General features: G+C 41.9%; 1 protein-coding gene across 30 annotated transcripts; it reads left to right on the top strand.

Moving 5' to 3' along the window:
* Window positions 1-24,903: 24,903 nt before the first annotated feature.
* CHL1 (cell adhesion molecule L1 like) lies at window positions 24,904-133,057 on the top strand. 30 transcript variants are annotated; one of them, XM_015875297.3, is made up of 29 exons: window positions 24,971-25,184; window positions 48,426-48,552; window positions 53,938-54,063; window positions 83,744-83,932; window positions 85,593-85,698; window positions 86,390-86,580; window positions 92,521-92,643; window positions 93,674-93,844; window positions 95,346-95,393; window positions 97,217-97,337; window positions 99,633-99,817; window positions 104,326-104,457; window positions 104,799-104,936; window positions 105,487-105,598; window positions 107,604-107,770; window positions 108,730-108,895; window positions 110,012-110,136; window positions 112,207-112,308; window positions 112,514-112,711; window positions 113,675-113,745; window positions 115,885-116,107; window positions 117,755-117,870; window positions 118,034-118,238; window positions 118,444-118,566; window positions 119,331-119,510; window positions 124,540-124,701; window positions 125,367-125,498; window positions 126,133-126,205; window positions 128,083-133,057. In XM_015875297.3, exons 4-29 carry the CDS (start codon window positions 83,842-83,844, stop codon window positions 128,297-128,299), a joined length of 3,678 nt encoding a protein of 1,225 aa, XP_015730783.2. In that variant the 5' UTR covers window positions 24,971-25,184; window positions 48,426-48,552; window positions 53,938-54,063; window positions 83,744-83,841; the 3' UTR covers window positions 128,300-133,057. The 30 variants fall into 30 exon arrangements, 28 of the variants coding, with proteins under 28 accessions (XP_015730785.2, XP_085372281.1, XP_085372292.1 ...); XM_015875296.3 differs by lacking the exon at window positions 24,971-25,184 and adding an exon at window positions 25,209-25,320; XM_015875299.3 differs by lacking the exon at window positions 48,426-48,552 and having other exon boundaries at window positions 24,904-25,021.
* Window positions 133,058-144,179: the final 11,122 nt, after the last annotated feature.

Raw genomic sequence — 144,179 nt, 5'->3', positions numbered from 1 at the left:
GTTGGTGTATGTTTCTGCAGCCATAATAACCACCCTGAATGGGCTCCGTCACAGCCCTTGAGTGAAATTAGACCTTTGTTAACACTAAAAGCAAAACATTCATAGAATTTGACAAAGATGAGGAATCTTCTTTCCCAAAAATGAAGGGAAGGCAGGAGGGGAGATGCCAGCCTGGGGAGATGACAATTGATGTCAGGACTTAGCAACTCTCCTTCAGCACTGCCACCCAAGGGGCCTTCTCCAGCCATCTCCCCTTCCTGTTCTTTTCATTCCAGTTATCTTGAACAGGGAGAGGGCCACGGTGACGGTGCTCTTTTCACCCTCCTTTACTTCTCCTTTGCGTTTCCATTTTACTAACAATGTGAGAATAATTATATTATTCTTGGGAGAGGAAGAACCTAACAGAAAAGAAGCTAATCAAGAGAACTGATATTATAACATAATGCAAAGTGGGGTGTTTTTTGGTCTCAAAAGTCTTATTCAAGCAAATCTCAAAGCAGAATTCAAACCAGTTTCATATTCAGACCAATGCACAACTGGCATTTCAAGAGAACGATGCACAAAGCAGTGCCTACTTGTCACTTTCAGTACAACACAGGATGGACATGTGCTGATTTTCTTAGTTTTGCCATAAAATAATAGATTCTCTGCCGTGTGGTCTTGAGTATTTTGTTGATGTATTTCATTGCCAGGGGGGAAAAAAAAGGTTAAACAGCCTGTTCAATTAAAATCAATGGAAATTTTCCCAGTGACTTCAATGAAAGCTAGCACGGGCATGCGGTGTGTGAAGATGACTGGAAATGGTCCGTGGAGAATTTCAAGGAAGGCAGCTTTGAACTGGGAGTGAAATAAATGGGAAAGCGTTCTAAGTGCCTGCCAGTGGGGCTGCGATAAGGAAACGTGCAAACATTCCCTCTGATAGCACTGGAATTAGCTGCAATTAAGTACGATTTCAATGAGGAATACATTGCATTTCCAGTTCATCACAGCGAGAAACGTTTGTGTAAAATGACAGCTGCAGCTAACTGTTTATGAGTCTCTGCAGGCGCTTCCCGAAGCTGGTGAGCTGCTTTATTTGTGTGCTCAGAGCCAGTGGAAATTTCAAGCTTCCGACAATGGGAAGAAATAGGGGAGGCACTGGAAGTAAGCCCAGGAGACTGCAGCACTGTTTATGGTCAGACAGTGCTTTTCTTCCCAGTGCACACAAGGCAGCTCTGAGGTTATGCAGATGTGTGTGCTAAAGATTTACAGGAGCTGAAAGTCTCCAAAACTAGGCACGCAGGAGCTCCGGTGTTTGTATTTGAGCACTGTCAACATGGGACCCACAGGAGAAGGGGCAAAGGTGAGTGTTGGTGGCATTGACACAGCTCTACACAGCCCAGTGGCTCACATGTCCCCAGCTGACGCTGACCTAATCTAATTTATATGAACCTCTAACAGCCCCCTGGGGGCCCATCCATTGCTAAGAGGCTGCTGAAGCGCAGGGATGTTCCCTCCCTCCCATCACATGCAGTGCTTGGGGTTCCCTCATGCCAGACCTCCTCCATCCCAGCAGCCCTCCCACCTGCCCAGATCATTCTTGTTTTAATAAAGTTGTGAAGGCTTTAGGAGGCTGGAGAACACTACTGATATAGAGGTTCTATTTCAATACTTGTCCTTTTTCCCCCACTTACTGTTATGAGAGCAGAAAATGTCACATCAAGAGAGCAGTCCCTTTGCTGGAGGCTCAAACTGCATTTTTTTTTTCCACCAAAGATTGAGTTTTAGTATCACTTCCTGAGGATAAAGTGAAGAAGCATCAGAACCACTACGAGCAAAAGCAAGAAGAAATGTGGAGGACTGAAACAGGGCCATCCTGGGTGGATGCTGTTTGTAGGGCCACTGTTGCCTTCATTGTTGTCTGATTTTCTTTACTATGTATGGCTATTTTCAGAATGCCACTGTTTCTCTCTGTGGAAAAACCAAGGATTTAACTGGAACAGGTGGGGAGTTGCTGGAGCATTTCTATTCACAGCCACAAAGATGATACTAAATTTGTATGATTTTCATATTTCCTCTCTTCATGGCTTTGTTTCTTTTCCTCTTTCCTCTTTATTATTATTATTTATTATTAATTTGGTGAAGGTTGGATGGTGTTCTGCCTCACAAATTTTAAACCCTCTCAGTTTGCATGTTTCTGCCAATGTGGTGTTTAACTGGGGGGTTAGTATGGACCCCTTAAGGAATTCCCTAAAAGGCAACCTTAATTAATGCTACCAGCTGTATGGAAATGTACCTGCCCCTGGCAATGTAGGGGAATGATGCTGAATGGCGACAACGCTGTCTTTGTCCTCCTGAGCGTAATAACTCTTCATCTTTCCTATTTCAGCACACGGAAGTGCTGAACCTGTCTTGTGATGCAGCCACATTGAATGCGTTTGCTTGCCCACGTGAGTTATATCTGTTCCAATCATTTTTCTCAGTAATTGTCTTGTAGGAAAAGGCAGAAAAAAACCCAGTCCATTTGCTGAGCAGCACCTCGATAGCTGTCAGAGGTGCCCGGAATTTTAGAAAGCTGTGCAGAAAGTAACTGAGCCATTACTTTTGCAGTCGGAATTGCATAGAAATGAAGGTAGCTGAACTCTGCTGCAGGAGCAGCCCTGCACACCATCGGCAAACAGCATTAGCTGGCAGCACATGGCCCTGACAGGATTCAGTCCCCCAAATTGTGTGCCTGCATGTGGGCACTGTGCATGTGTTCCAGAATGGGGCAGCCTCACTTCTCATAGATACGCAATTCCTTCTCACTCCGTACTTATTTTTCTGTGAGGAAAGCCAATTGACTGCCTTACATGGCTTGGAGATGCTTAGCAGAGATAACACCAGCACTGCAGGGATGGGCTCCTGTGCTGCACTGCTGTGGCAGGAGGATTGCACACCCAGCTGGTAGGTGGTGTGAGCACAGCGTTTTCATTGTGTTAGGGTTGGGTCCATAGAAGACACCTTTTCTGGCCTTTCATTCTGGCTGCTCAATGGTTAGATCCCTTCTCCTGCCACCAAAAACACATCTGGCTGTCTGGTGGAATGTCTGCTGCGTGAAACTGAAGCACAATACAAAGTCAGGTTTTCCATTGCAATACTTTTTGATTTGTTTAGCATGAGATTAATATGAAAATCCTTCTACAGGGGAAGATCAGCTGGTTCACCAAGTCTGAGCAGTTGGCAGTACTGCAGTTTTTATTGGTAGCTTCAGGCTACCTATATTTTTTCCTGACAATTTATACGCTGCTCAAGCCAAATGTACGTGATCTAATCTGTTGTTAGATTGAAGGATAGAATGAAAAGTTAGATTCAAACTGCATCTCAGGGCTTTACAGGAGGACACTGGCTCTGGTCTGGTGCAGAGTTTTTCCTTTATGAGTTGTAAAACACTTGGTTATGAGCGGCATTTCTTAAATTCAATTTTTTTTTTGTGTGTTTTATCGTCATTACTAGTGCTATTAAAATGATTCTTTCTTGAGATAGTCAGCAGTCCTAAATACCAGTGTCACAACCAAGCATCAAGACGTTAGCATGCAAATTGCTTATCTCTGGCACTGAATATTGTGTGTTTAAAGCAAAATTCTTTGATACTTGAGATAATCAGCACTCTTAGCTCTAAAATCTCCAACTGTTTAAAAGACAAAGTTCATTAAGTTAATTACAATTTCTTGATGGCAAATCGTCTTGTTGGCAAAGTCGATCTCTATAGGAAACCCAAACAGCTGAAATGTAATCAGATGCTGTTACGGAAAGCAACAGAAAGTGGCTGAAGATGGCAAGGAGTTTGGGATTATCTCATTCTTAACTCCCAGCAAAGACAGTGTGTGCCAGTCCTGGATTCTCTGTGTCTTTCCTTTTGTCAAGAAATTGATTTTTCTGTATTGTTTTTAAGTCAGCCAGTACAATAGGTAATTCATCATCACTGTGAGATATAAACTCAAGCAGTCTCCAAAAATAATTGAATTTTGCAGAAATTCTCTAAGGGGGTGAAAAATCCATAACAGCCATTAAATTCTGCTCTTTGTAGAAGGAATTTGAAATATTACAATTATGATCAAGTAGCGAAAAAAGTCTTTAATTTTAGTTGCTGAATCTGGCAGGCATAATATGGTGTTTTGTTATGCTGTTCTACTGCTTCAACAGTATTTGTGTGAGAGAATGTGATAACGTCTCAAAAGACGTCATTTAAAACAGGAGGGGAAATCTGCTTAAGAATTTTGGCATGAAGGATACAAGAGAATTTAGTTGTGATCTGCAAGTATGCCCATATCTGTACTTGCGTTGAGGAACAGCGTGTTGCTGCATAAATAAGGAGCTTTTTTGGAACCTGCCCCATTATGGGGTTTCTGTTGCTTCTAAAGCATCTCCAGGTCTCCTTTACATTTTATTAGCTGTGATTACCTGGATCCTTCACCACACAGTTCTGGGCCATGTGAAGGAGCAATTCTCATGGAAAATCCAACTGCTCTCTGCATCATCCTGCTGTAGGAATGGCACAAGGGCCACGTGTAGGCTTTAGGCTTAAGCTCTTTGTCGAGTAGTTATGTAGAGAGTGGAGAAAGCACAAAAGAAACTTTCCAAAACAAGAGAGGGAATTAGAAAGGTGTCTTGCAGTAGTTTAGTTCCCTTCCTGATAGCTGTGGAATTGGACTCACTCACCAACTTCAAAAGGAATAAAGATTCCTTTTAACGTGGAGGTTTACCAGCAAGACTTCAGGTCTAGCATCATATGCTCAGCATTGCTATCCAGGGGAGATAGCACAACCTGCTGTGGTCCATCCTGGTATGGAGCTCACAAAGATTAAGGAAGGGAGATGCTTTTTTGTAGATGGACTTATGCTGGCATGTGCTAAATAAGTTAATAGATGCTATGATAATTTATTACAAGCTGTTTGTTTTTTTCTCATATGCATTATAGTGTGCTGTAAAGCAATAGGTCATATCAAATGAAGCCATAACATGACAAGATGGATCATTTAATATATCAAATGATGCTGCTATGTGTACTGTTGTATCCAAAATATATATTAAAGAAAGTATCTGACAGCATATTTATATCTTATATGCCTACATCTGGCTTAGTAAATCTACTGCATCATTAGCTTCTGTCTGAATTGGGCTCTCAGAATAGTTCATAGTTTTGTAGCCATTTTGCTGTAAATTGTCATTTTATTGGTGTTTTTTAGTAAAACAATGATTTGGGAACAAAGGAAAGAACTGGCTGCGCTGTTTAACAGGGATCTCTACTCAGATCCAGAAGGAAAATGGTGTCATTTCAGTTTACAGACAAATATGTAATTTCTGCCTTGGTTATTGCAAAGTCTCCCCTGGCTGCTGTGGGTGTTTTCTCTGCTGCTTGTGGAAGCATGGAGAAAATTCAAATTGCATGGGGCGGGGGATGGTCCCTGACTGCCCTCCATGCCTGCTGTTCAGTGAGGAAGCATTTCAACAACTGATGAGGACAGGGAGTGCAGCAAGCTGTTTGTATTCAGTTGTTTGGGATAACCAGATGCTGTCCTGTCTGTAAACTCACTTCTCAGGGCAGTATGTGTGGATGGTCCCAGGCTCAGGAGAATAAGCAGCATTATCTGAGTGCTGCTCTCCTGTCCCTTATAGCACTTCTCCAGAGGTTAATGTGCTCTGCTCTGCAATATGTTCTCCTCCCACATAGTCCCGTGGCAGTAAATGGCAACTTTAAGTCCTTGTGACATATGAAAGTATTTACCCATACTTTTTCTTCCTGGGGTTGAAAATGGTTGAGCAAGCAGGTCGCTGCACAGACGAGCAGCCCTGCATTTTCTTCCAGTATCAGAGACAACTGGAGTGTCTGGATTAAAGTTCAAGGACACCTGAGATTTTGCATCTTTACAGAAGTCAAGTAGAAAGCAGCCTGTGATCTGACATAGAAAGGGAATATTGCTGCATCACTCGAGAGGATTTCTAGATGCTTACAGGGCCCTTAAGAGACCAGGAAAGGTTCTGTGGGCTTATTTGCAGCTGGGCCTGCATATCCCTGGTTCCCTCCTGACCAGCATCTGTGCACATTGTGCATCAGTGATTCCCATTGTGACCTGTACCTTTTGATCCCCAGATGTATGGGATGATATACTCTTCCTCCTTGGGGAGGGAGGTAATGGGGTTGGGAGGGAGGCCTGGGGGTGAAGCCAAGCTGACATCAGCTCCCACTCATCCCCATGATGGCCCCTGGTGACATGCAGCTGAACACTGCTGCCAGTCCTTGCTTGCAGGTAGCTGAGGGCTGGGCTCCTGCTGCCACCACAGCTGCAATCCTATCTCCCAGCAGGTGGTTGTAGCTGCCATAACAGTTTGCTTTAAACAGCATTTTCTATTGTGAAAACAAGACTACAATGGTTTTATTATCTTTTTTTTCTTTTTTTTTTTTTTTTTTTTTTTTTTCCTTGGAACCCACTGGCAACTGCAAGTATTAGCTGTCAGAACATGGCATAACATTTAATGTAATGTGACTGAAATCCAGATTTATTTAAATGGTAGTTCAGAGAATATTTCTCTGGGTTCGATATGGGCCTCCTGGCCTGATGATGGCTTTCAGGGCCATTTCAGTGGGGCTGTCGCACAGCAAGGTTCAGATCTTGCTGCTGCCCTGCTAGGTGATGGGAAGAGGGAATGCTAATAATGCCTTTGGTTTTATGAACTGGAAACATCTTTATTCACAAAGGCCTTTGTGATCGTAAATTCTGGGGAGTGTTGTTGATGGGGGTTGAGCTGAGATAGTGTGGATAGAAAGCACTGCATGCTGTCCTGTACCCAAGTGAGCCAGCTCTGAAGACAATGCCTCTTCCCTCTTTGTTAAAGTTATGGCATTTTATGTGGGTTTTTTTCCTATTTTTTCCTCATCCACTGTCATGTCCTTTATTTTCCAGCTTCTTATGTCTTACAGCATTTTTTATTTCTGAGATGTATTATGAGGGGTGGGACTGCCTTCCACTAAGAATTATCTACTAGCCAATGTTGAAAGAAGGATATAGGATTTCATGGGCCAGTGAACTAATACGATGTGAAATCCTATTTTCCTATCTTCCAAGTGTCTACAGAATTCCAAGTTAATGTACTTTATATTATATGGTTGCCACCTGTTTATATTATCAGTAGTTTGAATATTTAAGCATTACACACTCCATTTCCTACCAATTTGTCTGTGTTTCAGGAATGGTTTCTCCTAGTGTTTCCATTCTTCATTATTTTTTCCTCTACAAAATGAGTACCGGGGTCTAGAATTATTAGATTTAAATTTTCATTAAAAAATTATATAGTTCACAGCACAGATTTAATTGATCACACTCTTACCTGGCGCAAATCAACACGGCAACATAAATTCTAACAAGACTTTTTGCCAGCTGGGGATCTTCCTCTATGTATTGTTGCATTACTCTCGAGCCTCGGAAGAGCACATTTTCAAACCCTGGCTTTGAAGCAGGTTCACTTTTAACAGTTCAAAATCCCATTTCGTTATCCTGTGCACACTGGAGAAACATCATAAATCTCACGTAAACACTCCATAGTTTCAGTGCATATATTTAAATATGTGATGATCCAAGGGCCCACTGCATGCTGGCGTGCAGACGTGTGGGTGGTGTACACACATCACCTCATAAGGGGTCGTTGGATCATTTCTGCATCTGGACTAATAAATGGCAACTGCAGTTAATGGAGAACAATGAATCTTGGAACAAAGGGGAAAAATAGCGCATCTGCTAAAAGGAAAGATGTGTCGAATACTGATTAGGAAAGAGATCTGGGAGTTGTTGCAGAAAATCTCTAAAGCATTCAGCTTAATGTGCAACTGCAGTGAAAAGGGCAAGCAGAATGCTGGCTTGTATTGCTGGAGGAAGGCAATATAAATCAAAGCAGCCGGCTTTGTTACCATCAGACATTGTTTTGACATCACCCAAAGAACTGAACTTTATTTGCTATTGGTCACTACAGCTTCAGAAGAATGTATTTTTTTACTGGAGGGGATTTTCTGTAGAGCAAACTAAATTACCATCTTCTGCAGTTTAAGATAACGCAGAGGAAGAAATAGGAAAAAAATCTGCTCATTAAGAAATAAAATGTGAGATCTGAGTGATGCGATCGTTTGTTGCCAGCAAAGAGCAGTCTACAACTTGACCTGAGCTTCAGTTTCAGGAAAAGAAATAAGAAAAACAAAGAGATGAGGAAATATTACTTAAAATACACTGAATTCAGATCGTAGAAGAAATGTTTTGTTGGAAATCTCATTTTATAACAGCTCTAAAATGACCCGTGTTATCAATCCACAGACAGCAAATGATAGAGAAAATGTAACTGCAAGCGAATGAAGGGTGCAGACATAATGAGCTCAATGCACTTATCTGCTTATGAGCGTTTGAATTTTGTTGTGTTAATTTTACAAGATTCTCACAAAGAGCTCAGGAAGCGCTGGGTTGAAAAAAGAAGAGATACGAAACTGGTAGCAGAACTCATTGAACCTTCTGTGGGTTGTAGGTTGTCATCATTTCCATTGTGGTTCCCTGCATACAGAACTTGACAATTCAGCCATGAATCACCGCTGTTTGAAATCTGATGTGCAAGACTCCAGCTGAAATCAAGGTACGGTGTCTGGAAGGAGATCCATGAAGAAGGTATTTTGAACAACAAACATTTCTGTCATTCCTGTTTTGCTCACAGAGGATGTTTGAACCCAGCAAAATATTTCTGTTGAATTTGAAGAAGGGATTATTTATCTGCTTCTCCTCCTCATGCATTCATAACTTGAAATCCCACAGGAATGTTAAGAATGACTCTTCTTCCTCCAAAGCCTTCATCTAAATTTAGAGGAGGAGGACTCCAGGCATGCGAGGTGCAGCCTCACTGTGCACCAGGGCATGTGTTGAGATTGCTTTGGTGTCTCAGTGTTCCTTTCCAGGCAGGTCTTGGTGGCCCACTGGACAGCAGGATAGAACAGATATATTTGGGGCTTAGCTCCCAGCTTTGCCTTGCTGCCTTGCTACTGCTGCTTCTCCAATCCTTATGCTAGCCATTGCAACTGAGAGCAAACTGTCCCCGAGTAAATGTTTGCAAAAGATGGATAATACTGACTTATTTTGGAATGTGCACTAGTGCCTTCAGACAAGGAAGGTAGGTAAAACTCATTGCAGAACACAGAAGCACACTGTTACGGAAGGTTCCCTGCGATGCAGGAGTGCACAGCCTGAGCTATGCAGTTCCACTGGGACAGAATACCCATTGCTCTGATCCTCAGGGCCACAAGCAGGAGTTTACCCATTTTCCATACCTGATTCCATTCTGTTTTGAAAAAGCATTCAGAAATAGCAGTTTCAAGCTGCCTGTCATATCAAGTAATGCAAGGACAGCTGAGAAGGTCTTATCTCTTCCTCTAGTTCTGCTCAGTACAGGATGGGAAATGTTCACCTCTCCTGTCATGTCTGTGAGAAGGTGATAGGAGCTAACAGTCAAGATCCAATCTTGGGAAACAGTTTGAATTGCTGGAGCCTGGTACAGCGCAGTGGATGCTCACGTTGCCCAACACCAGCTAAAGCCCAGCCTCATGTGTCTCCATTTAAAGATCAGATCTATTATTTTGCAGTTATACTCCTCTTGACATCAAACAACAAGAAAAAATCATAGAGAAGCGTGGCGCAAGAGGAACAGTTTTCCCTTTAATGGTATTTTAATAATCAGGAAAATCAGCCATGTATGGTAATGATGAATTGCTTTGCTACAGGATAATATAAACTTTAACAACTATAATAAATATTTCTGCTTGACCAAAAGAACTGAAATGGTAGAAACTGTTTAAATATTTTCATCAAAATGAAAAACTGGGGAATATTTGGAAGTATCTTATGTTTTTGGGTATGAAATCTCCAACTGTCTTTATAGAATCAAGAATTTGGGGCACTGCTCTGTTCTGTAAAAGCCACAGGAAAGGGAATGTCTCAACAGGAGCAAAAGGCACCACCGTGAGTGTATGTCACCAGCATTTATACTTTCTCTGCAAGGGACAAATGTCATGGAAACAGGTGCAGGGTAATCTTCTGACAACACCGTAATCCCCATTGTTATGGATCATTACAAGCTCAAATTATAAGAAAGAATATTCAAAATTTCCAAATCCAGCCCTGGAGAAAGCAGCTTAATTCAGCACATCATTACTGCAGACAAGCTGGAAACTTGGAGTTGACCTTTTGATCTTCATGCTGTAAATGTAAAATGAAATCTTGCTGATTGTCTCCTCTGATCTCACTTCGTATTTCTTTCTGTATTCTCTGGCATATGGTTATAACCTCTGGAGGTGTGATTCGAATTAGGAAAAGCAGCATTCTGTTTTCTCATCAAATGAAGGGAGGATGCTGCGCTACAGGAGGATTCCGGATATTGCTCTGCTTTGCCTCACTACATCGCCTTGTCCTTAGCTTTCAGTTGTGCTGAAGAATTTCATTCATTTCTGTTTTCTGTAAACACTTGTAGACAGAACTTATTTTCGGAGAGAAAGGAGCTTCCCAATTCCTTTGTTTTTGCCACATGGCTTTCTAGTAGGCATTTAAAATACAGGCACTCAGGTCTCTGTGGATAAGAATCAAAGCAGGTTTATACGCTGAGGTGAGCAACGTGAGTGAGCTGCCACTGCAGCCTTGAGCTCTGGCTCCCATCAGAATTGTTTTGGGTAGGCAGTGCACAATATCCTTTGTAACTCACATAGATTTATTCATGTGCACGAAGGAGCGCACGCAGGAGTCTAATTTAAAAGAAAGATTAAATGAAACTGCAACCCACTCTCTCTTTCATTTTGTACTGGTACATGTAGACATGTAGGCTGATTGTCTCAGAAGCTTGAGGGGTACCTAGAGAAGCTGCAAAGCTGCCCATGCCTGCATGGCCATGGATGGTTTTCCTGCAGTAGCTGGGATCCAACCAGCTCCCAGCCCTCCGCAGGGCTGCATGGAGACAACTACAGTTTCGTGCCTGCTCCTGTCCCTGCCTCATCCAAAGACAGAGGCCACCAGCTCTCCCCTGCTGCACGGGATGTGCTTTGTCTGTCCTGGTGCCTACACCTGGTATTGATCCACAGGAGAAACCAGCCATGGTTTAAGGGACTTGTGAGTCTATCACAGAATAGATTTACCAAGATTGGAGTATTTTGCCTTATTGTTAGGAAAAGAAAATGATTTTGCAGAACGTGTCAATCTCTTTGTTTTCTCTAGGAGAAGATACTGAATTCATTCCTCAGAACATTGTGGGGGAAGGCAGGCAGGATGCCACACAGCTCTCTGAGAAAGATTGGACAGTGCCAGATTCCCACAGGAGGTTTGTGGTGGCCACTACCCATGGGAACGATGCAGTGCTGGGACACCTCTGGTCCCTCCTTCTCTGTTTGCACAGGAGAATCGTGCAGGCAGTGGGGAATAATTAGGATTGAACTCTGCTGTCTGGGTTGCACACATGGATTCTTCTATAATTGAGAGAGATTTCACTGATGGAATTGAGCTGATTAGCCTGAACAAAGTAATGTTGCATCCACATGCATCCTGCCTTCGTGTAATTATAATTGTTGGTCTTCAAAGAGCAAGGGAGATCAGATCACTCTTCACTAAAGCACTCTGTGGTTGTGCAGGAGGAGATAGCTCTTTCTCCAAAGTACCTGCAGTTGAAGTGGAAAATGAGAAGGAAAGAAAAGCAAGAGGGAGAGAAGGAGGGGAAGTAGCTTGCTGAGATTGTATGCCAGAACAATGCCTGAATAGGGTAGAACAAAAATGTCCAGGATCTCTGATGCTCCACTTTAGCCATTGGATGCAATCCATGGTCTTTTCAAGCCACTGTAGTACAGGCATCTTTTAACATAAATATATACATATATAGGTAGATAGATAGATAGATAGATAGATAGATAGATAGATAGATAGACAGATAGATAGATATAAACATGCTTTGTTTTTAGAAGAAAAAAAATGAAGTATCTATGACTTGTAAAGGGGATCTGAGAGGATGTAAAATATTAATGTGGATTTAAAATAAGTGCCTTTGTTTTAAAATTAGCAAATTTTCATTGAATATATAATGGAAATATTCTCATACAAACCCATGTACACAATAAGTGATATTTATTTTCAATTTAGTGCTTAGGAAAGTACCAGCAAAGCTCTCTGTTTCACTGAACAGTGGTGTCCCCATTAGTCCAGGTGAAATCCCATTGCAATCCTCCTTTAAAAGAATGATTTTTTTGCTCTTCATGATTTATGGAGGTATTTGAAAGGTTTACTGTAAAAGGAGCTCTGCCATCGCACATTTACATAAGCTCCTTATGTCAGACAATACCTTTGTTTGTTCCTGCATACACCACATATTTATTCCTGCACCTTTAAATGTGGATTCACATTTGGGGATGATGAAAGGGTTTGAAATTAATCTGCTCCTAAGTTAGCTGCAGCACCTTGTTTCAATTAGGCATTCAGGCATTATAATAATCTCTGTTTGGAAGACTATTCCACTATGTTAATGAAAGATTATAAGCGACAATGCCTGAGAACAACACTTTCCCCCCTTCCCCCTCCTTTTCCAGTTGACAATTAATTCTCAGGATATTCCATGCAGCACCTTCCCACCTGCCCAGCTCTGGCCCTGCCTTCATGTCACCAACTCTCCCAAATGTTGCCCAGTGGCAAAAACAGCATTTGGACGTTGCCAAAGCAATTGTTTCTTGGTGAAATGCAATGTACAGCTTTTAACTCCATCAGCACCTGAGACAAGAATTCCATATTGTGCACTGTTAGAGCAAGCTACATAGCGAGCTGCTCAAGAAATGCTATACGGTTCCCTGAGGACATCTTTATTTTATCGGTATTTTCTGGAAAGCACTCAAGCTGAGTCTGCTCAGAAAACAAAAGGGTTTTACATGCAGCATCAGTTTGTTTATCTCTTTTGTTTTCAGTCTAATTAATAAAGGCAAACATATATATATTCAGTTGAAGATACTGCATAATGTAGTGTTGTAAAGCCCTGTGGAAGGGAACAATGCCTTGAAGCATCTTGTTTTCCTCTATTGCCAATGCCTTTCTACATTCAAACAGCTTTTGCTGGTGCTGCTATAAGCTGGAGCCTGTGTCTGTGCTTCCACTCGCCCAAATGAGCTCTGCTGTCCCATACTTTGATACTTTTTCTCAATAACTATTTAGTGTCATCTTTGTTGGCTTTAATTCATTCCACTTCTCCAAAACAGCAGCAGCTGAAGCACCAATTTCTCCAATTAGTGCAGCCTTGCTCCTGTATGATAATCTTTTCTCTGAGCTGCTCTCTGCTCCAAGTGTGTTTTCAAGATAACCTATTCTTCAGTTAGTTCAGGTAACTTCCACTCTGGTGGGAAAATACTGCATCTGATCTCCTTCTCAGATCCTACATTTTCTGTACTGATATTCGTGGTCTGGTGTACAGTTAGGAAGTGAGCTATCTATTCATCATGGGTTTTTATTCTGTCATTTTGTGCCATAGTAACTTAATGCTGATCGTGTGAATTTAGTAGTTATGGTAATGTTCGTAGCTGAACCCTGAATCGCACTGAGTCTTTGTATCTTCTCAGCAATGAGAACATAATCTAAGGAAACAAGGTATGTAACTTGGAGGTAAGGACAGAAGAAGCTGGCAGCATCTACTTGCACTGAAGGTTCAATGCATGTTCACGTATATGGAAAATCCCCACAATGACAGTAGCCCAGAGTCTCCTGTCTGTGAGACTCCTTATACAAGAAGTCTGTGCCACAAGCCTTACAAGGATTTGGGTTTTACCTGTGCTGTGTGATGCAGAGAGTGATGTCAGCCTACCACTCAAGCGCCGTGCTGGTGGTTCCTTGTTGCATGAGCTCATGGTGCTGTGGCACTGGGGGAGGGCACTGGGGAAAGTCCTACAGAGCAACTGTTCTCCTCTGGAGATATCCCTTTGTCCCCAGCTTCAGAGATGCCTCATGTTCTAACCTGGACAGATTGGGTTTTACCCATGAAAGCTTGTGGTGCCCTGTGTAGGTTAATTATTTTATACATACAGGACTGAGAGAGCAAATATTCATGCACAGCGTGACACTCAGAGCCGGTATGTTGATTAGCAGTTTTAGCAAAGGGCTGAAGATATAATTGGGAGGAAGAGTGAACTGCATGAAGTCTCACTTGTACTGCAAAGGTGTGAGGTTCATTAGTGAAAAAGCGTTGAAGAATTTATTCTTCTTCTTTCATCCAGTGGAGACTGTGTGAACTGGCTTGTGACGTGCTTCAGTATGGCAAGGCACAGCGTGCCAGCTGTCAGCAGGCTGAGCCTGCCTGAGGAGAGGAGAGAGATTTCCTTTGCTGATGGCCTGCAGAGTGGGTGGGAGAAAGCCTGATGAGGCACCAGTCATCTTTCTGGCCTTTCTGCTATCACATTTCCCTGGTGTGTTCACCTGAATGCATGCAGCCAACACCTTCCTTGTACAAGCTGGTACTTGATAGTACTTGAGACTCTTGGCTCTCAGGCTGCGTGAAGGACGGCAGGTCCAAAATCCAGTCTGGCTTGCCAAGAAGAGAATTAGAGGCAGTGGCTTGGATGATGCGTGTTATCCCAGATGAAATAACACACTTGCAATGATTATTGCCAGCCTTAGAGCATCGAGAGCTGTCAGACTGTCTCAGGTGTCAGATCTCCAAATCACCGCTGTTATGCTGACATGGTTTGGTCTCTTCAGGACTTTCTTCCTTCAGATCTGAGTTGGATACAACATTGAAATTAACTCAGGAGATCTAAGGCACCCAGTTGTGGCATTTGCACCACATACAGTTGTCACCAGGTGCAATCAGGTGTGCCTTAGACAAAACCTCTAGCATTCAGCACTCTGATGTTGTACATGCCATTCAGAAATTTGTTGCTTTTTTACTCTCTTCTTTTTATTACTAATTCCAGCTTTTTGGGTTCCACAATTCCTTCACACACAAGTGAGAGCACTTATATGGTGCAGGCAAGTGGGAGCTTCTAATTAAATCCTCATTATTCACTGTCATTCCTACATGAGATAGAGACAACAACATTAGAACAATTCATCTTATTCACTCTTCAGGTCACAGTCCAAGCAGCAAAACACTCATAAACATTCCTTATCCTCTTCAGTGGGGTTTAACTTCCTCTTGGAAGTAAAATTCTCCATTGCCATGCACAGCTTGTCACACTGCCTACTGCTGTCCAATAGTGATGTCAGCCTATAGCGCTAGGGTTGGTCTGTGGCCTCTTCAGTTTCCAACCAATAACCTTATCTTTGTTGGTAGACCAAATTAGTCCTTTCAGGGAAACATGCGAGCAGTTTGCCTCAGTGTGAAGAGTCAATTCGTGCTTGGGGTAAAGACTAACTGCATATCTTGAAGGCTGAATGTTTTCCACAAACTGATATCAGAGGGGAAATATGTTCCTGCATCTTTACAATTGTCTGCTATCAGTATTATATTCCTGCCACTTGTAATGAGCTAACGCACATCACAGCATTCTTTGAAGAGACAGCATGTCTATTGAATGCTTTAAATTATATTTGTCAATTAATGTGTCAGTAACCATAATGGATGCCCATAGGGGCTATCTGGGATACTTCCTCTGTTACAGAGGTATTTAAAGTCAGCCTTGGCAGTGTGGTCATGACCACATCCAGATCAGCTGTGGTTCAAAAGAGCTTTTGTCATCTCAGGGCTCCTTATAGCATTCAGAATGTTGGCTGGAGATCCACAGCCATAAGTACACTGCAGCGTGCTTAGTAATGTAAGTTCAAATAGCATCTTTTCATGAGAAAGAATGAGTCCAAACACACAGGAATTCAAGTATTTCTCATTTGCTTTATTCCAGAGAGGCACAAAGCTGTGTGAGCCGCTCGCACCTCAGCCATTACTTTAAAGATTTCAGTGAATTTTTTATCTGAAAACATGATATATTTCTTCAAAATATGAAATCCTGCCAGCTGTTTTCAACAAGCATATCTTGGTAGCCAATTTTGCATTTAACACAGAACATTAAGAATACTCAGTGGTGTACAGTAAGTCATAACTGCCAGCTCTTTAAATATATAACCCAATCTAAGATGTGACTAGCTTCTTAAATGTTGGAGACTTTTAACCAGCACTACAGATATTTAAATTAATAGTCAAGCGATGTTAGAGTAAATCACTGTTGTGTGTCTCCTGTGCTGCATATAATGTGCACACTCAGCCCATCACGGTTGCACACAGGGTTGCTCTGATTTCAGGCCACCCCAAACTCTCAGCTAGGTATGGCACAGCAATGTATCCCATCCATCCACTTGATAAGTTTACTTCTGCCATTCAGGGACTATAGGAAGCTGGCACACAGAGCCCCAGATCTCACGTACTCTCTTGGAGGGTGGGCACAGAGATGTGCCAGGGTGAGTTGGTTACAGGCTAAATTAAATTCCACAGCTTCCTTTCACCCATCTGGAAACTGCAATTCTGGCTGTTTCCCATTGACCTCACAAGATTAATGGGCAGTTGACAGCCTTTATATTCTAATTTTCTACCTAACGGCCCCATTATACTTTGACTCTCATGCCTGAAGAAATGCATCTTCATGTAGAATTAAAAATTTTATGAGTGCAAGCACTCAGACCAGAGGAATCCATCCTTATACTTAAGTCTCTGTGTTTTGATTCCTGCTTCCCCCTCTTGGATAGACAGTTTATAGGGATTGCCTTTTTAAACGATTTAAGAGTGGGTTTTTTTTGGCTTTACTTTTGCTTCATATACATTGTTTAGAATCCCTCTATTTTAAGTCAGTCCAATCTCTTGACAATAAAGGTTGTAAACAAAAGCATTCATTTTCAACAAATACACAGGATTGTGTACTGACTGTGGCACGTAGAGAAAATATTGCCCCTCCTACAACCTGGGGGATGAATTCACCAATTAATCCATCAGATGTCTATAGAGGTCACATATGGTTTGAAACAAAATGGCAACGTCTCCTCTCTTCCTGCTCCATCTGCCAAGAAAGCATGTGAAGCTTTTGATGCATTTCTATGCATCATGGATCACACCAAGGAAAGATACATATTCCAGTAACAGTAGGGAAATACAAGTAGTTTGGGTATTCACAGCACAGACAGGATTGGATATAGCCTTCCAGAATCAATTCCTTTAGAAAAGCTCCTTTTGTGCATTGGTGATTTCTGTTATCACAGCAAAATTATGTCTGACTTGCATTCCTCTCTGGAGTTTGAATGTTGGCATGGGGATTTCTTTCTTCAGTGGTTGTATAAGGGACGTGTGCAGCTCTTCAAGAGTGGGATATACACCAGGCTGTATTTGCAGGCCTGCTAAGAGGTTGGTTTTGTCAGCAGCGAGCACCTCACAGAGACATTTATACCCCAGATGTATTGCTTTCTCGTGACTTTTTTTGTATGCATTTGTAGTCCAGGTGAATTTAACTCACAAATGAAGCAATGCCCTCTCCTTGTGCTTTTCTCTGCTGTAGTATATTCTGCAAAGTCACTGCCAAGGAAATGCATATGAGCCAGCTAAAAAGCAGACGGCTGAGGGACTGAGAAAGCAGTTTCACAGCGCTGGAATGTGGGAGCTGCTAGAGATGATAGATATATTTAGAAAAGTATATATGAGAAGTTTTCAGTTGGTGAAGCTGTCACAGCTGTATTAGTGTCTTGGAGATGGAAGTCAGCTCAACTTGAACTTCAAGTGAAACTATGGTAACTTACATGGAGGCTGCATTCTATATTATTAAATCAGAATGTAATACAGCACAGCCAGGTGAATTTCACAGCAATTTTTTTCTCAGACAGCACTGTTTGGATGTAACATCCAGCCATTACGTACATTTAAATGACAGCTATGGACTATGCAGATGGGAATAAGAGGATGGCAGAGCAGTATGAGCCTGCATAGTTCAGTGTCTCTGAAACGACCCCGCAGCCAGGCAGGTCTCAAACACACTGTCTTTGCAGCTGATCACAAGACTCAGATTACTAGGTTTCTTTTGAGGTCATCTTCACAGCAGCACACCCTTGGTTTGTTGTAGGGTCCTGCTGGCCCAGACCTCGTGCTCAGTTGTGTTTCTGTCGATGCTGTGTGATACCAAGAGCTGCAGAACAATCATTGTGACCACCTCACAGGAACTTCCTACACTGTATGTGTCTGTTTCACTCTTCTTTTCTTAAACTAAAAAGTATTTTTTTAAGAAGAAAGTATGTAGTCTTGGAGTTACAGTAACCCATTGTGAATAATTTACTACAACTAGGAAAATCTTGCCATAGGGTTAATTAAATTCACTCTTTAGGGGAAAAAAAGAAAGGCAGAAAAATTCTGTCAGTAATTAGATCTTGTTATACTTTGTCAGCTATACAGAGAAGCCCTCCATTACAAAATGCCTATTCCCTCAGGTAGCTACAGACCGGGATCTAATCACTCCTTAGTGTGCTACTTGATGAATTCTCATTGCTTCCTATGAGATGCAGTTTCCAACCTTGCAGTTGTTTGCCTGGCTCCTTTCTGAATCCTAACGAGTAGTTCGCCATCTATCCTGGACTGCAGATTGCTGAACAAGACATTTCATTTCTAAAAGATATACTAACAGAAAATAAAAGAGCAATAGAGACTGTCTATATGTACTTAATATCCTCTGCCTATACAGCTAAGCATTTTGTAGCCCTTCAGACAGGTATGGTTCAGCTGACGCTTTTGAAAGCCTCCTCAGACTTCTGTCTCACTCAGAATATAAGTTCTCCATAAGGATCCCAGGATGATGACATACATTCCTTTTTCCTTGCTCCATCACACTACATTTGCTGCCTGTTTACACAAAATGTGCTGGTTGCTTTCAACTGGCTAAACAAATGCTTGAGCTTACCTTGCACTATGGATCTCCTTTTACTTTTAGTTTTAATTGGTAAGTACTAGAAGTCCTGATTCTACTCATCTTAACAGTGAAAAAAATATTAAATATGGCCCATACAGTCTACTAAAACATAAACTGGATTTGCCATTATACCTTACAGGCACAACTGTAATGTATAAAGATATACAATTGTGATCACTCTGATAATCTTCAGACTTCATAAGGAACCATTGGTCTCAACCTTGTAAAAATGTAATTTTTGACTCCAACTCCTCACCTTGGCCTGGCATCAATACTTCCAGTATAAATGAGTGATGCTTATTTTTCATACATTTTCCAAGGTTTCCATAGCATCAGTTTACATAAACATTTATATATATGTGAGGGCTGAATGGTAATCCAGTACACTTGTTTAAATGGAGTGTTTTCCCAGTTACTGCCCATGATATTCACAGAACTAATGTTTTTTTCACCTTGGCTGTCTTGTCTGAAGGACACTGAAGAGGGATAAATCATCTCTGTGCTTTGTTCCATGAGAATTGCCAGTGTTTATTAAAGAAGCCTTCTCCTGGTGAACAATCTATTGCCTCCTTATTTGCATTAATAATTCTGTATAACTCCTGATAGCTTGACTGTGCACAAATATCGTTTTAATAAACAGTTAATTGTATGCTGTTGTTTCCTAAGCCTCCTATTCTTCATATAACTTTGTCTGTCTGGTAGAATTTGAAGGCAGTCTGAAATGTAATTGGAAAATGTGTATCATACCACGTAGTATTTAGAAGCAAATTGTCTGGACTGGAATTGCTGATGCAGGTGACCTATTGAACACTCTGCAACCCACCAGTCAGATTAAAATGGTAAAGCAGTGCAGGGATCACCAAATGGCTCAGCAACAACCCATCTAGTGTTTTGTTTTTCATTTGGACTGTAGTGTGGGTTGTTTTAATAAAATCAGTTCATTGTATGGGCATAAAAAATGGAAGAATACAAATGACAGCTTCGGCCAAGACAACTGTTTGTTTGTGGCTTAGGAGATCAGTCTCATCAATTCTTCACCCATAAAGGTGAAGGCAAAGCCCCCTGTAATCACCTTGTTGGTGTGGCTGCAGAAGCTGGGAGTGGGGCAAATTAGCCATTTACTCTCACAACTGTGACTTTGCTCAGTTTCAAGGGTAGATATAATGATCTTGTAAATGTCAGCTGTTACTATAATCCAACTCTGTTGGACTCTCAGTGGAAAAAACACGGGCGTATCATTTATTTAAAATACAAATTTTCATTTTCTTGTAGGGAAGTAAAGATGATCAGGTTGTGTTCTATCAGTGCAGGGTTTTGGCAATAGGCATTCAGTGCAAATGGTATCTGTTGACCTTGACAGAAAGCAAAAGAAAAGAAAAAAAAAAAGAATTTCTTTCAGTAGTTGGTGAGTACTGGTTATCATCTTCATCACTGAGTAAGGATAAGTCTGCATTCATGGGTGACCCATGCAAGGCTTTGTTCTTCACAGCCCACCTCCATGCCAAGCAAGAATAGGAACAACTGAGGAGAGCTTGTTGCTGACGTTTTATCCTATGTCTAGCAGTTATTGTTCAGGAAATGGCAAATCTTTATCCCTAGGCCTCTTTAATCTCTTACACAAATGAATGAGATCAATGCCATTGTCCTGACATGAGTCATGATTCCATTTCTCTGAATATTGTGGTTTGCTCTTTCTGGGATTAGTGCCAGTTCTGCTCAGAGACCAAAGATACATTTTCAGATAGCACTTCTTTGTGAGCATGGTCCTTGGTTTTCTTTGTAAGTGAACTTGTCCTATTGTGTAGTGGGTGACTGGGCATGCATGGCTCTACCATTTAGCACAGCTGTTCTATTGCAGACTTTTGGTTTCGTAATTCCACCCTAGAAACTGGTGCACGCCAACCACATAGGGCAGGCCCTGAAGGAGAACGGGACTGTGGTGGAGTACCCAAGTAGGATGAGATGGCAGAGCCATCACCCTAACCAAGCTGGGGCTCAGTTCTGCCCCGAGCTGGGAGCAGAACCTTGTGAGTCCTGAAAATGCATGCTTGTCTTCAAAAGCATGTTCTGAAATGGACATTCCATAGAAACTGGACATTAGAGATGTGTGGGCCAGCCTGTGTCGTGAATTGATACTTCATTAATTGTCTGATTTTCATCCTAATTTTTGTATCTGAATTTGAATCTGGAGGGACCAACTTGCCTAACTTGAGACTTTAAGATTCATTTTAAGATCCTTGCCCCTAAATTGTGGTTTTGTTGTTGTTGTTTTGGTTTGGATCTGGATTTTAGTGCTTTCTTTCAAAAGAAACACTGGAAAGAACCAAATACTTCAGTGAATTTGGTGAATTTTATCAGTGCTTGAAAAGCAGATAGGTATGCAAGCAGCTCAGTGTATCTTGGTGTCATTATTGCAGATTGGATCAATTGTCTAGCTATGGCAGCAAACAATCCCTTGTAATGCACTTAGTCAGTTGTGAAATCATGTACTCAATAGTGGGAAAAAAGAAAAACCTCCATAGTCCCTCCAAGCAATCAATTTATGCCCTGAAGCATGAGATTTGATTACCATTGTTATTATCTTAGCTTGCATAGTTACAAATGTTATTAGCAGTCATAAAATTATCCAGCCTTTAAAAGATTGCACGCACACACACAGAAGCCAACATCTCACTCGGGGTTCTTCAAAGCCAGCATCCTTGGGATTGCTTCTAACTGTGATAACCGATATTCCCTTCTATTTGTTTTAAATTTGGTGTACTTGATCACATGGATTTTTCTTGTATTCTCATTATGAAGATTAACATCTTTGTAACAGAAGTCTGTAGCTTCTCTGCTCTGGTCAAGACCCATCTAGTTTTCAACATTTCAAAGCTGAGTGTTACTGATGTATACTCAGGTACATGTTTAACAAATCATTAATGGCATGTGCATCACTCTGTTTCTCCCTCCCTATGAGCTCATGCTATCAAATGCAGCTTTGTTCTTCTCTGCTTACATCCCAGCTGGTATAATTTAAACATGAAGTCAATTTGGTCAGCCATTTAATTTGTCCAGGTCTAGACCTGATTCCCACAAACCTATTCCTTTAAAAAAAAAAAACAAAAAAACCAAAAACAACAAAAAACAACATGAAAGAAAATGAAAGAAAAAAAGCAGATTGCAGCTCTTGGTATTCAAGTATGTTCACATTTTTGCATATCTACCTGTTCATAAAAATTACATCATCTTCCTTAACGAGCTGCGGCAGTGGGATGTGTGCTGGCAAATACCTGTGAAATGAATTTTCTCTGAAGAAAACCTTTCTTTTGTCCTGAGCTTTTTGTGTACCTCCAATGATGTTTAGAGTAAAACTGGGAAAATTCAGAGCCTCCCATTAGACCCTGGGACTGGTTTTCACATGGTGGGTGTTTCTTGAAGGGAGTGTGTGCAGTGAACCAGGTAATGAGTTAAAGTGGAGGCAGGCACACCCTCTACTGCTTCTGATTTCTTTAGACAACTCCTGACGTAAATATTCGGAGTTTTTTCTTATAGCTGATATAACATCATGCATTTAATGTGGATGTTAAATGTTATCAATGCCAGCCTAGTGAGATGAAATGGATTTTTCCAGTGTCTCTAATTCTCACAGCAAGCAATAGGTATGATGAAAAAGCTCCTTGACTTTCAGCAGGAAATCCCCAAATATAGAGCAATTCTGTAGAGCCATGGACACACCTAAACTGTGTTTCTCTCTCTTTATTTTTGGGCTGTGGTGACTTAAGTGCTGTAGCATTTTTCCTGTTTCCTTAACCTGGGTAATCTGAAGTACAATGGATTATGAACTTTAATACTTAAAGCAAACCGTAGTCCTGGTGATGGATGTGATCCACATCTTTTTATGAACATGAACACATTTCACTTTCTAAGTATGGAGAAGCTTTTGGTAAGATTGAGTGCTTTGACTTTTCCATCAGCCGAAGGAGGACTTTCTGCACAGTTATGTGTCACAAACTGAAAACCATATAATGGTTTGCGTGATGCAGACTGGAAATGTGGGAAGGTCTTGGTGAGATCATGCTGCCAGAGGGGATCTGAAAGCTGGGCCAGCCTCAGAAATGAAATCTCTGCGGCTGCTGTACTGTGCAGCCCAGCCTGTTTCTGTTTGCCTTAGTGCGTACCTGCGGGTAGGTATGGCAACATGGGTACGAGCAGCGTGGGAAGTTGACTTTGGCAGCAGTCCTGCCTCCAGTAGGCACTGTAAGTGTTGTCTCTGTAGGCACTGTAAATTGTTGTCTCTTCATTGTGGCAGAGCCCTGCAAAGATCAACCCCGGGACTGCCAAAACATCAACAAATCTTTGGTTGCTTCTGGACTATGACTCCATATCAAATAGCCAAACTTATGGGGGGTCAAATGGCTTCTGGATGTGTTGGCAGCTGTGACCCAGCCAAGGCAGCCCCTTGCAGCCATCTCCTTTTCCATTTATGTTCTGAGGTTTCCGCTGCATGGGAGCACAGGCTTGTTGCTTAGCTGTTGGCTACTTTGGAAAGTAATGTGCTGTAAATACAGCATTTGACTGTCTTTGGACTAAACAGTAAGTCAATTCAGGATTTGGCTATGAGAGCTGGATTCAAAGGGAAAACTCCCATTTCCTTACATGTGCTTTGGGCTTCATCTCAGCTGCACATAAATCCATGCGCACAGCACCAGAGCTCGCCAAGCAACCACCACACGGCTTCCTTACACAGCAGAAGCTTTTCTCCATACGTTCAGTGAGGAAATGGGCTTTTATACGGGCACACATTGATAGAAGCATAGTTTAATATGAAGTTATTATCTATGAATTGCCTGACTTTGCATAACTAAAATAGCAAACATAACATTGCTTTAAGATTTTTGCATTTGCTTTCTCAGCACAGAATGGATATATTCAATTATTCTACACTTTTCCCTACCAGTTCTCACATTTTCTTTTACTACCACATTCAGTTTATAGTAGCTTGCCTTAATTTTGATGACTTACTTCCTGTCCAAAGAGTGAGCTCAGCCACCTATATCTATATCTGCTGGAGATGAACACCACTCATTTGCCAGAACATCAGCAAACAAGGCTGAGTGCTACTGCAGAACCCAACGGCCTGGGTTGGAAAGGACCACAACGATCATCTCGTTTCAACACCCTGCTATGTGCAGGGTCATCAAACGCCAGCCCAGGCTGCCCAGAGCCACATCCAGCCTGGCCTTGAATGCCTGCAGGGATGGGGCATCCACAGCCTCCCTGGGCAACCTGTTCCAGTGTGTCACCATGTGTCAGTGAATTTTTCATTGTGATTATTGTTAATCACATAGACAAAGCTCAGAGAAAGGAAAAAAACAACAACAAAAAACTCAAAGGTCAGCAGTGAGGCAGAGGATGGTCTGAGAAGTCTGAACCCCAACAAAATGGTTGTGCCTGACCTTCAGCACCTGCACACAGCAGCTTCAGGCAGATGCTGAGCACAGTGACTGCAGGGTTCTGATCACAGCCTTCACTGGGCACTTACAAATTTTCCCTGTGCAACAAAGGGGTGATGGAAGTGAAGCATGCAGGCAGAAGGTCTGGCTACTCCAGTCCACTCTGAGCTCCTTTTGTGGTCGTGTGTGCTGGAGAGCAAATAAATAAAATGAAATAAAATGAAATAAAATGAAATAAAATAAATTAAAGGGGTGCTAGAGGAAATGAGAAAATGAGAGGTTTGGATACCTAAAAGATGGGGTGTTGTGGTGAGAGGGAGAGGACAGGGAGGGTGGTTACCATCCCCAGCACAGATTTCCTGATTCACATCCCTTCCTCTGAAATGACACTTGTGCGCTGGGAGGAAAGGGAAAGCGGCGGTGTGGGGCCGCACCGTGCCCCTACAGGAGCCCCCCACCACGTGCACACCGCGGGGCGATCATCCCAAACCCTCCACATCTCACTCCTCTCGCCACGCACCCGCGGGTGCCCCCCGGCGGGGGTGGAGGTGGGCGGAGGGGTGCGGGGGGCGGCCCGGGGCTGCGCTCCCTCCCTTCCTCCGTCCCTCCCAGCTTCAGGTGCCGCCGGGGGAGCGCGGCGGGGCGGAGGCTTTGCTGGATCCGGCAGGTGGGGGCTGTGGAAGGGGAAGGGACCCGGACCGGCTCGGCCCCCCGGGGGAGGCGGGAGTAGGTTTGGGAAGGTGCAGGGGCTCGTTGCCATGGCTTCCTGCAAGCGCTGCCGGAGGAGATAGTGATGCCAGTCACGGAGGGACCCCTCTTCCTTCTCGTGGGTGTGTAGTGGGGCTGGGTTGGGATTTTTTTATTTTTTTATTTTTTTTTTGGAGGGGTGGAGCGATTAATTTGGAGAGCCGGGACGGGGCTGCGGAGCTGCTGCTGTAGGACCGGCTGCTGCTTCCTCTGCCCAAGGTAACGGTGGAAGGGGGGCTGTGCATGGGGCTCCAGGTCAGAGCCTCGGGGGTGCCCTGGGAGCGGGGTGCCTCTCTGCTTTTTCACCGCAGCCCCTTTGAATTTCACGTTAATCTTTCTCCTACTCCCTGTAACGTAGCCGCTCCCGAGCGCTCCGCCCTGAGAAGCAACGAGGAACCGTGCTGGGCTCGGCGGTGCGGAGGAGCCGGCAGGTGCCCGCGGCTCCCCAGGGCTGCCCTCCCCGCAGGGCTCTGCCGAGCGGCCGCTGCCCTGGGAAAGTTTGCGGCGGGGCGCGATGCGGAGCCCCGAGGGGAGAGGGGGGATGGTGGTGGTTTTGGAGGTGATTCCGCTCCTCGCTCTTGTGCTGGGTTAGAGGGATTCAAGTTCGCGAGCCCGGGTGCTGTTCATTTGTGACAAATAGTTGTTGCTTGGTTTATTGTTATTGTGATGTATTTTATTTTCCCTTAATGATTTCGGAGATTATCTGGTTATTGTTATTTTTCCTGCGGTATCTAAATAATTGCTGATGTCTTCAGGTGTGTGTGGCTCTTTTTTATTTTCCCTCCTCTGGGGGAGTGGTGTGACTGCTGTAGAGATGTGCCGCTCCTGGGTGTGCTGTACCGTCTGCAGTTACGTACTATGAGCCGTTTCTGGGAGCATTGGGTTCTCAGCTAGGTTCGGGTTTCCAGCGTGCAGAGAGGTGCTGCCTTCTGCCTGTCTCCCAGTGGTCGGATGCAGTGAGGGGAAATAGCCATCACTCGCACGACTAACATCCCTCTTGGTATTTGGGGGCTGAAAGGAATTAGGCTATAGTGTGTTGGATAACGTTCAGATGTTCAACTTTAACTCAACAGATAGAGAACAAGCATTTTTATTCTCAGCTCTGGATGGAAACGGTGTTGCTTGAAACACGTTTTTGAGAATATCAGCACAACTTGACAGGTAGTATTTTTGTGTGACTGTCAAGGGTTTATTTGAAGTGTCTGAGTTAAACACATGTTGTGCAGCTCTCACAAATACTAATCCACACACAACAAACAGAAAATATTATGATGTGGTTAAAAATCTGGGAAAAGGAGATGGGGGAAAAGCCTGTATCTAACAATGGGTGTGATTTATTCTTTTATCACCATATGTGAATGGAAGCAGCGTTGTGTTGGAGCCGGGCATGTGGTCCTTCACCCACTGCTCCCATGGGGCAATTAATGGTGTGAGGGATCCCTGTGTGACTGCTGCTGTGTTAATACTTTGCTGTTGCTTCAAAGTAATGGGTTTCCTTTGTCTTTCAAAACAAACAGACCCTCTCCCAATGTCTGTAAGAAAGCACAAGGTTCTTGCTAGCCATTTTCCATGGTCCTTAGGCCATGGCCCTGCTGGCGGCAGAGTTTGGCTTGCAGAAGAGCACGAGACCAAGCTGTGTTACATAGAAATGAGATGCAAATGACAATGTATCAAGGTTTGTAGGTTCCTTCAGGAGTGTGGAGTATGGTATGGTAACCACTAAAGTGTCATTAAATGTCTTTAGTCAAACAGCGTGCAGCAATCTAGGAGTTGCAGAAGTTTTGCCTTAAATAACTCTCCATTTTGAAAGCAGTTCCTTCTCTAAAATGGGGCTATTTATTATTGTCTTTATCAAAAGAGGGATAAAATGAATTCTGAATGTGTGGCTGAAATAAAGAGGCCGTTCTTCTCTTATATATGTCTTTATACGTCTTCATTACATTTAACTCGTTCTCAGCGTAAATGAATGTAATTACTATGGACATTTAGTGTGTGTTGCTTTGTTAATTAAACACAGTGAATCAAGGCATAATACTCTATTTCTCTACCCCAAGAAGTGCAGTAGATAAGCCTTCCTTTACATGAAGGACCATATTATTCACAACGTCTATGTTTACTGTGGGTGGCTTGGATTGGAGCCATCTTGTTTGGCAATAAAAATGAACTTTTTTGGTTATTTGGAAGGAAAAAGGAAGGCAGGTAGATGTGCATTGTGTGAAGTGATGTGGTGGACAGTGGCAGCTGAGATGAGGAAGGATCCTCCAGTTTCCCCAGTGGGAGAGGCCAGGGACTACTTTAAACACTACTAATTAGTACAGTTTATCTTGCATGCTTTACAATGCTGCAGTTAGTTAATTATAGCCTTTCCCATTAGCAGTATGCTAAGAATAATGAATTAACATATCACACAGATCAAAAGAACATCTACAAAGTTTATCTTCGGAGAAAGAAAGTGTCATTGTGAGGCAGGAAGTCCCCATGGCTTTCCCAAGGCGCACATTTGTTGGAATTCCTTCGCTGGCGCTGCGGCGCCTGATGAATGACTTGAATTGATCCCAAACAAGTGACACTGGAGCTGCTGGTTGCTTAGCAACTTGCCAAGATGCCACAATTTCTTTTGGTATATTTGTCCAGCAAAGTAAGAAATTCTGTTTTGTTAAAGATTTTTTTTTTTTTTTTTTTTTTTTTTCCTGCCAGCACAAAGCTGACCTTAAAACTGCCTCAGATTATGGATAATTAAAAATGATGCATCAGTGCTGAGCCTGGCCAGCAGCATGGGTATGAAAAAGAGAGCAGAAATCTTACTTGTAAACCATATTCTAGTGTTAATGTGCTCACTGTTTTATAACAAGTTTCAATTGTCCTTTCTCAGTCAGACTTCTGTTAGGGGAGTGGGAGGGAATCCACGATTAGGAGAAGGAAGTCTAACAAAGCTGTTCCTCTACCAAGTGCCTTTTGAACCATTCCTGTCATGCTGTCTTGAGATGTGAGATCCTGCGAGGTCTCGTGGATTCTCACCGTGCTGCATTATGAGGAAATGAAATGCAACATGGCACATGGGGTCTGGTTGTTGTCTGCCCGGTGTCGGGGCAGCCTGGCATGTTCTGCAGCCCGTGTGTCTGGAGATGTCTGCCAGGTTGTTGTGGAAGAAATGGGTTGCATATCTTATTTTGTGTGAGGAAATAACAGGTGTAGCACTCAAAGGCCAAAAGGAAGATAGAATTATTGCTATCGTGTACACCGAAGATACCAATACTGGCTCTACTTATCTTCTCGCAACCTTTGCATAGTTCATACATGCTGAATCCTGTTTTTTATCGCAGTGTTTATTGGCACCTTTCTGTCCCTTGCCACTGGCATCTTAGCTGTGGAGTGTATCTTGTGAGGGGAGCTTTTAACTGTCCCATCCCCACTTGCTGCCCTTTGGTTGGCATTACAGGGTGACTGCACCAACCAGATTCCTTTTGGGTGAATCAAAGCCAGAGTATCTGTTTCATTTCACTCAGTCCAGGCCTGCTACTGATGTCCTTTTCATTTGTGGCCTCCTGACTATGGCTAGAGCAAAGCCTTTGCACAGTGTGCAAGTGGATTTGGGGTTCTCAGTGTGGTTTAGCTGTATTGGCTGCTTGTTATCGTAGACATGTCCTCTTCCATCAAAATGGTAACTAAGAAAAAGTATTCCAGGGCTAGGAGAATTGCGGACTGTCATGGCATTCATTTTCTCATTGGCATTCTGAAAGATTTCTCTTTCTTGGTGAGAAAAAAGAATTCAGGGATTTTTATTGTTTCCTAAATAAAGACCTTGGGTCCTGAATGATTTGCTGGCTGGGCTGGAAGGGGTTGTACAGAATTGCAGATAGTAACTGCTGCTGTGTATGGACCACAGAGAACCAAAACTCAACTCATCATTTGCCATTAGTGCTAAGCTAAGATCATTACTGTTCATCATCTGTGGACTTCTAGGCTGGGTCCTGTGTTCATCTTGCTCCCATGTGTCCCTCTGGGTTTCTGGGCAATGAGTCAATCTGAATCCTTTAGAACAAGCTGGCTATTTATTACCTTCCGCAGCAAGAAATAAATGTTCCAGTAAGAAATAAACATCACAAGGGCTGGAGATCTGTGAATATGTAAGAATATTCGTCATTTGCAGGGAACAAATATATGACTGTGGTGAAGAGGGTGAGAAGAATTATTAGATTTCTTTGCTGAGTAAGCTGGCATGTATTTCTGTTTCTCTTATTTTCATTTGTGGAGTAGATGCCATATTCCATGGATGTCCATGCAATATAGAGGAACATATCCAACTTACCTTCGAGGGCTGGTGGTTAATAGATTGTCATCTACAGGAAGAGTGGTGAATGCCAAAAGGAAAGTACTTACATGTGCTTTATTGAGGAATTAATATTAGTCCCAGTTACTAGAGCTTTATTAGCACGATTTTGGTTGTGCTTTTAGCCAGAGAAGATACTTCTATGTATCTGGAGATGTCATGTAGGAATCTTCCTAATATTTCATTGGAATTTTTCATGTTACTTGTGGTGTTATTTTTTCGGTGCAGATTTAGGTATGTTGTTCTGTTTTGTGTCAAAATCAATGCCCCAGACTCAAGTTGTTTTTTTTCTTCTTCTCTGAATTAATGCCCTTGTATCTGTCTCATACATTGATTTCTGTAAGTACGTTTGCATACCCAAATGTTGATTAGTGATTGCCTGTGCTCCATAAACAGATAAGGCCAGGGAGAGTTATTTGGGATGCTTAGTGCCTTGGTTTTATATGGCTGTTAGATTCCAGCACCCTTTATGCAATGCACTGTGCTGATCACACAGCCAGTGTAGTCTGCTATTTTCCGAGGTTGCAGCATTCCTCTTAGCAGATGTTTCCTTCTTCCTTCATTACACCTGGATGTATGAAACTCCACAAAGTGCAGATGGAAAACAGTTTGTCATAAAATTTAGTATTTATAATATTGTTACAGCCAAACTACTGCTAGTTGCTGGGAGTATGAGCTCCAGCACCTGTTCTGTTTAAGAAGGACAAGATTTATGTTATGTTCTCTGTTAGGCTTTTTGAGTATTCATATCTTCTTTTGACCATTGCTAGCCCTCTCTTTTTTTCCACTTGTGGAAAAAATTGCCAGTTTTTCTTTTCAGGCAGTTTTCCTCCTTTTGCTGAATCAGCAATCAGATGAAAATGGAGGTGTGGTGAGGATGGACTTGGGTTAGGGGTGAAGAGGACACTGGGGAGAGCAAGAACTCTCTCCCTTCCCCCAACTTTGTAGCCCTTTTTTGGACACAGATAGTTCTGTGCTGCAGGTGAGGTAGCAGTGAGATGTGCCTTTGTAGCACATGCAGAGGACCATCTTTAGCCTGGTGGGTTATCTAGGGGCATACATGGCTGGAGCATTATAGATAGGATAGACTTGTATGAAGGTCATCTGTAATGGTGGGATCTGCCCTCTTGAATAGAAGTTTTAACTGTTTTCAAGTAGTGACAGTGCAAGACTGCATTTTCACAGAAGCACATCTAAAGGAGTGTGTCCTTTCAGCCTTCAGTGTAGCATGGTCAGTAAGATGGCTTCACTGCTTTTAAAACAATCTCTTTTTGATTGTCTCTGTTTAATGGGATCTCCCAGAGGTGATGGGGAAGGCTGATGGTCACTTTTCAGGCCACCGTCCCAGATGAATTCAATTCATCAGGTAGGAGCCTTCTGAGAGGAAGGAAGAAAATTGGACAAATCCGTCTTTCAGTCTGCATCTTCTTTGCCAGCTTTCTGCATGTGCCACAGCCTCAGTGCTTGGGTGGTGGCTGCAGGTGCTCTGCCGGAGAGGAGGGGGCTGCCTTGAAGGGGAGCATCCCTGTAGCTTCATGGGTTATATGAAAGATGCATCAGTCTGTTCTGCTCTGTGTATTAAAACTGACAGAAACCTACAACAGCATTTGGTAAATAATGGCTGGTGCCTTTGTGCAAGCCTCAGTGTTTGAAATAAAATTAGTCTTGATGAAAGATTGCTTTACTTATAGGAAAAATAAAATTGTTTTTTCAGGACAGAGTTATTATTATTTTTTTGCTTGGAAAATACCTTAACAGTGCTTTCAGGTAGCAGTAGTGATTGACTCAATGGCTTTTGTTTATATGCAGGTGTTCTTTTGTGTGTGGTTCTGTTTAATTTACTGGAATTAGGGAATCGGTAATAAAGGATCATCTGTAGATCTTGAAATATCTGCAAAATCAGTCTCACACCCATCACAGTCTGTCTTTACTAACTGAGCCATCGGTATTTGTACCAATGGAAGATTTTATTTTTCATAGGAAATAATAACCTCACTCTGCTGGCGTGACTTTAAGGACTAATACTGCACACAGAAACCAGTGGTGAAGTCACGGCGCCGCTGAAATAGATGGTCAAACTCGCTCTGACCTCTGCAGAGTCAGGTTTTTGTCCCGAGAGTGATGAAAATCTAATTTACAGCCTAACCAGTTGGAGAAATAGGCATAATGGCTCAGATCCGTGACTGATACAAACGACGGTGGTTGTGCTGGCTGATTGAGTTACGCTGGCTCCTACCATCTGGGCTCCTGCAGAACAGGGTCAGGCCGTGTGCGTGGGCAAACAAGTGTGTGACAAACTTCTCTGCAGCATCTCCTATCGAGAAACATGTTCTTGTTTTGACTGGAAACAAAACAGCATGAGACAGTAGTGAATATTCCTGTTTCCCAAGCTGTGCAAACTACAGATGTTGTGCTGTAAGCTACTGAGCGGTTGTGATTGAAGGGCTGTCCCAGGCGTACAAAGCAGGAGAATAACTACTGTGTTCCATGTACAGGGGCTGCCATTGAAATACACGCTACTTGCACAGAACTGACTACCTGCATGACAAATGCACCTCTCTATTACTGATAGAATGAGGCTGGATGAGGCTTCTACCTAAATCTGAGGTTTTTACTATATCTGATTCTCATGTTGGGTTGTAGCATCCCTGACGTTTGTGGCTCTGTGGCGTTCAACTGGTGATTCTACCTGCCCTGCTGGCAAGCAACTTCGACTAATTTCTGCCCAAATGGTGTCCAGTTGCTGGGAAGTGTGCTGAGGGAATTGCTGAGAACTGAGTTAGACAGAGCCCAGTGCTTTAAAATAGAGGTAAAGTGCAGTAGGTATGGTGGCACCAAAAGGACCACAGCCCACCTGCTTGTGCAGCCCCTAAGGAACAGAAGTTTCTCCAGTTGGCTTCCATGTCTGTAGGATCCCACATCTCTGAGTGCTGTACCTAATTACCCTACCAGTGCAGCACATTGTCATTGTGAGCCCTTCCTGCTGACAGGCAACTCTGTGCAGTGAAACCTCACCTAATTCCACAGCAGACTGAGATAAAAATATCATCATTGTGCATAAGAAATATGTTTCAGTATTTGTTAGGGGAAAAAAAAACAAACCCACAAAAAAAAAAAAAACCCAACAGGCAGCAAACAAATTGTATCGTGTGTATCACAAAATGGGGAAAAAAAAATCTGGGATAATCTTTGTATTCAGCAGACAAGCGGTATTCTCTGTACAAACCTCTTCCACTATCATCCTCCAAAATGTATGCTAAGCTTGTCTGTGCACAAAGCTCCTTGTAATGGGTCATGGTTTGACCAAATTTTTTATCCTTACATAGTACTGCTATAGAAAGGAGCGGTGCATTTTGCAGTGTTATTTATATAATGCACTCCCTGAAAAGAGTAACGTATGCAAAGCTTTTGAAGCTCAGGCAATGGCAATCCATTTAACCATTTATAGTTTTATGTTTCTTATAATCCCTGAATCCAAATGTCCCTGGAGAGGGAATTGGCCCTTAAAATATTTTAGACCTCTAAATGAAATGAATTTAAATTCACTCATTTGCATTCTTTTTTCCCCCCTCTGCCTGAATGAGATATTACCTCAGTAATTGAACTGTAACTTTGCAACAGGTAAATAATGTACGACAGCTTATATTCCAAATGCTTCACTGCTTTAGGGTTGTGCAGTGTTAATCCAGCAATTTGCAGCACACCTTGGAGACGGGATGTGTCCACTCCACTTAGGATCATGGAGTGCTGGGCTGAGCTTTGTTTAAGCATTGGAACTCAGAGCACTTCTGGGGCAGAGACTTGCAGGGATGCTGCAGGGTGATAAAATGGGCATCCCTGGTAAAATTAGGGAGATTAACTGAGGTGAGCGGATGGAAGGTAGGGGAGGTGTGTTGTATTAAAGGGATGGTATGTCCATCAGAGCGTCTTCATGTCTTTGGGAAAGGTAGAGATATGTCATACAGGGATGCTGAAATATTTTTGGCTGTTAGTAAAACAACACTTCTGGGTCAGTAATGCTGGTTACCTAAGGACAGCATGTGTGAGCTGGGGAGACCTTCTGCTTTCTAGTGTTGGCTTCTTAAGCGTCATGGTGTGCTGTGGGCACACTGGAGCAGCATGAGTGCAAAGAGAGAAAGCAGAATGAGGAAGGGGATGGTTGTCTGGAGAGTTTGGCATCAATACCCGAAAAAACAAATGATAGAGGACTGAGTTAATATGGAGTTTGAAGAGAGAATTAAGATCAGCCTCTGGAGCTTTCAGTAAAGGAAGTCTATTCCTGGTGAGGTTATGTGATTGCTGGGTACAGGTAGCAAAGCAGCTTTGTGGCAGAGTTCTCTAGGTGTTAGATTTGGTATCTGCTGACATTTCAGTTTAAGAGAAAAGAAGTTAGAATGATAGTTAGTACTGTCAGTGCTCTGCTCGATGAATTGAGATGTGTCCAACAAATTTGAAATGATATCTGTCCATGAGGATCCTTTTTTGAAATGTGTGCTTCTAGTGTAGCTTCATTAGAATGAGAACTGGTCCTGAGTCAGTTTAATGTCACTATAAATTTCCATGTCCAGACTATTGAATGACCAGCGCCAAAACTGTGGGTAAGGTAATACTGGTAGTGTGAAAATAATGAGTTCTAAGGAACAGACTGAGCTGGCAAGGTGTTCCTTCTCCCATCCTCTTAGGAGTGTGAGCCTTAGTGAACATGCTGCAGGATGCATCTGTCAGGGGAGTCATCCTGAAAGGATGGGAAAGGGGCACAGCAGGCAAGGAAGAGCAGATGGCTTCTCAATGGAATGCTGAGGTTGAAGGACCTTTTGACATAGGATCAGCACTTGTTGGTGTGGTTTTCATCTCAGAGCATGAAAAACTGAGTGGTTCTGGTGACAGCAGTTTAAAAAAGTTTGCAAAACTGATAAGTCAAGAAAATAACCACAGTATTGATTTGAAAAGTGGAGAAAAATTCCCCTCAGTGAGAGGTTTAGAGAATTTAATCTGCTTAGCTCATCAAAAAGAGGATTGAGAAGGGACTTGATTATGGGGAGAAGTATTTCCATGGGGGAAGCATACCCAGCTTTTTAATCAAGAAGAGGGAAGAATAATAAGAACCAATAGCTGGAAGCTGGAGCCAGACAATGTCAAGCTGGACATTAAGCGCACTTTTTTATCTGTGATTAACCACTGGAATGCATCATGGTGTGTTCAGACTGAGGCTGGATGTCTTGTGTGATAGGGACATTCAAATGCACGTTGGTGGATAGAATTTGCAGTCAATGGGGAAAAGTATAGAAGGGCTCAAGTGCCTTAAATTCTGTGAGCTTTGAAAGTCAGTCATAGGAAAAAGATTAAGAAAAAAGAGAAGAATGAATATAGAAAGCAGAATCGAAGGAAGGAATTTTGAGAGGAGAGATGGAGTGCTTTTTTTTTCTGAATTTGAGAGCATATGTCTCAGCAAAGTGAGTTTTGGCACTGAAACACCTTGAGTGTTGGCAGCACTGGAATCATCTGTTACATAGTCAAAATAGCAAATTTGGATCCTCTGCTTTGTTAATGATGATGGAGAAGCCTCCCATTTGCCATTTGGGCGTTTGGCACCTCAGGCGCTCCGTTCTGCTGCTCCACAAGCAGACACAGCGATCAGCTTCACTTAGATGTGATGGGGCTGAGGGCTATTTCCCCCTTGAGGGCCATGGCACGTTCCCCAGGAGTGAAGGGCATGTCATGGATTGTCTGGGTTCCTCCTTATCAGCAGCAAGCTGTCACTGTGGTCTTGGTTGCCCTTCACCTTATTGACTCAGATGTGACACAATAAAATTTTAAAAGGGCAATGCTTTTGTACTGTTAAAACAAACATCGGAAATCCAGCAAGGAAGCCTACTGGTCTCAGCTGTTTTGGATGCATTATATCTTTGTATGTATTTGTCCTCATGAAATAGTTTCATGATATCAGTGATTGTGTTGTCCTTTTTTTCCAGGGAAACATGCTTTGTTTCAAGTGCTCACAATGCCTGATAATCAGGTAGTCATTAATTTAAATGCCACGTTGTGATTCTTCTATGAGAAAGTGGAATAGTCAGCTGAAGGTCATGGTCCAGGCATATTTGCTGCTTAAATCTGGATTTTTGTCTCTGGATCTGCAGTAGTAATGGAATTGGAACACTGTACATCACTTTGCTATTGTGGGAGCTTTTCCTGTAAAGCTGAGATGTGCTGCCTTACGTCCAGTTGAGCTTGTACTTGTTTTGCACCGAGAAATGACTTGCATAACATAATTGACTTTTGTGTTGGTTTTCTTTTGTCTTTTACAAGTTCATTGCAAAGGCATTACCTTTGTTTAGCAACATTTCCTATATTGCTTTTGGATTTGAGAAGAATATTCCGGGATCTTTTCAATGGAAATTAGCAACGTTTCCTCCACGCTGTTTAACAAAAACGTAGACTCTTTGTGATCAATTCAGGTTCTGAATTACCTGCAGCTCTGGGTAGGTCAATAGTTTCTGCCTCCTGTGACCATCAACATTTCCCATAGCCAGCAGCAGTGAACAGCAGTTTTCTTACTTCTGGGCCAGAATGTGGGCATTTTCTGGGCTTTGCTAAAACCTGGGCTTATTATGGTAATGTCCTTCTTGAAACGAGCAGGATGATTAAAATGTGTTCTTTGGAGAAAAATATCATGCAAGAATGTTCTCTCTATCTGTAATAATTGACTAACTGGGCAGTAATTATTCCAAAATACTCCTGGAAATCTATTGACCTTGACAACCATTTTCTTCCTCAAATGGACATCTGAATAATTGTCCTCGCCTAAGGATTCCCCAGAAGCTGCTCTCAAATCAGAGCGGCACTTCAGTGTTTAACTCATGACATTGTGACATCCATTAGGAACAGAGAGGTAGGAATTACCCTATTCAATCCGATTAAAGATCCAATTAACTTAGAAACCTATCTTTGTGAGTAACTAATACTGGATGACTCAACATCCTGAAGAAAACAGGGGGAAAAACCCCCACAGAAACCAACCAACCAAAAAAGCAGCTTTCCTACCCCCCCTCCTGTGAACTCTCATTATGACAATTAAGGAACAGCACAACCCTGAAAAAACTGTTTTCCTCTTACCAAGCACTTAGTGTTTGGCTTCCATCCCAAAACACACGATCAATAGCCCTTAAATTCCTACCATGCCTTGTGAAAGTATTATTAACACTTTTAACGTGTAATCACTTTGCTAACCACGATGCCCTTTGTATCAGTAATATTTTGTCAGAGTTCACAGTCAATTACTTATTATGATTTTCTTGCCCACTTTGTTTGCTGTCTCTTAATTCCAACGTGATAATTAAAGTGACTGTTTGACCTTGTTTCACTTGTTGTTGTGTACACCTGTCATATTCATTCCTTGAAATACTTAATCTGTATGTGAAATACTGCCAATTTCTTTCATTCCTTCTCAAAGAGTCCTTTAATATTTTCTTTATTTTTTACTCATTTGGTCTTTTCTATATTGTCTTGAATGTTCTCTGAATGCAGTTATAGTTAGTGTCAAAGATAAGAATATATTAGCAGTCCTTTTTAATGTATTCTGTACACAGCATTTTGACCACCTTGGCCTGTTGAGGAGGTGCCTTCTATTGAAGATAGAAGAAAATAATCCAGTAGAAATGCAGTTCGTTTTCAGGCTTCCATAGTCCAGGGGCTATTTGGTGAATTAAACTTCAGTCAAATAAAATGAAACAAATCTATTACTGTTTTGGGAAAGTCATGTTTATGAAATGGCATTAATAAATGGCACACAGGCCATTCCTGAATATAGGAGTAATTAATGTCTTCCATGCAGGAAGAACCACTTCCTGCAAGGTTCTTCACTGTTTCCTTGGAAGTGCCTATTTATTCAGGTTGTACCCCCTGAGCAGGTAAAGTGTGGAGATGATGTGGACACAATAGAGATATATGGATCCACAGACTTAAATTGATTGCTATTTTGGTGTGGTTTTATTTAATGAGCATGGCAGTTTTTGGAAAAAGAAATGAGCTTGGGAGGCAGTAGGTCTTCAGCATGTGTGTTTTTACAAACTGTTTTGTGTAATAGACAATAACTTTTGCCTTGGGCTTTTGAATGTGATATTATCCATCTTCCTGGAAGGGAGTTGAAGCACTGGCAGCATCTGATGAGGCTGGAAGGAAAACAAACAAAAACAAAGCGGCTCAATATGGAGGGTACCAGGCTATAGTGTCATTCTGGAGACATGAATTATGAAATTTGAAGTTACCCATGTACAGTGTGTTTGCATGAATGTAGATATGAATATACAGCTACTAGTTCATATAGTTGTCAAATGTGGGCATATGGGAAGTGCAAGAGAGCTTGTCTACTAATGATTTCTGGTTCTAATATTTCACATCCATGTCTCTGCAGTTATGGAGAGGTGATTCAGTTTTCTTCTGCTTTGGGGTATCACTTTTATTTGGGGGTTCCTCCCTGCAGATTGCATTTTCCATGTATTTGGCTGCAGGAACTTGTTGTGGCAGATGTTGTGACTCGGAGCAGATGAGAAGATTCAGACTGCTATCTTTTTTTTTTGCCTTTTTTTCCTTTTCCTTTTTCATAAGTGACTTGCCCCCAGGCATGTTTTGACAGGGGAGATATCATTTCAAATTAGAATGTGAATGTGGAGGCTTTCCAAAGCTACAAATTGCAGAGATTTCTCAGCATGGCTCAAAGAGGGGGAAAAAAAGAAGTACAGTTCATGCTGATGGCTTTCTGTGGTGGGGGGTATGGCTGCGGTGTAGCTCTGATGGTTAACACTATAGTTAATGGCTTTGTTACAGAGTTGGACACAAGAGACAGTGTCCATGACTGAGCTGCCTTCACTGCCTTCTTTTATTAATTATCTTTGACACGCTTGCTGCTTTGACCACTTCTGTTATTATTTTTTCTTAATTGGTGTTGCAGATAAGGTGAAAATGGAAGTAATACTGAAATATTGTTTTGATCAAGTGATGTAGGGAAAAAAGGTTAAAAATAATATGAAGCAGAAGACAGAACAACGTGAACATTGTATGAGACAGAATAAACTCATGAAAAATGTAGGGTCTGGGTTAGAACTGGCAAAGGATTTGCAGCTTATCAGTGCATCCTTACAGCAGCCATGGAAGTTATAGAGGAAATTTCACTGTTTCAAGAAGGCAAATGTGGAGGCTGTTCCAATGTTTATGGTACTGGGAGAGTGTTTGTAAAGAAACCACGCAATTGTGTTAGGTGGGTCAAGGTAAATGCACTAATACTTGATGAAAATAAAACACTGCCTCCATGAGCATCATTAAGGCCAGCTTAATAGAGGTGTTTTCATCAACCCAAAGACACACAGCATCTCTGCTCTGCCTTTGTGTTTGCCCTCTGAGATCCTTGGCCACTAGCTTCTTGTGTGGCTTCTCACTATTTTAGGAGATGTGCGATTTGTGGTAAAGCCTGTCTGTTCTTCGCCCGTCTAATAAGAAAGGAAAAACAACAATTGGAAGATGGCAGTGGAAGAGCTGGAGAGAATCTGTTACTGATTGACCAAAAAAAAGGAAAAGTCACTGTTGTGCATTACAAATCATATTGTCAGCACATAGGCGAGGATCTCACTGCCTTCAACTGAGCTGGGATTGGGATCAGTGGTTAAAAATCTCATTTCCCATACTTGTCTTAAATGGGCAGGTGAATCTGCAGCATCAGTGAGGTAACCATACTTTTAAGACGACAGATAATTTGGTCTGAAAGCAGGCAATCCAGAAGATGCTCACTGCTGACAATTGCCAGAGGACTTTGCACTAAGATGATTGCTTTTCTCCTTTAGAAAGGGGAGAGGTGCAATGAAGAGAGGAGTTCTTTGTAACTGTGTTTTTTGCCCTATTTCAGGAAAAATAATAGAGGGAGCATCTACGGTTCTGAATAGCATCCTGTGAGCTATTGATGTCTGTGATGTGTCTGTCTTTTGAAGTGAGAGATCTTAATACTCCTTAACACTCCAGGTCTTTCTGGCAGTTAAAAGTTTTGCTTGAGAACTTTTTTGTTGTTGTTTTTTTAATTGAAAGCAACCCTCATTCCTTGTCTAAATCTCCAGATCGAGGAGTCACAACAAGGTTTTGGGGGCAGATGTGCATTGCTTGAAGCTGGCGCCCTTCAAGCGGTGACCATGGCATTTTGGCATTAACACCATGTCTGTAGAGGATCAAGGACCAACCTTATGAGTGGAATCAGTTAAATCATGCTTGTCTGGATGGCCTCCTGGAAACTGGTGGCAGACCTTAGCTGATTTGTATGCAGTCAAAATCTGTCCCTCTCTCTTTGCTGCCTTAGCCCAAGGCCTATAGATCGTTGCGGTCCCTTTAGGGATATTTGGACATTTCTTTCCTTTTTATTGCCGTGTTTGGAAGGTTTATCCTTCTTTGCTGAGATACAGTGTAGGAAAGGAACGAACTCTGATAGGTTTAACCTGTAATAAGTCTGATGTCCTCGGGGAAAACTGAGATTAAAGAGCCAAAATTCTCTGGGAGATTGTCACTTGGCTAATGATGATAGTTGCCTATGGCAGTTGGGGATGATATGGCTGATACTTAGCAGGGGTTGTGAACCAATTAGTCTGCTCAACAAAATACTTGGTCCATTGGGTGCAAATGTTAAGAATATTTATAGGGCTGGCGATGGAGTCAGCTAATCAAAACTGGAGAAAGCTACTTAAGAGACTGTCCTAGGCTCTCCAGAAGCCTAGAGATTACAAAGCTGACGGATATACAAATGTTTGCCAGTGTAAATATTTGGACTGAAAGAATGTATTTGAGCTCTTCTTCAGTTTCCTATTTTTGTGAAATCAATTAGGGATGTCTGGAACGTGCACAGGTCAGCTGCCATTTGGGGAGCTGACTGCAGCTGGGGCCTTCCATAGGTGAGCTCCTCTAGGTTGGTTCCTCCACCCAAACCCAGTGCTTGTGGTTTGTCTCATTCAGCCAGGAGCCTTAATGGCAGATAGTGTCACGTAAGCTGGCCCAGGTTAGATGGCAGCACCACAATAACACAGCAGATACAGCATGTTGGTTTGCATTCATTTATTGCTGGATATGTATTGCCACCAACTCTTTAACCTATTAACTCGCTGAAGTATGAAACTACTGCAAATCAATACTGGTATCATAAGACTGTCTGTTACATTAACAAAGCCCAGTCCAAACTCTACCAAATTTATTTACTTACATAAAAACATTTCAGTTTTTTTAAAGTTTGCAAGCTGGTGTAATCATGACCTGGTTATTTTAAAAAAATATATGCATTTTTTTTACACTCTTTTATGTAAAAGCTGTCTTTGTGCTGCTGCTATTCTGGCTGCAAGTAGTTGTAAGTGTGGTAGATTTTTATATGCAGGTGTAATTTCTGATGGATCTTACATATGGTTTTGTGGTGTTGTTGTTGTTTTTTACCCGAAGAAGCATGGCGATTATTGGTACTGATAATTGTGTCAGTAGCTTTTTTTTGTTCAAACACATGCCAGAGGTACAACATACTGGCAGCTAAATGGGGTAAAAATGGTCCTTCCAAGAGGAAGATCCAACTCCAGGGAGACTCTCCAGGGATCTCATTAAAACACCCTTTCTTAATATAGTATACTGCAAGACCAGCTATCAGGATCCCCACAGTGTGGTTTCCTGATAGCTTAGTTTACACAGAATTAATTGTCTAATTTTGCAAGCAACCTGTGCTCTGTGCATTAGATTTGTATATATTTATTTGTAATCTCGAGTCGTATTCTCCTGGATTCTGCTTCTGAATCAAAGCTAGTTTTTTACATTCTGTCTTCACTCGTACCATTTTGTCATAGCACATATTGCATAGCAAGTATTATGTACTTCTCTGTGTGTCCTTCCAAGAAATACTGTTAATATAATCTTTTGTAAAGAATTATTTCTTGTGGGGAGGTGGGCACAAAGCATTGCTTTTGGATACCAGGAAAAACAAAAAACAACTTTCAGAAAAGTAACTTGAGATGTGTTTTTGAGATGCTTGTAAATTGCTCTGGACACTCACCCAGAGTGAGGGCAGTGGATTTCCTCAGGTCAGTGTGCTGTGGCACAGAAGAGAAGAAGGAGCAGGAGCCTGCCTGGAACAAACGACTGGCAAGCTGCACCCACTTGATGCAGAAGCATCCAGGAACATGTATTAGTGAAGCCTGGCTGAGAATTTGGATTGAGCAGGATTTAAAACGTATCCAAGCCTTCCTTTTTAAAGTCAGGTTCTTGAAATATGATTTGCATGCAAATGGTAGGTTTCCACTCCACTGCCAACATCATTTAGCTGCATGAGAAAGATGGAGTGATGCAGAATATTCTCCAGCTTGGTTTGGAATAGATGGCTGCTAAAACCACTGCTGGTCTCAGCCATCTGCTAAATGCTGCCTTCCAGCTTGGCTTGTCCTTGCTGCTGCCCTCAGGAGATGGCTGTCCTTCCTGTACCTGCTCAAGCTGATGCAGGTGGGAAGGAGATAGATGATGGGCTTCTGTTGTTCCCTCCCCCTGGACCTGGCTGTGTTCCTGCAGCCTGCTGATATGCTTACGTTGAGGATGGGCTTTGCTCAGTGTGGACTATCACAGAATGCAAACAGCTGTGCTGAATCTGTTGCCCATCTACAGGATACAGTATGGTTCCAGCCTACCAAATGAATGTCTCCATCACAACATCAGAGCACAGCTGCTCTCAGCGCATTGCACGCACTCAGCTTGACCTGACAAGGGGCTGTTCTCTGTCTGTAGGTGCTGGAAATCTCAGTGTTGCACTACCTTGAGATGGGGATTTTATGGTGTGCAGGGCTTGAGTGCTGTGTCCCATCCTGGCACCACTGGTAATATGCAGGTTGTTCTGGTGTCAGTTCTTATCTCAGAGTGCTGACATCATATTACTAAACAGTGCTTAAACAGCTCTTTCCATTAAAGGATGAATTCCTGACACAATTGAAGTCAATGGGGCTTTTGTCACCGACTTCAATAGGTCTCAGCTTCCACCTCAAGACTCCTTGGGAAGAATAATAAATGGCTGCTGAAAATGCAACTGCCTCTGACATTCAGTGGGAAAGTTTAATTAGCAGTCAGTCATGGAGCTGCCATCCCAGTAGTCTGATGAATAATAGAACTGAGTGCAAGTGAGATGTCACCTTCCAAGTGGGTAAAATGATTTTTAGCAGATTAGCATGAGTGTAGGCAGCCAAGAAATATGGCATGAGAACCAAGTGTGAGATGAGTTCTAGACAGTAGGCATTAACTTTTCAGTCTGTCTGGTTACCGACATGTACCGCACAGTTTTATGTAAACACTACAGCAGGAAGATGTTGGGTATCAAGAAGACAGAATCTTGTTATGCGACTTTCTTCTTGTTGTTACTGAGTTGGAATTAGTGCTTTTAAAAGAGCTTGAGAGAGATTTCAATAAACGTCTCTTCTCCCTTTTTGCATCGTGTCAAAAATTACTTTGCAGCAGGAAGATGGCTTGGGATCTGGCGAGGATGGAGGTACAAGGATGAAGGTTTTGTGGACTCCTGAGGAAACACTTGCTTAGAAGCCCTTATTTCCAGCAGTTAGATCAGCTGATATAGTGGACAAAAATAGGTGCTGAATTCATAGATCTCCCTGTGAGCACAATGAACAATTAAAGCAAGAAGAAAGCAAACCCAATGTGGTTTTAATGTTTCGGTCTGTAGCTGGTCTGAGCACTGCATGCGGCTCTGTGAGAGCATAAAGACAGCACTGTAACACCACAGCTTTTAACTCTGCTGTTCATGCATTGTGATTGGCAAAGCTATTGACTTCGTATTCTTTCATGTTCTTTATGTTCCTTTCTGTTTTGATGTTATCATGCAGTCATCTTAGCTACGTATTAAACAAGAGACTACTTCAATATAAAATGATCAAAGGGGTGAGGGAACACAGGGTCATAAAGAATATATGGAGAGCTCTGGGAGAGTGATACGTTGAATTTAAAGGCTTTTTCAAGCCGATTAATTCCTGCTTAGATTTCTGATGCCACCAATAGGCAACAGTCCTATTCTTTAAATCTTTTACCAAGGGTTGACTGGTAGAATCTTGGTTTTACATGGGCTTTAGAGAGTAAAAGGCCACCCTGAAGGTCAAGCCTTAGGAGATTTCCTCTAAGAGCTCATTGATTCTACTGGATTTTGACTTGAAAAAGGAACACTCCTTCCTCGATCTGTGGTTTGGATACAAGTGCCTCAGTATGTGCCAGCACAGAAGGCAGGAGTAAGAGTGTAAAAGCAGGGAAAAAAATAGAGGAAGATGCTGTGGGGCAGACAGTGATTTCAGTCTCTTGCTTGTACAATTCAGACTAGAGACATTATTAGCTACTGGCCCATGAAAAAAAAGAAAGTATTATTTTATTGCTTTCAGAAATGGTCTGTATTAACAGTGAAATTGGGCAGAATAAAGATTTATGGTCACATCCTCAGCTTGAATAAACAGGCAGAGGAGCTGTGCTTGTAATGGAGATGGAAGGATTCAACGCAGCTGAGAATTCAGGCTATAAATACTGGGGCTCTTTTTTTTGTTGTTACATTTATGAATGAATGCATGGTTATTGTGAGTAGATGCATATGCAAGTAACTAATGTTATTTTGCACAGAAGTTGACTGAGCATATTTTGCCTCTCTAACCTCATTACAGCATTGGCTTTGTAAGTTGCCTAGTGCTGTAGTGATTAGCAAAACGGAAAGCCTACCCTATAAGCAAACTCTATATTTGCACTATTACCTACTCCTGTGATATTTCAATCTGGTTCATTAGAAAAATTAGCATTTTTATGGACTAATTAGGGAAAAACGTTCCTTGAACTTTTTCTGATGTGCAGTGATTTTTCACGGCTTACTGAAACCAAGCATGAATTCTCCCAGGGAAGGAAAAAAAAAAGGAAAGAGAAAAGATGAGTCAAATTAACTCAAAAGATTGAGGTGATTTAAATTAAAAAAAAAAAAAAAAAAAAAAGACAAGAAAAAGGAATTAAGGTCAGGTCAGATTAGTGCAATATTGGCAATGAATAAAGATTGTAGAATTCAAAACTCTGGGTTTTTCAGCTATTTTCATTCTTCAGACATCAATATATTTTAAAAGCTGTCAGTCATCTGCCATATTTTTTGTGACAGTAGCAAAATGAACAGTAATGAGCATGAATAATAACGACTGCATTATTCAGTATCTATAAATACCAACTGATTATTATTTTTTCATTGTAAGTTTATGTATTTCAGTCCAAGTACACTTCAATTTTTCCTCTTCTTTTTAAAGTCAAACTCAGGTTTTACTAAACCATAGCTGTTCAATCAAACATGCTTTACTTTTTATCATGTTCTGCTAATGAACCACTTGCTTTTGAAGTTTAATTCAAAATATGCATGTGCATCCTTTGCTCTTGCTCATGTTCTGCATTTGCCAGGAGGGTTAAAGTGGGTATTTGTAACTGAATGTCTAAGATTGTCTTTTTGCAAGGGAAGATGTCTTTTCTTCTTGGAGGAGGAATACCATTATTTTAATCAATGCAGGCATCTCCTGTTTTGATCGTTATGTTTTGATAATGATCTTGATTTGCAGAGGCACAGCAGTGAAATCCCCATTTCGGGCTTCTGTGAAGAAGGCAAAACCTCCATCTTGTACAGAGGGTACAAGTTCAATTAGGCGTTTCAGTGTCATGGGAGGCTGATGGAGCTTTAATTGGCTCTGGCTGACTGGCTCTTAGGCCATGATGTTCTTTACCAGCAGTAGGATTCTTCTCAAATATATATGGATTTTTTTATTGCATTTGAAAGCATCGCGTGGACTCAGAATAATTATTTCCAAGTGCTGCTTTACAAGTCAATGCTCCGTAATATATACAAGTGAAAGAGAAACCATTAAAATAGTAGAATAATTAATGTCGGAAGGGACCTTTGGAGGTCATCTGCTCTAACCTTGTGCAGAAGGTATGGACCAACTTTTAAGTTAGGTCACGTTGCTCAGAGCTTTGTCCTGCTGAAAACACTAATTAGCTTTCTCCTTTATTTTTTAGTGCTAAACAGACACAGTTCTCAGCCGCATGTATCACATGATGCAGCTCTGCATCATCTGGGCCCTCTCTGCTGAACTTTTTGCAAATTCAGAGACTTATGGATGCCCACTTTAAGTGCTCCTGAACAAGATATTCATCTACGATAGATAGCACTCTATTAGCACTATATATTTGTCCTGGACAAATATATTATGAAAGCAGACATAGATGGCTTAAGAGCAAGATTTCTCAGTAAAAAGTGATGCAAACAGCCACTGAATGCCTTATCCTTTTCTGCACCCTTTGTCAGTAGTTCTCTTCATCTCTTCAGAAAGATCTGATGTTTTCTTTGGCCTTTAGGGTGGTGGTCAATGGCTCTATGTCCAGGTGGAGGCCGGTAACGAGCGGTGTCCCTCAAGGGTCTGTCTTGGGACCGGTGCTCTTTAACATCTTTATTAATGACATCGATGAGGGAATGGAGTGCACCCTCAGCAAGTTTGCTGATGACACCAAGCTGAGTGGTGCAGTCGATACGGTGGAGGGAACGGATGCCATTCAGAGGGACCTTGACAGGCTGGAAAGCTGGGCTCGGGTGAACCTAATGAGGTTCAACACGGCAAAGTGCAAGGTTTTGCACTTGGGCCGGAAGAACCCCAGGCACCTGTACAGGCTGGGAGGAGTTGTCCTTGAGAGCAGCTCGGCAGAAAAAGACCTAGGGGTCCTGATAGATGAGAAACTTAACATGAGCCAGCAGTGTGCTCTGGCAGCCCGGAAAGCAAATGGGATCCTGGGCTCCATCAGGAGAGGGGTGGTCAGCAGGGATAGGGAGGTGATCGTCCCTCTCTACTCTGCTCTTGTGAGGCCCCATCTGGAGTACTGTGTCCAGGTGTGGAGCCCTCAGTACAAAAAAGATATGGAGACTTTGGAAAGGGTCCAGAGGAGGGCCACGAAGATGATCAGGGGGCTGGAGCACCTCCCCTATGAGGACAGGCTGAGGGAGTTGGGTTTGTTCAGCCTGGAGAAGAGAAGGTTGCGGGGTGACCTCATTGCAGCCTTTCAATACCTGAAGGGAACTTACTCCCAGGAAGGGAGTAAACTCTTCGAAAGGGCTGATAATAGCAGGACTAGGGGAAATGGTTTTAAGTTGAAGGAGGGAAGATTTAGGTTGGATGTTAGGGGAAAGTTCTTTACTAGAAGAGTGGTTAGGTCCTGGAACAGGCTGCCCAGTGAGGTTGTGGATGCCCCGTCCTTGGAGGTGTTCAAGGCCAGGTTGGACGGGGCCCTGGGCAACCTGATCTAGTAAAGGTGTATGTTTGGTGGCCCTGCTAGGCAGGGGGGTTGGAACTACATGATCCTTGAGGTCCCTTCCAACCCGGGTAATTCTGTGATTCTGTGATTCTGTGATTCTTTATTTTGCTGCTGGTGTACCTATGAGTTGAACCTGTCTTGACCACTCCATTTCTTGCCAGTTCCAGCTCTGTCTGGCTTTGGCTTTCTTAATTCCACCCCTGCAGGACTGGGCAAGGTTTCTGTAGTCCTCCTGTGCAGGCTATCCCTGCTTCAACCTTCTGTTCACTTACTTTTTGTGTTTGAGCTCAGTCAGAGATTCACGTTCAGCCAATTCAGCCTTCTGCCACGTCTGCTCCACTTCCTGTGCATGAGAGTGAATCGTTCTTGGGCTTTTGAGGTTTTTCAGGAAGATCAAGGAGCTTCTTGAGCCCTTTTGCTCCCCAGGGCAGCTGGCCATGGCATTGCACCTGCTAGTTCCGTGAGTGAGCCAAATTCTGCTCCTCTGAAGTCCAGCATCAACATTTTCTTTGATTTATTTATGAAATCCAGGTTGCTTGTGCACCTCCAGTTGCCTTTTTAGCAGATATCAGTGTGGATAAAGGCCACTGTGTGGTTTCCTTGTAAAGGCTGAACAAGGCTTTATCTGTCTCCTGTTCTTGATCAGGTTGGCAGCAGACACCCCCAGCAGCAGCATCCTCATCATCTGTTTCTGACACACAAACACCAGCACGCAGCCAATCCACTGCCTGTTACACAGCAGAGCTCCATGCATTGACAGTAGTTTTCTCTGTTCTAAGGAGAACTTTGGTCTGCAAGCATGTTTCCGAGCTGTTACAGTTTTTAATCCTCTAAAGTACTGTATGGGACCTGTTCAGTCATGGCCTGAAGCAGTGATTGAGCACCTGGTGAAGGGGCATAACCAGCCCTGGGAGCACAGGTGGAAGCAATTCACCTGTGTTGCCCTATGGGTAGGGCCCTGGCTCTACTCCCTTGACCTCATTTAAGGGCTTGTCACTGCAAGGGGAGGATCTCCACTTGGAGATCACCTCCATTGGAGTCTTTAGTGAGCCCTGATCCTGGAAAGGGGGTAAGCAGTTCCTTCTTTATTACTAGATTGTGACCTCTGTCTTTCGTGGGTGATCCTAAGCTGGTTTAAAGCACTTATATCTACTGCTGCCTTTCTCTATAAGTGCTTTTTTCTCAGTAGAAACATTTGTTTTTCCTGGTAGACAAAATTCTCTTGGTAGTGTGCTGGGCTCTAAGCATTTGTTGTAGCATGATATCTTAAGCGTGTGCTTAATAGCTTCTCAGGATATAGAGGATCATTCGTGTGCTGTCTTTGTACATATTTGTGGATAGAAGGAGTTAATGGTGTGCTTTCAGTCTCAAAGGCCAATGTAAAGAACTAATTGGACTGACTGATGTAGTTTGCAGTTGTGCTTTTCTCTTTGCACTTTCAGCAGTTCAAAAGTAGCAGTGCTGAAATGGCTCATCTTGACCTCAGTTGTCTTCTGCATTAATAAAATGCCCTGTGCTGTTACTTATCAGTTAGGCCATTAGCCTGGGACTTGGATGTGTTATTTCTGGCTCTGCAATTATCCTGCTGCTGCAATTTCCTTGTCTGAATTGGGGATAACAAAGCCGTCCTTCTTTGCAGAATGCTTGCAGATTTGCTGACAAGAAGTGCTACATAAGGATTCAAGATTGTCGCATGAACAAGTATCACTCTGTTTCCGTGGGCTGACCATCTTATGGGCAGGCAGAGAGCTGATGACCAAACCAAGGTCAGACATTAACAAGTCTGTAATAGTGAACAACTTCCGTCTTTTGATTTTTATCTCCTTCTGGTTGCAAGACAGTAATTTTACAGTTCTGTCTTAAGAGAAGTTAATTGATAAATCATCAGCCTGATTTGGGAATCTTTCCAGTCTGCTTATTTTGCAGCTTTATTCATTTTAAATGTTAAATAAGGTACTTATTAGTGTGTGTGATTACTTGCGGTTAGCCTCGCAGGTTAAACCTTTCTGATCCTTTCTCACTTTGTGTGTCATGGCAGTCGTCTTATGATTGACTTCTGTGTTGTGGAGCATCCTCAGTTAAATCTGGTTATGATCTGCTTACAATTTTTAATTAGGGAAATCATTTGTCAGGTGATGTAGCTTTGCTGAAGCATTTGTATTTACACAGATCAATCTCAGCTGAAGTCTTGCTTCAGCATTACTGAGGATGACTGACTGGGTATTTTGGCATGTGTGAACAACTGAAATCTGCTTTTTTAATCTGGTAAGCACAAAACTCAGTTTTCTGTCTACGTTGTTTCCTGAAGCCCTGATGTTGCAATAGGAATGCATGGGCTGTATGGGAAATAAAGTATATGTTTGAGCTACTTGTGAGGTTGTGTTTTCCAGTTCAAAAGAAATCCTTTTTCCAGCTTGGGTGCTATTTAGTTGTGCGTATGCCATATTAAAGAGCCCGGGGAGAGGTTGCAACACACAGATACGTTGTGCATTAGGTTATTAAAATCAAGTTTAAGTGTGCTGTATGCCTTGGGGATTTTAATTGCAAAATCGTTCTAACTAATAGGCAGACACTGAGCGTGCCAGATTTTACCCCAAGGATGCACAAGCTGCTGTGATAGCATCAGTCGTGCTCTCTGACTTTTATTGACTATCAGGATTTAGTGACCAAGGAGGGAAGTATTGATGGAGGTGATTTCCTAGCAGCCACCATTTTCCACAAGGGGCGATTATGCTGGTGTCCACTGTAAATCTGAAATCAATACGTATGTGTGTCATGGTGCTGGGTTGAACCACTGAATGCCTTCCTGCCAAGGTCCTGGGGCTATGCTGTACATGAGAGTCCAGTGCCTTTGCATAGACCTTGACACTCCCTTTAGGGAAAATGTCTGTGATGTGCCTAGCTAGCAACAAGCCAGCGAAAAGATGTGTGTATGCATCAGCCCTTGTACATGTGTTAGAGCCAGGTTGATTTTTCTTCTGGTACCTGTCTTAACAGCTTCTGAAGCCATATGTCGCTACTGCTAAGATCAGTGAGTTCTGTACCTGTAATGAGCTGCAGCGTTTTGTATGCCTGAATAATCGTGGGTCAGAATCTGGCCCAATAAGCTTGATTTATGAAAACTTACTCATGCTTGCCTTCTTTTATTGGTACGGTAAATCACATAAATTGTTTGGCTAACACGGTGTGATGGTCTTAGACAGCTGTGATTGGTATTCAAGGTTCACTCCATGCAATGGCAACCCTTCCAGTAACAAATAAAGAGATACTTGAGACATTTGCCATACTGCGTTTGCAGTGATAGGAACCACCATGTTCTAAAGGAGAGATTGATCCCAAATACGCTCTTTCTGTTCCCATTTTTTTCCCAAGTGGGCAAATTGAAAACTGAACTAGACATTTGGGTTTTATTCCTGTAAAATTAGTTCTGTGCTACTGCTGCTAAAACTGAAATATTGAAGGGGTAGGAAAACTGACTGTTGTACAGGCTTTTCTCCATAGTTTTGCTGGATTGTGTTCATATTGTGCATGGGTAGAACTATATCTGAAAATGTTTGCTTCTTTAATCATTAAGAGCTCCTTCCTTCTTGCCTTTTTTTCCTCCTTGGGGAAAAAAATTAATTAAATGTGTGTATTTGGCATTAGTTTGACGTTGTCGTTGCAGAGCTCCCTTAGCACATCTGTACTTCCTGTGTGGCATCCAGCCTCCCATTCCAAGGACAGCAGTCTTTTCCAGTGGCTGCATTTTGCCAATTAATACTCTGCTGTTTTCCAAGCAGGTAAATGCATCTTTGCATTGCTTGGGGAAAAAAAGAAATATGCTGAAGCTAAGCATATTCCTCCTTGCCACTTGCACTGATAGGCTGAGCAGAGCTGCCCAGCAGAGCTGTGCTGCGGGAGCACAGCTAAAGCAGCGCTGGGGCTTTGTCCTGCCCTGTGCTCACCCTTATAGGGAGAAGCAAGTGGCTGAGCAGGAAGGTCACATTGCAGCAGACACCCCACATCCTGGCCTTGAGTGGGAGCGCTGCCGGTGCCATCTGCGGTGTGAAGCTTTCTTTGCTCCCAGCTCCAATCTGTCAGTTCCCCCCAACCTTCTGGGCATCTGGAGACCAAAGTGGCTGTGTTTGTAACAGTAACTGCCATTGGGAAGCAGGAGGCAGGAGCAGCACTGTGAATCCAGATGGACATGCAGGCGCTTTGTGAGTGCACACGGAGGAAACTAAATCCCAATTTTCCATTTCATCTCTAAAGATCACAACAGATTTACAAGACTGGGGCACATAACCACTGTGATTCAGGCTATGAGGTCTTCAGGACAGTCGCCGTAAATCCCAATTTATAAGGCTGTATTTTTCCTTTGTGTGCAAGGCATGAAAAACCACACAGCAGGTTACATTCTCAGCACAGACTGTGAGACGTTTGTTTTCATTAAGATGCGCTTTGTTTCAGCAATGCTTTCTTTTCTACTGTGATGCTAAATGTGGGCTTGTTAAGACATTTGCAGCTGCGAATTTGCTGCCAACCTTTGCCTAAGTATGAGGTGCCTGTTGTTGTGTATGTGACCCATGGGGAGGATGATGGAGCTTTCCTGCTGGGGGTGATGGACACTTCCTGCTAAGGAAGACTCTTTCCTTCAGGTTACAAAAGATACTTGAGTAAAATGTTGGTTCCCCTTCATCGGATGATGAACTTTGAAAGGATTTGGGATCACCTGCTGCGGTGTCAGAGTATGGGATGTAGGCTGTAATGTGGGGGAGGATTGTGGAGGTGTAGGGTCAGCTTTGTCCCTTTGCTTGAATGCTCTCTCATGAAAGCCAAAGGTGAAAGCCATGGGCAGAAAGCTGCTGGAGGTGCACCTGAGCACTGAAAGCCTGGTTCCTACTCTGCCTTCCTAATGCTAATGTTATTTTGTGGTTTTGGGGAGTGCTGAATTCTCACTTTAGGTTTATACTATAACTGAAAGAAGAACAGTCAAAAGTTACTGGCTCTTTTGAAGTGAAAAAGCATCCAGTGATACAGGTTAGGTTCCCAATACTGTATTTTACTTTTTCACTTATTTTGCCAAGCTTTCCTATGCTTTCCACTAGAACCATTTTCTATATAAATCCTTACACTCAGCCTATGAGCTCTATTTACACATCCTCTGTTCATGCAGCCCACTGATAACTTCAGTCCCACAGACCTCCTCTCCAGGAAATTCTATAAAGATTTTCTCTTAGCACAAGCAAGCAGCCCTTCAGAAATCCTTTGTTGGATCTGTTCTTTCCTGTTACAGTTTCTTCTGCTTTTTTTTTTTTTTCCTTGTGGAGAGCTGTAATTTAAAGCTTGCTCAATCGATAAGTCCAAGATGCACAGTGTAAGTGGGAGCAGCAGACAAACAGCTGCTGACGACAGGAGATGGCTGATTAAAAAGAACTTGGGTAGAAAGCATTTGAGCTACTACTCTCTGCTGTGATTTTTGGGTTAGATTAAAAATAAAGATTAGATTAAAAAAAAAACCTGTTTTTTTGTTTTTTTACTTTGAAGATGATGTTTTAATCAATTACAGGGAAACTGGTTTAATGTAGAGGTAGCCAAGGAAAGGAAAGCCAAAGGCAGGAAGTCTGGGCATGATGTTGTAACAGCATCTCTGGTCCTGAGTTCTCTAAACATAGTGTTGTGATAAGATGATATCCTTGAGGTAGCCTCTGTTTTGCACTGCTTGCATTGTTTTCTACTCTACTTTTTAAGCTCCGGTGAGTGGCATTGGCCTGGGCTTGCGCTTGTTCCCTCTCTAGCTGAGGCATGTCTTGCACTGCTTGGACCAGACTTGGCTGGGCTGTACCCAGCTGGCACAAGCTGTAAATCAGGCAATTTGCATTTGGCATTACAAATTGCAGATGCATTACTTTGGAAAGGTAAAGACTCTCTAAAAGGCTGTAGGCTGCCAGCAGGAGAGTAAACATTTCTGTGCTAAAGCCTCAGTAGGCGTCAAGAAGGATTAAGGATCAGCTGGAAGTTGAAGTCCAGTTCCTAAATCACTGCAAAGCTTTGGGGAATGTTTTCTACTCATGTCAGAAAACAGTTTGTTGACAAATGGGTTGAACTCTGAAATGTATATCTTAGTGAGTTGTGGTCTAGTGAAATCATACAGTTGTTTTGACAGGGAAGTTCATATAAATGCTCAGTATGTGCCCGTAACCACAGAACCTACCTGGAAGATGAGAGATGGTGTGTGGTATGAAGCATAGGCATGTACATCCCTGTATGCTAATTCTGGCTGTATACACCAAAATAGCAAAGTGTTTAAATATGAGTTGGGAAGGCTGTGGGAAAGGAGGTGTGTGTGTGCTTGGAGAAATGCTTTAGGTCTGTCCATGGGGGGAAGAAGTCTGTCTGCAGATGGTGAAATGAGACTTGGGTCTCCTCATTCCCATTGCTGCTATCAGCATGTAGCAGAGCATTGTCACAGTAAGATGCTGAGCAGGAGCCTGCAACAGCTCTGCAATGAGGCGCCAGCTGAAGAGCAGAGGGATGTTGTACCAAGGAAGGATACTGAAATGTAACTCTTCGTCAGCTTGTTTGAAAGAGGGAGGAATGTTATTGGGTGGGGAAGGGGAACACACACAGAAAGCCAGTGAATCTCGAATGTACTCTTCTTTCGTGAGACTTTTATATTTTAAATGAAAGTAACCATTGGAAATTACTTTGAAATCTTGTATCTCATTAGAAGAGTAATGATTGATAAGACTTATTATTTCTGCTTTTGTGTTATCTGGTGGTTCCTGTGAATACTGACTCTTATCTGGTTGGTACCAGATAAACACTTAGCAGGCTTTAGGAAGCTTGTAATCTAAGGACATAGGAAAGGCAAAGAAAGAGGAGAAACAGAGCCATGGACAAGTGCCTCATTCCAAGGTCACAAAGCAGATTGAGAATCAGAATCAGATCTAACTTCAGCCCATTTTCCTGTTCCATTTGGTATGCTGCTTCTATCATTCAAATGTGGAAAGCCCCATCCTTTTCCAGCTAAGTGGAGGGCAATGAAGATGACTTCAAAATTCAGTGATGTATGGGGGGGGGGAATGAAATCAAAGGAGTGGCACTGATAAAGATGCTGTTTTTAGATGAATGCAATATATGACAACTCACACATCTGTCTTTCTCTCTAGATGCTGTGAGGTGGGGAGAATGATTCAGGTGTGAACTGCGAATTGACTGAGAGCTGATGAAAGAGCAGCTGGGGGGACTGCTGAGAATCCATCCTTTATTTCTGAATGGTAACAGTTAAAGTCTTTGTAAGTATTGTATCCCTGTTGGATACTTTTTCTCTAATGTACTTACTGTAGTAGCATAATTGTGTCTGTAAAATTGTACATGCTATGGAATAATTTCATGTGATTATGATATTATGTGATTATCTATAAAATATTATATAAAGCCAAGCCTGTAGTAGATTCTCACGGAAGGGACTTGTGTTTTTTTTCTTTGGAAAAGCCCCTCAAATCCATTTGGTTCTTCAACCTGCTGGAAAAATAGTGTTGTTATCCAGATTTATTCCAAGCAAATCTTCCTTCCTACTCTCCAGTGGTTGTGGCCACTGGGGCAGTGAGTGACAGTGTGTTGCTCTCTGCACCTCGCTCTCTTTACAGCTGCCTCATGGTGCACTGAAAAAGTAGGGAAGGAAGAGCCTTGGTGATATGTGGGCAAGAGGTGTTTACTGGGGGAAGGAGGTTTGGGAGCCTTCAAGGTGTTTGTGTGCTGGACCTCACTAGGGTTGCTTCTTATGGGAATTTCAGTGCCTTTGGACCTGTTCTGTAAAGAGATGTGTGTAGAGGGAATAAAAGCACTGGCAAAGGGATTCAAACAATTTATTTTCCTAAATAGTATTTGCTACAAATCTATACGTTGTTGTTCTGTTTCTTGTTTGTGGCTGATGACAAAAGAGTCTGCACTACCAATGTGTGGAGCTTAACTAAGAAGTTCCCATTTGTTTTAATTAATGGGAGCTTTGAGACTTTTTTTGCAACAGGAATTATTACTTCTTTGGAAATGCTATTTCTTCTGCTTGTTTCTTATTGGTCTTCTTGTTTCCTTTATTCTTCTCCCCGCCCTTTACTATTGCAGAGGGCAGAGTGGAGAACACTGCATCTACTGCTGAATTTCATTTTGTGTATTGTTGTGGTCTCTGAAATTTATATCAACAAGTTGCTGATGAAATGAGGCCTGTCAGCATGCTGCTCTAATTTCCTTTATTTTCTTACTGTTGTTATACTTTTATTTGCATCCAGTGGTAGTTTCAGATGAAGAATAATATACTGATTTCTGATAAACCTCGACTAATCAAGCAGTGGGATTCGGGTGCTGTGTGCCTCTAAAAAATCTGATGGCATTTTGATTCTCCTTCCTTAGGAGAAGCTCTGAACAGGAGCTCACTGTGTCAGTCCATAAGTTAGCTTAGAAAGTTTCTCTCTTTCAAGACCAACCATCTGGAAAGGTCACCCTGTGAAGGCTGCTTGTTTGCTAGGTCTGCATGAGCAAAGAGAATAAAGGTTTCCTCTGCTTTTTTTTCTTTGTGGGATGATTTGTCTTGATTATTCTTACGCAATCCCTCAAAACATGTGCTTTTTTCCCCCCTAATTAAAAAAAAAAAAAATAGATCCTCCTGTGTTTTCCATGAGGCATCACATGAGTTGGGCTTCTCCATTTCAAAGGAGAAATACTGGAAGTGTAGGCGTAACGTTCTGAGTGTAAACTGGCACAGATTGTTGTCTCTGACCTTCTCTCCAAGCAGGAAAGGTCGCCCAGCGATGCAGCCTTTCTTTCCATCTGTGTGCTCGGCCCTATGCGTCAGACATGTGTGTTTGGGAAGTGTGCTGCTCTCCTCCCCTCTGCTCACAGCTTTCCCATTGCTCTGCAGGCTCTGCCCTTTCCCCCCGCTCAGCCAGTGCCTGTCTGAGATCTGCCCTGTGACCAAGGGATGAACCCGGAGCCATTCAGTTGGGGCTGAGAGTTAAGTTAATATATGCTCCCACATCTGCCCTGCAAATATGTGCATTTACACAGGGCCTTTTTATTTAAACACACTCCTCTTTCTCAGCTAGGGCAATTGTCATTAAGATTTCACTGCGTTGTGATACATTGGCTTATAAGCCTTCCTATATTTAGAATATGTGAGTCCATTACATTTTAAGAGATGCTCTGCAGTTTGAAAGTTAGTTGTCCCATTGTTTGCATGTAAAATTCAGGGCACAGTGTGTGGAGCTGCCTTTGTAAATTGGACACACCGTCGTGTCATTTTCTACTCACTAAAAGCCGCAGAGCTGCTGAATGAAGCTCCTATCCCAAGAAGAAGTAAGGGCTCATTAAAAGCTTTAGCTGTGATAGAACAAATTGAGCTTCAGTGCCCCCACATAAAGATTATAATAACTGTAATAATAAATGAATTAATAATACATTACGGGAGAATTCCTCCAGTCAGGTTGTCACACGCTTATCTCTGAAAATTGACTTCAGCGAGGTGTGTCACACGAGCTAATGACCTTAACTGATGGATTCGGGAATTCTCCACACTCTGAAATCTGCTTAAATTCAGATTTCTGTACTCCTGACAGTTTTCCAGGCAGACATGGGATAAGTAGATCCATTTGGTGTGGCAGGCTGCGAGGCTCCTCTTGTAACAGGGCAGTCTCTAGCTTTGCCCTTTGCAAATTGGAGTAGGTTTAGACTTGATCAATTGCAAGGGAAAATTCAAGTTGGCCATCAGCATTATGGACCAGCCAATACCAGTGGGACACGTGTGGCTTGGGTGGTGGGTTTGGCTGTTCATACTACGTTTGTCATACAGAGAGCTTCCATGATGATGAACCTTGAAAGCTCATGGTTGTATTTGCCATGAACAAATTCTGTCTGCTGGAGCTGCAGATGAGATTCTTTGTGGTATGATGGAGCCATTCCTGTGCTCTATGGGAAGTTCTGGGGGTAGGACAGACTGCCCAGAAAGTGGGAGCCGGAGGATTTCCACTACTTGCCCTGCACCAGAGCTGGCTCTGTAACAGCAATTAGGCACCTGTGCTGTGCTGAGGGGAAAACTGCATTAAGGGAATTGATTACCCAGACATTGTAACCCATGCTGGTTGTAAATGGCATCTTTTAGCACCCAATTACCTTCAAAATTAATCCAGTAGAGTTTCTGAGAGGCAAAGCAGCCCTCCAAAGCCTGGGCACTGCAAATGGAAGTTACTTGAGTTGTGAGGTTGATAGTTTTTACAGTTAGGAATAATTTTGACTTGGGGAGCTTATTTGCATGCCCCAGTTCAGAAAGAAATCAATGGGTATCAAATAGATATCATGGTGAAAACGCATCCTTTTACTGCACATTGCACTGGGTGCTGCTTCTGGATGTCCCCATTTATACCTGCCAGCAGACACTTGTTGATGTTCTGGACAGTTAGTTTGCACATGCAAACAGTGACATTTGACCATGGAACTGTGTGAGTGTGTATGTGTGTGTGTATATATACATATACTAGCTCAGCATAAAAAATTCAGGCGAGGGAATATCATCAGTGGTTTTCTTATCAGTGCATTGCATCATGTTAATATTACAGCCAATATTAAATTAAGGATTTCACTGGAACAAGGGAAATGATACCAGGAGTTTTATTCTGAATGATGTTGAGTTTGCTTGTGAAGTTGCACAAGATGTGGCTTGCTTTGTTTGTTGGTTGATGAGGGAGTTGATGAGCTCAACAGCTGCTCTAGTTTGCACTATGATTCTTTTCTTTCCCAGTGCATTGCCTTGCTTTGGCATGGCTGTCTTGGATACAAACCAGGAAAAAAGAGGTTGTGTAGCAGCAAAAAAGGTAATCTATTAGTGTATCAGATTGTTATGGCTCCAGCAAATGACCTGAGTGTTGCTCGTGTATCACCTGAAGTGGTTGTGCAGGGAGCTGAAAGCCCAGTTCTGTTTTTCAGTCCTCCAAGCAATAAAAGAAACAGTTGGCAGCACTGAGGATTTTGAATTTTGGAACAGAACAAATGGATACCTGCTAGGAAACTGCTAAAATAGCAATAGCCTGAGGCTGGCAGTGTGTAACGAGGGGAATACGGCTCCACCAGCCAGATGGGTGCAGTGCCTCCATATGATTTCTGTATTGACTGCTGTCAGAGGTAGGAGGAAGGGCTGAATGTTATGGCTGTTCTTAAATTTTTAGAAACGAGGCTGGGCTCATTAATGCTCCCACCAAATGGCTTTCAGTTGCTATCAGTCTGACTTGTATTGGAATTGATGACCTTGAGATAAAAGGCTTTTTATTCTATTACCAATCTCCTGAGCCATCAAGTCTTTAATATGCCGTGTAAAATCAACTTTCTGATGGTATTTCTTGATGTAATGTTACTATTTATTATTAACCATGTCTTATTTTGTGCACTGTTAGCTATAATCGTACAAAGTTCTACTTTTGTTATTCCTATTATTTCAAATATATCTGCTGTATTACTATATACACAGAGATGTAGAAGAAACAGATTGGCAAGAGACTGGTACAGTTTCATATAAATGAGTTAATAAAATCACAGAAATACAATTGAACATCAGCAAAGTTCATGTATCAGTTCAGTAAATTGAAATATAAAACTGAGTTTTGATGTTGAAATAAGCTGTCCTGGGAAGTACCATACAGGATTACCAAATGCACAGTGAGTTAAGAAAAATGAGTAAGTATATGCAATGTAAACTACTGCAGTGAAGGAACTGTATTACATGCCACCCTCGTCCTCCTGAAGGGATTATTCTGGAAGGCAGTTCATGTTAGGAAGCCAGTCCTATACAGGGATGTTAAGCAGAGCTGTGATGTGGTAGCTTTTTCTATCTTGGTTTTATCTATGTGATCTTAGGAAAGCAGGGAGAATTGGGATGGAAAGTGCCTTTATGGACAGAATCATTGCAAACTCTGAAGGATGACAGCTGATTGTCCATAGATGACCTGACTTCAGTAATGTTATCTTTCTTTAATATTTGTGTTATGTTAGGATGGGGTTGTGCTGAGCAGCAGTGCTTAGTTGTGCCAAATGATTGTTTCCCCATTATTTTGTTCCAGTGGAAATGATGTAAGCTATTATTTCCTTGATGTTTTTGACAGCAAAAGTGCTGGATTGCAAATCTGACCCAGGAGCATACAGGGTCATTTAGGTGACCTTGCAGCCTTCAAGTGATGGTCCCAACAGCTTCCTTAGAGAGAACATATTCCATTGATTATTCTGTATAACTCATAGTTTTAATTGCATTTTTCCTTTTAATGTGCGTTAAAACAGTTACTTCTCATGCTCATGAAGTACAGTCATGATTTTCTTAATTAAAACATGTTTTATGTTGGAAGATAGCCTTTATGTCTACACTTTGGACCTCCCTTTTCATGGACTGAGCCAATACCATTTTTTCTAGGTCATGTTTTTTAAACCTGATATGAATAATTACCTCCATGTCCCGTGGTTAACATCTGTTAGCATTTCTCAAACTACCACTTGTCTCTCTGGCAGACTCCCACTGCTGACTCACGTTTAGGTTTTATCCTTTCTGACCTTTATGTTCTCTCACTTGTGTTGCCTACCTTACAAAGCACATCTTCAGGTTGGTGTTTATTTCCAAAATAGACTGAACGTTGGGTAAGTCTTTATTTTTATTTTTTTTTTTTTGCCTAATTATCTTTACAAGTTTTGATGCTTTAGCTACATGCTGAGATCACTTGGTATGCTGGTGCTATCTTCCGCAGGGCTTGAAGCTCCTCTGTGCTGAATCTGTGTTACCAAAGTCATTCACGAATAACTAGGTCAAGTGCAGTCCCCTGTGGAGATGGACTGGTGTTTTCCATCTGTTTGGAAGCAAATGGAGAAGTTTCTCTATGGCTGTGTATATTCTTATTGCAATAGAATACTTTTTGTTTCATCAAAAGGTATTTAGCCCCTCTTCTAATAGTGCGATTATCCTTATTTAAAAGAGAACGGAAATATTGTGTTGACATGCTTTGTTCTTCACAAATATATTTGATTTCTTCTCATGTTGTGTTCCTCTGGGTTCTTAAATCCATTGTTTGACCACTGTTGCTGGTCTTCCAATGCACCATATCCAAACTGCATAATATTTCTCTTTCCCATTTAAATAGTGGCAGCATTTGACCATCCCTTACCCTCTTGAACTCAAAACTTTTCAGATTAAATGCTAATAAAGTACATTAAGAAAAAAAAAAATGTGGATGAGACCAGAATTTGGAATCATAATTTTATCTGAATATTATTTTTGATTACCAGGAAGAGAAATATGAGAAGCAATTGCTTAGAGATTGAGGGTCTGTGACCCAAATCATTACTGTTATTGCAAACATCATTTCTGAGGGATCAGTAACCCTTTCAGTCTGTAAAAGGGTGAGAAATGGCCTTCCTTCCTGACAGCCTGAAAGCTGCTTATGACACCCTTCTCCAGCCTTGATGGCTTTAAGAACAAGCCCTGTGTGGGCACTGCCCCAAGCTGATATGGGCAGTGGTGATGGGCCAGCTTATGTTAGGCTCAGCCCTGGGTTCTTCTTCTCAAATCCTATGTGCTTTCCAAAGTGCTTGTGCCTCCCACGCACAATAAGCACTTAGGATGGTAATGGAGAAATGTCTGCTCAAGTGAATGTTTGGATGCACAGACTGCTGCTTGCCCCCTTCAGCCTCCTTTATCATGTGGTAAGGATGCTCGATGTGTACCTGTGTGGTTTCTGGTCTCTGTGACACCTGTGCGGGCTCACAGGACGGTGCCTTAGCTGACCAAATTGACTGCTTGTTAAAGCTTAACCTTAGAAGTGGTTGCAACTCCATTTCCTTAGATCTGATGTGTAACAGAATGATGCGTAGTCCTGACTGGGTCTTGACAGAAATGTGACAGATTACTTAGGAATTTTCTTCAGATGCTGCTGTGCTATTGAGATAGCTCCTCAAAACCCATCCTGTCATGCTAACTCGAAAATTGTTGCAGTGGAAATTATTCCTATGGATCTATAAGATAGATTGTTGTTCAATTGTGCTGACAGCTGGTGCCTGGTAATGTGTTTATGTGGCTGTGCTGTCTTCCTTGGCTGTGCAGTGGCAGCATTACCGTGGAGCAGATATCTCTTCAAGTTATCTCACTTTGCATATTTATTCACTGCTGCCTGTTTGGGGCGAACAAGTCATTTCCTTCTAAGCACCTCCCTGCCAAGGTGAGCGTTCTGTGTTCTGCCAGAAAATCCCTGATTGAGTCAGAGTGTGGTTAAACAAAGAAAAGGGGAGGGGATGGGGGGAACAAACAGACAAAAAACGTAGTTCCTGTTTTGTTCTTGCATCCAGAGCTTGGGCTTGGAGTATTCCATCTACCTGCTGCCCAAAGTAATTTGGATGGAATTTATTATTATTAGCACGCAGAAGGGGCAAAGCCAATTGCCATGTGAGTTCATTACAAGGAAATTATTTCCTTATACATTTGCTAAGAGTAAGCTCTAAGTGACGCTGGCTCATTAAATCCAAGAACTCAGATACTGTCCTTGCTCCTCCGGATTTAATAGGCATGCTTTTTCCAAAGGGCTTCTTTCTGTAATCTGCTGCATGGCACATGCAGACACCTGCCAGATGCTTGTGATCCTCCTGCATATGACGGGGCTCAGAGCCCTGACAAATACCAAAGAACGGCTGGTGGGGCTGCTGCTGCTGCAGGGGCTTTCATTTGTACCCAGAGCTCAGGAGAGAGTGCTGCAAGATAAACACTTGTTGTGGGTTTGCATCAGTTGGAGGTTATGGCAGGTCCTGCTGTCCCAGGGGGTGAGAGCGCATGGTGAAGGGTGGCTGCTAATAGGGAACCCCGTGTTATGTTCCCAGTGTGCTTCGCGTGGAACAAAGGGATACTGTCTGTGCTCATAATCTGCCCTTTGGAAATTAACAAACAAATGGCAGGCTGCAGATGGGATGGCTATGAAACCTCTTACAGTAGGCAGGCACTGCTTTCTGCTTAATGATTTAGTTTTGAATTTGACTAAGTCTTTGTTGCTGCATGGAAGTTCTGGGCAAACTACTTGCTGGGGAGATAAACCTTTTGAAGGAAGTTTCATACCTACAATAAATACTTACTGCCTTCAGAAGACCTAAGAAGAGTAGAAATCCTATAAATTAATGATGGAAGAGATCTTGATTGTGTGTTGACCTGCTCTGTGCCTATAGCACGGTTGCTTTCAGTAACCAGCTTTAATTTATCTCTCCACAAAACAGATTTGAGTAAAGAAGGTTATTATATCCATGCAGCCCAAAATTACAGGGAGAGTTAACTCTCTCCAGGTGACTTAAAACTGAACAAGGTTTTCTGCAACCTCTGAACCTAAAAGCCTGATTTGGTTTCCAACTGACTTGCATTCCCCATTGCTCTGCATGAGGCAGTGCTCAGGCAATTTCTGTCTTCTCCAACTGACAGGAGATAATGCTGGGTTACTCCCAGCCTAGATTACACTCAGGCTGGCTGGCATGAAAGTGAATATATTGGGATTTGCCATTCAGCTACTCTAAAACAGCATTTCCAATGTCCTTTATCTCAGTAGAGGTGCTAGTTTGAGACTTTTCCTTTTGAAAATTCCCCGTGTGCCAGTGACTGAGGTGTCTGGATAGACGGAAGAGACTGAAAGTGTAAAAACCTCATTTCCTTGACAAGCTGTTCTAAAAAATGGTTTATCTCTGCCAAAAAAAAAAAAAAAAAAAAAGAGTTCTCATCAAACCAATCTATTCCAGCATCACAACTTTTATCCCCCAAATGCTGGTTTTCTTTTTTCCCCCCCCAAACCTACTAAGTACACAGGATTTTAGTTTCTCTCTGGGTTTACACCAAGGGCTTTATCCATGGGTGGTTCCCAGGAGGGGTGTGGTGGGGGCACTGCTGGCCCTGGGGCATGTTGGTGGGGGTGTATCCAGCACCTGCTGCTGGGTCCATGCATCCCATAATGTGCAGTGCAGTGGTGTTATCCTACTGTGGGCATTAAGAAGGTACTGGAGCAGGCACAAGAAAGTGCATGCTCCTGATGCCACTCGTTATTAAATGCTTTCCTTAGCAAATGGGCTTGAATGCAAACATGGCCTTTTGTCTCCCTGTAAACTGCTAATGCTTTTGACATGTTTTTTGAAGTTCTCCTTTTGAGCTGTAGCCTTTGGGCTCCCTGTAGTTTGCTGGCAATGCTCAGGCCCAAAACTTTGTTTTTCCCCTCTTGCATGAAGTATTAAAAATCAGTGAGAAAAGGTTGCTTCAGAGCAAGGATTAACTTGAGCTTTAGTCTCTCTTCGCTCTGTTTTCTGTTCCGTGTCATTCTCACACATCCAGAAGGAGGGATCTGTCATTTCAGAGTGCTGTGTCTGTAGGGAAGTGCAGCACAGGATCCTACAGCTGTGCTGTGAGTGTCACTGGGGGATGATGGTGCCATGGGGCAGAGAACCAGCCTGGTGCTGTCAGCTGAGGAGAAACCTGGGGGGAATGGTGCTCTAAATGAAAGGTTAAAGGAATTGGATTTATTTAGGATATTTTTCTGCATAAAGTTGAGTGTTTTACTGTAGGTTGGTAGACCTGTGGAGAATAATGATTTACAGTCCTAGGTTATTAACACAGTTGAAGTAGCTTCTTCATGGGAATTATTCTTCACAGATCATGTGGGTACATCATATGTATGTGTTAGAAATAATAAATATATTATCTACTAATGGACTGGTTAGACAAAATTTTTTCAAGTTCAATTGACTTCTAGGAGCTTACTGAATAGCAGGCAGGAGGGCAAACTCAAATATCATAAAGATTAGGTTTTGCAAATACCGTATACAAGGGAATATAGTGCTGAATACTTTCCCCTGGTAAATGTGGCTCTGCTGCCACATAATCCATATTCCCAGCTTCTGGATGCATCACCCTGAAAATTGCAAAACTGAGTATTAAGAAACACGCCTTTAAAATACACCAGCCAAGTTCCTTAAAAGGATCTGAGGAAGGATGACTCACTACTCAAATGGCCATTCATTGCATCTGTGGAGCACTTCGGGTTAAATTCTCTGAAATAGCAATGATTTCTTGTAGAGGCTTCTCTGTGTTGCAAAGCCAGCGTTGCTGCAGCAGCTCAGGGCAAGGCAGGAGGAAGGCAGCAGCCATCAGCCTTGTGTGGTCGTCCCAAGCATGGAGAAGAACGTGGATACTCATCACTAGAAGGTTTGAGATTTGCGTTTATTAAAAGCAGATCTGAAGCAGGTTTTGGGTGCTGACAGCTGCTTGGTTGCTTGGGTCACCAGGAAGGAGCTTGTGTGGAATACTGTTTTATTGTCCCGGGGTGCCACTGATGGTGTGTGGGACAGAGCTATTGAAGATTTGTGAGCCCATTTGGCTGAGATGTTTGTGATCTGTTGGTGTGTGGACTGTAGTCACTATTTCATAACGAGGTGTGATTTTTCCATATGCTGTTTTTCCATGTGGTTTATTTGCTGCTTTGTCTGACACAGCCTTGTTTACTGCACATCTTGGGTATAAGATCAGATATTTTCTTCCTGTCAGGTCAGTATTCTCAAATGTTTAGCCCCGATTTTTTTGTCTCTCAATAAAACTGCTTTTCAGTGCATGGTGCCCTTTGTATCTTGAAGCACCAACAGGGCAGAGTGCAAGCAATAGAAGTTCAGCCAATGCACAGCTGCTAGACCTGTGCTTGTTCTCCAATAACCAGAGCTTGTTGGTTGCTTGGTCTGAGATGCAGGCAAAAAGCACCCCAGCGTATTCTTTAGGTTGAAGTAATAGCATGAACTGGGAAATGAATGTGTGTGTCAGGAAATACTGCACCTTGCTGTGGCTGTCAGTACATACAATGATGTTGCATGGAAAATAGTAAAATTTAGCTTGATATATGCTGTTAGGAGTGCTTGGATTTAAAAAAAAAAAAATGCTGTAGCGTTTTACAGTTTGTATAATGCCTTGAGATTGGGGGAAAATAAAGGAGAGTATTATATTTACAGCAACAGGATCGATACTATCTGTAGGCATTGATTCCTTTGCTTTCTAGCAAGGTGACTTGCATTCTTGTCTGTCTCCCACTTGAAATCCAGGTTTTTAAGTCAGGTATATCTGTGTGTTCCACAGGTGTGTGTTTTGTGGTGGTAAACCAATATTTTCTTTTACAAAATACAAGAACAGTAATTTTGCCTCGGGTAAATTCTTTCCCTTGGAAATTGAGGAATGCTTCAGGGCTTGTATCTCAAGATGAAATAGAAATCTGTCTTGGTAAGATGTGAGCAATTTCTCATGTCTACGACAGCCAAAGGAAAATTGGCAGGGAAAAAAATTATACAAGAAGAATAAAAAAATATCCAAGCACAGTAAAACTCTCAGTAAAACCCATATGTTCCATGGTTTGTGGAAGCTGGAGCTGTGTGCAGCTGGCACTCATGGCACTGTTGGGCAGAGCCTGAGACCAGTGTGTTATTAGTGTGCACTTCTTTACAAATCCTCTTCTAGGTGGGGGGATTGCATAACTTAATTAATGTGAGTAATACTAATTATTTAGGATCTGTCATTGCACGAGTGGTGATGAATAATGCAGATACTGCTGTGGTGCTAAACGTGGCTGCTGAGGTTTGGTGTGGTTTTTTTTTGCCTTTTCCCCTCATCATCCATCTCAAAGTGTTGTGACATTGGGTGACACGGATAAACCTGAGTTCTGTAATTAAGTCTTGTTTTAATGATCCTGGAAAATATTCCATTTTGCATGTTCTCGTACTATAAACGTGGCTTAATGAGTCTTTCAGCTTTCCTATCAGCTTAATACGCTGCTGACATTTCTCCATTTGGATAACAAGATGCAGTAGGATAAAATGATCTTTTAAATGCCCCATGCTGGCATATGTAGGTTTTCATATTAGCAGAGATATTTCTGTGCCATTAGATCAGTGTCTTCTCTTCATTTATCTGCAGAAGACTGGGTCAGGCCTATTGGAAGCAAGTACCCACAAAAGACAAGGGAGGAATTCAGCAACTATAAGTTCAATTTCTTTTTCTAAGAGGATTCACCTTATTTTCCATGAGCGTTGTAGTGTTCAGGATTTTTTTTTGCACTGCTGCTTACAGAAAGCAATTTTGAAGCCACCTTGATAGAATGACTGGCTTCTGCATTTGTAAGAAATAAATAATAATTCCTATTGGATGGGAATGGTGACTGAATCCATGGGTTTCAGCCCCCTCACCATGAGCTGTGCACAGAGTCAATTAAATGTGTGCTTACAGGGGGAAATATGGGATTTTCTTATTCTTTCTCTAGGTTGCAAGCCCTGTGTGAATCAAAAGCCTGTGTGTGAAGCAAAAGGTGATTCCTTGTGTTGGTTGAGGGCAGAAAGATCTCATGTGCATTCAAGCCACCACATTTGTGGTGTGGAAAGCTCAGCTTCATTTGTACAGTTGCTTCCTGTGGAAGGAGGGTAACCTGATGGACAATGTTTTTTCCCAAAGGGAAGGGCTTGAAGGATGCTTTTGGACTTCAGAAAGGTGATTTTATTTCATGTTTAATTCAGAAGTAAGATCTGAATATATTTATTTTATCCAGCTCTGTCAGAGTCCTCAGAAGCGTATGATAGACCTGTTTCCAGCCACAGGCTTCTTTCTCTATTGCAGTTGGAATGGTTTAGGAAAATAGTAAGAAATTGCTGTATCTTATGGATTTTGGTGTAGAAGAAGTTTGCCAGCGGAAGTTATCAAAGGTACAAACTTCTTAAGGGTGATCTGTTGCAGTGCAAACCAAGATGGCATTTCCACGTAAGAAGTGAACACAAGGCTTTATTTATCTTGCTTGCTTTCAAAGGCTTTCTAACTAGAAAGAAAGGACTCTTCAATTTTCCCAGTGGGGTCTGTTAGAAAGGGGAAAATTGGTTTGAAAGAATTGACTTCATTTTCTAGCCAAAGGCCAAACTGATCATGTATAAAAGTATCAGGTGTGTTCTGTGTATAGAGTAGTAGAAAAGTCCGTTCTGAAGCATGAGTGAACACTATAGCATTGTGATTTCTAGCTATGTAATTACAATTATGCTGCATTTAGTAAGTGCGAATACTTGGATTCCAGTGATTTGTTATCAGATTGGACGTAGAGCTTAATTTTGATTAAATACAGAAACTTTGTGTTTGAGAATTGCTCTGCATTTTGCGCCTCAAAGGCATAAAGTGGAAATGAAAAAAGCATGAGAAGATGAAGAAACAAACACCTCATTTGCAGGAAAATGTCTTTATTTTTCTTCCCTAATTTACCATAAAGGGGTGTGTGTGTGTGTGTGTGTATATATATATGTATATATATATATGTATATGTATGTATGTGTGTATATTTATATATATATGATAATGGAAACAAATCCACTGCAAACCAGGGGTTCATTGCTCATATCATGGTCCTGTGGAAGCTTTTTCTTTTTTTTTTGGAATTGATTACTGTAAGACTGAGCTCAAATAGTAAGCATGATATGTTAATGAAGCTACTGATATAATGCAGACTATTTCTAAGCAAAGAAATAAAAGATGTTTTTAGCAATAGGAGATGAAATTGAACCAGATTTATAAGAAAAGCTTCAGAATATTCTATACATCTGGCTAGAGCTAATATTGACTCTGAAGCATGTTACTGTAAATAATTTAGTTTTTTAGGGATTAGTCATTGATGTAGTCTGCAGAAAATCCAATATAGAAAGCTTTAACTTTTCTACTGGCCCTCTTCAACTCCTTTATCTTTGGCCCCAGCAGCAGTTGTGTCTCTCTCCTGCACCAAAGCAGTTGTGTTCTCCAGAGACATCCTTGGCCAGTTTAGTCCATAATCCTCCATAATGTGCTCTCCAGAGGGCCTTGGTACTTAATGCTTTTGGTGAGTAACAGTATATGCAAAGTAGATCAGCACACACATCCTGCTGTGTAGAAAAATGACTGAAGTATGGCAGGGAATTGCTCTGCAGGAGAACTTTTGGCTGAACCCAACTTAGTAAAATTCTCATTATTAGAAACTTGGATTTGTCTTCACACTTGCCTGCGCCTGTGGCCCTGGACACTGTAAAAGTTGGGGACCGAATTCCCTCTGGTCTATCTCCTTAATTAAAAGCAGCAGAATGAATCAGGAAAGAAAAGGACTGCATCAACAAGGACATACTTGAGACTTGTAACCCATACCATGATTTTCTAGGGTCACTCTCCACATTTGTAAGCATTTCTTTGAGTGCTGGAGCAGCTCTGGTTCATGTGTGCATCTGGTCCAGCATTATGCATTACGTCCAGCAATCTTGCTTGTGTACCACACATATCATTAGGAATCACTACCCTACTTTCTAGTTTCATTAGGGATGACAAAATAAAACATGAATAAGTTTTTTAATATGAGCTGAATTTAAATATTCATTATTTCTATGAATTCATGTCAGTAAGCTTTTAATATGCTGTAAGTAAAAAATAATCATCTTCGCGTTGCTCATCACTCTCTTCGTGTCCCACTTCAGTTTATGAGCACAAAGGTCATCCCAGTGTTGTTTCTGGTCCATTTAATTCCCTTGTGGTTTCTAGTTGTGCAGCGTGTCACTGTGTGTCTGGATGAATCTCTCTGTCCTTCATCCTTGAAAGCCAATTTTCTTGCAACTTTCTGTCCTAAATTCTCTCATTCATATTTGATTAATAACATTTATTTTGTATTGTAAGCTGCAGAGAATGCTATATGCATGTTTGCAGTGTTTTTCCATGCTGCCCTTCCACTTCTGCCCTAAATGCCATGGGAGCCCTCGTTGCCTTCCTTTGTCCATCTCTTCTGCGCTGCTAAGTGCAATGATCAGAAGACAAGTTTCATTTTAATAACCTTAATGCAGTTGGTTTCCCTGAGGCTGTGATACGCATGCTACAATCTTCTGGTTTTAAGCTATGTTGCACCTGGGTATATTCAAGTATGAAGTTTCTCATATCCAGGTTAAAGAGAATTCTGTTCTGATCTCCCTTGGAAAAAAAACTGCACATTTTGCTTTATGTGCATTTAAATACTTTGCTGCCAAGAGGAGCAAATGTAAGTTTGTACTGTGAGCTGCAGTACAGCAGATGTTGGCCTTTAAAAGATGATTGCTTTTCTCTGATGGCTTGAAGTTTGTCCATATGCAGTGGCACATTGAAGGCACAGAGTATGAAAATTAAGCTGTCACTACTGATAATAGCCTTGGAATGAAAGGTATTTTCTTTTCATACAGTTGGACTTCCTCACAAGTCCAGTTTCTGACACAGATGAGATACAAATGCTAATTGCTCCATACTTGGTGAGTTCGCTGCTCTGAGTAGGGCTATGGTGATTTCAGTGTGGTGAAAGAGAAGGAGCATAAATAGTTCTAGAGAGAAACTCCAGCACTTGATGAAATAATAATACAATCAATTAATAGATAATCAAGTATTAATAATTCAAGTGAGCTGGGGGATGAGTGTTGTTAATAATTAAACATTATTCTGATGGATTGAAATTAATCAAAGTATCACCTCTCTATCTGGAGGCATGTTAGTGATAACTCTGAGTCTACCCCCTGATGTAATGGATTTCTTTAACCCACTCCAACACTGGCTGTTGTTTTGTGACTCAAAAGATGTGGAAAGCATTCCCTGTGTGTTACCTACATTTTTACAAACGTTCAAGGAGAAATATTTTCTATCTGCAATGAAATCAATTCCTTTTGGATCTGTTTATTTTTATTTCTTGTACAGTTCATATTTGGAGTGGCTTGTTCATATTTGGGAGCTGCTCTGTGCAAGAGAGTGAGTAGTGCCCTTTGCAGGGGGGCTGTGAGAGGTGTCAGGGGGGGGTGAGATGCAAGGGAGCTGACCCAGTCACCTGAGCATTGCAGTCAGTATGGTTATTGCCAAAGAGGGAGAAGCCATGCAGATCCATGAAGGAGCTGAAAGGCTTTGGCTGAACTAACCTGGGTTTTCTGAAGTAGCCTGAGCAGCAAATGGCATGTTGAGTTGGCTGAATGCAGTAATGCTTGAAGCGCTGTGGAGGTATAGTTGGTACGTGGTCACTAAAGGGTACAGGCACAAAACTACTCAAAGTAACCTTGGAATAATAGATAAATGATAAGGAAGCAGCTTATTTTATAGTCTGGTTATAGTCTGGTCTCTTACAAATGCATTAATTTTCCAGGTAGTTCCAGCCTCCAAGATTCAGGCAGTGAATCTGTCTTGAGAACAGGATGAGATTTGTGAGGGGATCCAGAGACTTCCAGACTTTTGCTTGCATTCAAATTCTGTTGCTTCCTGGCACTTGTTTGATACTGAGTTTTTCTGTAACTGGTACGTTATTTGCTAAAACTCACATTACCAATGTGTGCTGTTTACAAAACCCACAATGGTGCTCTCTAAATGTTCTGACCTCCAGAGCTCCGGCATCTGGAGCTGGGACCATCTTTGTGCAAGGTGTGACTCAGTACCAGCCCGACACCGGGGCTGGAAGGGAGCCCAGGAGGAGACCAACGAGCCTGATGTTGCAGCAGATTGCTCACAGTGCAGTGATGTCAGTGATTGCTCTTCAATGATGTCAGTGATATCTCTTCAAGCTGGTTTGCTCTAAAATTACAGACAGGCACACATGTGAACACCAGAGAGAGTTCCTATTAAAGCTTCCTAGTTTTTTGTATCTTGAGTTTATAATGGGTTTACGTGGTAAAAATGTTAATGGAGTAATGTGGTATAAAAAAAAAGAAAATCAAGATTTGGATGAACAATATGAAGAATTAGATTTAAATGATAATTAGATTAATAGAATCTCTTAATTACTTGTATCATTTACTTAACCTTCTCCGTTAGATCCAGAAGCATCTATAGACCAGAAAGTAAGTCCTCCTAGAAGGACTTGTTGGGATAATTAAGAGGCGGCAGATTGATCGCAGTGTGACAGAAAGGAGAGGAACAGGCAGTTTAAAAGCCCTGTGCTGGTGTTGCAGGAGGCTCTGCTAATCATAGAGATGTCTGGGAGAGATGAGAAGGTTGCAGCTCAGCAGCTCTCTCCTGTATATTGATTTTTCCAAGAAAGCTTCCTTTGGAGAGGGATGCTGAAGGAAATGGTGTGATTTCATTAAGAGCAGTGCTCCCATCTCAGCATGCCGTGACCTCTGTATCAGGAGAGGTGTATGTGAGAGCTCTTCCTACTCAACCATCCCAACTGTCCTTGTGTTGAGTGGTGTCACCTGGCCTCAGAAATACAGCTGATTGCAGGGGGGTGGAGATGAGCAGGGGTACACCAGGATGTTCTTGCGTTGCTGCTTTTGAAATCTAGTCTTGGTGATAACAAGTGAGATGAAGGTGTTTGCTCCTATAATCTTGTCCTCTTTTTCATGTTTGTGCATGTGTAGCTACATATATCTATGCATATCTACCCACACACATGTGCCTGAGGTGATGGGGAGCTCTGGGAGCTTGCGCATACATAGAATAGCTTCAGGTAGTCCACCTATCTGAAATCTTTGTGCCAAGTTTGATCATAAAAAATATCTCTTCAGTATCTATACAACGGGGGAGAACCCTGCTTGCTCCCTTGGGATTGTTTTGCGGGCAATTATACAAAGAGCTCACCAACAGTCTGTAAATGAGTGATGTGACCAGTGAGGGGAAGGGATAGGAATCTCTGGAAAAATGAATGTTTATCAAATATCTTACAGTTTTAGATTGTTTTTTCTTAATTTGCTGTCCTGAGTGGTTATTAGTTTTGTTTTTGAGGGTAGTGTAGGAGTCGCAGTGAGCATTACATAGATGCGCCATGTAATGGTGCTGATTAACATTCACACGAGGTAGCTCAGAGGTGTGTGTATGTGGTGGTGGTGGGGGGAAGACAGCTTGGCAAGTTTAATAAATGCTTTAATAAGTGGATCTGCTTCCTAACTGCATGGGGAGAGTACACAAACCAAGAAGATAAAACCAAAAACCCACTCTGGGATTTTCAAATTACTGCTAGAGATTGTGCACTGAGATTGGATACGATATTAATGTGAATAGAGCATCTGAATCCCTTGAAATCCTGCTCTCAGTCTCATCCAGTGCCTGAAGGGCTTCTTCCCCTGGAGAGAGCTGTTTCTGGAGAGAACTGGGACCTTTGAGTCTGCACTGGGCTTTGGGGGCTCTCAGGGATTGGGCTCTCGAGTCATGTGGTTATAAATATGCTGAGCTGAGTAACAGGCTTAAAACCAGGAGTGAAACAGGAATTGGAGGCTGTTCACTGCCTTCTGCAGAAGGCAAAGCTGTGCTGGTGGGTGGGAGCTGACATCTGATTTCCGAGGATCAGCCCCAAGATGGACACAGAATTCACCTCCAGTCTGTGTGTCCTGCGATACATGGCCTGTTGTGGCTGTCTGTCTGCTGGGCATCAGTACCCTTCTGCATGGGTCTGTGCTGTGTGCCATGCTAGAATTATGGATAATAGAATATGAAGCAGCGGGGGAAGCAGGTGCATGCTATTTCTTGCTTTTGTGTGTGTGAAAATCCATTCTCTTTATTTATTTATTTATTTTCAGAGCAGGGTGCCTATTGCCTTTCTTTTTTTTTTTTTTTTCTCGTTACTGTAATGAGTTTTCTTGGCTCCCCATCCATCAGAAACCTCAACTTGATGATGTTGCTGGGAAACACAGTTAAAGGTTTAAATTATAAACTCACTTTGAGAAAATCAGCGATGCGTGATTAGTTGAAAGTTTTAAATATAATGGTTGTATTTTTTTGTTCGTGTACAGTAATGTCTTCTGTCAGCTGCGATATGACTTTTAATACATATTAATAGACTTTGTTACAATATGGATTGTTTTTACATCTTTTGCCAGACAGTCGTGGCATTAAGGTCTGCATGGTCTAAATTAGTCATTTGCTGAAGGAAACCAATGCACAAATGATCAGGTCAGCTCTGTGCAGAGATGAAGTTCCAGTGCATTGCCCATACACCCAACATTCAACTTCAGATTTGTCAGCAGAATGAAATAAAGAAGGAGCTGGGTGCTGCTCCAGGGTGCCCATCTCTGTGTGCTTGTTATGTTTCTCAGTGCTGGACCAACAAGGCAGGTTGTGCAGAAAATCCCTTTGGTAAACAGGAAAGGGCGCTCACCTCTGAGCTGAAGGCAGCAGCTGCTCAGGCATTTCATTGCAGAGCTCAAATACCCCCTTGTATGGATTGCTTGTAATCGCTTTGGTAACCTTTGGTGTTGCTGAGTAGCCTAGAAAGTAATATTTTAAAATAATAATTTAAAAAAAACCTGCATTTCTCCTTGAAATCTTTTGAGCTTTTCTCAATCATTAAGTTTTCAATAGCAGAGGCGGTAGCTCTTGGATTGTGCTTAATCACAATAATTATCAGCGCGCTTAATGAGCTCTGCAGTGCCATGGCTTTGGTAAAACATCTGCAGCTGGAGCAGCTCTGCTCACCTTCAGCTTCACTGTGTGCCAGGACACCCATTTTGAGTTTAGTCTCCATCACCTTTGCATGGGGATGGTCCTTTGAAACAGTTGGTCCACAGAGAAAGAAAAGTGGTGGTGATTTCATGTTCCAATCACAAGAGGTGGGAAAGCTGCTTCTTTTTACTCACAGGGGTTGTGTTTCTGTTAAGCAGAACTTCATTTTCCCAGCCCAGAGGCTCTGCAAACTGCCTTCTTGAAGAGAAGGTGGAAGCAAATTACGCTTGAGTTCTTCATAAGGAAATGTTCTGAGATAAGGTGAGATCTCGTATTGGTGTGTGATAATTGCCCCATGTGCTGTGTCATTGTCATTGCAGGTGGAGCGGCGTTCCTCTGCAAAGGAGCCATTGCAGATGGGGTGATATATAACTGACAGCTTGTTAATTCTGTGATGTTATGAAATCTGGGCATGTAATTGCTACAAGTGTTTGCTTGACTTTGCCGCAGAGCCTGACTTTATACTGCAGAAGTTTGTACCTCATGAAGTTCTGTTGTAGCTATAAAATGCAAATTGTAGGATGCAAAACATTAGTTCAAGAATGCAGATGAGACTAAATAAATTAAAAAATAAATCCTTTCTATGCTTTAGATTACAAGCATCCATTCCATGTCCTGCTGATGACATGCACTGTGGTAGCTGTTGGTTCCCCAGCTTGGGGGTAATTTCCCAGAGCTGATCGCTGCATTGTGGTGCTCCCAGCATGACTACGGGGAGAGCAGCAGGGAGGGAGCACAGCTGACAGATACTTTAAGCCCTTATGTGGTTTGGGAGTAGTTTACACAGGGAGGGTGGAGGGTCCCGGGTACTGTAGGGAGCTGCATCACTGTTGGAAGACTGCAAGGGCTTTAGTATGACATTGGAGTCATGGGTTTAGAGTCAGCCCTGTGTTCTGCAAAGCCTTGGAGCAAAGGTGGTGTGCTGTCCTGGTGATGAAATGCAAGGATGTACTCCTGGCTTTTCATTGTGAAAGAGCTGCTTAGAGCAGCAAACTGCAATGGTTGGTTTTGGAGTGAGGGTGAAACCGTCATGCAAGCACTGGAGCTGAGCGCTTGATGTGTGTGCTTCACCTGCAGCTCTTTTGGAATGCTGAGCTGGCATGTCAAGGGCTTGGGTTAAACCCAGCCTGCTTTGCACAGGGATATCTTGAAGCACTGGTCCTATCTATGCATCCCTCGGCTCTAGAAACACAGGAGCCAGACTCTGTGCCAAGCTGGGTATTCTCTGTGTGCTTTCTGTTGCCCTGAGAAATGGAGCTGGAGATAACAGGCAGCGTCTGGGTGGGTCCTCCTGGCTGCAGCCCCAGAGCTGATGGAGCAGGCAGGGAGAGCTGCTCCCAAACATCTGGGGTGCCCAAACTTGTCCTGGATTAGACAAGCTTCAAGTATTTAGGGAAAACGCTGATTCTTTGAGTTGTGGAAGCAGCAGTCCTTGTGCCCCACAGGACTGCTTTAAACGTAATTTAAGGTAAGCAACTACAGAATGCATTAGCTCTGAAGGAGGAAACTCATTTGTTCTCACTTTGAGGTTTCCAGCCCAACATTTGGAGATAGGAATCTGTCCCTTAGAATCAATTCTTTTGTTTGTTTGCATTTATTTGCCTGCTGCCAGTGGACTGTGCTTTACTGAAGAATGAATTAGAGGAGAAGGGAGGGATTTCAGGCATTGCCTTTTTCTGTTTCTCTCGGGAAACACTGAATTGCAGATATTTGGAAACATTTTTAAACATTATCTATATATTTATCATCGTAATACTACACCTCACCCTATCAAGGTTTTCTTGTCTGGTTCTAATCGCAGCCCTGCTTTGCTTTACCAATCTCTTACACTAGCTGGGAAGGTTGGAAAAGAGATTTGGTGCACACAAGCACAATTCATTGTGTTTCCTATAGGCACAGAAGGTCAGGTTTGTTTATTTGTTGGTTTGTGCCTGTGGAGGTGATGTCAGCCAGGAGTTTGTCTCCTGACCTCAGAGCACACAGTCTGGTGCAGATCAGAGTCCTCCCGTGCACCTGCACTGATGCAAATGAGCCACTTGCACCATGCTGTATTTTGCAATGGTTCTCATTTCGTCTGTGTGTATTTTATATGTATAAATAAATATAGGTGACGTTTGCTTGCTGCTGTTAGTATCTCTGCAATAAATTTGCACTGTGTAGAGACACTGGGAGAGATCAGATCAAGCAGTCTGGATCCTCCCCCATGGGCATCGTGCTTTCCATGCTGTTCTCCCATTGCTGCAGCTGCTGTCAGCACTACAGCATCTCCCATTGCCTGCATGGTGCTCCAGGACCCTGTGCTGCTTTCATTCCCTCCCCAGTGCATTCAGATCCATCAGTGTGAGTTCTCCCTGCCCTGTCTGTCTCTGCCCAGCACCGACCTGAGCTCATCTGCATCCTTGCTGCTCTGACAGCATCAGTGCTCTCCCAGGAGCTGTTCCCTCTCTCATCTACATCTGACAGCAGCTGCTTTATGGCCCCACATGGCTGTACCATGCTTGTTGGTTGTCTGCTCCAATTTCCTCGTGTACTCTTCCTGCTGCTTCCCAAAATCTCTCTCTCTCCATCTCCTTTTCAATATCCAAGTCTTATGTTGATCTGTACAGTTCTGCAGCTCTGCACCCTTTCAGCTCCAACACTCTCTCATGTCTGCATGCAGGAGGGCTATGAGCATCCATGCTCAACAAGGATTTAATTATTATGCTTTTTCCTGTTCTATTTCAGGCGTCAAATAGCGTCAGATGAATGAATGGGGGTTCACACCAAGTTGACTCCACTGTTTCAAGTCTGAGTCATGCATGGACCATGCAGGGATGAGTCAGGACAGCTCTGCTCTGTGACCCCATGCCACCAGCTGCCTTTTTCCCCCCAGGCACGTTCAGCCCTGGTGGTATGTGTTCAGCTCTGTGCAGTGTTCTCAAGATGCTCTGCTGGGAGTGCATATGGAAGGGAAAATCCATCACGCTCTGCTCCTGGCTGAGGGCACACAGCATCCCATGGTGCTACTGCAGCTGGTTGTGCCCAGGGTCCTGCTCTGCTGGCTAAGGAGAAATTCCAAGTGTCTGAGAAAGCTGCTTGAAATTCAGATTTCTCAAGAGTTCTTTTATTCATGTTGTGATACCCATCTCAATTCCCATCCTGTATGCAGACCTCAGTCACTGTTGTGGTCTGGCATCGCTTACCTGGTCAGCTAAATATTTGCAGTTACAGATGAGAGAGAGAATAGAAGGGAAAAAAAAAATCACGTTATCACTTTGTGAAGCACTCTGTCAATTTTCCATGCCACAGAAGAGAGATGCCATAGTCTGTAGTTATTACTGAAGTCTAATTATGTAAATGACATAATTTAATAATGATTATTAAATCCAAGCAAGTTTTATTTCTTTTCCTTAATATTGATGGCTCTCTTTGATAGCAGATGACAAGGTGCTTATCATAAAATTAATTTTCACGGAGACGCTGCATCATTTGGGATGCTTCAGGCATGGGACTGAGGGTCTCTCAGCTGACCTGTTATCTCTGCAGGAGTAAACGTTGTCCAGGAGGACAGCAGGAAGGGGAGAGAAAACTTACACAGCAGCAAATATTTAATTAGAAGAGCTGCTTGGGCTGCCTGGTTGTGGCAGCTGCTTAAACACAGATCTGGGCTTTAAATAACTTCAGCTAAATAAAAGGAGAAGGAGGAGGGAAAAGCTCAAAGGGCATGGGCTGTAATTGCAAAAGCAGTTTTTGGTTTCCCATTGCAGTGCCTTTACCAGCCATTAGTGCCTTTTTGCAGTTTGGGGTATCCATGAGCTATGGGAGTATGACTGCAGCAGTGTGTCACCTGCAGCTCCTGCTGGACCTAATGAGGAAGGCCCCCACTGGCTGCTCTGCAGAGTGGAATAAAGCAGAATGGGGTAGCTGGAAGATTTGTTGCTCTCCTGGGTTTGCTGACCAAATAAGAGCAGCAGCTCAGCTCTGGGGTTTCCTGTGCTCCAGGGACATGCATAGGCTCAGAGAGAGCTGTGAGGGAGCACGAAGAAGGCAGGAGGCAGGTCAGAGGCATTGCAAGCCATAGTGCTTGGCTTTTTAATAGGTGACTCTTCTTTGCAGCTTTTTGAGCTGTTCTGTGATCAGCATTTCTATGGTGCATAACAGGATGTGAGTTATGGACGAGGATGGCAGAGTAATGAGGTGGATCTGTCCATGCGTGCCATACAAATGAGATGAAAAACAACGTGACCGCCAGAATATGTGATTTCTTCATTTTTCTAAAGAAAAAGGGCAACATGTGGTGCTATAGAGGCTCCATGCAAAGTGTATGGCACAGTTTTCATGTGCACAATGTGGAAAGCGCTTTTTCCCAATGCGCATGTAATTGATTAGTACACGATGTCTGCAGACAGGCTGGTGAGCAAGAAGTCACACTTGTTCTGAAGAATATCGTGTTATGGGCAGAATGGGTAATGAAGGCCACAATTTTACGAGGCTGATGCTGAACATTAAGATTCTCTTTCCAATTTTATGCAACTTAACAGAATTCAAGCAGAATTTTCCCATCCGAATGGATGCTTATTGATGTACTTTGATTTCCAGCAAGATGGAGGAGGATACAGGAATACAGAAAGGAGATTTGTTTTAGCTTCTGCTTAGTTTGTCTTTAAGAGTAATAGCTGTTTACTGCTGTTTGTAGGGGTAGTTTGCTTGCAGTTATACCATTTTTCCCCATTCATGTTGTCAGCATGCCTTGAGCACAGGGAACCCTCAAGCAAACCCAGCCCTGCGCTGTGAAATCCTGCTGAGCTGTGGCCAGCACTGGTGGGAGCTGGGCATCAAGGTGAGGCTCCTCCAGGACATATTGCTTCACTGTAAGGTGAATCATGAGAAAGCTCATGATTTTCCTATTGTTTTCTGCTTTGAAACACCAAGAATGAGCGTACAAAAGAAGAAAGTGCCTTTGCTGCGCAAGTTGCTTTTGCAATCAGGAGGATTTGCATCACCTCCACTCAAGGAGGCTGTCACTAGCAGTCTCATCTGAAAACAAACTGCAACCTGCTTTCATTCCCTTGGTGCCTGGTTGACGTGCTGTCCTTTCCAGTCATTCAGCCCCACTGCTACTGTACTTTGTTTTGTGCTTCATGCTTGACCTATGAGCTGAAATGCTAATTGCTGATGAAAATTTCAATTAATATAAAGCTAGTTTCAGCCAGAAATATGGGCAACTCGTCTAGGAGGCGGCATATGTCAAGTGGAAAGAAACAAATGACAAAAGCCTCTGAGAGTAGTTGAATTTTTAGCTGGCTGTTGTATTTGTCCCTCCTGTACTGCCTCAACTGCTGGGGCTGGGATGGTCTCTCTGATTCCAGTGGTTAATGAGAACTGAGTGAATGTGTGGCCTTGCCTTTAAGAAAGGTGATGCAGTGTGTGCAGGGGGTTGGATTGTGGTTACATCTGTAAACCTGTGCATGTACAAAGCCAAGCACCTTATTTTTTCGCTTCTTGATACATGCGTTATGTAAATTATGTTGTATAATACAGTGGAGAAATATAATATGAAATTGCAGTAGGGTATTTTTAATTCTGCTTTAACTTGAGGTAACATAAAGCCTTGCTAATTAAATCACGGTAGATCTCTCAGAAGTTTGCAAAGCACTTAGAGCAATTTATGTTGCAGGATGGGGTTTGTACTGCTCAAGTAGACCATCATAAATCCAAATTTTCCCCTGGAAAAAAAATGAAAGAAAAGATTGCTACAACAGGAGAACAAGGAGCAGGCAGGAAGAAACGGAGCGTGAAGACTTGGACTGGTTCCCACTCAGAGAAGGACCAAGTCTGTGCCAGGAACTGCCATGATGTCCCTGCAGGCTGAATTTGTGCCCTGTCAGGTCCCTGTCCAGCTCTGCCTCTCTTGGTCCCTCAGCTCATAACTGTTAATTTTCTGTATTTTCTTGGTTCTAAGTGCCTAAAATAATGAGGGCCGTTTTGCAGCCCACAAGAGGAATGTTTTTATGGAGGCCCATAAAAGTCTGTGTTGCATGTCCTGGTTGCTGATGTTAGAGGGTGGGAAGACGTGAGCACGAGGCAGTGATTTTGGCAGACAGCCCCAGTGGCAGCCAGAGCTCACATTCTTAGATACCTCTAAGAAGGAAGGGTTCATGCTGGCAAGCAGCTACTAACAAGCTGGTCATGTGTACTGATCAGAAGCCCTGTTTCTGTGGTCTCCAGACACTCTGTGTGTGTATAACATGTGCAGGGCCTTAAGAAAGATGATGCTGGTACCCTGTGATGCAGTAGTGTGGTGTTCCAGCAGCCAGATGCACAGAACAGACTAAATCAGGCCTGCCAAATGCTGGGTCCTTACACAGAGAGGGTGATGGCCAAGAGACAATGTTAAGTACTCCCAGAGCTTGTAAATGGCTTGAGAATATGATGGTGTGATGTACTGAGATTTCAGGGTTGCATTTTAGGATTTTGCTGTATGTAGCTGGGAGCAGATAAGGAATGTGTGCAGAACTAGACTGCTGGTGCTGCTGTGTTTCCCCACGGGCAGGCAGCAGGGCAGGAGATGCACATGTCCTTCCCAACCCGTGGAGCTTGCAAACAGAAATGCCATACATTGAGTTTCCACATAATTAACCAATGGATGAAGTGCGGGTCACAGCTGTGGGCAGTACACCTTGCCTTGGGGACAGGCAGCAGCAGTACTGGTGTCTGCCTGCCTGGTTGTGACATCATGTCTGTTGGCCTTCTCCTCCTGTGAACCAGGTGAGGCTGGGGCTCCCTGAACCCTTATTTGTTTCTGAAAGTCTCATCTCATGGCAATTAGTTATGCTACTTACACCGGTTATTGGATCAGCCGTCTTACTGCTGCTTGCACCACAGGAGTACCTCTCACAGCCTTGCACACGTATTTCTTTATCCTTTATATGCAATCTATCACATTTCAAGTGGTAGTTTTGTGTTTTGAGAGACTGAAACACCTAAAGACCACAAAACTGTTAAGGCACAATTGTTAAAGTCAGGTCCAAAATACATTGACAGAATCCTTGGCAAGGTGCACGGTGCATAGGACCATCTCACTAAGCCTCCTGGGAGCGAGGCTGCATCGTGTCTGTGTGCTTGCAGCCTCATACCCACTTGGGAAACTTTTCTTTGCAGAAGGAAGGGCGCCTTTCTGATTTGGATGATTACTTTAATCATCTCCAGCATTTGCATACGGACTGCTTTCCGGAGGAAGGAGCAAGTACCAAAAATAGGTGATCGGGATGGAGTCAAGTGAAGGTTATCTACTCAATGCTGTGTACACTGAGATGTCGAAAAGCTTTTTAGGAGAAAAGCTATGCGTGGCATCAACACTCAGAGTAAAACAATGGGTCCCTGTTAGTGTTCCTTCTCACCTTTCCCAGGCATAAATGACCACAGGTAGTGGATCTTTGTCTTTTTTTTTTTGGTGCTGTTTTATCATCTTTTCAGGGGAGAAAAACAGATAACAGCTTCCTAAATGCTGCAGCTGCAGCATTACATTTAAGGCCTAACTGGCATAAATATCAATTTTTCTTAGCTAATTAGTGAAGCAGTGAGGTGTTCCTGCCCAGGGCGTGGAAAATGCAGAATTTTTCTCTTCTGACCACTGGGATTTAAGTGGTGCTGCGGGTGATGGAAGGTGGCATTTCCAAACCGGTGGGAGGTCGTAAAGGAAATCAGGAGGTAGAGGAGGTGCTGGCACTGAGCTGTGCTCTATCAGCTCTGGAGCAGCAGTGCTGAGGAAGCTGAGCATGGAGCAGGAGCAGAGTGCTTCCCTTTGTCCAGACCTGGGATTCTTTTTCTTCTGTGATTGGATCTAAAAGTGAGACTGCTTAATTAAACTTCTGTGCCGTACAGTCACTTACCTTGCAACATGTGAGCTAATTAAATAACCAATTTTTCATTTCACCAGGAAAGATTTTTATTTTCCAGATTTTTGTTTTACTGTTGTGTCACTGGGGCCACCCTAAAGGCTGAGACTTCTAATTACCGACAGCTTTTATTTAACAATCTTGAAATATATGTGTTACTGAGAAATTAAATCTGGTTCTAGCTAATGAAAAGGTCAGCTCAGAATCGCAGCAATATGAAGCTGTGGGAATTCAGTACTTTCATTTACATTTGTGCCTTACAGAATTTATACAGGAGCCAAATCTTGCGTAGCTTGAGAGAACCGAATAGCTGAGATTGATTCCGTATTTAATAGCACGATGGAATTTCTCCTGGAAGCAGTAGATCTCTAATCTGGGATTTTTGGCTGTCGTTCTGCTACTGTTGATGAGCAATTTTAATGCAGTAATTACATGCAGGGAAAACTGTTCACATGGTTTATGAGGAAAAAAGAAATGACAATTTTTTTTCCCCTGTTGAGCCGTCCAATGTTTGTATAGCATGTTTTGGAAGCTGGGGTATACAAAGAAATAATCTGGAACTGCATTGCTCCTTGGAAATGCTGATATTTTGAAAGATTTGCTCACTGTAAGTAATAGGCAGCTCATTAAACAAACAAATGGTCTGTCCGTAGAGCAATCAGTATTTACTATTAACCAAACAGCACAGTAAATAATGAATTGCAGGTAGGGAACTGCAGATAAGTATTTGTGGTGAATTCAAATTAGTTGGCTTAAGCTTGAGGCTGTGAGAGGAGAGGAATGGGGGTGGATGGGGAAAAAGAGAAAGGAAGAGAAGGGATCCTAAGTGTATCATTGACTGTGGCATTCCAGATCATTGTGCCAAGGAAAAGCTTTCTATCGTCTTTGCCACCCAGGTGCAAGGGATGCTTTGGACATCTCCTAAGGAGAGCAGAGGAGAGCTTGGGATTCCTGGGGGAAAAAACAGGTATCCAAAGTGAGCTGTGGGGCTGCTCCCAATTCCCTGCTGAGCTCTGGTTTTTACCAGGGTCAAGATTCTGCAGGTTTTTATCTGGCACACACTGGGCCCCAGGAGAGCGCTGTGCTTTGGCACTGCTGAGACCGAAACCTGCCCTTTGCTGCCAAGTTCTTGTGCAGCCACCTCAATTATTGCTCCAAATTACTTCAGCAGCTAAATTGTTCGTTTGCTGGGATCTGGCATGAGATGAGAAATTTTGGTTTGGAGTTGAATCATTGTAGAAGTGAAACATTGCACTGCTTAGAGTTTGGATGGGTGGGAGAGCCTGGGGAATGTCTGAACCTGCACTGTGACTGTGTGGCTGGGGAGTTTGCTGCCAGAGCATCCATGTAGGTGTGGACGGAGGCTGCGCAGCCTCCCTGTATTGGCACCTGGGACATGAAATAAGGACTCTAGTAGCCTGACCTCTGGAAAGGCCTTTTGCTTGCAGGTTGGGGCCAGAAGGAGTCCAGATGAGCTGATTATCTCTTGCATCAAACCAGTGTACTGCTGCTGGTTGCTGATGTGCAGTCAGAGGGTCCCCACCCCCATTTCCCTCTGTGCTGTCCCTTCCTACTGAGCATGGCACTGAGCAGGTCAGCCAGCATCTTCCACAAGGGAGAGTTCAGTGCCTAAGACATCTGTTTGACATCTGGTTTTTAGCCTCATTTCTGCACTGATGAGGCTTATGGGATTATCGTGTCTGTCTCTTGTCCCCTCACTGGCCAATTTCAATCTTAAATCAGGGATTTTGGTCTCGAGGACATTGATTTCCAGAAGGGTTTCATGATTTGAGTGAGTGAAGGTTCCCAGCAGTGGACACTGTTCCTGCAAAACAATCCTGAGATCTGAAGTCTAAATGTCTCCAGGTGGATGTGCTGTAAGTGCTGCGTTAGCTGATAAGCAGCATGAAAAGTACCTTACACTTGTTAATCTTCCACTGATATTTGCAAGTGGTGCTGATGACTGAAATCCTTCATACACCCACACTTGTAGAGGCCTCTCCTTTACTCCCCTGTGAGTGGCACTTAAGCTCTCATTAGCACAGATTTTTCCTCCTTTTGGCTGGCGCCTGACGTTTTTACCTTGTAATGCAGAGCTGAGGATGTGTAATGGAATGTGTAAAACCAAGTGCAGTAGTTCTGGGATAATGGGGTAGAAGGCCCATATTTCGTGCTCTGCTCCTTATTAATGAACTAAATTGGACTAAATGTCCTTTTTTATGTTTTTTTAAGACATAAATAAAAGATAAAAAGATGTATGAGATTTATGAGTAAGGCCATTAATGTACTAAATTACCAAATTTCTCTCATTAGCTCTGTTACATTACGTTCCAACTTACACGGTTCTCATTAGAAAAACTTATGAACTGGAATAATTACAAATATGGTATATTTTAAGCTATTCCTGCTTTAATTGTGAAGCAAAAAATAATTATGCTTTTGTGCTGTAATTGATTTTTTACTTTTTGTATGGATTTTTCTTTAGAGGTTTTACCTTGTTCAAGCCAGGAGATGGAGAGAGGAGAGGAAACTGAAGCACTGTTTTAATTTAGTAACCTCATTAAAGCCAAGTTAATACAACACACTAATATGGCTGTTTCTTCTCCTTATTAGACTCCCGGTTTCCTGTCCTACATCTGATTTGAATTGATGCTGAGAGGAAGCATAAGGTATATCTCATTCTGTTTGGAGTCCTTGTTTACAGAAGAGCGATGGAGATGCTATTAAGCACAAAGAGGATCACCATATGCCTGTTTTCCTTTGTGCTAAGTTTGGCAGCAGCTATTGAAATACCGTTATCAGGTGAGTTGTAGCTATTTACTGAACACTTTGCTGTTTTGTTTTGGCATGTTTGCTTTTATTTATTTTCTCTCCCCTTTTTCCCTTCCCCCAAAGATAAAAGTATTAAATCCTACTTTCAGTTGTTTTGTTTTGAATTTAATTCTGCCAGAACATGGCCTTTGGGAAATTAAGAAGTGATAAAAACGTGAGGCACTTTGTTTAGACTTGTATGGATGCAGCAGTAAACTTGTCTAATATCATCTACCTGATGTTCAAGATCCAAAACGCTGCTAGCTCTGAGGGCTCAGATCTGTCCTTCACATAGATCCCTTATTTTGGCTCTGAATCTCCCTGAAGCTTCTTTGATGTACATGAAACTGTATTTATTTGTTTCCAACCTGCTGTCTCGCCTGGAGAATGAGCAGGTGTATGTCTCGGGACGCACATTAATCCTCAGAGAAGAATTTCCTATGCCTCACACCCCACCCTGGGGATCTCAAGGTCTATCAGTCCGGCTGGGATGTTCAAACTGTCTGTTCTATGTGGTTGGTGTGCATTCATTATGTATGAAATTTGAGATGAGGCCAATGTGGGACAACCCAGTGATGGCCAGTGGACTCCACTGCCTGGGTGACCAAGAAGATTACACAGTACAGTTTGCTTTCTGGGGATGAAACAAAACAAAATTCAACTATATTGGGGTTTCAATGAATTATCCTGATGGACAAAGTTCTGTAGGGTCTCAGCAGGCTTTTGAGTGCAGCAGATTTGGAGCAGGACATTGGTTGGCATTGTGGGTATCTGCTGTGAACAGCACTGGTTGCAGAGGAGAAGGTGATTAAGCAGGATTTTAGCATATTTTCCTGCAGCAACCTGAACTCGTTTATCAGTGAAGGGGATGGAAGTAACTCCCGGGGCTTAAGAACGACTTGTGCTATGCAGAAGCAGAGCTGGGACTGCAAAGTGCAGGCCAAACTGTCTGGGCAACCACTGCCTTTAAGTACCTACACAGGGGAGTCATCCAGCCCTTAATTTGCTTTAATGAAGGTCTTTATGCTTTAATAAAAAGGAATTATGTCTGATCAGTGAAGCTGGTGGGCCTGGAATTGCTTAGCTTTGAGACCATATGGTATGGTATCATACCTTGGTTTGCTTCAGCTTTGAGCTTCCTGGACTTAGAAGAGAAACCAAAGATGTTAATTTTCTTTCTGTCTGCTTATAAGGATGTGATGATCCTGTTGTCCCCAGCTACATGGCAGGGCATATCTTTCCTTCTGTGGCTTTGTTACACTGATATTTGCAATGCTTTCAATTCCCTTAGGAAATAAGCAAATAGTGAAAAATCATTGTGTGTTTGTGTGCCTGCTTGTGGCATTTCTGTCCTGGAGGGTGCATTTTCATCTTTGCAGCCAATGGTTTTCCTCATAATTTTACCCAGAATTAAGACAGAAGTTTGTGACTTTGTGTATATTTCAGTCAGTGAATCTATAGACATGTACAGATTTGGGGAGTAAAGTGTTGTTGATGTCAGGAGGGTGATAATAATCATCCTTTATTTAAGGCAAGCCTCACAGTTTGCAGCAGTGAGGTAATCCTGACATTGTCTTGTTGAAAGAAAGGCCCTGAGCTGAGCACAGTTATGCTTGAAAGAGGATTTAATCTGCTGTCTCTTTGTGTTCAGTTGCACAGCTTCCAACCATCACGGAGCAATCTGAAACCCAGGTTGCCTACCCTTTTGACGAGAACTTTACAATTAAATGTGAAGCCAGTGGAAACCCGCAGCCAACGTAAGTACTGCTTTCATCTGGAGAAGCGAGCAGAAATGGAGTTTACTTCTATCCTTTGCCAAACATTGTTCCTTTTTTGAGGAGGAAAGGAATAGCAGGTGTTGAGGAACCTGCTCAGAATTGTAAGGCGAGGTTAAGCTTTGTGTTTCCGTTTAAACCATTCAGCTTCTGCTGTTTGAAATCCTTTGCTCTCTTTGCGAATAGATAGCATCATGTCTTTTTCTCACTGGGGGGAGGTTTCATTTCTGAGTAGAGCCTGCTCATGTTGCTCATGTTCTCCTGGGTTCTGTGGTGGTACCTCTTGTAGAGCTCGTATAGATTCCTGCCATGAGTCCCAGCTGTCCTGCAAATGCAGTTTTTTGTTATTATTGCTTTGGAGACCTATAATTCCTTCCGGTATGTGGCTCTTCCTTTCATAGGTGGCACCTCTCATTTATTGTCCTTTTGTTAAGCGCTCTGTTCTTATTCCATGTCACATTCAGTTGTCCAAAAGTGAATTGTCCAATAGCAGACACACCCAATAGCTAGCACAAATTATAGCAGCATGGTGTTAATTTTACTGTCCACCTTCTTTTATGTTATCTTGTTTTACTTTTGGTTCGATATTGCAGTGTTGGAACCACGATTTGCGCTGTTTTTTGCACTCCCTATACTGTGGCCATTCCTTTGTAACCGTTGTTTTATTTTTCAGTTTCAACTGGACAAAGGATGGAAAACCATTTGATCTGTTATCTGATCCCAGGATAATCACACGTAACAACTCTGGGACATTCGTGATTCAGAACCATGGAATTATCGCTAGTTTTCAAGGAAAATATCGTTGCTATGCATCCAATGTGCTGGGAACTGCCATGTCAAAAGAAATTGATCTCATAGTTCCAAGTAAGAGCTTTTGCTTCTCTTTCATTATCCTTCATGTAAAAATAACAACTTTGGAAATTGGGAGGGACTGGTTATAGAAATATATGTTGTGGGCGGTGTGGTGTTTGTAAGTCAGTGGATGCCTGAAGGAAAACTTTGTAGCCTCTGAACCGATTTTATTTCATTCCAATTTTTGAGACCAGAAATCTGAACAGCAAAATCTGAGTGCAGGTATTCAGTCCACACCATTCATCTTACAGGTTTCCAAGTGATACTCCTCACCGTCTTTACTTAATACAAAAACAATGGGGTAAATCACACATCTGTTTTTCCAGATAAATTAGTTTGGAAAACATTTATTGTTTACTTCTGCTTTCTGAACTACAGTTTGCCTCGAGAGGTTGGGCTAGTGGATAAATTAATATAAATTTTCCAATAACCACCCCAGGAGAACTGAATGTTCATAAAACCCATCAGGATTCTTTTCTGATTTGTATTTGCTTAAAGCCTCTGCTTTCTCTTGTGATGCTTTCACTTCTAATACTTTGCTCTTTCTGTGAGGAAGAAAACAGAACTGTTGATGATAATTCCTGCATGATCAAATTCTCTGCCTAATCTGGACAGAAATAATTGGTTTGTGAGCGGATACCAGCACGTCATTAACATATTAAAATCTTTGGAGAGGGGAAACAAATGGCAGAAAGGAAGGGAGGGGGAGTGGAGGAAAGATAGTCTTGATTCCATGAGTCTTGACTCTTAATTCTAATACAAGAGAAAGGGAAAACTTTCTAAACATTTATTGGAAGATAAATGCTACTTAGAGTCAGAAGACTCTTAAGTCTCATACATAAGACATATTCCAGCCTGGTTACCATGACTGAGTGCCCAGAAACGGGGAAGACAGTATGGTCTCCATCGCAGAGCATGGAATGTGAAGGCGGGGAGGATGGGAGAAACAGCAGTTTATTGTTATGAAACAGTAAGCAGTGCAAGTGTTTGGAAACTCAAGGGGCAGTGATCCAATCAACCGTAAATTTGTTAGCCTGGTGTCGGTAGCACTCAGGGTTTGGTATAAATACTTACGGGAAGAATATTAAAGTTCTGGAGTCGAATGGAGAATGAGCTCAAGACTGTAGTTATGAAAATTATTGATCATAGAAATGAGTATTTCTGTCGTTAGCACAGGGGAAGGCAGAGGGAAAATTAGGTGGCTTTCAGGACTGGGGTTGTAGAGATGGATGAAATTTACTGGTAAAGCTTGAGGCCATCTAGGTGGGCATTGGCCAGGACAGTGTTCCTAAAATGGTTTCATATCAAGAAGTTTGAGAACTTGTAGTTTGAGATTAAGAGGAAGAGAGGCAATATTGGTCATAAATTCAGCATAGGAAAGCATAAAATTAGAAGAGGAAAATTTGAGGACCCTCTGTATGAGAGTAGGACATTTACTTTAATTCATATACTTCTGCCTCTGTTACTTTCATCTAACTGTATAAAATAGATGCTGCCAATTAAATCAGGATTCAGGGAGCACAGAAGACACCTTTCATTTTCTGAAGCGCTGGATAGTCTACAGCTCTGCTCAAATGAAAGAGATCTGCTGGTGCACAGAACTGCTGTAAATTAGGCAATCAGACACAGAAGAGTTTGGGATAAATTACCTCTATTCACCCACAAGTTTTGAAGCAGTGACTGGTACATATGAGATCACTACATGCATTCATGATAATGATGCAGAGGTGGCAGTGCTTTGCCAGCTGTATTCAAGTAAAATGTAAGCTGCTTGGCAAGTCACTGTGCCAGTGAAGTAAAGAAGAAAACAGCAAGACAGACCAGGGTGGGTTTTCTATTCATAAATTAAATTTCCATTGTATAGAAGTATAATGCCAGGTCTGTAAGGAAAGCAAGGTTGCTGCTGAAAAGGAGAACAAAAGAGTGTTTACTCAGAGTAGTCATTCCAGGAAAGCATTAGCAATGTCAGGAGGAATGATCGTTAAATGTCACTTACATAATGAAAATACCCCACCTCCTCTATATGTGATGACATTAAGGAGGGACAGGAAGAATTGCCTCTCGGAATAATCTGCATTTTTGTATCATTTACAAAGTCTAGATTCTTACAAGATACAAGCAAAATGAAGATGGATGTAGTGGTAAGAACACAGACCTCAGTTCCTTTCCTCCTGTATTCAGGGAATCTATTGCTCGAATTACTGAGTAGGCCCAGTGCCAGATGAAGGAGAAGAAGCAGGGTTTAAACTTCTTTAATTAACTGTAGTGTAAAAGACTCTTCGTGGCAAACAGTTAAAATTTATGTTCAGTATTTCTAAAGCCTTTGCTCTAAAAGACCAAAGATCTGAGGATGGAAACATAGCCTAGACATAAAATTGTCTCCTTGAGAGACAATTGTTTCTTTGAGCGTGAGGGGGCTGACATCCCCGGACTTCCTGACAGTCAGACTTCCTAACTTCTTCAATGTAATGAAGCAATTAAAAAAAAACAAAAAACATTACAAAAGCAGATAACATCTCATGAACAGTTCAAAGGTTGCAATGGAAATTACATGTTTAACTACTGCATTTACAGCGTGGACTAGAATAGCAGTTGATACACTGAGCTGAGTACAGGAGGCTGCTCTAGTTGTACTCACATGGTTGGTGATTTTAAGTGATCTTTAAGATTCTTTGACGTGTTGTGCTGTACATGTGTACAACAAATTGCTTAGCTGCTAATCAAAGCATCTGATGAGCTGGGAATTTCAGAATTTTATTGATTGCTATATTGCTAAATTTCTGTGTACAGCTTAACTTGAATTCACATTTTATATTTGCTTTTCATGTCCCTACTGCGTTTCCTGAGCAGATAAGTAGAAGGGACAGACCCAGTCTCTGTTCTGAATTTCTCTCAGCCAGCCTAATTGTAATTGGTATTTCAGCCTAATCTCGTGTACAGTTAGATCATTAAACTTTGAGTCACCCCGGGGATTAAAGAGAGGCTGGCTCCTTATACAGATTACTCTGGAAACTGATAATCTTCCATTTCCATGGTTTATACACTGCCACAGCATTGTGTTTTTGAGTGCTGTCCATCATTCAAGATGCAGCCTTGGCAGGAAATAATACTTTGGCAATGAAGTCTTTCCCAATACTGTTTTGAGAGCTTCATATATCAATGCAGGGTTTTAGAAGATGTTTCCATAACTGAAGTGAGGTGTGCAGTTTGTAATCTTCCCTGTGGCTATTTCACACCTTGATTGCCTGTGAGTGGTCCAAATCCCACCTCTCCCCCACCATGGATATGTGAATCGTAGCACCTGGAGCTATGCTGGATTCTCTGGCCTCTCTCATTATGTCTGCAGTGGGGAATCACACGTAGAGCTGGTATGATAGTTTTAGTGGTATCGCTGCAAGAAGATCAATTGGTTGTGAATTTTACAGTGTCCATGTGCTGCATTGATAACTCCATCCCGTGTCACTTTTGCGACACAACTAATCATCTGCAGTACTTTCTAGCTTAATTTGGTTGTGATAGTTTCTGAGGTCAGCCACAAATCAGTAGTGATTGATTCTGGAACATTCACTTATTAAAAGAGAGAAGCAGCACAGGGGGAAGAAAAACCAACACCGGGCATTTCTTCCATGTATGTATTGAAAACTTATGTGCAAGAGCCAAAGCCTAACGTGATATTAGCTTCTGAGCCTTAATAAATCTCCTTTCAGAAGCAATCATTTTTCTAGGCTTTGAGACCGATGGGGCACCAGCAAGTAAATATATTTGTCAGGAATTTGTTATGAAAATTGAATTTTCCTCTCTTGCAAAACTTGAAGGGTTCAAAGTACTCCCAGTTATGCATTGACGGAGCATCAAAGTTTTGAACAAAGTGAAATGGAACAGTGTAGATAATCCCAGGAGCCTCAAACACCTCATTGTTCAAATACATTTTAAAGTTATACAAGACATTGGGGTTCACAGTGCTGCTTCCCCCTGTGGGGACTAAAAGTGGACATCTGGACCTGTGCTGAAAGGAATGTCTGCACTGCCAGCTATTGACTCTAAGATGGTGATTTTTCACTGTTTCCTGCTGGGAATTCATATCTTTTTATATAATTAGGTAATTATTGGCTACAGAAGCTGATTGGAAAGGCCAGTGATTATGGCACCCAACTGGGGTATTGGAGACCCAGATTTTATTGTTGTGCCAAATGAGGCAGAAAATGGGTTTGAACAAAAGTTTCCCATGCCTTAGATGAGCAGTCTCACTATTGGTCTATTTGCTGACCTCCCGATTTTGTTGACTTAGTAAGAAATCCCTTATCCTTCACCTGATCTTAGCTTTATTGAGTGATGTGCTTTTGGGAAAAGTAAGCAAGCTTTAGGTCAACAAATTGGCTTTTCCCCACTGGGAAATGTTTTCCCTCTCTATCAGTCAGTAGATGCACTTTCCAGGGCTTGAAGTGTATTGATTATTGAATGTATTGGATTTAACATACAGTTCCTTACTTGAAATGCCACCTACAGAGTGGGTGATGCTCATTAGATCCATGTTGTCCTCCCTAATAATGTCTGTTCGTATTAATTACACTTTCGGAGATTAAAAAATAAAGAATCTATGACCAATTTGTGCTCAGGCAATCAGCACTGTATTGTTTGCTTCTTTTTGTGTTCACTAATACTACACTGAATGCAAACTCTCTAGTATTTCTCAACCTTCTTTTCAGTTTGAATTCTGCTATGTGACACTGCAACTGTCTTGCAGTGCCCCTGGACTGTTGACATATTAAATTGTTTATTTGCTACCAGAGTGCCTTCTCATGCCTTGAACACCAGGATGGCAGTACTTGCTGTGCCAGCCTGGCTCTGCACAGCCAGGATGCTTTCATTCCATAGCTATTTAATTGCTGTTAATTTTAATGTTTAATGAAGTTGCCTGAACTGAAACTTCCATGAGTTTGAACTTGCCTGAAATCAGAAGAGTGTCCGCCCTGAAACTGTCTTAGTTAAATTCATTTAAGGAGTGGTTACATTTTGCAGACTAATTTCTTTATAGTAATCTCTGAGCTTCGGTCTTCCAGTGCTTGCTTTGGGGTGGGTTCCAGCCCAGCTCGACTTCCTCTCTACTTGGATATGCTCCAGTTGCATTTTAGGCTGCTGATGTCCAGGTTGATGATCTCTGCCAAGCACCATTCAGGCTTTAAACAGTCTGCTGACTCCCTTGGCGATTAATCCAAGTTCTCGATCTATTAATTATTTAATATATATATTTAAGTCCAAATAATGCTTAACTTGAGCACCTCTGGTGTGTTCCCTTGTGCCAAGCCTGTCACTGCATCCTGAAGGAGAAGCTTGCTGAGAAACCCTGCAGATCAGCACAGCAGAGGTTTTACACCTGAGGGCATGTGAAAGCAATATTGTCTTTACATAACACTTCTGCTTCATCTCATTCCGAAGATGGATGAGTTGGGGTGACTCCAAGCACAAGGCAGAATAGCTGTCTGATGTCTGTCCTCACCTGCACTGGCTTGCAGTGGCTTCTTGGGAACTGCTGTTTAACCAAAGACTTCCCAAAAGAGCCTGTACTCCCAGATTGATTTCTGATCTCCAGAGATCGTCTAGAACTCTGTCCTATGCACTCATGTTACGCTTTCATTTCAGTTATCTGTCTCTTTCTACTGTCTGGCAGGGACTAGTCAAATAAATGACAGCATTTGAAAATAAGTACACTAAAATAATTCTTCAGCAGAGCTCAGGGGCAGCACAGACAAATCACTTAATAAATGAACAAAAATAGCCAAAATGTCTTGCTCTTAATAAAATGCTTTGTTACTCTGTATCGCTTGGTAAACAACAGGAATACCAAAAGGCAGAGAATGCAAATAGTGATATTAAGGGGTATATTTTATTGGGAATTAAGGGGAAAATTTCCAAGGGTAGCAGTAAAACAGGAGCTTCTTTGCTTTTGCACAGGTGTACCAAAATTCCCTAAGGAAAAGATTGAGCCCCTGGACGTGGAGCACGGTGATTCTGTGATCTTGCACTGTAACCCCCCTAAAGGGATCCCACCTTTGCATATCTATTGGATGAATATTGGTAAGTAAGCAACTTGCACATGCTTCACGTGAGGAGACTCAAAACATTTATCTTCCAAAGCTGATTCGTAACAGTTTTCTAACTGACAAGAGTGGTAATTCTGCAGGTGTCTGGGGAAAAGATCTGGATATTGATAAATAAATGTTAAGAAATTGAGAAATGGGATATACTGATGTCTTTATATAGAGCAAGCAAATTGTAGAGTACATTGACAGAATGTATTAACTGCTATATAGCAAAGCTTATGTATCAGTATAATATCATTAAGTACATCTACCAGTAAGGAAGACTGCTGCATGTACAGTAGAGAAAATAAAATGTACCAATGTATTAAGTCTATTATTTCTATCATAACTGTTTTCTTCTCATGAATCAACCATTAGTTTATGCTGATATTAAGAAAAACAACTTCAGTGTCAGGTATGCATAATTACTTCTTAGTTTCAACGTGATTTTTGTTGTTGTTGCATTCTTCAGTGTTTCTTCAGCATTTGTATTCTGTAGGGTTTTCTGGCTGTTGAGAAGCAAAATACCACTGTGACATGAAGGGTTTGTTTCTGATGTTGACCAAGTTCTTGCAGAGACAGGGTGCCAGATTAAACCTCTGATCTTATGAGGCAGCCTCTCTACTCCTGACATACATACTTAGCACAGGTCTGCGTTTGGCTGGATCAAGAATGAGACAGTACAGCCTCACCAGTCCATACTAATGCTGCCCTGCTCTAATCTGTAATTACAGAAGAGCAAAGTGGTCAGGAGATTGGCACATCTGCAAATAGTGACCTCCATACCAGCATTAGAGGCCTTTGTGTTGGGGAGAGGCGTTGGACTTTTCCTCAGGCTGAGAAAGAACAGTTCTGTGTGCTGAGTATTGGTGAATAACTCACGGGTTGTGCTGAGCCTTCTGCCTCTTTCGCATCAAAGTTATGTTCTGTATCTGGAAGCAAACATGTGACAGCAGAGCATTGGTAGTCGTATTGGTGAAGCAGCTCAGTATCATTACCATATCGTAATTATTTTTTCTTGCTAGATTTGCAGCACATTCCTCAAGATGAAAGGGTCTCCATGAGCCTTAAGGGAGATCTCTACTTTGCAAATGTGGAAGAAAATGACAGTCGAAGTGATTATTGTTGCTTCGCAGCATTTCCAAAACTGAGGACAATTGTACAGAAAATGCCAATGACGCTGAAGGTTTCCCGTTGTAAGTTTGTTTGTGGATGTGTTGTTTCTTGCTTACTGTTGTTTTCCCTTTTTTGACTTCTTAGACATCAGTAAATGCAGATGTAAGCCCCAAACCCCCCAAATGCGGCTGTTGGGTCTCCAGAGTACCCAGCTCTGTCTCCTGCTCTTCCTTGAAAGGTGGTGAAGCAGGAGGGAAACTTGCTTTTCTGATGGTCCCTGATGGGACTTGCCTGGGATTCAAGGACTTTGCTGCCTCCACATCACTGTGCACTGTTGGTTGGTCTGGGTGCAGCTGTGGGGCTGAGGAGGACAGCACTCAGGGACAGGGCTGCAGGCTTAGCCCTGCTGGTGGCCCTGGAGACCTCTGTGCCTTTGCTTTCATGAAAATGGAGGCACAACTGTCCGTCCCCTCTTCTTTAAGGGCAAGAGCTATAGGCCCAATTTTTAACCTCTGCAACAGTGATGGCTGCAGTGGTCCAGAATGACAGCACACGCTGCCTATGCGTTGCAGGCTGAAGCAAAATGGTCCCTTTTCAGGCTGTCACAGGGACATGTGGGGCATTAACATTTTCCTTGTGAAATGTTGTGCAGGGAGCAGTGTCAAAGTGTTTTGCAGAACACTAGAAGCTTTTCAGGCCATGCTGTCAGCTCTGCTAAAAGAGTAAGGCCCTGCAGAAGCCGGTGGAGATGAGGCAGCTTACAGCAGCTGGAGAGCCATCCTGTTTTGCTTGAATCTCTTTTGGTTGTAATGAATTTAGTTAAGGTTTGCAGCAAGAGCTGAAGCTGTCCGTGCCCTTAAAATCAGTTTTCTGTTCCATTAATGCTTCTGACCTTTTGGGCTTATGTAGCCCAGAAAGCCAAGGAAATTTTTCTTTGTGAATGAAAGCCTAATATTAAATATATGAATTTGAGAGTTTCTTGTTGGGATTTAAAAAAAAAAAAAAAAGAAAAAAGATGAATGATTAATACTGGGTTTGTGTATCTTAATACTTGCTTAATCTGTATCTTGGGATAATAGTTGTGAGATAATAAGCAAAATGCCATAGCGGTTATCCATAGCATTCATAATGTGTCCAGCCCCACAGCCGTGCACGTGCAGATTAGAGAAAATGGGGCAATGTTTGTTTCTGGGTCTCTGAAAGAAAGGCTTTGGTGTGTGCATGTGTGCTGTTGGAGACCTGGGTCTGAGCGTAGATGTGAGGTGTGCATTCACATGGTTTTGTCCTATCAGCTGGTCACTACTTGCTCTTCTCTATGTCATGTTGGTTATATCACCATGAAGTATTTTGCAGAATGTTACATATATGTAAAGGTTTTTCTTTGTTATTGGAAATTCATTGCTCATCTGTTGATTTATGTCATCTTTTGTTTCTTTTTCTTTTTCTTCCGTAGCTTAATTTACTGGGGGGGGGGGGGGGGGAGGGGAGAGACATTGTTTTGTTTTGGTTGGTTTGTTCTTTCTTTTCATTCTGTATCAACTATGCACGTTTGTATTTGGTTGTCACTTTTATTTATTTCAGTTAAGCATGCTAATGACTCAGGTTCACCTAATGCTGCGGTTACTAAGGGTGAGTTGAATGCATCTGTTATTTAGCCTTTACACCGAGAATCTACCAGCTGAAATGAGATGTGAGCTGCTGCTTGGGAGGAAGAAAAGGGAAAAAAAAACCTCACAAAAGGCTTTTTATTGCAATGGGATGGATTTAAGTGGTCTGTGGAGCACAATTTGCTCATCTTGTACTTTTTGACAGAAGTCTGAAGGGTTTTTAACAAAGAGGTAGTTTTCTCTTATTCAAGAAAGAAATATTCACATCTCAGACCGTAATGTAAGTAAGGAGTCAGGCAGTGTTATCAGTTCAGAGCAGGAGTTGGAGCATGGCGCTCTGTGTCTTCCTCTGGTGGTGAAGGAGACACTGGTATTAAGCTGCTGTGGTTTGAAACTAGGAATCCGTGTCTAACAGGTCACCCTGGGGCTGCATTATTCCAGGGTGAGCTTAAGGTGTGGATTTGCAGAGCTTTAGCTGCTCTGTTAATTGTGCACGTCTGTAGCTATACGCAGGGTGAACGTGAGATGGTTCACTTTGGCTTTGTGTTGTGCTGTTTGATATTCACCACAGGTAAGCACTCCAACAAAGCAATTCTCATCTTGAGGATTCACCTCTTCCCTTGTTTTATGCTCACTTTGTGGAGTCATACCCTGAAAATGCTCTGAAATGTATGCAGGCAATGTGGATAGCTCAGAAGGCTATTTAAACAAACAAACAAATACCTAAAAACGAGTGTCTCCATTTTCATATGGAGCTTTTGAAGCCAATTTGTCTGGTTAAATTGCTTCTGAGAGCCTTGGTTTTTCAAGACGGCAAATCTGAAAGTCCTGAAACACCTCATTCTGCTGAATGAGCACTGGAGCTTTTGAAAAGTGGATCCTCTTTGAGTATTTCAAGGTGGAGTAGCTCAAAGCGTGCTGATCAGACTTCAGGACTTGCCCCAAGGAGGCTGTCAGCGTGAGCAGAAAAGGCAAGGTTTGTGTGCAGTGCTTTGATGGAGGAATGCATGCCTGCCTACGGCAGCAGGAAAGCAGGTGGAAAACATGTGAGCATGAACAGAGACACCAAAGTGTTTTGCTGCAGCTCTGAGTACTTCAGACACAGGTTTGAAAAGATAAATAAATATTTTTCTGAAAGATACATGCAGTATTTCACCAAATCATCTATAAGTGACTATTTTTGAAGAATTAGGACTTATTTGGGGACTTATTCATTACTGTACTAATTGTTGTTATAGTGATAACTGGACAGCCATTTAACTCTATGCATGTTTCATCATGAAACCATATTTTAGAGGGCTGGAACAAATGGTCTGTTGAAACCAAATGCAGGTCAATCTTGTTTTATTTAAAGTCTCCTTTACTAATTCTATCTCCATTGCTCTAGATTAAATAATTTTAGCAAGGGTGTTTCTGGGGGATTTTCAAGTCAGAAAGATGGGTTTCCATCTGAGTTTTAGAAAATGATGGAGAGTCAAAGTGGAGGAAGGGTGCTAAGATGCTGCACACCAAAATGTCTATAATTGGAAGATCAGGAGTATCAACAATTGGCCAACATATATGATAGAAAGGGGCCAGTGCTGGGAAAGCAGGACATGCAGCCATAGGAAATGGAGCTTCCCTGGTACTGCTGCCTGCTGTTACTACTGTCACTGTTTTCTGACTGTAAGCAGAAGAACAGGATTCTTTCTGCCTTGATCTTAAACCATATGAAGCAATAAGAAAACTTAGAAACTGATGTCAGGAGCCTTCAGACTAGTGTAACGTTTGGAACCTCATTGGGAGGATAAGCAAGGATACTAAGATTTTGAATTTAACTTAAATATTATTTTTTTTCTATTTTAGCAAATTTTATTAAAGAAAGAAAACCCAAACTGCTGATCCCTCCTGAATCTGCTGGAAGCAGCTCATCAGTCACTGTTATCAAGGGAGGTGTCCTGCAACTCGAGTGTATTGCTGAAGGGCTGTGAGTAATGCACAATAATGCACAGATTTAATCACCTTTTGAAATAGAATTGAGGAGAGAAAGCACTATATTAAATATCATGCTGTTACAAGTGTATGTATATGCCTGTTTAATTTTAAATTGAGACTTATACAGTGTTTCCCTAGAGCAAGTGTACTCCTTGTAAAGCGGCACGGAGCTCTGGCAACTCCAGTCATGGCTCTTGCTGTACTAAGCATGGCAGGATATCTCAGTGGGGATATGCTCACTGTAATAATACAGGGAGCGGTTCAAGCAGGCAGAATGTGCTGAGAAATGAGATCAGAGCAATTTTATTTCTTATTGTAATCAACAGGACAAAATAAGGTAAGTAAAGAAAGGGAACAGTGCTCATTTAAGGATGGTGCTCAAGATGAAGCAGTGAATACCTCTCTGGTCCTGGTTTCTCCAGTCATAGCTTAGAGAAGAAACAAGCTACACTTTTGCCCTCAGTCCAGCTTTCTGATTTTACTGACTGCTTGCAGATTCAGTCTGACCCAAAAGTGTTACCACCAGAGAAACTGATAGAGCAAAAATCTCTGCCATCGCTAAACCACAATGAAAACACAGTTGCTTCTGGTTTATTTCTGATAGGGCTTTTTATTGAACGGAGACCTAAATCATTGTGTTCTCATGGTCTTTTGTGGGGCTGCAGGTCTGTGGATGCACACTATGGTTAGCAGGCTGATAACTCATATTAAAGGCCGTGCAATTAATCCTCCCTATAAAATTCCAGAATCAGGATATTTATCTGCCTGAACAAACATGTTTGGGGCATTTTGTTTTTTCCATGTGGACTTGAAAGGGCATCACTCATTTGAGTTGGCAAGATTATGTTTCTTCAGTTGGTTGCCATCTTTTGAGAGGTGGTGAATTGCTTGTCTCGGTTGGGTTTGCTCCAGCTGTCTACAGTGAGTTTTAGTTCCCTCTTGCAGCACTTTCTTGTCTAATTCACTGCACATCAAACTAATTCGCAGGCCACAAATCCATAGCTGTGAGTTTATAGCGTTGTCAAGGTACTGAGCAGACAAATCACCTCAGAAATACACAAATATGAATTTTCATGTGCAGGAACTGATAATACCATGTACAGAATGAGAAAGGGGGAGAAAAAAAGGACTACATTTGGAAAATCATGAGAAGAATAAATGTTTTTGCTTCAGGAAAGTTTTTATTTTTGAAACAAAAAGCCATTTTGTATTTTACTATTCAGTTTTAAAGGATGATGACGTCTCTGCTCAAGATGGGCTTTATTTCTCCCATCATGAGTCGTCTTTTCATGACAACACTTCAAAAACACACCACTTAAGCAAAAATAAAATATTTGCTGAATTCTCCAGACTTTCAGCACAAAAATGATTAGCTTTACCTATTTCTCTGCCAGTCCATCCAACCAGATGCCCACAAATCAGGGGAGTGGATCGACTGAGCCAAATTTCAAGTAACTAAGACCAGGGGCAGCCAATTGCAAAATAAGGAAATAAGTACATTTACAGTCTGTCATTTCTGAAATCTTATAATCTGAATAACATCAGTGTCGAGAGGGTATTCCCTCCGTACAACACTGAGGCAACGTGGTGCCAGACTTTGGTAGACAAGCAGAAAAAAAAGAACCCTTGCAGGAAGCATAACATTTGTACTGTTATGCTCACTGCTCTTGGAAAGCCATATTTTTGTGGTACCTGGGCCTTCGAATAGCTTGTGCCTGGGCATTTTGCCACCATGGCAGATGGACACAAGTGTAAGCAGATATGACATAGTGTATGGTGTTGAGGTCGTGAATCCCAGCTGGGACTGTGCATAGAGCAGTCTGTCCTGAATTTCTGTGTCACTGCCATTTGCTTTCTGAAAGAGTAAGGAACGTTTTCAGCCCTCTCCAATGTCTGGACATCTTCCTAACCCAGCAGGGCTGAGTGAAGTCACTCCAGTGAAGTCTTTTCCTCCTTGTTTGTCCTAGAATGCCCCTTTGGAGTCAGACAAGATGAGCTCCATTCCTTCTGACACAGTTCATGCCAATGTTTACAAGGAATGCAGCCTTGTGCCACGGCCTGGGCTTGGCTATGAAGGACTTATTCATAGGGTTCCTTCAAATCAAGGGACAGTGTTGACTAGAAGTAGTCTATAGTACAGCCTGTACTATTGCTTGGTGTTTTGAAAGAGCTCAAACAACAGAATACTTCTTGCAAGTCATATGCATGAACTCCAGTAGCTATGCTTACATGAAGCATTACAGCATCTTGGTATTCAACTCAAATTCTGTTTTTTCTTTACTACTAGCCCAACTCCTCATCTAAGCTGGATCAAAGTTACTGGAAACTTGCCCAAGGACAAACCTGTAACAGATAAATTTGGGAAGGTACTGAAGATAGAAAACGTGTCTGCAGCTGATGAAGGAACCTACCAGTGCACGGCAAGCAACCCCGTGGGCAGAGCAAAACATGAGTTCCATGTTCATGTGGAAGGTGCGGAGTACATTTTAATGGGATTTTTATTTGGAACACTGAGAGGCGGTCAGTGGGAAGTACATTTTGCAAATAAATTGATAATAAACCAGTCATATCAACTTATGCTAGCAGGACCAGCCATCTAGATCTGGGAAACTTGCAGAAAGGAGCATTTGTTTATTTTTAGATAGAATTAGCGTGTGCTGTTTTTCCTAAACCATGAAGGCTTTATAAAGGAGTAAACAAAAGCACAAATATATGCATAAGTTATAGATCCAATACATTAAGATGCAAGTTAGTCAAGCAGAGGTATTGATAAAGTGTCTTGTATTAATCTGGAAGTCAGACTAGAGAATGTAATTATTCTGCTTGATCATAACAATGTGAACATGTCTATACTGGGCCAGATCATGCAGCTCAGTTTTCTTTTTTTAGCTTACACCAAAGTTAAACGCATATGGTACCACTCTTCTCTTCATTTACAAAATTAAGTTTTCCCCTTATGTGATAAATTCTCCCCTTTCACTTGGCACAGCCATGTGTGTCATAGTCTTCTCTCCCTTCCTGGAAGTGAGGCAGAGGAGGATGGCAGAGCATGGCAAGTGTTCAGCTGCGATGGAGGGGAAGTGCTGACTCCTAGAAGTCATTACAGATGGTTTGGAGCATCTCTGCTCTAGCTGAATATTTTAACAATCTGGCTATGATTTTCTTGCCTGTAAAAATTGAATCCTTCAAAGAAATTGCAGGAGCTGCAAAAACTGAAGTACCGGGGAAATAACATTAATTAAGCAGTCCAGATTATTGACCCTCTTTCTCTCCATCTGTAGAGGAAGGAAATCTTCCAGGCAAGTTATTGTTCCTACTCATTAGCAAACAAGTATTTTAAGAAAGAAAGAAACATGCTCTAAACGTTGCAATGTTAAGAATGCTTCTGCAACTCCTGTTGAGTTTGTTCTCCACTTGTATAACTAACGCTGGCTGGTGTCACTAACAGAAATCCTACCTATTAGGACCTCACATGCAGAGTATCATGGGTACAAATAACATTTTTTCCTGTAATTTCAAAACAGAAAATGACATTAACGTTCATCGGAGATGGGCACGTTCATCATTCTTGCTGCAACTCGCATGTGCGCACTCAAGGGCAAATCTCGAGTTGGGGGAAGTGAGCATTATTAATTTCTGCTGGTTTCTGGGAGGTTTTGCTGACGTAGGGTATCCTCATGCCTGACAGGCAGTTCTCAAGGGATGTATGTGAGGAGAAGAAAATTAAATATGGAAGAAAAATTATCTCAGTTACTAACTGCCAACTGTGCTCGATCTAATGCTGATATATACATCAAGACTTCGCTATCATTCCTGCACTATGTCGCTTCTTCTGCTCTTCTTTCTGGAATTTTAAGCTCTCAAACCAACACATCAGACTTCCAAAAAACAGTTTGAAGTAATGTTATTTTTGTGCAGCCCACTTACTAATCCCACAGTACTCCAAGGGCAATGATTCAGGCAACTATTACCAAGCGTATGAAAATATTCAGCCAGCAAATTGACTGAATATTTTAATCTCTCTGCAAGGAAAGATGGAGCCCGAAGCATGGAAAGAAGCACAAAAATCCTTTTATGAGAGAGAGAGTACAAACTAAAAAAAATACGTGAAAACAAGCTCTCAAATTATCTGAACTGGGAATGTTTGTTTATTCAATTAATGCTTATAACCCCCAAGTCTAACATATATAATCTCAAAGTCTTGCCATGATCAGTGCCTGATCTAATGATACCTTGATCATGACTGAGGCTTCAAGGCTGTGTTTAATAGAAATAATTGTTACAATATAATGATTAATTATCGTAATGATAGAATAGCTAAAGGCCTTTGCAGCTATATCTTGTAAGACTTCCATTATTGAGCTAGAGAAAAATACAATAGGTGAAACTAGTGTGAGGCAGATAGATGGCTGGTTGGTTTAATAAGACTCAAGCTGTTTCAGCTGGGATGCAGACCCAAAGGTGATAACTGAATCTGAAGATGATAGCCCTAAAGTGGAATGGATTGCCAGACCATGGGAAGAGCCAAGGAGAATTTGAAATGGTCTTGACAAATGGGGAAAATGGTTGGGAATAAAAAGGATGGGCTTTACTAAGCACAGGTGTGAAGTAATTCTCATCAGGCAGCAGTAAATGACTGCATAACACAGGATGGAAGATATCTGCTTAGGCTGGTCTGTAAGATATACTGGATTACAATCTGAACTCTGCTTAGAAATACTGCTCTTGCTGAAGAAGAATAAAACACCCTATGTGTTGTAGGTATACAGGATCTTGTTTTATTGCACAAGAATACTATTTTAGATCTTTTGTGTTTTCAGACCTATTGTTATATTCATATAAAAAGTATAAATTTGTTGATTAGATGGAACACATTTATAACTCTTACCTGTAAGGATATATTATGCAGTGAAACATTTGCCACACTATTTTATTTGTGCAGATGAACAATTTGATTGCCCAACCGCTGGTTACTGCAGTTGTTAAAGTGTAAGAGTATATTTTGTTATTATTACCTTTTATGTACTTATAAGTGGTATAGCATATCAGCCACAAAGAAGAGAAGTTCTTCAGCCTTTCTGTGAAATTGCATTTCATACTTGACAAAATCTCATTGACTGAAACTTCACAGTTGCATCACTTCCTTGGGGCAACCACAGCAATTGCTGAGCTGAGAAAGGAAAGCAGCAGTGGAATATATCTGCAGTTGACTTTCAAAAGTGAACAGACAGCTGAAATTAGGAAATGTGCTTTATATGTAGGCTTTGCCTGGAGTCTGACCTCCTCCAAAACAATGAAGCATCCTGTTGCCAGTATTCTGTTTGTGGTGGACACAGTGAGGGGTAAAAATCATCAGGAGCGTTACCTCCTTTTCACCTCCATGACTTTGGCCTATTTTTTTCTGATGGGAAAAATAAAGAGTAGGAGAGGGAGGAAGAAAAAAACCAAAAATGTTCTGTTGCATGTGTGTATATGTATATATATGTATATATATGTGTGTGTGAATATATATATATATATATATATTAATCCTGGAGTCAAATACAAGGAAGCGTAACAAGTATGAGGTTGTGCGTGCTGCACTACAGGAGGGCAACCAGCACTACAGAAAGAAGTAACCTGTACTGTGAATGGAATGCAGTACATAAGCTTTGGTGTCTTAAATTTTACTTAGTTTTTTTAGCTGTTGCTGAACAGCATTTCTTCATGGGTGCTCTGCAGTAGAAATGGCAGAGCTTGTGTCCTGTTTATCACAGATCAGGGGTGTTTTATTAATATGAGCAATGACGCTGTTTTAGTGTATCATTCTGATAGCATCTGGAGATGTATTACCAGACAACAGCACTGTTAATCTTCAAAGCATTTTATGAGCATTAACTAATGAATCCTTGTGCTTCCCATACATTAGCTCATCTTTTTCAAATAGGGAAGGAGGGATGGAGGTGTCCAGGGATCAGCTCAGGGCCAGCAGAAGAGAGGTAGCATCAGGTCTGGAATTAAAACTTGGAGCTTTGCTGCTTCTCGGGGAAAGGTAATGACAAATGTGAGGCTGTATTTTGGATCAAGGCCATCCTCTGCAGTGTGGGCAGCTCCAACACATTTGGTTTGTAGATACCAGAAAGCTTTCATCAGATTAATGCGTTTATTTTTTTCCTCTCAGTTCCCTCCCTTATGGTTGTTCCTTTTCTAATGAGATCTGGATATCTGATGCCCAGAGGTTGTTCTGCAAAAGACAGAGCCATCCTGGTTTAACTGGTAGTTCTGGGAAGTGAGGGCATAGGGAATGCAGCAGCCAACTGCTGCTCCTCTACCTCCACCCCGTGGGCAACTGCTCCTCATTCCATGCCTCAGCATGCTTTAACATGCTACATATCAGCATCTGAGCTGAATACACGATGGAAAACTAGGATGTTGAATGAATAGCACAGTGCATCTCTCCAGCATGCAGAAATGAGCAGCGGGAGGTGGTCAACACTGTTCCTGCATCACCATGCTCTGCCCTTCTGGATGAGCTGATGCAGACCACTTGCTCATGTCTAGTGAGTCTCTCAGCTGAATGGCTGTTTGCATCATGTTATGACTTGGTGAAATGGTCTCACGTCATTTCAGAGGCAGCAATCTCCCGTTTCAGGGTCCCTGTGAAAATGCTGACACAATTAAGTTTGCCTTCCACCCAGCCTCTCACCTCCCATATCCTTTGCATTTGTTTTCCACTTGGGTAGACACTGCCCATTTCTTCCATACTTCCCCCAACGCTTGCATTTTACAGAGCCCAAAGGACAGATATTGATGTATGTTAATACTATTTCTTTTACCTTTCCTAATGTCATTTTGCAAGAAATACACTGCAACTGCACAATAGGCTGCCAGGAGCTGTGGGAACTGCTAACAGCGTTTGCCATCTCCTGGAGAACCACGGTAATAGCAGAGTTACGCTGCTCTGGCTGTGACACCTGCTGCATGCCATGTCTCTCTTGCAGAGCCTCCTCGGTGGATTAAGGAGCCCAGAGGTGGTGTTTACAGCTTAGGAGAGAATCTTTTGCTGCTTTGTGAGGCCATTGGCAACCCAGAGCCAACCATTCAATGGAAACTTAATGGGATGCCCATTGATAGTAAGTAAAGGTCCAAACTTGTCATGTTGGGAGTGGGTGAGATGCACCGGTGTCATGACCAGGGAATGCACAAACCATAGTGCACCAGATTACATCATGCTTGACCTCTATTTAAACATAACTTTGGATTTACTTAATTAATACTAAATATTTAAATATGGTCTTGAATGGAGGTGGGGTGAAAGCTGTGCAAGCATGGAGTGGCAGCACCCATGAATCCCTCACCCAGTGTTGCTCCCATCTGTTGGCACTGTGGGATAGCACTTCTGCTCATTGACTTCTGGTCTTTTTTCATGCTTCTGAATTAGTGCCATCTCCTGATATGATCTCGGTCTTTGCAGGTAGGACTTTCAGAGGGAGAGTCTCTGATGGGGAGCTCAGCCTTACCAACCTTCAGCTTCAGGACACTGCTGTGTACCATTGTGAGGCCAGTAACAAGCATGGCACCCTCCTTGCTAGCGCCAATGTGAATGTCCTCAGTGAGTATTTTCCCACCTCCTTTGTATTTAATAGAAAGGTGTAACTGAGGCGCCCCATTTTGATAACTCTTAAATATTCAGAATTAATTTGGGTTTGTAATCACGTCACTATTTTTTTTAACAGTGTGGTGGTTGTTCTGGGCTCAAAACCTTTGGAATTCAGATGTATTAAGACCGCAGGGGACTGAACTGTGGCCACAACTGTGTTTTTGAATTATTAAATGTATTATGTATTGTTAATCTTTAATTTTAGTTGTGATGTTGAGCCTGTTGTTTGAAGAAAGATTGTGATGGGGATTTATTTAATAAGATAGGTCTCACAAGGAAGCAGAACTGAGTGTGTTCTCTATCTTGAAGTCGAGATTTTGTGATCTGAAATGTCCAGCAGTCAACCACTGTTATTATTGAGGCAGAGAGAGCTCAGTTGACCTCTCTATGGTGAAAAAAGGATGTGGTGCAGGGACCATATTTATAGCCCAGTTCTGAATTGTAGTGCTGCTTGTTTTGCTTTCTGTTTTGCAGACTGCTTGTTTTGTGCTCTGCTTTGCAGATATTGCTCCCTTAATCCTGACTTCAGATGGTGAAAACTATGCTGCAGTTGTTGGTTACAGTGCCTTCCTGCACTGTGAGATTTTTGCCTCACCTGCAGCAGATGTTAGATGGTAAGCTATTGAGAATGACTTTTTCATGTGAAGTAAGTTCATCAGTGCTTCCCAAACACTGAAAAATGAGCTGGTTTTGAGGAGATAATTTAGCAAGTTAAATCAAGACTGTGTTTAATATGAGTATCCTTTGTTTAAGTGCACTCTCTTTCAAGATCCCTGATGCATTTATATTTTTAATTAATTTTTAAATAAACGAAAGGTTAATGAAGTCCCAAATACTTGTGTGAAGAGGTGCTGGGATATTTATTCAAGCTGTTTGTAGCCTGATCCTGCTCCAACTTCATCAGTCTTAGTTTATCACTTCTGAAGTTTGGACACGTTGCTGAGTTGGAAAGGCAATGATTTAAAGAGTGCATCTACCTGGAAGTTATTTCATATGGTTGAAAATCACTGGATTGACATAGCAGTTGACAGTTGCAATAAAATTACAGAATCACAGAATCACAGAATTACCCGGGTTGGAAGGGACCACAAGGATCATGTAGTTCCAACCCCCCTGCCTAGCAGGGCCACCAAACATACACCTTTACTAGATCAGGTTGCCCAGGGCCCCGTCCAACCTGGCCTTGAACACCTCCAAGGACGGGGCATCCACAACCTCACTGGGCAGCCTGTTCCAGGACCTAACCACTCTTCTAGTAAAGAACTTTCCCCTAACATCCAACCTAAATCTTCCCTCCTTCAACTTAAAACCATTTCCCCTAGTCCTGCTATTATCAGCCCTTTCGAAGAGTTTACTCCCTTCCTGGGAGTAAGTTCCCTTCAGGTATTGAAAGGCTGCAATGAGGTCACCCCGCAACCTTCTCTTCTCCAGGCTGAACAAACCCAACTCCCTCAGCCTGTCCTCATAGGGGAGGTGCTCCAGCCCCCTGATCATCTTTGTGGCCCTCCTCTGGACCCTTTCCAAAATTTCCATATCTTTTTTGTACTGAGGGCTCCACACCTGGACACAGTACTCCAGATGGGGCCTCACAAGAGCAGAGTAGAGAGGGACGATCACCTCCCTATCCCTGCTGACCACCCCTCTCCTGATGGAGCCCAGGATCCCATTTGCTTTCCGGGCTGCCAGAGCGCACTGCTGGCTCATGTTAAGTTTCTCATCTATCAGGACCCCTAGGTCTTTTTCTGCCGAGCTGCTCTCAAGGACAACTCCTCCCAGCCTGTACAGGTGCCTGGGGTTCTTCCGGCCCAAGTGCAAAACCTTGCACTTTGCCGTGTTGAACCTCATTAGGTTCACCCGAGCCCAGCTTTCCAGCCTGTCAAGGTCCCTCTGAATGGCATCCGTTCCCTCCACCGTATCGACTGCACCACTCAGCTTGGTGTCATCAGCAAACTTGCTGAGGGTGCACTCCATTCCCTCATCAATGTCATTAATAAAGATGTTAAAGAGCACCGGTCCCAAGACAGACCCTTGAGGGACGCCGCTCGTTACCGGCCTCCACCTGGACATAGAGCCATTGACCACCACCCTCTGTCTGCGGCCTTTCAACCAATTGCTTATCCATCTAGTTGTCCACCCATCAAATCCACCTCCCTCCAATTTGGAGATGAGGATGTGATGGGGGACCATGTCAAAGGCCTTGCTCAGGTCCAGGTAAATGACATCGGTCGCCTTCCCTTCATCCACCAACGCCGTCACTCCATCATAGAAGGCCACAAGATTAGTTAAGCATGACCTTCCCCTGGTGAAGCCATGCTGGCTGTCTCGGATCACATGCTCGTTCTTTATGTGATCAAGCATGTTGTCCAGGAGGATCTGTTCCATCCTCCTTCCTCCCCAAATTACATGTGACAGTTATGGATTAAAGGCTCAGAGTAGTTCAAAGGTCTTGCTAGACACTGTCAGTGCATTGTATGTTTGCAGGAAGCTTGTGTCCATTTATGATTTGCCTGCACGTGGATGGACTGACGTGTTGATTCTAAACTCATCTGTCCCCTGACCACGAAACAATGGTTTCTACAATCATTGAAATGAGCCATAACTATTATTATTCTCTTTTAGGACTAAGGATGATAGCATAGAGCCACTCTCAGCATTACGCTATGAATTAAATAAAAATGGCACCCTGGAAATCAAAGAAACAAAGAAGGAAGATTCGGGATCATATGCTTGCTGGGCTGCAAATTCTGTTGGAAAAAGAGCAATCACAGCAAATCTGGATATAAGAGGTAATACCTCATTTATCTTCCAAACTTAATAAATGTCTACAGTGAACACTGTGTGCATTAGAGCAGGATGAGTGAGAGGGCTTTGATTGTAAGGTTCAGATGTGTATGTGCTGCTCCAGTTCTGTTTTAAAGTATTTCATTGGTTGGTTGGTCGTGTTCCCTGAGGGTCCTGATGAGAGTGAATATTTTCTCTTGAGGACACAGATTCAGGATGGTGAGTTGTATACAAAGTTATCTAGGAATTAGGCCTTGCCAGTAGAACAAACTTAAATGCTCAGTTGGCAAAGTCCTCAAATATACTCTGAGATTCAGATTTGCTGTAACTAACTCAAGAAAATCTTTGTGTTATACTTTAGGCCAGTCTCTTTGCTTTGTAAGTTTTACAGTTATAATAAACATGAAATTGTACAATGAAATTGTCACAAAGCAATATTTCACTGTAAAGAGAAGTGCTTTCTTCCTACTTACTCATCTGTTTCTGCATTCAGATTAGAGGCAATTAAAAGAACAAACTTGATTGCAGTATTTTTGTTCTCACTTGACTTTAATAAGCTTGTAATTTTTCTTGGATTGCTGCCAAAGCTATTGCTATTTCAAACAGCAATTGGACATAAAAATCACATTCCGGCTTTTTTTTATCATCTGTTTCATGACAGTCTTCTAACGAGGATTTTCATCTGTGGTTTTTTATTGGTTTTGAGTGTGTGTGTTTGTTTGTTTGTTTTTCTGGAACTCTGTGGTTTGAACTGAGCTACAAAAGAATTTTCCAAGATATAGAAAATTATATCCTGTCATAGCTCCATTTCAAAACCAGCCTCCTTCGCTTGAAGTGTTTGTATATAGATAGATAAAGACATGATGGTTGCTCCTGAGGTTTATTCCTATATATGAAATGCTTGGTGAAAATTTGATGTAATAATCTTTCTCTCCTGATCGAAGTGTTTTCTGTGATCAACCAGATGCTACAAAAATTGTCATTACTCCCAAGAACCCCCAAGTGTTGAAATCACATTCAATTTTATTGAAATGTCAGTCTGAGTATGATTCACACTTGAAAAACAGCTTCAAATTATCCTGGAGGAAAGATGGATATGAGCTGTCAGTCAGCAGCATAGAAGACAGCAGGTAAGCAAGGAAGAACAAGAGTTTTCTTGAGCTCAGCTGAAATAATGCTGCATGGTGCCAGAGCAAAAGTATTAATAAACATGAAACTTAATAGCTTGAAATGCAAATTTCTGTCTGTGAGAATTCTTCACTTGACAGATGAATAGATCTGCATTTTATATATATGTAAATATACATGCATCTGTAGCCATGACTGGCAAATTATTTTATTTTCCCCGTTTCACTGCCATGGCAGAATGCCACATAAACATTGGTTTAACCCAAAAATAAAACTCTAACCCTTCTGGGGTCAACTGGAGTTCTGTCTCTCCACTTTAGTTGACCTAGTTTTATAGTTGGCCTAGGCAAGTCTTTGTAATGCTAAAGTAAATAGAAAACATGTTTCTGGGATCATATGCAGTCAAATCAGTGAGTTTTTCCTACATAAGTAGGGAAGTGTGAGTGCAGGCTGAATTTTTGTCTACACTTGTATTTCCATTGACTGTAATGGGATGGAGCTCAGCATTTATTCTGTAAGAAGGGTCCCACAGTTGGCTCTCAGATGTCTTTATTAATTAACCATAGCAGGGAGATGATTTCCTAAACACCGCAGCACAGGGGAGGTGGAGGAGGGTCCTGCTGAGGCCTGGGAGGATGGGGAGCCAGGGAAATGCCTAATCAGTTTTCAGTCCAACAGAACCCAGGGGCCTGGATCAATACCAGCTGCCCTGGTGCACAGGGCATGACACCAGAAGGCTGGGAATATTCAGTTATACTCAGCCCTATTATAAGTTTACCCATTAAGATCATTGATTTCTCTTGTTAGGGATCTGTCAAAACTCTGTTTTAAATGCTCATCTGATGCATATGAATGCATCTCAGAACGAGAGAGATGTGCCAACATCAGGCCACAGAGTCTGAATTGTTACAAAATTTAAATAATAGTCTATATCACAGTAGATAATACAACTACAATTGCATTAAAATAAATAGACCTAATGTACAATTACATTATTTAAAGTATTCCTTTACTAAGCTTTACCTGAACAGTTTTTCATCGAACAGCATCAGTCTGTTACATGCTTGTCCTACAGGTTTTACTTTTTCTATTTGCATATGTCCTTCTTTTCCCTGTAGGATAATTATGGACATGGATACGCTGTTCATATCAAACGTGATGTTGGAGGATCAAGGCGTTTACGCATGTGTGGCTACCACTTCCCTTGACAGTGTCACTGCCAAAACGCGGTTAATTGTTCTTGGTAAGCAGATGTTTTCCTGTTATGCCTACAGATTGGTGCAGTGCTTCTATTTATTTAGCTCTTTTACCCATTTCAGTTACCTCAGTGACCTAGATTGGACATGCCCCTTACTCATGAAGCTCAGTTAGAAGTGTGCTATCTTTATATTTGCAGGAATGAGAATTCTGAAGCAAATGTTTGTTTTCTCTTTAGTTGACCATCTCTAAGATTAGGTAGCTGCTTTTCTCAGTTCAGAAGTCAACCAGAGCTGTAGGAGCTTGTCCAGGCTGAAAGTGTAATAGCGTATGAAAAATGGCACTGCTTCTGCTTTGAAGTCATCGGTCAGTTCTTCACATCACTTTACTGGAGGCTTCTGTGCTGATCATCACTTGGACTGTGTTTTGAGGAAGGAAGAAGTGAGGATGATGTTTAGATGTCCAGCTCCCTTGCAGTTAAGCATCTAAAAGGACTAGCTGTCTATGTGAGCGTAAATTATTGGCCAGTGGGGAACTAGCAGAGAAGAATCTCGACCTGCTCAGCCTGAAGCTTGGCCTTGTTGAGCATCCTTACCTGCTGGCCTGAAGGGACACTCAGAATTAAGGGAACAATCTTGCGTAGTGATGCACAGTCCTTTGCACCATCAGCTTCTAACACTTACCTGACTTAACACTTAACTGCCTGTGGAGCTATTGCATGTATAGGAATATGGGCAAAATAAACATTTAGTTAGAATTCTTCTAGGTGTTTGTTTTATTATTGATGAATAGACAGCAGGTTGGACACCTCAAAGATACACCATCACTGTCTTCAAATTAATATACAGAATTTTAGCCCCATATACGCCCCAAGTGTCAAACAGCAAAATACTTGTAGATTAAATCAGGCTTTCCTGATTTTTCCCAAGGAAACATGGGAAAGAAGTATAAAGAAAGAAAAAACAAAAAATCATAACCTTTAACACTTTCTGATGTGTCTTGAGACGCACAAGAAAACTCAGGATTGTTATCTGAAGAATTCTGTCCATTCTCTATTCCTTGCTTTTGCAATGACAGGGACAGCATTGTTTATTGAGTCGGTTGTTTTTGCTTTAAGAAATGATACTGTCAGCCAAAACTTTAGTTGGAACACTGGGGCAGAAGGGGGTCAAACACCCATCAAGAGCTCTGCAATATCATTTCCTTGGTCCACGGAGTTCTTCAGTGTTGAAAGTAGCCTCACGACCAGGAAGCATTTCCTGCATCATCTCTATGACTGTGGTGAATGCAGCTTTGTGTTCAGGACTGCAGTGTGTGTGATTGTGAAGGAATGCAAGGTTGCCATCAGCCTCCTGCTGTGAGAAGTTGTTCTTTTGCATAAGACCTTACGCAATCCAGTTGCAAAACTAATCCAATATAATCACACTGCAAATTGTCAGCCATGTATATGAAAAGCGAGTTTTAATGTGTGCAGGGAGCTATCAGGGCAGCCTTGTGCTCAGGGCTTGGGTAAGCCCCACTCTTGTCCCCCAGAGGTGCAGTGCAGTTATCACATCAAATACACAGCTGACTCTTAAGGTATTCTCAGGACAGCACAAATTGCGCTGGCAGGTAATGAATTTTCTTGTTTCCTTTTAGTATAGATCCCCATGGCTGGGATAATGAATGTTATCCTTTCATTCTAGCAGACAAGGTTCAATAGCTGTCACGGCCGAGACCCCTTCTAGCACTCTAGTTTGCAAAGAGTAAATCCGAGTGATGCTGACATAACTTTCTGCTGAGCAGTGTCAATATCTATTAATGATTCAATAGATCTTTGTGATGATTTGAAAAGAAATATCTGTTGCTCCTAGCACAGTAATAAGAGCAGGTAGGAAATGCTCTTAAAGAGGGATGTTGCATTTATAGGAGAGAAAGCAGGGCCAGAAGATTCAGTGTTTTTCTGTTACAAAGCAGGATCTTTAAAAGCAATTCCTGCTTTTCTAATCTTGTCCACTTTGAAATCAGGCGGTGTTAAACCACTGTCTTCATCAGAGCTTTCTTGTCCAGTCCTTTCCAAAATACCAAAATAAACAGAAGTAATTGGCTTGTTCCTCACAGTCTTTCTGTGTCTCAGATGTTCCTGACCCACCAGAAGACCTGCAGCTCTCAGAACATCAAAACCGAAGTGTTCGACTGTCTTGGAAAGCTGGAGCCAGCCACAACAGCCCTGTTAATGGTATGAAGGATTTCAGTAGCATCATCATATGTCATTTAACATAATGGCACATCGCAGCTGTCAGAATAAAAAAAGTATGCTTAATGCTGTACTTAATTGTTTTTACTATGACAGTTAATTTGTTGTAAGTTTGTTTCCATCCTGCTATTCAGAAGCAGTTCATATTGACACTTTTTTCCTCTGCTTTGTTTCTTCTCTTCTCCAGAGTCGATTATAGAGTTTGAAGAGAGCCGGTGGGAGCCGGGGAGGTGGCAGGAGCTGGCCCGAGCCCCAGGGAACACCACCACCACCCTCCTGTCCCTGGCCCCATACACCAATTACCAGTTCCGTGTCATGTCTGTGAATGCTGTTGGAAGGAGCCAGCCGAGTAAACCATCGCTGCGCTACTCAACACCTCCGGCTGGTAAACACTGCCATCTAGTTTCCTAAATATTAACATTTGTAGTGCTTTGCTGGGAATAGCGTTACCCTCCTGTGCTTCTGAGAGGTGTAAAGAAGCCAGAGCCCTTTGCTCTTTTTCTATTTGATGCGTGTGGTAGGAGATGAGAAATGAAAGCACCCTGCACACCACAGATGCTTTCTGGCCAAACCCAGCTGTCCTGTGTGCCAAAGCAGTAGTTTGGCCAAAGAGAGGATTCACCCTGCAGCTGCCTCCATCAGCCTGGGGATGCCCAACTGAGGGATTTTGTGCTGCTGTGGTTATCAATGCATGTGCTACCAAGGTACCTACAATAGAAAGCTTTCCTGAGCTCTGCTGATCGTGCATCTTTAAGGCCCATTACAGCCATTTACGGACAAACAGATGTTGGAGAGGATCTTCAAGATTTATGGGGAGTCTTTCAGCAGCACTAGGCTTGTCAGAAGTGTTCATTCACAGTGTATTTCTCACTGTAGCAGAAAATGCTGTGTACCTGAAAGTGATTTTAGAGGCCCATTGTTCAGCCCAGCATTTGCATTCCCAGCATTTTCCTTTCTTTTCTTTTCCCCTCCTTTCACTTCAGTTCCAGGTCCTCCAGCTTTTCAGCTATGTGCACCCCACTAATGATACACCTTCTGTTTCATATCCCTGTAGGGAGAAAAATGTCATCCTGATAATCCTCCTACATCTGGTGCTTTGAAATCCAGAAGTCACAGTTTCATGTTAGCTGGTGGCTCCAAACAGCATGGGCACTTAGGAATCAAAACTGCATTAAAAACGTGTTTCATTCTCAGCAGCTTTGCTGATCCAAGTAATTAGTCTCATGAACACTCTTTGTTTAGGTGTCTTTTGCTCTTAGTAATGCTGAAACAAGGAAAGGGTTTTTTGCATTTAAATAATAATTACAAATAGGAATATGCAAACTAACTTTATTAACTGTGATTCCAGCTCCAGACAAGAACCCAGAAAACATCCGAGTTGAAGCTTCTGAACCAAATGAAATGGTGATGAAATGGGAGGTAATGCAAATATGTCTGTCAGTGCTACAGTATCAAGGACAGGTTCTCCTTTCAAGCAGCAAGTCAAGCATGGAATTGATCAGGATGTTTTAATATAAATATGTTAAAATGGAGATAATGAATCCTTTGTCTTGATCTCTCCATCCTTTAGGAAGCATTAACTAATTTTGTAGGTGAGATCATTAATGGTACTGTAGTGAAAGGTAAAGTTACCTTAAATGTCTTCTGACTTTCCTCTTCTACTTTCATTTTTGTTTCAAAAGGCAAATCTTTACATCTGAACTTTGCAGTCTGTGAGGAAATAGAGATGCCCTGTGTGGGCTAGGAGAGTTGCCCAGAGTGTGTTTCTCTTCTTTGCATCTTGCATGTGAGGCAACTTTTGCAGTAATTGTGGCCTCAACCTCGCTCTGCGGGAGTAGCAGCCAGGGAGGGGTTCATTTGCACAGAGCTTCTGTTCTTTGAGCCTAGAGGTTTGAAAATGACTCGAATCAGTTGGCCAGGTGAACGTGAGCTTGGATTTCTGCACCACCACGCTGAAGGAGTGCAGATATAGCTCCTAAGCATGTGTCAAAAGAATCTTGTACAAGTGTTGAGGATGGATTCCAGTCTTTAGTTTCTCTGGCTTTGAAGCTTACAGCTTCAGTGCCAACCATTTAGAGAGATATATATTCCTCCATTTAACACAAGTTTCAACAATTGTGGAAAGAAGCATATTTTTTTGCAGCTTGAATTAAACTCAATTTACATAAGATTTACTTCTCAATCTGCTGCTTGTAGCAAAGAACAATAAATGTTTCCCCAGTGTGAATCCCCACCAGGCTATAATGATGCCAGAGAGGAGATGGCCCTCTAGATCTGTTGACTTGGATCTGGATGTGGGTTTTTTGTTGAATGACGTGGTCCAGTGTCAGGGAAGAAGAGTCTGCTGCTTGGAAGCAGTGCAGAGAGGTGGTGCTCAGCCTTGGGTGGGCAATGCTGGGAACACAGCAGTGGGCAGAAGGTTTGGCCATCCTCCCTACCAGGCAGCCAGTAATTCCCAGCTCAGACACGACAAAAGTAAAAGTGAAAATTGAGACTGAAGAGAGAGAATGGGATGGACAGGCTTTGTTAAATCTTGTTGAATCGTTTGAATGTCCTAAGCAGGATATTCATGTATTTGTGTGTCCTGCATGCTTTTCAGAAGAACTGCTAGACACTGAATATGCTAAAAACGAAACAAAAAAAACCCTTCACAATTTCTGGCAGACAAAAGCTGCAAAATGATGTTAATCTGCCTACTTTGGATTAGGACACCAGATGAGCATTAGTGACTAGCTTTTCAGCCAAGGATTTGTGGCATTAAGGGAGATCAAAATAAGAGTCAAGCAGTGCTGAATTTTAAGTCTGAATGAGAAGTTATTTTTGGGTTGAAAATGTTATTTCTCCAGTTTCTCTTGCAAATCTCATGTCCTGGGATCTTGGCTCTGGAGGTGTTTCGCCCAGCACTGCCTGTTAGAAAGCTTCTCTAACCAATGTGTGCTGATCAGGGCTCTATGTGCGTCTTGCCTAAATAGCAGATGTTATGTATTTGATATGTATAATGTATCATTTAAGTATTACTGACAGTAGGCTGTGTGGTAGGAAATGCCCACAGCTGTTGCAGTGGGCTAATGTTCTCCAACCCCCATCATTTTGGGGGAGCACATGTGACCAATTAACATTATTAATGAAAGAGATACCTTTTCAGAGAAAGGAACTCAATTGGAGAACGTGTCATGACAGACCCTTGCTATGTGTCTTCTAATATTTTACAAATCCGTGTTAATTAGACAAGAACCATGCTGTGATGAATTCTTCATTTGATCAGTAAAAACCAGTAGCGCAGCAGTGGCCCATTAAATGTCCAGGCTCAGTTTCAAGCATTTCATGCATATTTAGAACAAATCTAAATTTTAATGACCCGAATTGCTGTGCTACATAAAATTCCAAGATAAAATGCGTTTTAGCTGTACTGAAAGGCACAAATAGCCTTATGCCACAATATGCATTTTAGTTGTGCAAAAAGACATGCAGTTTTACATCCCAGCGAAACAAAGCAGTAAATAAGAGAACCACAAGTAGGGATTATGTATATATTTAATTTCTCCCCTTCTCCCACAGCCGCTGAAGCCCATGGAGCGAAATGGGCCTGGGCTGGAGTACAAAGTCAGCTGGAGGCAGCAGGGTGTTGAGACCGAATGGAATGAGGAAACAGTGAAGAAGCACTCCCTGACCCTGAGGAACACCCCCACCTTCGTGCCCTATGAGATCAAGGTCCAAGCAATAAATAATTTAGGAGCTGGGCCTGAACCAAATGTTACCACTGGATATTCGGGAGAGGACAGTGAGTAATGGGAACTTTTATACTCAGAACTAAATGCAGGCACTCAGCTCTTGGGTGTTGTAAATGAATTTATAAATGATGCCACATTTCCATGTGTAATCCCAATTTTGTCCTTTGTCCCCTGTGTCCCTATGGCCAGCTCCTCCTCCACAGCCTTGGTTTCTGCCCAGCAGCTTTCCATGGTTCCCTGGTGACACAGGTAATGCCAGCGTCACCAGGCTGTGACAACTGATATGATCTATGGGACAGTGGATAATGGCACTGCTGGGGCCATCCCAAGATCTCTGAAAGCAGCCTTTCCCCTCTGGTGTTTACTCCATGGCTACAGAAGGGATTTGGAGGACTGAAACTGTGTCCAGCTGCAGTAATGAAATGCCAGCCTTACTTAAGAAATCAACGTAGTTAAGCACTACCACCACCAAAAAAAGAATATTCATTTTTTTGTAGGATTTAAGGATTTAAATCATCGAGGGAGTTAACAACCTTGTGGCCAGCTTGTGTGTGGCTCCAAGCTTCCCTGATCCCAAACGCAAATGCTTATTACATTTGCAAACGCTCAGCAGCAGGGGCTGGGAACAGTTGGCAAAGGAGGGTCAATGGTGTTTGCGAGCACTCTGCATTTCAGATCTGCCAATTAATCTTATTAAAGTCAGACAGTTCTCATCCCATACGCAATCTGAAATCTTGCAGCTGTTTTTCCCAAAACGAATTAAACTAACAGCTTGACTGGCCTTTGGAAGGTCTACAGTGGCTTAACCAACTGAGACCAGCATGTGTTGTGTGCTGCTTACTGAAACATCCAGCCATGACCTGCCTGTAACCTGCCAGCACTCCCCACTGCTGTGTCTGGGCATGATGCTGCAGCCACTTGCTGCAGCCTGCAGCAGCCATTACAGTGTACCAGAATTCATCACAGGTGAGGTCAAGCCTTCAGCATATTCAGTTTGACACTTAATGTGTGCTGAGTGGTTCCTGGTGTTTCAGCAGCAACAGACTTCAGAGCTTGAGTCAGAGGTGTGGGCAATGGGAACCTCTGGTGGTGCACTCCTCTGCCCTCTATGCAAGATAGTGAGAATAAAGAAACACCATGGCATGCTTGTTTGCACTTTGTGTCAAAGGTGGGTCTAATTTTGCATCTGCTTCTATCACTGGAAAATCTTCCTTGCTATTCAGGCATCAGTGGATCAAGACTTTTAAAATATATCTATATCTGTATCTAATAGCTGTCTGTGATATACAGTGATTAAAATCCTACTGTTCAATGAGTTTAGCTGTAAAATGAAATAGATTGTAAAAGAAAAAGCACAAAACTGTTGTGATTGCCTTCTTGAGTGCTGTGTTAATCATCTTTTTTTTATTCTTCTCACTGCTGTAAGCATTACTTGAAACAGGAAATCATAAATAGAAATTCATGTGTCCCAGTGCCCCTGTATTCCAGCCCTCAGCAGAAAGCTCTGATTCCACAAAATAATGTTTATTGGCCCGTATCACCCACTGGATGCAGGTGGAATGGCTTTTTTCTTGCCTGCGGGAAGATTGCATGAGCTGGCACAGCTTGAGCTGGAAAACCAAGCCCTGTAGCATATAAACAGTGTGAAATTGAGCTCCTGTAAGTGTCTTTAATATGCAGCACTCCTATTTTTATAGTTCCAGATGCTGCTCCTTCCGGCGTCTCAGTGGATATTGTCAACAGCACGCTGATCAAAGTCTTCTGGTTTGGAATACCAAGGGACAGAGTTCGTGGACATTTAAGAGGCTATAAGGTTATGAATTTCTCTTTAATTGCATGCAGTTTAACAAGCTATTAAATAAATCCTCTGTCAATGATAGATCGCAATCTGTCATTTCTGGGACGATGAGAGAAATCAATATGGTGTTCATCCCCAACAAAGGTAATTTGTTATAGAAATGCCAATCTCGATGCAGGTCAGTTGGTGGAAAACAAAAAGCATGCTGGATGGAAAAAGACATCACCCAGAGAAACACTTCCTGACGTTTGTAGGAGACAGAAACTACGGGATGATCCCTGGTCTGGAGCCCTTCAGTGAATTCCGCTTGACCGTGCTGGCATACAACTCCAAAGGTGATGGACCAGAAAGTGCTCCCGTGGTGTTTGAAACTCCAGAAGGAGGTAAGAAAAAGTGGGATGGAGAGGAATAAAGTGGAATTGTTCACTTAACAAGGCAGCTGGATTTCCTAAGTTAAAGTGGTTGTAAAATCTCTAGTATTCATAGAATCACAGGTGGGGAACTGTAGGTATTGAGTTTATGTTTGTGCTTGGTAAACAAATACATTTAGAGGCAGGGTTCTGTGTAAGCTAATCCCTGTTTCTTCAGTCCCTGAACAGCCCCGTTTTCTGAAGATCCTGAACTTTGACAAGGACTCTGTCTCCCTATCGTGGGGATTTCCCAAGAGAGCCAATGGCCACATTACAGGCTACATTTTGCAATACCAGATAAGTATGTCCTTGTTTTTCTTTGGTTTTTAAACTCATGCACTGTTAGGTAGTTTTCTTATGGTTTTGTATGTGCAGAGTCATTTAAGACAGACTGATGAGAGAGGCTGTGTTTCTGTGAAACAGTCACACAGCAGAACAGCGTGTTTTGAGCTGCGATCTCTGCACAGCCTGCTAGAGGGCAGGGCAAAGTCATTTTCCAGAGCAAAAACTTATCCATGCAGGTTTCTGATAGAGTAAGCTCTTATTGCTGCCATGCTCTGTACCATGTCACACAGCCTAATTCAGTTATTTTATAATTGCAAATTATGCCTTGTGTGATGGTTAAGAAGATCATTACATTTGACGTGGCTTTTACTGAATTGAAACTCATTCAATGCAAAACATGCCTGTGAAGTACTGAGTAACTGGGATGTAGCCCTTGAGCAGATAACCTCAGGTGTAGAGTGGTGTTGGTCCCAGGCTGCCCCATGTGCTATTGGCTTTGAGAGTTCTTTGAGGTTGGAACAGGATTAGACTGAATGTTACCTTTGCCCAAGGAGGCTGTGGATGCCCCATCCCTGCAGGCATTCAAGGCCAGGCTGGATATGGCTGTGGGCAGCCTGGTCTGGTGGTTGGCAACCCTGCACGTAGCTGTGGGGTTGAAACTGGATGAGCATTGTGGTCCTTTTCAACCCTGCCTACAGAAAAAATGACTCACTTTTCACTGTTCTCTGCTAATAATGAGGCTACCTTTGCAAGCTGACGCTGCTTTTCTTTCTCTTTCAGTAAACGAAACACATGAGGTTGGGCCTCTGGTGGACATCAGCGTGGCCAACCACACCACGCTGAGTTGGAGGCTCACAGACCTCAGCCCCAGCACCAAGTATAAGTTCTACGTCAAAGCCTGCACAGCCAAGGGCTGTGGGAAGCCGGTGACAGAAGAAGGGCTGACAGTGGCTCAAGGGAGTAAGTTATTAGGCAGTATGTTTTTTACATGAAGAAGCTTTAGCAGTAATGGAAAAATCTATTGGGAATATTTGAGAATTGACATTTCCTTTGTAATTAGAAGAAATAAATTTGTTTTCCTTTCCAGGAGAACAGTCAATAAACTTTTTAATGTAGCCATGCAGCTATTCAGAAGAGCAGAGCTTATCTGTTCCATTTTCCTGTACAGTGCTATGCTGCTGTCCCTACCATCAACCCCTTAAGCTGTACTGAATCAGTGCCTTGCATTTAGTTGTGAACAGAAAACTGAAGATCTAAATAATCTGTCCTCAGTGTTATTATAGAAACAGACTCTGCTGTCGAGTGAAGATAAATGTCTCATTATTCATTTTAAGACTGAGCAACTTCTGCTGCTGCAGTGCAGCTTGTGCTGAGGTACTGCAGAATGGCACAGTGCCTTCTGCCAGGAAAGTGGAAGTGTTGAGGTAGAAGCAATGGAATTATTCATGTTTTATTATTAAGATACTTGAACTATAACACTTCTGTTGCTTTTTTTTATTTGCAAACATCCCTGTTGTCAAAGTCCGAAATTTGAGAGATAAAGTTCATCCCTATTAAATAACTCTAATTCCCTGTGCAGATTAAGGAGTGCATCCTGCTCTCCATCTACAATTGCAACATCTTCTGTGAATGAATCATCCCGATTCACTTTTTTTTGTGTCAGGAATTGCACATTCCCTTGAGTTAACAGCACTTTACCAAGAAGTCTATCAGTGGCTGTGATAGGGAAAGAAAATCATCTTCCATTGCTCTTCCTTTGTTCCCTGGGGAGCAGTGCCTGCAGCTTGCTAGTGTCCGGTAGCAAAGGCAGAACTCTATGTGCTGCAGTGTGCTGTTTCCCTATAGGTATTTAACTGTGGAGAACTACACTTTAATATTTGTCTCTGGGATTAAGCCAAGACCCACTGGAATTAGTGAGACAGAATTAGGCTATAGAAAAGCTTTCGTGTATAGCATCCTTGTTGCATGACTGAACACCGCTGCCATTGGCAGCTAATGCGAAGTCCCCAAACTAAAAGACCAATTTCCTAGGAAATAACTCAGATGTATTTGAAATTATTCAAATATGAAGCACTGCTGTACACCCAAAGGTCGTTATCTGTGTGAGATAAAATACCGAGGACGATCAGTAAAGAACCTGAGCAAAGGGATATTTGCATTGTGCTGAAAAATAAATAATAGTTTAATTTTTGTGGATTTATCTTGGATTCATTTCACAGAGGAAGGTATGCTGTCTTTAGAAAACATTTTTCTCTCTCGTTTTTCATTTTCAGGCAGTATTTCCTAAATGACCTACAAACTAATTAATTTTCCCCTTGAACATGTTGATTTGCCAATGATCACTAACCCTCAGAAGTATAAAACCAAATAATGTTTTTACATAAGTGGAATAATAATAATAATAATAAAAAGTAATACGACAGTCCTTATTTAACACCAATCTCTTTTTATCTAGAGCTGACTGTGTTTCTGGAGGATTACCACATACATATTACATGTTGACAATGATTGCTGTGTGTTCAGAAACTCAAAGTTAAATGAAAACTCCATCCAGTGGGTGCTGCACAGCTGGAGTACTGTTATATTTTTCAGAGGAGATGGAAGTTTGCCAGTTCAGCATGTGTCAATGGCAGCTGGCACTGAACACCCACAGCCTTTTTGAAAACCTTAGTTGGAGGGTGCTAGCTTTCAGGACACGTCAAAAGATGAGGAAAGAAGTCATTTGCAACAAAACAGGCACAGTGGAAGAGCAAAAATACAACTGTTTAGCTGCATGTAGCTACTGTATTGTTACCAGCAGAGCCCCAGATCCCCTAGGAGAAAGTCTACCCTGTTTCCTAAGAATGGAGAGAACTTTATGATGAACTTGGTGACAAGTTTCTTTCTCTATCATTTATGTCATCATCTGCTTCTTCTGCAGCCAGCAGACTCATAGCATAGGGAGAAGGATGTGATATAGAATTGTTTCAAAACCCTGTCACTTTGAGCTGGAAAAATAGGCCTATTAAATATAATGTGCCAGACGTCACCCTTCAACTACTTTAGGCAAATTTGCAGTTAACTGTCTGTCTTGGTTATGCGCTATTGCTTTGCTTTTCCTCTCCTTGCAACCTTTCCCAGTGCAGCCAACACAAAGGACATGCAGCAAGAGATGAAATAAGCTACCCCCTCTCTTCTTGTCTTAGTTCAGATTTCTCCTACAAACCACTGATGGCAAACACAGTAGCCTCACCTATAAACCCTCAATAATCTTTACGCACAGCAGGTTTGATAATCTCTATGGCTTAAAATGTTCCCAATTTAGCGTGAATTACTTCCTGCACTAAAAAAGCACGGAAGATAAAGAATACATTTGATGCATATTTATACAGTTTTAATAGCCAGGCAGTTGAGGAAAACTAAGTTCAAATTTCCATTTATTGCAGCAGATGTATTTAGAAAGGTACACTAATAAATTAGGATGTTGCCCACAATTAGCATTCAGCTGTTAGACTGCCAGCTTTTTTATATAAGTGTGCTTTATAACTGATGTGATAACTTTTGGAGAACTAGTTTTCTTGTAAGTCTTTGGGGGCAGTTTATATTGTTTTTCCCTTTATGCCATAAGCTTCTATTAAAAAAAAAAATAAAAAAAATAGAGTTCTGTTGTTCTCATAAATCTCGAAGCCCAGTAGGAATATTGTAAAATTGCAGTTCAGTGTTTAATGTTCATGAGAGTCCCCTGGTATGGCTGATAAATAGCGGGGGAGGAAAAGAAGTGCTGGAGATATGCCTTTATTACTAATGCTTCTTCTCTCATACTGTAGATTAAAAACCTTACCCAACTGCTTTCAATTTTCTGTAGCTAATTTCTGCAGCTCGCTGACCTTTCTGTACATTGGGCTTTTCCTTATCTGAATATCTTTGCTTTTATTTTTCAGGATGCTGCACTGCTTTTTCTATTCCAAGCACCACGCTTGTCCCAGTTAGCAATGCTTTCTCCTCTCTAGGTGCCAGTTTGATTGTCAAACACAGACCAGAAAGACATCATGTGGAAAAAAACCTCTTAACCACCTATCACTGGACGCCCATACAAAGTTTTACATTCCCTACCCCCAAAAAATAATATTGTTTAGAATAGTGGAACAAGGGATGTTAAACAGCCTGGGGAGCCAACAGTCAAGCCCTAGCTCTGGGTTCAGTGAGTGCTGAATATCATTTTGCCACATCCCAACCTGACATTGGAGGGGCTGTATTCCCCCTTTCTGCTTCTGTAAATAGCTGAGCATTCAAAAAGTGGAAATAAATAGGTAGGGTATGTGAACAAGTGTAACCAAATGCCCCTGAACCACTGCTGTGGTATACCATAGAGCTCCAGGTCAAGCATTTTGCTTCCTAGGAATTTAGTGACCCCAAGGAAACCTGTGTTGTTGGCAAACTGGAATTTGTGATGACCATCTCTGGTTGGCATATGTGTATGTTACATGGTGTTTAATGCGCAATGAGTTTAAGTCCAAGTTCGTTCTTGTTACTTTATGGGTACTGTTTTGATTTGCTGTATTTTGTAATGTCTTGTTTTTAGAAAATGTGGTTAAAACATACCTGTGATATCCTGTTGCTTAACTTGTGGTTTGATTAAAAATTACAGCTCAGTTTCGCATACTCAGCCAAAACTACTGATAGAGGGATTAGTTTATGCTAATACGCTGTGCTTCGCTATCAGCAGTATTTCAGCTGTCTGTGCTCCCTCTGGGCCCCAGTGGTGTACCAGTTTAACTGCTTATTGCAATACCTGTGTATGTGCCTTGGAACACTCCTCTTGAACTGCTCCTGCGATTGTGCTTGCATTGGTCTTAATCTTTATTTTTTCCTTCCGCTGTTGACTAAGGCCTAATCTCTCAAAGCTTCTTGCTTTGCTCATTTACTAGTTTAAGTATTAATGAGCGTTGTTTTACTGTCAGTGCTAATTGGTCAAGTAGTTTTCAAATTATACTGCAGGCTCAGTCCTTAATTTAGAAGACTTCCGAAGGATGGCAAGATTAATCTGGCAAGTGAGGCAACTGGATGCAATTACAGAGCTGTACTTACCATTGCTAGCTTCCAAAACTTGTTTTCTATTATCGAGGGCAAGCACGCCTGTGTAGTGTACCTGCAAATTCACTATAGGGATTCCCAGGTGAACACACAGATCTAAATGGACCTTTTGTGATGTTCACACCATGGGTGCTGATGCTCTGGGATGTCCTTTCTCTGTTATCCAAAGATACTATTTTTAAAAAAGTAGAGTTAATATTCTGTAATCTTAATGCAGGCAAAAATTACAGCTGGCCTTTTGCAAGTAAAAAGGCTTGAAAGTGAGGCCCACTGGAATCTCCCTTTTGCCTCTTCTTCAAGTATTAAATCAATCAAGAGCATTTAAAAGCCTAAATATCAATTTAAAAGGAACCCTTCTCTTTATCTAAAACAGTGCTTTCCACGGGCATTGTGGACTTTAAAAGGACGTGGAAAATCACTGCCAGGGGAGAAATGAGTACAAATCCCAGTGTTAATTTTTTCATGAGACGTGTAAGAATCCATTTCCAGCTAACAAGCTATCTCTGCTTCCCTGCTGCGTTTGGTTCAATGGGAGAAGCATCAAGGCTCAGATTATCTATACAAAGCAAGCCCATTTTCAAGTTGTAATTTTTTAAGTACGCATTATTTAAAGCAGATCCATAATCCCCCATCAATATTGACTTTCATCTTGGGAAATGTACAAAACCCTTCATAAACATCAGGATTATTTCAGTCTGCTGTTTATTTTATTTGGTGCTATATTAAAAAATCAAACGGGGGAATGTTTTTTAGTTGACTGCCAGCTTTGGAATATCAGATTATCTGATGATAAATGTAAAAAAAATTTCATGTCTCATATTTGTGTGTTACTGATGTTATTTCTAACTGCATTTTGCAGGACTTTTGTTCAATGAATTGAATTAATCAGTATGACTTGAATATGTACGTTCTGTAGGTAAAGGGATCGGCAAGAATTCAGAAGCAGTAAATCCCACCCAAAAGTTTCACCCCATTGAGGCACTTGAGCCTGGAACTGAATATACAGTTCGTCTAGTGACTAAGAATTGGGTTGATAACAATAGCATTTTTGAAGATGTAATTGAGACAAGGGGGAGAGGTGAGAAATGAAACTCTTCAAGATGATACAAATTTATTTTGAATGTCAGTAAACGTTGACGTTATATATGACATTGAGCAATGAAAGCGCACCAAAGACTTCACTGCATCATTGTGTTCTGTGTTTTTTAAGCTGGCTCTTGTAGTAAAGTCCCATGGGAACATAAATGAGCCTTGTGCTTTAATTGATGCACAAGAACCTGGAACAATTACAAACCCTTACAAAGTGTAGCTTTACCAGTGTGATTTTGTGTAGTGCAGTGATATAATCCATTTTAAATGTGCCAGTCCAGTGCTTTGCATGCATCAGGTGCATTTTTTAACTCTGTTTCTTTCACAAAACTACTTTTGCATGAAAGACTTAACAATTGTCTGTTCAGCTTTCCCGTTTGACATTAATCCTTTGAGTCAAACGCTCTCTCAGAATTTCCTTTCCAAAATGTCTATATTGTGCCCTGTAGTCAGCATGCTTACCTGACATCTAAAGATGTCACGCTCTGGACATATTTCTGCCTTGTATTTCTTTATGCTGAACATGATAAGTACCGATTGTCTGATTCAATCTTGATTCAATGAAGAAAATGTTATGTATTCGCTTAATGGCAGGGTGATGCCGTTTTCATCTGATTCATGTTGTTCTTTTCTTTTAACTCCTGTTTCACAAAGCCTATGCAGGCATTTACGATGGGATTTCCACCCAGGGCTGGTTTATTGGACTGATGTGTGCCATTGCCTTGCTCACTCTGATGCTGCTAACTATTTGCTTTGTCAGAAGAAATAAAGGAGGAAAATACTCAGGTAAATGGATTTATTGTCCTTCTGCTGTGCTCGCATGCTAATAACAGACATTCTTCAGCCTGTTATCTCTGGAGACTGCAAAGCTGCAAGCAAAAACATCCAATTAGGATTTGCAGCTTTTGATAAATATCCACAGAATGGGTTCTAATGAATATAAGTGAAACCATGCTCCCTGTGTGGGGCGGTGTGGTGTGCGGGTCAGAGCTGCAGCTCAGGTCTGGATTCTGCTTGTTGAATCTCACAGTGCGTAATGCACCTGCAGAGCCACGTCCTTCAGCAAAGGATCTGAGCCCTGTCTGGCTGGGATATGTGCCCACTTCCTACCTGATAATTGCTGCCTAACAACTGCCATAACTTGCATGAGTAGCCATGCTGCTGAGCGCTCGTTTTGCTAAGCATAATTCTTTATTTTTCAAAGCAACGAGTAAAGATTTAAGCACAAACACTTAATGGCTTTTTAACAATTCTGTGATAGCACCAAGCTGTTGGTAGAAGCATGCTTGTTGGGTATGGTCCTTGCTGCACCTGGGTTTGGCTGTAGGAGATGACAGGTGATTCTCCCATCACGCCTGCAAAATGAAAAATCTGCCACGGAACATGGCATACAGATCTGTGCTTTATTTTATTTGTACAGTGAAAGAAAAAGAAGATTTGCATCCAGACCCTGAAGCTCAATCAATAAAAGATGAAATCTTTGGGGAATATAGGTAAATAGGACCTGTGTTAACAAGCGTTTCTGTCTGTTGGGCTTTTGTTTGTTTCCAGACGTCATCATTATTTAGGACACTTTTATAGCATGCAAGTGTAACGCTATTTCTCATTTCTAAAGCAAACCTGACATGAGCGGATAACATGTAGGGATATACAGGCATATCCAACATACTGAAATCCATCCAGATTGGGATACAAGTAAATGTTTTTGCATCTGTGGTTGTTTTTCACTTTTTTTTTTAAACATTGTATGAATAATGTAAATATATTGGATAATTTGGGGTCGTGCACTGAAGCCAACAGAAAGAATTCTTTGTCTTTAGTGGGCTTCTGGAGGCCCACCGGGCCCTTACCCTGTAATATGAGGAAATTTCCTTTTGTGAAATAAAACAAAAGTTTGAAATATTGTGAGAGAGATGGCAAAATAAATAAATAAATAAAAAATACCCACAAAAAACAACCAACTGAAAACTACCATCTCACTGCAGAAGTTCCTGTAGGAGAACTGAAATTATCGCTTTGGCTGAACCAAAATAACTAAAGCTGTCAATATTTCTATTTAACTGTGATATGAAGAAAAATGTTACTATAGGAGCCATGCTGGGAAACTGGTGCAGCTGGTCTTCAAGACGTAACATTTCTGGTGAAATCCCATTTATATATACTACATTATTTGTACTGGAATATTTTTTTTTCTGCATAATTTCATCTTTATTTAATTTTTAATGCTTTCTAATGGAACAAATATTTAGAAAGGTAAGAAAGTCCTGAGGTTAATCACGTTGACCCTTCCACAACCCCCCCCTCCCTCCCCAAACTCCAAATTTGCCTTTTCTTATAAGTAGATGTTGTTATTGTATAGATTGTGTGTAATTGATTATATGCTGTAGAGATTAAGCCTAGGTGTGGTTAAGGTGATGAAGTTCAGATGTGTTTTTCTGTCATTCTTCATATAACATTACCAAAGCTTTCAAACTGGATTGGCACTAGCAAGGGCTAGTTCAGAACCCCAGTTTTATCCTTTTATAATATTTTTATCTACGTTCCCTCTCCTCTTTGTGTTTGATTAATTTTGAGAATTGAAATTATATTTAGAACATGATAGATTTATTTAGAATCCTGAAGTCCCCTTCCCCCTTCATTCAACCCCTACAGTGCCAGGCAGGGTGCTGCACTTGGGGGCTGCAGCAAAATGGGGGCACGTGGCCATATGCCTTGGGACTTCTCTCTATAGCTATGATAGGCTTCACCAGCATTTGTTATTGAGCAAGCCACCTGAAAATTCTGAGTCTGTAGGATATTAACAATGGCCTTTCATGGAACTGCTTTCTCAATTGTTTAGAAATAAGTAAAGGTATGGAGGTTGGCAGCCCTGCCTGCAGCAGGGGGCTGGACCTTGATGATCTTTGAGGTCCATTCCAACCCAAGCCATTCTGTGATGATTCTAAAGGTCAATGGAAAGTCAGAAGTCAGTCAACAGAAGTTAGGCTGCTTTGGTTGTTCTTCTGCATTGCCAGTAGAATGAATAGGTAATAGAATTTCTTCCTTTTTTTTTCTTAATTTTGGTGTTGGGTTTGAGGTTTACCCCTCAAAATACCGTTGAGCAAATACAACATCTGAGCAGATTAATATGTTATTAATTCTGTTGGTCAGAAAATCATGCTCATGGCATTCACGCATATCATAGATCAGTGTGGATGAACTGTGCAAGATGCACTGGACCAAAGAGGACTTGGGTTGCTCTGAATGTACAACCTACCAAGAAATGTTTCCTTTGCTCCTCCCTCCTGCTGTGTTCTTCACAGTAAAAGAGCAGTTTCCATGCATGCAATCAAAAGCTAGATTTTTGGAAAGGCGTTTCTTTGTTTTGTAGTGACAGCGATGAAAAGCCGCTGAAAGGCAGCCTGCGGTCCATTAACGGGGACATTAAAGCCACTGAAAGTGCTGATAGTCTGGTAGATTATGGAGAAGGGGAGCACGGGATGTTCAATGAAGATGGTTCATTTATTGGAGCTTACTCTGGATCTAAAGAAAAAGGATCAGTCGAAGGCAATGGGAGCTCTACAGCAACTTTTCCTCTCCACGCATAAAATTCTAATGAGAAGATTCATGTTTAATTGTGATATTTATATTGATCAGTACTCCACAGTTACCACAAGGGATTGGAAGCAGGTTGCCAACTGAGCAAGACTGACATCAGGTAACAGGGAAAAAAGTCACTGCCACTAAGAGATGATTTTTGAGACTTTTCCATCCTAATTTTTAGGTATTTTCTTCTAATTGAAACAGAACGAAGCATTCTTTACTATACAAAATATGTCAGTCTTACCAAAACAGAATTTCTCAGTGTCATGTATGTATAATTAACTGCTACTTCATGTTTCTTATGTTTGTAATATGGTTCTCTGTATAGTACTTTTTTTTCCTTCTGTGGCTGTTGTCACTTTGTACATACATTTATGTGTGGTATTCGCTCGTGTATCGTGATCTCAGTATTACAGAGGTCAGGAAACAGAAAGGAAAGTAAGCAAAAGCACAGGGTACTCTGCATAGTGGCACAATGCATCCTACTGAGAAAAATAATATTTTAAAACATGGGAGAGAAATATTCTCTATATTGTATAATATTTTCGTACAGGCGTAAACTCCTTTGCTTATGATACTCTAAAATTGTTTTAGTGGTTACAGCTGACTGCAGTTACCAATACTTTGAGATGCAACTTTCCCCACAGAAAATTTGCTCTCAGAAGACAAAGCTCTGGCCTTGTGGATGATCTCTCCAGTAGCTGGCACTATTTCCTTAAATAAGATAAGCTGCAGTAACTTTCCTGTGGCAAGGCGAAACAGGGTTCCCATCCACCATCATTAGAAAGAGTTTTGATTTGTTTTCCTCAGTCTCTGCAAGCTGCATTTCTAAGCAAAGTGCTTTGTCCGTCTCAAATCTGTATATTTGTGTGCTAGCATACAGTTCATGGAGATGTTGTACAGATGATATTAATAGTGACACAAGTGAAAAGCAGCCTTGTTTTATTTTGAAATGAGACATGTTGCTAGCATGGGTCTGTATAGCTGTGTAGGAGTAGAATTGCTTCTCGGTATGACTTTCAACCAGCAAAGCAGGTTTTTCAGCAGAGTTGTGTGTATACCGGTCATATAAGTCTTACTTCTTTTTAGTATCCCACAAAACAGATCTACCTGACTTTCAGATGATTGTTTATTTTCAAACTATTTGTTGTTAAATAAACAGAAGCAAAAGCAAAGAGAATATCACAGTAGAGTTTTTTTATATTGTGTTTACTGAATGCTGGTTTAAATCTGGTTCTCTTCTGTGCCAGTGCTTCCCATGACTAACTCAGCAAAGCTGCCCAGCACGTTATTTTTGTCTTTTTGTACTGGAATCTCTTGATTTTCTTTTAAAAGTAGTAGAGTGTTAGTGTTGCTTCATCTCTTTTTGAACTTACAAGTCATCATCGCTTCAATTAAAATATTTTTGAATGGTTACTCAAGGAGGTACTCAAAGCCATTTTATGTCATGGTGTTAATGAGGCAAATATCCCTGGTGGCTCCTTCCTGGTCTCCATTACTTCATTGGAAGAAAGAGAGGAAGCAAGAATCATTCAAATAATTACAGGTTTACAGATAACCCTCACAACTGAAGCTCTATTGGTTGTACATAGAAGTGCACTTTCCTAACAGTGGAAAGGCCATGGACTACAGGCAGCTACTTGTGCATATTTTCTGAACATAGAAAGGGGCTTTGGTGCTTGATGTTCCTGTTTATCCATTTCTCATCTATTTGTTTTGTATTTTGTTCATGAGGACCTTTCCTACAGCCTCTGTTTTGAAATAGCCACTCCTGAAAACCAAACCCCAAGCTGTGTTGCCGTATGTGTAAGCAGGATGAGCAGGAATCTGTCAAAAACAGCCCTCACTCCATATCCATGAGCCCCCCTGTGTTGTGAAGGGCTTGACCACATCATTCCTTTTTTTATTACTTATAAACCTTTGTATTTTGTCTTTCACTCGATCTGAATACTGAGGGAATCCAAAGTCAACATCATTTATTTATTATTATTATTATTTTTTAATAAAAGCTTCATTTAAAAAGGTGGAGAAACATGAAAATGGGCATCTTGTCAACAGAGCTATTTCACACCAGGATCTTTATCTGCTGTAGCCTGAAACAGATGAAGCCTGAGAGCTGATGATGCTTGTGGCAGCTCCTGTTGCAACAGTTATCTGGTTTTAATGCATTTCCTCCAGGAATCATCTGCACTGGCTCATGCTGCTGCGTTGGTTTGTTTTCTGTCATTTTCATTGAATGTGCTGTGTTTTACATGGAGATGTTTCAGCCCTTACTGAAGTTCCAGCTCCATCTCAGATGGTTCCTCACTTTCCCTTCCCAGCACCCCCACCTGCACAGCTTACAGAGCCCCTGGGCATTACGCCTGGTAAGCACTGACAGTGTCCTTAGGCAAAGATGCTGAAGGGACAGATGTCTGAGGAAAGCAATCAGGGTGGGCACCTCACAAGACTGCACCACTATCCTTGTGCAGAGCTTGGGAAGGGCTGAAGCAGGCAGCGTTCCCAGCAGTGGGGTTCTCACCCAGAGTACCACTGCCTGTGGCAGGGGAGTTGGAGCTTTACGATCCTTGAGTCCCTTCCAACCCTGGCCACCTATCAGCTTCCACAGCTCTGTGTTTTCTTGTGCTGTGAGTCGATGCAATCCACCAAACTCACTGTCCTGGAAAACACCTATGTTAAACAGACACAAGCTTCAAATCACATTAGTGAGTGTCAGCTTATCGAAGAATGAATAAATCCCCTGTGCTATCACTTGCTCTGCTGCTGCTAAGCTATGTTTATGACATTCCTGTGATGTGCTACTCATCTGTGCTGGAATGAGTGCTTTTTCTGTTAAAATTTTAATTCCGATCCTTAAATCTTAATGTTAGTGTTTCATTGTGCTTCAGGGCCTAAAAATCACACGGTGACAAAAAGACGTGCAGTGGGATTTGTACAGCGTGCACTGAGTTTTGAGGAATATACCCAATGAAGATTAAACAAACGGCTGAATCTCCCAGGGAATCCCACTCACATGAACGTTTTTCTCTTTTCCAATCATTTATTGTCCCCCTCACTTTTTTTATTTGATATTGCAAGGGTTCCACTCATGCAGTGTATCTTGGAAAGCACAGGATCTCATGGAATTTTAGGTTTGTTTTCAGAAGTGAACTGCGAGAGCAAGCCAACCAACCTAGGGTGCTGCCACAGAAGACAGGGAGTGTGGCCATGCAGGGTGAGTGGAAGGTACTTTGTTGAATGGGATGAGGGAGTCAAGGGTAACCAGTGCATGAACCTGCAGGCTGTGTCAGGCAATTAGTAACTATGGGCTGCAGGGGTTCTTGGTTGCAGCTGGCTATTCTATGCCATTGCTTTTTGCTGCGAGAGGAGAGATGCTTTCAGATTTGATATCCGTGCCAATGTAGAATGCAGTTTTACCCAGTAAGAAGAGGCATTTCCCTGGCTGCAGGAATCCTGACTTGTGGCCTTAAGCAGCCCCCTCTGGAGCAAGAAGAGATATGGATGGATCTCAAAAAGTTGTCAGGGTTTGACTGTGTGTAAGATAAGCAAATAAAATCCATTCCTGCTGACCAATGGGGAGCACACCCCTGAGAAATTGAAGAAAACAACCTTGTGTGCAAGCTCCAGTGCTGGCGAGCTGTTTGGAGCATATCATTGATTTGGTACGGGTTGTAATTTCAGTCCTAAGATCTTATTCAATGTATGGATTATAAAAATGGCCAAATCTAAGGGTGTGATCTCAAGTTCTCTTTGCCATTCCTCAGCAGAGGGCTGCATGTAGGTCTGGGTCCTCAGCGGGAGCAAGATTGGAAACTGTGCCAGGAAATGGCATTTCCCTCAGGATTAAAATGTCTGCATGTATAGCAAGCATAAAATCTTCCCTGTTATACAAGTTTTAAATGGATTTAAATAGTGTATCATTTAATGATTTATGATTTTTATTCTGTTGTGGCCTTATTATCCCAATTTTAATGAGCAGCCCTTTATTCTGATGACTACTTCCATTGACTTAATAGGTCAAATATAGTGCATGAGAGGTTTACAGTCCAGTAGTTGAAGTGAAAAAAGTGCTAGCACAATCTTCCTATACTAAAGATTATCTTTTCTTTACAGTAATTCCACATGTAGTTTTGTAAACTAAAGTTAAAACGTTCATTTCTGAAAGGAAATCTCATCATAGTTTCTTATAGCCATTATTTTTCAGGTGAGTGGTAAGTCTAGATTAGTCTAAGCATTTGAAAGAACATATATTAAAAATACATACTTTAGTTCTTCATGGCAAGAGGATTTCCTTTCTTTGACAATGGAAGCATCCCTTCAAATGTTCAGCATCCCAGTATATGACAAATAGCAATGTTGGAGTACCAGTATGTGTTTACATTGCAGCTCTGTATCTTTCATGTACAAGTTCTAACCACACAATGAGATGAGTGAGTTCCATGCTGTGTGCTGGTTTTTCAGCTGCCATGCAGAAAACAATACATGGGTTTGAGCCAAAGCATACTCTGTTTCTTTATTATTATTACTTTAAACAACACTTTGTAATTTCATGAGAAAAGATCAAAGCAAATGTGGTGTCACCGTTACGATGTTCCTTTTTGAGCTAAATGTTAGTGTGCATTGATTAAAGTTTAGAGAACCGTGTTGTACTGTAGTGGCTGTTTGTATCATGCATATGTGCACGTATGGTTTTAAAAGATATTTTCATTTTACATGAAATTCAACTTTGCTAATAAAAGTTTGACTTGATGTAATCTTCAAAAGCCTTAGTTGCAATCAGCAGGTTTGGTTTGTTTGTTTTTGGGTAGCATTGCTGTGCTGGGCATTTGCTCCAGGCTCCATCTGTAGTGTTGGTGGTGTGGTGACCTGTGGGGGCTGTGGGGCACCACAGATGGACAGATAGATCTGACCAACCAGCAGGATGAACCTGAATCCAAGGGCCTAATTTCTTAGCATATTTTCCTCCCAGTGCTCAACACAATGGAATTTCTTTGGTTTTACATTGACTGTTCAGGGGTCTTTACCAGGCAGCATTTGAAGCAGCAACACCACTGCTATTGAGGAGTCATTAAAAGTCATCAGGCAAATCTGTGGCAACTGATATTGCTACAAAATCAATTTTAAAAGGTAAGATGTAATGTGTGCTCAGGTGTGAGATATGAGTTACTCACACAGCAATCCCTGGCTTCCAACCCTGGGGTGTTTACTGTGCTCTCATGAGAACAGTTCTCTTAGGAAAAGAAATGCTCTTGTGTTTCCCTGCTTCACCTTTGCAAGAAGACTGCAGGAATTTCTAATGCTTTCTTCACCTTCCAACCCCCCTGAATGCATTCCATGTAGACGTAGGAGCAGGCAGAGCTGTGCTAACAAGCGTTCACCTTTCAGGAAGGTATCAAGGGCATTCCACATCTTTATTATTATTATTATTCATATTCTGGAATAATGAGATTTACACTGTTCCCAATAGCATAATGGAGAAAGAAGTCTCACAATCATGTGCTTCACTGGAGGGAGAATGAAGCAGTGGGGCTAGCACTGCACCCAGCTGCAGGCTTTGGAGGAGATAACATGTTGGTATTTTGCTCTTAATACCAAGTTGGTGCTATTTTGAGGGCAGAGCATTTTTTTCTAACGATCAAATCTTTTATCGTGTTCCTCAATAGTACAATAAAATGTCATTGCTTTGGGACTTTTGCCACCTGCTGGAAATGGAATTGCAGTGATGCACCTCAGTCGCTGTGGGGAAATGCTGCTGGTCCCACTCTTCAGCCGTGCTCTCCAATGGGTAAGCACTGCAGGTTTGTAACCTCATACACCAAAAGCTATGGGTTGTTCCTGATGTGCTCCAGCCCAGTGCCTTGGGTCAACGTGGTGATGGTTGGACGTGATGATCTTAGTGGTCTTTTCTGACTTAATGATGCTCTGATTCTGATGTTTCTGAGTGGTTTGAGAGTTTGAAGTAAAGAAAAAGGGGAGGAGAACCAATCTGCAGGTTTGAAGTTTGCACCTAAGAAATGCTGGTGGCAGGGGGCATGTCTGCCTATGATTGTCCAGAGTTCGCAGGACTCCAGATCTGTATATTTGGTTGTGGGTTGTTTCAGAAGGGAAAAAATTACAATTGGCCCAAAGGCAGAAAAGTCATCAAGCTGCTTCACAGAGAATTTTAGATTTCAGGTTAAAAAATAATAGAAATTACACACACACAAAAACACCCAACCATAATCACCAAGTTAATGGAGCCCTGAGAGCACAAACATAATGGTTCCAGCAGCAGAGGTGGATAGAAGAGCAGCACCTGAATTATTCAGATATGTGGGACTGTGACTGTGGCTCTAGCTTTCAAAATGGAGATTTTGTCTGAACGAGCAGACAGTGCTCTGACTAATTTTGGCAAATCTCATAAAAAATATGAGTTTCTCAATCCTATTATTTATGAGTGTAAATTTACCTTTGCCCGTCCCTGCCAAATGCTCTGAATGTTCACATTTTATCACGTCTGCAATTTAAGTTTCCACATAAAGAAAAGAAACTTTTAAAGTCGACCAGCTCATTTCATCAGGCTGTTATCAGTGCCCATTGTATGTTCAGGTTTCTGTCAGCTTGACAAGATGGAGCCGAACCATTTCTTCTTATAATCACGATAATAACTGCTAAAAACTGATGGACTTTTTTTTTGCTGCAGTTGAAAATACAGACTAATTCTTGCCATAATTATCAAGTCTTTAAATGGTAATTGCACACTGTTGCCATCTATCTGCTGTCAAATTTATTTCGGTAATTGACCTCCTAGTCCAGGAATTAGAGACAGCCTTTGATTATTGGTTCAATTAGTCTTGAAGCAGCGTGTCTCTTTCTATTCTCTTTCTTTCAGGGGTGGGCTGTGTGCGTTATTTTAGTTGTCCAGGCAGCTGAAGAAGGTGCTATGAATGTTCTTATCATCATCACTTTCTAACTGTATTTGTGTAGTCCCATTTTAACCACCGCATGCAGTTATACTGAGGTTTTGGGTGAGAAAATATTGACTGGTTTTGTGGTTTTCCCTTGGTTTCACCATTCTGTGATGCTTTTCTTCGGCAAGGGAATGAGCTGTACTACAGCAGCAAAGCCCATTGGCAGTGTTCTGACAAAGGAACAGCAGGTTGGCTATTCCTGAATGCTCCCAAATACTCCAGATGGAGTTGTTCCTATCGGGCTGAGTGCTGCTCGACACATTTTGTTGCAAACACGTATTTTTACATATGAATTGTGTGGCTCCCCTGCGTCAAGGGACTGGGGACGGTAAGGGAGATTTCTGCTTCTAGGACACCTTGTGGGGCGGAGGGAGGGTCTTGTTGGTGCTCACAGCACAGGTTCAATGCGATTTTCCACATGGAAATTCAGCACACCAGTTTGCGTGGGGATATACATTACTATGTTTGTTGCATGAATGCAAATGAGTATTTGTGTGGCAACAGAAGAAAATGAGTGAAATAAAACAGAAATCTGTTCTTAGGTTTTCTGCTCTGAGAGGAGCAGCGAGCAGTAAAGTATAAAACCCTTTAAATGTAACAGATACCTGATTGAGGCTTTGGAGTTGTTTCTTTTCAGTACTATTTTATCCGGTTCTGCCTTTAATTTGAATCATCTTCTGGAGGCGCTGCAGAGTTGCACTGCAGCCCACACCCCTGGGCTGGCAGTGAGCAGCTCAGCTGTGTAACACAGCCCTCTTCTGCAGCCCAAAGCATCTGCTGGCAGAGCAAAACAAAGCCCTTCTTGGGTGCTGAATTCCAGGGCTCGCTGTTTGATAACTGTTGTTTTATTATTATCATTCTTATTATTTAGAGGAACCAATGCTTCTACGTGGCCCAAATGTAGAGTTCCACGTTCTGTGGTGCTCACCCAGCATCCCCACTCCTTGCTGTTATCTCCAGTCCCTTCTGTTTTTTTGCCACTGGGAGCAGAAAAGCAAGTGTTGCTGTGGTTACACAGGGGAAATAGGCAGATGCTGCAACCGTGCATGATGACTCTTCCAGGAAATGCTTCAAGATAATTACAGGCAGCGATTGTGCCAGGGATATTGCTTGTTCCTGTGTCTCTTCAGATAATAACTTTTGTAACCTCCTTGGCTGTGCCCTCTGGAATGCTTTGAGGACACAGTGATTGTAGGAAATCACCTGAGATTATTATTTCCCTGCCTCTTCTCCCTCCTGGAGTGAAAGAAGCCTTCTCCTTACCTCAATAATGTGTGCTCTGACTCTCTTGCCTCCAGTTCTTGACTCTTAACTGTGTTTCAGCATCTATTTTTTTTGTTCTTGAAACTTCTGCTGCTTGAGGATTTGAAATTAGACCTTAAAAAACAGCCAAAACATCCCAGTCCAGTTCTGTAACTCTTGTTTAGAAGCAGCAGCCTGACCTGTGCAAGTGCTTATTATCCATTTCTATATAGGAGCAGGTGTATTTTAATATTATCCTTCGTGGTCTCTCTAGATGTGTGCACCTAAAGCTCAGTCCTGTCTGTGCAGAGCACCTCCTGAATGAGCAGCAGATTTCCAGACATATCTGCCTCCTCACAGCTTCTGCAGGTGAGGCCAGGCAGACATATGGGGGCAGAAGGTCACTGGGGTGAGTTCTCCTCCAGTATTCTTATAGTGGTGAGACTGGACCCCAGCAGGATGGCCTGAGAACCAGGACCCTGGGACTGAGGTGTGACCTGGCGGCCTGACATGGCTGAGGTTGGAAGAGTCCTTCCTCAGTGGATGCTCCAACCAATGGTTGGGCAGCGACATTCACAGTTTTAAAAATATATTTCTTAAAATCCCATAGCAAGAAATCCCCCCCACTCTTAATGTTAATTTCTCCCTGCAAAAGCTCTGGAGAAGCAGAAGATTTAAGGCATTTCCAAGGCACCCTGAGCTGCAGCATTTTCTCTTTACTAGGATCTAACTCCTGCTCTGGATGCATAGGGGTGTGCCCAGGTCTCTCCTAAGATGTTTGTAGGGAGTTTGAGCATCGCTCAAGAGCTTGAGAAATCATCGCTTCCAATCTGTGAGAACTGGCCTTCAGTCAATTCATTCATTATGTTATTAAAAAAAGCATAAACAGTCGGGGAGTTCAGAATCCCCCCTTTGTGTAGCATCAGAGTTGCCAAATATCCTTTTTTCCCCCCCACACAAAGCAACAAGCTTAGCTGCTTCTCTGAGACTATTCATTTTCACCACATCAGGAACTTATTAATTCTTGATGAGAATTCAAGCATTAATCAATTCTTGATTGAGTTCTCCCCGGAGGGAAAGAGGAGAAACTGGGCCAGATTTGCCTTTTGGCTGCTTTGAGTTCTGTCTCTGACTGAACACACATGGCAACAGTGGTATAATCAGTCTGCTTTGCTTCTACTCCATATCAAATGCATCTTCACAGTTAATGTAGAACTCTGAAGACAATCTCTTTGCTACAGGAAAAAGCTGTCTGATGAGAGGAAAGCGGCTGAGCCCCTGCAGTGCCTTTACCTGTACAGAACTCCTGCAGGAGCCACAGCAGGAATTGGGGAGAATGGCCTGAGGGCTGCGCTGATGGAGGTCAGGTGTGTAAAGAGCTGCCAAGGCAAAAAAAAAAGACCCACCACACACAAAAAAGGAAAGAGAATATATATACCTATAAGTGTATGTCTATGTGTATATATATATATATCTGTATATATATACGTACAATGAACATATATATACAAATGAATATATACGTGTATGTCTATCTTCCTTTCACTTCTTGTGTAACACCTTTACTGTGGGACAAATCTAGTGGGTAAGGATGCAGAAAGAGCACTGGGAACCCAGCTCAAGCCTGATGTGGGTCAAAGAACCTCCATCTTCTGCTGGTCCACAATCATGGTCAATGTGGATACAGGAATGTCTGATTTTTTCAGTGGGGTCTGACATGAACCCCTCCCTTGCTGTTAATAAGTCTTTATATTGAAGCCGTTTGCCTTCAGTGCAAACCTTTCAAGTATGCTGTCTGCATTTAATATAAATCAAGTCAGATATTCAATCCAAGATTTCCTCATGGTTTGATTTAGTTATGGTATACTGAGGAATTTACATTTAGATTTATACAGCTGACCCACTTCCTTGTAACTGTTTTGCAGAAGAAGGAAGTTTTCCTCTGAGATTTGTAGAACTGTTTAGATAAATTTTACTTGACAGCTCTATGTCATTTATTTTATTACTCTCTTGCAATGAATTAGAAATAATTTACCATTGTTCTAAAGATCTGCCCTATTTTCATAGAGACCCAAACAACGTCTTTTATTTTTCTTACACTTCTCATGAAAAATAAAATGTGATGACTTCAATTCAAGGTGAATTAGACATGGCACAAGCTCTGATGTGATGCATACAAGATATTGAGTTTGAGCTGCACTTTCATTGTCAGTTTGTGTCTCTCTCAGTGGATTTCTTCCTTCCTCCCCCTCAATAAGTTTACTATTTCAGAAGAGGCCTTCTTCCTCCCCTTTCTCCCTCACTCCTCTTTCTTCCCTCCTCCTCTTTCTTCTCCTTTCTTTCCCCTCTTTCTGGCTGTGAGCTGCTGGTTGAGGTAGTGGCTCATACGGAGGTTTGGGTTTTATGCTCTCCAACACCTCCAAAGGGAGAGGACCTTTGTTCCAACCCTCTCAGCAATGCAGCGTGAGTGGCTGAGTGCAAAGGGTAGAAAACAGCTTAAAAAGAAGGTCAATAAGAGACTGAGGGAGAACTTCACATGAAGATGTCAGCAATGAAATGGAGATTCATCAGTCCTAGTGCCCTGTATAAACAAGACAAGAGGAATTGTAGCCAGTCACTTACAACCATGTAAATTTAATTAAATTGATATTGCTTGCAGGAAATATAGAGTATTGAATATGACAATTAGTGGCTCTTTCTGCTCCTTTGGAAGAAGGAAGCGAGCAGAAGGCATGGGGAAATGGCACTTTGATCAGAGTGCATTACCCTTGTCAGTCACAGGCAATTAATACAAATGAGCCATCTGCATTTGAGTTCAATTTTTTAACAGCTAAAATATGAGCTGAGGCACTTGGCCACATCTGCTGGGAAAACAAACCATACAGGATGCTGATAGCTATGTTTGTAGGGTGGGAGGGCTCTGGGGATGACAGGTGGTTGGGAACATATAGCAGAAAATATATATACACAGAGAGTTGGATAGGGTAAGGTAGAGGGTTAAAGGGTGAATGAAAATGTATGGCCAGCAAGTCAAAGCCTGTTTTGTAATGTTCTTTAGGTAGGACAGGATAGACTAGAAGTACAGCAAGTGCAGCAGTGGGTTTGCTGTCAGTGCTCCCATCCTCCCTGGCACAGTAATACTGCTGCTGTGCAGGAAGGGACCGTTTACATCCGGAGTGGTTAAGAGGTGGTTAAGTGAAAGCTTATGAAGCTGGGCTCTGTTAAATGGACAAGTCTGGGTAATGGGCACCTAAAATTTTTAAGAGCTGGCTAAGCTACTCTTTGGATCATTAATGTTTATTTTTAATAAGTCTTGGGTCGCTAGGGAAACTTCAGTAGGCTGGATGAGAACTCGTGTTCTGCCATTATTTAAAGAGGGCAAATGGGATGACCTGAGTAATTATAGGCCTGTCAGACGAGTATTCAATCAATATGTGTTTCATACCACAAAATGTAAGGTCGTATAACAAAGAATAATGAATGTAGCTGATTCTTGCATGATAGGAGATCTTATCCTGAGCATCAGTGAACAATAGGAGGTGGCTGAATAAGTCTGGGGATAGCATTGCTCCTTATCTCTGCTGCTGGGGAAAGTAAGGCAGCAATGCTGCCATCCTGTTCTGCTGCCCACAACTTATGAAGCCAGCTGAAAATTCAGGGGAGTTCAGGGAAAAATCAGCAGAATAATTAAAGGGTTTGCAGTCCAGCCATATAGAACTGGCATTATGTTGAAGCTGCAGGGGAAAGGCAAAGGACTTCCCCAGTTGATCTCTAATGATTCATACTGAGATAACAGTGGCAGAAAATGCCGTAGCTGCAGCTTGGACTTGGAAAGCTTAGGATAAAAACAGCCTGCATCAGGCTTATTAATTATTGAGTAGATAAATTAGTATTGCAGCAAATCCCTCCACTGGATTTCTCTGTAATAATTAGTTTTGTAAATGTATTTCCCCTTGTCCAACCATTGCTGGTGGCATTTGAACTGAGAATGACCTTGGCTGGTCTGCTCGGGGCTACAGCTGGTGGCCACAAAGTTCAGAAGAGCTTTGCTGTTGACTTTGATGGGTCTGGGCATGGGGTCTGTGCATCTCATTTTGGGACCTGTGCAGTCAGGGGAATAAGAAATGTACATCTGCAACAAAATGGGAAATTGGTAGTCAGCCCTTCAGTCAGCCAGGATCTGCTTGACCACCAGGCTCAGAGGTGATGCCTACATAAGCTCCTCTATTATTTGTAGCTGTCTAAATGCAGGCTACAAGGCTATTTTCGGAAGGCAGAGTGTAGATCTACCTTGACTCCTATTTTTAGCGTCCTCACTGGAGGTCAGAATGCACAGGTGTCTGCAAACTCTGCACAACCTAAAAATATTTTCCAGGTGTAGCATTTTCTAAATTACTGTGGAAAACTCATGATCTTACCAGTTTTTAAGCAGCCACTGAAGTCCTGCCTGGCCCAGATTCCTTTCTAACTTCCTTTCATTGCTAAATTAATTCCATTAGTAACATTACCTACCCTGTGTTATCTGTTGGATCTGCTGTATGAAAATACTGTACAATATGATTTGTACATTTATAATGCATTGACAACGTTAAAAATAATGTTAAAATGATAAAAGCAAATAAAATAATGTTCAAAAATAACCACCTATGTCTTTATTAAAAAGAAAGGGGAAAAAAAGGTCATGAGAATCCCACAGTCCTGGAGGTACTTTGTTTGGAAGAGCTTCTAGGACTGCAGAGCAAGATTATCGTTTGGATACAACTATCCTGATTTTCCACGTGATTTTAAGGAGTAAAGGTGTGTTTGACAGATTTCACCATTAATACTTATATGTAAGGAGTATTTTATTTTATTTTATTTTATTTTATTTTATTTTATTTTATTTTATTTTATTTTATTTTATTTTATTCAAGTGAAATTTTCATTTGGAGAGTACACACGACATTTGGGTTTGGAGTTTAAATCAATATTCTCTAGTTTTGAAAGATCAAAACTAAATGAAGTCCTTCAAATCTTCCACTGGGGAAAAATACAGGTCTCATGTTTTGTAGAACACTGCCCCTCTCTTTTTTCACCATTCTCCCCCAGGTTTTCCACCATCCATTTAAATCCTGGGCAGATGAAGTTTAATATTGATATTTCTCAAAAAATAGGCCAGTATTTGTCTCCTTGATCCATCTACTCATATAAAACACTTCAGGAGGCTGAAGTCCCTCGGTGCAGCAGACAATCATCCCAGTACATGGCTGTTCTGAAGGTATGAATGCTCAGAACGGCTTTGACAACTTATTTGTCTCCCCCCTGCTGTGCTGAGGTTACACCTTGCTGCAGTCTCTAGAATGTATTTGTTTCCAGAACTTCACTTTCACAGACTTTCCTTTAACTTTTCCTATCCTTTTATTCCTTCCAAATTGCAGCTTTTCTCCTCTTTCTTTCAGACAGCAAAACTTTGTGACTTTGCTTCTTCAATGCATTTGTAAGATCATTAAAATATTTACTGGAGACCTTCATACTCAGAATGTTTGCATGGAGGTCTACCAGAATTAATATGTATCTGGGAGTCTAATTTGGCTCTTCCTCATGGCCGGTAAATCAGTTTCTGCTTATGTGAAGTTAATGAGCCTGATTATCAATGCTCCTTTGGCTAGTCGATGGAATTGCATTGATCTGGGTGGAACCACGTCAGATTTATAAGTTAATTTCTAATCAACAGATTCCTGCTCAATGGCACATAACTGGTAGAATTGAATTGCTATCAAGCAAAAACAATTAACTAACTTTTTTGTTTTTCTGAGTATGCATAATTTCTCCAGATCTTGAAGCTTTTTCATGTGTTCCATCAGAGAAATGAACATTATTGTGTATGTTTTTGTTGGTTTTTTCCTTACGAAAGCCTTTTTTGCTTTTGCCACTAAAGTACTGACAAAAGAGAGCGCCTTTGCAACTGAATTGTTGCTTAATGGCATCAGCAATGCTCAGAATATCATTGGTTTGATATGATTTTGTCAGTTGTAGCCAGTTGGAGTTAAAGTGGGAAAGAATTTCTTTGGCCAGTTTGCTGTACTCCACTTCCAAGTCCTGAACAAGATAAAATACAGTGTGTAACTCTTTGAATGCTTTCAAATGTGCTTTCCGTAATGAAGCAAAACCAGAATAAATGAGCGGCCAACACTCAATTTTTATGAAACATATGGAAGTCACTTTTTAAAGGGGTTTCTAATGAAGTCTTCATTATTGTTATATGCACATATTTTGAGTGTTGTCAAGCTGCCTTTCATTGGTGTTAGTGCTATCATATATTAATTGGCAAATGACTTTGTATTACACAGAGCTGTAATTTCAGTTAGGGGTTCTGGTTCCTATATGAGTCACTTGGGAGTGAATTATCAAAAACTAAATATGGATTTTTGATCATATAACCTGATTTGTTCTCTTTTTTTTTAGTATCATGCATACCTATGAAGAACTATAGCCAAGGGAAACAGATGACATAGAGATTTCTTAGCAGTGAATATTGACTGCCTGTGATTTTCAGAGAAACATCAGTCACAGAGGAGCACTGGGAGCCACCTGCAGCATCTCTGTCATGGCCTTTGAAGCTGTGATGTTTTAGAGATGTAAGTGGGAGATCAGGACAGATAGGATTGGAGGAATATGGCTTTGTGAGCTGGTTATCATCAGCACATACCAACACGGTGTCCTCTGCTGTGTGCTAGGATGAGCTGGGGGGCTCCTCTGTTGAGTTAATATTGTGAAACTTGTGGTCTTCTTTAGAGAAAACCTAGCAGAGAGCAGCCTGGTGCTGGGAGGAGAAAGAGCAAAGAACAGAATTCCAGCCCTGGGACCCTGACCCAGTCTGAGCTGTGTGACAGGGCCAACACCGTGTCCATCTCTTGCTGTTTGAGCAGCATCTCCTGGGGAGCGCTGCACAAGCCTTGGAAGCACACACACAGGCATACAGCTCCAGCTCAAAGGCTACAGCCAGGTCATTTTTCAGACATTAATATATTCCTTACATTTTATTTTCTCCTGGTTGTTATTTTTACCACAGCCATTTTCCCTGGAAAGTGGTAATGACTTTAAACTAGTGCTTCAACCATTATCAAATGATGTAATCATAGCTTTGAATGCTACAGAAGAATTACACTCAGGGCAATACTTCTCTGTGGATAGTGTAAACGCAAGGAGAGGAGTCCTGTGTGGGCACTGTTTATTCTTTTCTGGTTTCCTGCCTAATGAGTTATCTGAGTTGTGCTCTCATTTCCAAAATACCTCTTTTTTATTTTTATTTTTGTATGTGATATGAACATGTAATTGCAAAAGCTTAACAGTCTTCTTAATCAGAATTTAGTACCCGTGAATATAGGACAAGGAGGAAATATCAGTTACGTTTCTCCAGTCACTGTTTTCCAGTGTTTAGGCTGAAGTATGCTAACAGAAATATTATTGATTAGCTTTCAGGGTAAAAAATTAGGTATGTTTGCACAGATATGTTCAGCATCATTGTCTATTGACTAAACGTAGTAGTGATAGATAAGATACAAGTGTGATAAGCATATCTTCTTGTCTGAAGCAATGGCCTTCATTAACTTCCATAATGAAGTAAGTTTAGTAACACTCCAGTCCTAGAGCCCTTCTGCATAAGATTTGAATCTTACAGTCTTGCCTAATGCAAGTTTTCCGACGATATATC

The sequence above is a fragment of the Coturnix japonica genome, chromosome 15 (assembly GCF_054131305.1).
Source record: "Coturnix japonica strain WE chromosome 15, WE-NBRP24, whole genome shotgun sequence".
NCBI lineage: Eukaryota > Metazoa > Chordata > Aves > Galliformes > Phasianidae > Coturnix > Coturnix japonica.
The sequence above is the reverse complement of the archived record's forward strand: the minus strand, read 5'-3'. Positions and strand labels throughout refer to the sequence as shown.

Excerpts from the sequence above, each read along its gene's own strand:
- CHL1 (XM_015875299.3), top strand. The coding sequence starts at position 83,842 with ATGGAGATGCTATTAAGCACAAAGAGGATCACCATATGCCTGTTTTCC. Across the intron at positions 83,933-85,592 it reads TATTGAAATACCGTTATCAG|TTGCACAGCTTCCAACCATC; the intron begins GTGAGTTGTAGC and ends CTTTGTGTTCAG. Across the intron at positions 110,137-112,206 it reads AACGCGGTTAATTGTTCTTG|ATGTTCCTGACCCACCAGAA; the intron begins GTAAGCAGATGT and ends TCTGTGTCTCAG.